Consider the following 134,353-nt stretch of genomic DNA (forward strand, 5'->3'; position numbering starts at 1 on the left):
ACAGCCCTGTTTTATCTTCCCAAAGCATATTGTTTAGGCATCAGGGGAGCCTTGGAGTAATTTCCATAGCACAGAACCCAGGACTGGATTCACAACTCCTAGCTCCTACAAAGTGCTCATGCTGTAAACCTGAATATCCCCAGGAACGTCAAAGCCCAGATTTTCAGCACTGAAAAGCTCTCTTTGAAGTTAAAAAAGGTGACACAAAGCTCATAGTGTTTCTCCTGTATTTGAATTTAAGAATGGGAGCATGACAAGTGTATGAACTCACAAGATGAATGTATTATAATACATGGACATCTCTGTGGCAATATATATGAATGCACTTAAAACACTAAAAACATTTTAGACTGAGTGTCAGAAGAAATTGCTCTCTGAGGTTTGCTAATACAGAAATCCTGCAGTGCTCAGCTAAGACTACAGTACTTCTGTCTGCAGGGCTGATGTGGTTGGTGCTGACTCAGAGATTTCTGTACCATATTGCATTTTGTGGTGTAGTTGTCTTGCAGTCCCCTCCCAAGATTAAATCCTGACTGATTTAGCTCTGCACATAAAGCCCTTCATAAGGAAATAACTCTCGAGACTTCAAAATGCTTTAGAGAAGACTGTCTGTGCTGAGCAGGACACTTAGCCGTAAGAGATACATCAGGGGTGAAGTAATAGAAAATGTCATGCATTTCCCTCCCCCATGATTTCTTTTCTCTGAGAAAGAGAAGACCCCAAATTCTAAAACTAAATCAAAACAAGAAAAAAATCTCCTAAACTTTCCATTTCTTTCACAGAAAGAAAAGAGATGAGGCCAAATTCACCCCTCACAGGTAACTCCACTGTCTTTAATGGGGTTGGATGTGGAACTGATGGGGCCGGTCGAACCCATCTGTTCAGCTAAAGGAAAGGTTGGATAGCAGCATGTAAGAGGATGGAATTATGTTCCTTTTTTATTTTTATTTTTTACATCTCTGTTACTTGGTTGGATGATATCTTCTCCTTTTTCCCTGGTAGTGGCCAGGCACGTCCCTCATACAAACCATCTGCCTGAGGACAAACCTTATCAGAAAAGAAGACTGCAGGGAAAGGCACCATGGACCATGGAGGCTGAGTTGGCCAGCTCACATTTGTAGGAAATTAATCTTTTCCTTTTGAGTAGAGACTGGTGCATTACCCAGCTCAACTGTGGTGGAGGGGAAGTTTTCACAGAAAACCATTTCCAGACAAGCACATAATTCAACTGTCTACACAGGCATCTTGTGTCATTTTGGACACCCTACAGTCTCTGACATACCTGCCCAGATTTAGGACTTGTGGGAAGCAGCATCTGGATCCCAATAGGATGTTGTAGGGCACCTAAAATGTCACCACATGCTTCTGTTATTGAGCGAAACCCTACGTCCCCTCTATAAGGCAGGCCATACTGTTTTCACAGAATGGGACAACCTGAGGCAGAAGAAGGCTCCGGGTTATATTTAGACCATCTCCTAAATGAAGCCCAATGTAGGCATGAAGGTGTATATGGAGGGATGGCACTGCACTCATCCTTGACTCAATCTTTCATGCCGTTACAGTGGCAACCCTGGCTTGAGGCATCTAGTGTAGGCAGAGGAGTGGGATCTTAGCTTTCCAAAGACGCTTCCTGAATTCATGTGTAATAGGGAGTGATGGCCCAAGTCCCTTCTCCAAAGCTATGGGGTCAGACGTAGGCCTAGCACATGCACTCAGCCCTAGCAGGCCCTCTCTTTTCCCTCCTCATGGGTGGGCAGAGTCAGACCCAGGACTAGGACCCTCAGATGCACTTTGGGTGATTAACAGAATTCATGCAGGCATTTTTCATTGACTTTAGTAACAGCTGCTCAACCCCTTACATGATATCATCATGGTGGACAACTAATTTCACAATAAAACTGACCCAGTATGCAGAGGCTTTGTTAAAAATCCCTTGAAAGGGCTGGAAGTTCCCAACTACTGAGCTGTTTCAAGCCTGACCCCAGCTTTGAATGAAGGCATACGATTTCCAGCCTTTCTCATCTGATGATCCGATTGCAGCTTCACCTCCTTGACTCATGGTGGACTTCACATCATCAGACTGTACCCATCTAACAGCTCATCGTCTAGTATGAGCTCATCAGCTAAAGCTGGAGGAAAGACAGAGGTACATCCAGAGGGCAATTGACTAAACATAGCTTAGATACCATCCTAGGTTATAATGAATCACCTTCTGGACATGTTTGTTTCTTGTCATTGATCCTAGCAGAAAACTAGATAAATAGCTTAGACTAGATGACATGGCCAGATGAAATAAATTCCACTGCTGCAGTCAAAATCTGTTTGTTCACCTTAAGAGGCAATTGCTCAGCAAATGCCTAGTTTGGGGATTTTTTTCTCCCATAATTCCCGAAGAGCTTCACCTGCTAGTGATGTTCGGCTTGGTTCTTGCTGCAAAAGCAGAAAAGGTGGATTTTAGCATGCTGTGGAAGGGCTGGGGTCAAAGTCCAGCTCCCATGCATGTAAACCAATTCCTTCAACCCATTTCTTCACTCGTATGGTATAAAAGAAGGAGTTTGAAACCACCTTGCTTAAAAATATTGAAGCAAAATTAGTTGTGGGTGTGACCCTGCTGAAGTCAATGGATTGGCAGGGACCGTGACCTGCAATGATTTGCATCGTTGTTGTCAGGGCATTCACTGACAGAAGTACCTGGTGGGACGTGCCTAGCATCTCTCGCTGTGACTGCTGGAACTGCATCATATTAAGTAAATCATACGTATCTTCCCTTGTCCCATCTTTTCCAATTCGTCAATGTCTTCCACCACCTATGTGGTTTTCTTCAGAATTTGCTTTCTTTACAGCTTGTGTTTGAATATTGGTCGTTGTGGCAATTTCTCCCTGCAGTGGCTTCCTTCTCTATTTGCAATAATGATCAGATTTTCCTTTTCTCCCAGACTCTATTACAAAACTCAGTCATGCATCCATTAATGGGTCCAACTTTCTGTCCATTTTTAGTGATCTGTTGCTTTCTACCAATTGGTGTGTGACCATCCTTTGGGTGTAATATTTGCATGTACAGATATGATTGATTGTTTTTTTCCCCTTTTATTTCTTTGCCTCTCTTGATCTCTTCCTCTCTCCTTCCCTTCCTTCTGTGTCTTTGCTCTCATTTCATTGCAGCTTTCTTTGCAGAGCATTGGTAGAAGTGCCTCCATTAATAAGCAAGTCTTGCTTGGGCCCTTGGGCACGGCCCTGAGACAAATGAGTGATGCATAAACTGCACCAGCCGAGTAGTCCCAGGAGACGCCATGACTCAGAGTCAACCCTTGGAGGCATCATTTCCTCTGTTTGTTCCCTGCCTCTTCTGCATACTCCCTCCTTTGGTTCCTGGGAATAAGCTGACATGTAGAGAGAGAAGAGCACTCTGATTTCTCTACATAGAAGTCCAGGTGTGAACAAGCCAACAGAGGTCATTACACTGCCATGAAAACACTCTTATGGGTCACCGGGAGTTATATCATGTCCCATTTGCCTTCCTGCACTGAAGGAAAAGAAATAAAATGCAAATCCATTGTCCTTTTCTCAAGATAGGAACCCAAATGTATGGCTAAGGCAAAGAGGACACAGTACGAGTGCATCCAAGGTTAGACAGGCTATGACTCCATGCTGAAGTCACCACTCATTTATGCCAATATCAACCTGGAATAACTCAAGCAGAGTTACAGAGCTGTGAATACCAAGGTGATAGGCTGAGATTCACAACTGATACCCACGTGGCTGAAGGAAGCCTTGATGTCCATGGAGGAGGTGAGAGCTGTTTTGGTAATCTGTCAATCCTGATCTGGAATCAGAAGTGGAGCAGCATGCAGAGACGGGGAGTCAGAGGTGAACAGCAGAGACAGGTCAGCGGTGCAAGGTTGGGGTTTGGCCCTGTGTTCAAACTTGCCCAAAATCTGGGCTGGTTCAGAGTCTGGGTTTTGTGCATTTTAATCTGTACCACTTTTAGAGATGAGAATAGCTGTAGAAATTAGGTGTGGAACAAAATTTGACTCGAGTCTGAAACTGTTCCAGCTTATGGGAGTGCTGGTGGTGGGTTGGTTCACCATCATGTAAATTAAAGGGTGACAAGCAGTCCTTCTGAGTCATGTTCCTGACAGAGTTGTGGTCTAAGGCTTTTGCTAAGGGCCCAGGGCAAAGCCTGCATGAGGTGGAGAGAGCAGATGGACCAAGTGCAGTTTTCACTGTTGGTGACAGCATTCTCTAACGAGGTGGGAGGGGTGAACAGCTTCCCTTTCCTCTTCTACAGGAGCAACATGGGATGCTGAAGAGCTGGATGTCCTACACCCAGCAGCAAGTGTCCAGCCCCAGCAGACTCACTCTGCACCGTATGTTTTTGAGGAAGACTTGTTGGCTGAGCCACATACCGGGCCACAGTTGGAACAATAACTCCCTTTGTGGGACTGTCACCTTCTCAATGAACACACCGAGTCCTCTTCACTTCACATATCAGGTGCTGAACTTTTCCGTACTGTGCACATTACCTGTGTGCTAACAGGACATTTTCAGGAAACTATCAGCAGCTCTTCTTCTTTCTCTGCTTATCCTTCTCCCTCCCTCCCTCCCTCTCTGTAGGTGTCACTGAATCCTGTGTCAAATCTGGCAGAAGCTGCTATACTAAAAAGTTCACACAAAGAGCCTGGCCACGCTACAGCTCTGTTATATATTTGTAGACTTCTCTGGTTCCGGGGCAAAAAGCAAAGGAGTATTTGCGTTATTTAAAAAAAAATAAAATTTATTTATCTGCTTTTATTTCTTTTGCTGCTGCTGTTGTTGCGAAGGTGTCCCTGCCCATGGCGGGTGGGGGTTGGAACTAGAAGTTCTTTAAGGTCCCTTCCAATGCAAACCATTCTATGATTCTATGATATTGTACACAGAGTCTGGTCATTTGGGTATGCAGATAGATCTCAGAAAGCTTAGTGCTGCTGTCCAACACAGCCTCTGCGTGGCTGAGGGAAAGGAGATACTTGGGAAGATGCAAGTCTTTCAAAGGACACTTAATCACATGAGTCACTTCAGGTGGGTGAGAGCAGAGCAAATCCATGATTTTGCTGGTGCTCTTTCCAGCTTTGTGGTGTCGGCTGGTTGAAAAACCGCTCTCTCCTACTGGAGGCGTTGCTGGGGCGTAACATGTGTGACTGCCAGGAGTACCTCGGGATAGCCCAGAAGTCATTAGATCTATTCTAGCCAACCAGTTTTAGCCATTTTTAAAAGTTTTTATTCTTTTAATATCAAAAAAGTAGACTTCTCTCATGTCTGCAACCTCAGAGGAAGTAGGCTCGAATCCATTTCTCCACTTGGAGCCCAGCAAAGGGTTTTGCCTGCTTTATTTGCACGTGTGGACATCATAGACTCGTATGCACTCCTGGCAGCGGACGTAGCAGCACCAGTGGAAGATACAGTGACACTTCTCTTTACGTTTCTCAGTCCTCGTGTTGTGCCCACGACCACAGCACAAAAGGTCGCAACCATCAATCCCGTGGGAAGTGACATTACAGATCCTGTCACGGGTCCCAAAGGAACCCGTCTCAGGGTTGGGCTCACAAAAGTTTGGTGAGTTCTCATAGTAAACCAGGTCCTTCTCAGTTGGAGCCTTGAAGAAGTTGTATTTGGGCCTGAGGGTCTCGACCCAGCCACGGGATTCTCGATGTTTTTCCACCACCATTTCAGAAGCACTGTCGTACTTGTCCTTGAGGTAGTCACCGATGACCCTGAAGTCTGGTTGAGACCACCAGCAGGTCTTCACTTCGCAGCTGCCTGAGAGGCCGTGACATTTGCACTTAAGATGCATGAGTTCAATAATAGACTGAAAGAAAGAAGAGGAAGGGCAAAGAAGAAGGAAGACATTAGCCTATAATCAAAACACATATAGCGTTCTGCTATTTAGCCAGGATTTCCTAAAGAATTGCAGTGTTTGCAAAGATGTATTAACACGCTTGAGGACAAAAATCACCTTGTCCTCCAGTCAATGTGAGATGCTGGATCTGAGGCAGATAAAACATCTGAAACTTTATTTTTTTTCAGTGACTATCTGTGATTCCCGCCCCAACTTTAAGCATCTACCGAGTGCTTTCACTAAGGGCTGAAGTGATATGTGTGCATACCGACGTCTATCTTCTCAGCATTCGTGGTTGAGTATTGCAGTCCTGTTACCCAGGAATACAATTCAGACACATCTAGGCAGAGAAGTGAAGACCATAGACATCTTCTAAACCAATGTTTTAATAAAAGAAATATATAGCTATTCCACTGGAAATTAAAGAAATTTGAACATCCTAATGATCTAGTCCAGAATTTCATCTTTTATGTGTGTTTTCATTAAGCAAATAAGATTCTAGTCTTGCTTGTGGCTACGTTCAGAAACCTGGAAAGTAATGTATTTTTATTTTTAAGCCAGATTTGCCATTTTTCTAAAACTGTTTCAAAGAAAAAAGTGGGAGCCCAGCTTTTGATTTTGAAAGGCTTAGACTTCAGCAAAAACCACTGTCCTGGAATAAATGCAAAGGTGATTATTGATCCCAGTATCTTGCTATTCACTGTTACCTCTTATGAAATTAGTCTAAAGGTTTCTAGAGGTGTTGCCCTCCAGTATTTTGAGGTGGGAGACAGCCTTATGCAACTTACTTGATAATCTGCATTTTCAGACTGATCAGCAAATCTCTGGGTACATGAACAGACTAGTGCCAGCCAGAGTCCAAAAGATTTACCATGAATCAGCACCTTGGTGTTCACCAGGTGCTTTCCTGCGTTATTTAGAGAGTATCACTCGCCGCAAAGGAGGTTGTAATTAGCGATGAGAGAGAACCACAAAATGTTTGGTTCATATAATCATGCTGAACTCAATCAAAGCTTCTGGCCTGGTGGTAGGGTTTGTGTTCATATGGGAACTAATATGAAACATTGCCTATGGCTCAGGTTTAGCTGGAAACACTTGAGCATGGAGGCCTGGACAAGCTACCCCATGAGTGCTGGCATGGTGAGAATGGAAAACAGTAGTGCTTTATAAAACAGTAGGATTTCAGATATTGGTGTGACATCTGCTCTCTAATCTTTGACATCTGTAAAATGTCCAAAATAACTCAGTGTCAAGTAACAAGACTTACAGTAAAAAGACCTCTGCAGGCCTGTGATCACAGGGATGTTTGCTCAAAGCTCAATTTTTCCAAGGTTTCCCACTTTGAGGCAAATCCCTCCTTTCCACTCCACTCTACTCAGTTTCTCCACAGTCCTATTTATCTCATTATATGTCAAATCAACTGCCACCAGCAATGCACAATACCTCAAGGTACCCGGAATAATTTGGGCCACTGCTGAAGGAAACCATATTATTTCTTGTACTTCACTGCAGACAATTTTTGTTTCTGGTTTTATTTCATTTTGAGGTGTTGTATTCGCTGTTTCAGACCAGCTCTCCTGTGGTGTGAGGTGGGATAACTCCACTAGTGTTTGATGGTGTCCACCTGAGGAGCTCACACTGAAGTCCTAGCCTGCCTGTGGACAGCTGTTTCCTAGTGCTGTGCAACTGTGGTGGCTTTGCTATAGCTTGTTACACAGCCATACGTCCTCCTAGGCATGTGTAAGGCCTTCTACTGAGGCAGCAAGACCATATTAATCTCTTTTGATTACAGTGAGGTATCTTTCTTCCACTGGGGAATGAATTATCTCCCGTTTATTATGTGAGGAAAAATGCTGCTACCTCACAGGAGCTGTGGCATGGTCTCCATTAGCAAGAGCTTTGTGATTGAATTTCACAAATTGTTTCCCATAAATTAGTTCTTCTAGCATTTACGGGCTATTCTGAAGATGAAAAAGAGAACGTCTTCTTACTGGGATTGTCCCACCTTATGGAAGATGTTTACTATGTAAAAGACTGTTGAAGTGATGAGGGCAAGACTTTGTGCTTTCAATTCTCTTACTCATTTTGCTTTGTGACTGTTTGAAGGGAAAACACATTATCTGGCTTTGAGGCATGGTCTGGGTTTAATCAAGAGGCACCAGAGTCACATTCCCTCTCATTTTCTTTAAATATTCCCTGAGAAATGGAATGGTAGTGAGAAGAGGGGTGGTGGGAAATGCTCTGCTGCTCTTCCCCACACTCAGGCCTACAGAGCAGGGAGGGTCCCAGGGGAATGAACAGTTGCACTCAAACTAGGATTCAGTTGCCTAAACACATGCATCTGATGCCTTTTTTATAGCTTCAAGGGCATCCAAGGCATCAGTTAAAAGATGGCAGAGGACCTGCAGAAGTCCCAGTCTTTCCCAGTAGCAGCACATGGGCAGGCTGGATACTTCAGGAAATCTCACTTTATACTAAATTGCCTTTGCTTAAGCAGCTGTATCCTCCCCATAAACCCTGGTTCATGTCTCTTAACTTCAGATGTCTACAATACAGACAGCTCTGGCTGTACAGCTCATCTTCTTCCTATAGCCAGCCGAGGTGGGCAGGCACAGTTAGAGCATCATTAACTGAGCTACTTCAAACGACTCCTTCAAGCTGGGATGAAATCCTATCCTAGACCTGTCTGTCTTGGTCCATTCTCTATAAAGGTATCTGGAACACTGACTCCAAGGTAGACATTTGCATCTGGGTGGGTAAATTTACTTACAGCTTTCATAGGTCAAGTACATCAATCACCTCCCTGACAAATACTGTCATAGGGCAGATATCATCGTTTCATGAAGTAAAACAGCCCAGATTTAGGTTTGGTTATTCCCTTCCATTGTTCATTGCGGTAGGTAAGAAAAGATTAAAAGGAGACCAAGAAAGGTGAAACCAAAGGTCCTTACTGTCCTTCCAGCTTCATTGTTGTGCCTGTTCATGGCTGACCGAGCGTCTGGTCTGTTCTCTCGGGCATCTGCAAACTCCCGAGACACCATGCTCCCAAATTCCACGTCCTCGCTGCAGCCCCCCCATTTCCAGCCTTCCCCAGGAGAGCCCTTGTGACGGGTGTCACAGCCGCAGATGGTGGCCGAGCCCTCGGCGCAGGATCTGGTCACCGCAAAAGCCACTCCAGCAGAGGCAATGGCATGGACAAAGGCTGATTCCCTGGTAGCTGTGAAAGAGAGAAATCAATGAATAGTGGCCAGTGAAGGGACCACACATGGCTACGATCAGCCCTGTGAACGCCTGCTCTCCAGGGCATGGCAGAAGGCCAGGAAATTATCCTCTTCCCTGTGGTCCAGCTTGGACCTACTCCAAAGACATTTTCTTATGCTAGGAAATAAACTCCTATATAGACAGGACCAGGCTTGATTCAAGCCCACTGAGGTCAGCCAAGAAGTTTTGACTAAAGTCATTCTAAGTTCTTAGGATTGGGCCGTGGCACAAAATGAAAAGCAGTGCAAACCTGAGTTTCAGGAGGCATATAAAATATACTATATTGTACTTTGCAGGCAGTGCACCATGTAGCTGTACCCCCAGCTGCAGTCTTGGCATCAGATGTACAGAATCTGGACTATGTTCCCATAACATGGAAAATGCAGGTCTACACTTAATGATAGCCTCCACCCTTACTGGTGGGATCAGAACTAGGTAAAGCACCTCCTCCTCCTCCTTGACTGCGAGAGCTGCTGATGGCTGGAAGGTAGGAAAATGTCAGGATGGCCAGATACTCCTCAATCTTCACTATGTAAACTAAACATTGTCCCCACCCTCCATCCTGAGGCCACCTTCTTTTTTCTAGGCTGTCTACCTCATTTAGAGGGATTGTTCGATATATGGTATCATGCATCTATCCAAAGCTTTGCCCATTTGCCCAGTTAAGGCCCCTGCCAAGAGAACTGGGAATGAGCTTTCCTTTTCTGCCCATAGCCTCAGCATGGTGTGTGGGATCAACCAAAAGATTTCATTGTTAGGGACTGAGGAGCCGTAGTCTCTGTGGAGACCTTCCTTCATAGCCTTTCATCCTAGCTGGAGCTGGGTGGGGAAGGGCAGCTCAGCATTAGCCTGGCTTTCCTGGATGGCAGTGCTTTTCCTACACTGTGCCAAAATGAAAGCCAAACACTTCAAACTGCTTTGCAAATGGGGAATAGACCAAAATATCAGTTTTTTTCCCCTCACCTAGTTTAGGTCTCTTTATGTTTCTTCACTCACTAGAAAGGACCACACCACAGAAAACACAACTGCAATGCTTTTTGGCTTCAGCAAAATGGCATTTTTGTCATGAACAGGGCTATTCTAAAACCCTTGGGGCAATTCTAAGAAGACACAATGATTCTGATAACTGGCCTCCCTTAACCTCCTACACCATTCCCCACATAAGCAAACCTCATGCCTACAGACCAGTTAGCCAAGAAGGCGTGTTGTCTCTGACACCTTTCAGATGATTAGGCTAGGACAGTGTTGAAATACAAATGGATCCATAAAGGCAGAGGGTCAGGTTTTCAGTTGATGCAGCTTCGCCAGCTTCTACCGAGCTTTGCATCAGTTGACAAGGTGCCTACTCAAAACCACTTAAACCTTCTCTGCACCAAATTTTGCTGATCTGAGCTTTCCCTGGGCATTTTGGCTTAATCTTTACCTTCTAGATGCTTCCAGGCTTTACTAACATGAGGAGAGTTTAATATGCCAAGCCAAAAAGCCAGCATGTTCTTGTGAAGAAATCAAAACTGCCTGCTTGCAGAGCAGTCCTGGCTGGACTGAAGGCTTAAGCAAAAACTTGTGTAGCATCGCTTCACTTTGGGAAGACTACCAAATACAACAATATGCAAATCAAATAATGTGCATGAACTTACAAGCTGAAGGTATGAGCAATGTCCTGGAACATGATGTCAATGCACATTGTGGGGTTAGTAAGTCACTGAGAGCTAGAACCTAAAAATGAAAATGCAGGAACCCTCAGTTCCACAATCTGATTTTGAAAAACCCTTGTTCAGCAGCTGTCCAGACTGGAGGATCCCAGCTTCCTGCAAGTTAAAACTATGCAGTTCCCAAGCTGTGTGAAAGCTCAGCTTTTGGGCACGACCTGGTGACTCCAGTTCTAACAGGACTGGAGACTTAACATCTTGCACTTGCCAAAGCCCAGGTGGAATACAGAAACCAAATCTTGAGGGTGGGTGGCTTGGTGTGGTGTCTCCAAGGGCACTAATGACCAGCCCTGCGGTCTGTAAAAGGCAAAGGCTTCTTGTAGAAGAGGCTGGTGGGATGAATGCTATTACCCCCTGGTAGGGAGGTAGAGGGTGTAGTGTCTGACCAGAGAATAGCTGACACACCTTCCACCTCCTCCCACTGTGGCCTAACTAAGCTTGAAACCTTTTGATATGCTGCTGTGCCATGCACAGGAGAGGAAGATGATAATTCTTCTTCTTCTCCCCCCTTCTATCTAACAGCTGTAGTGGACAAAGCATGTTGCTTGGATAGGTTAGCTATCATCACTTGGGAATCACCCCTCCCTCTGTTCAGGAGGAGAGACCTGATCCAGTCTGCTGCTGACTGCTAGGGAAGGTGCTGTAGGTGCTGAACTGGTGTTTGCAAATGCCATGGAGAGCCCCTGTGCCTTGTCATGCTGGGACTGAAAAGAAAGCAGCTGCAACCATGGTGCAGAAAGCCTTCTTCTTCGTGGGCAGAAGTGACGTGGCCTTGGCTTACGAGTCCACAGGTTGTGGATCCCACCTGGGCTTCAGCAGGAGTTGTCAGATCAGAACGGAGGTGTTTCTCTGTGCATGTAGGTGCAGAGCTTGCCAAAACCCAGGGAACTTCAGGCAACGTAGACTGCAGAATTTCTGCATTTTCCAGGACTTGGTTGCAGCTGAACAAGGAGTTACAGGAGTACTGCTTTGGTTGTAGATAACCAATTTCGCCTAAATCCCAGGTCTGTTACCTTAACTCTCCACTGGTGCTAGTCCTTACTGAAAGCCTACAACTCCAGGAGGGTCTTGATAGGATTGGCCTCAAGAAGAACCGATTATATGAAGCTCTCTTCTTCCCAGAAAGAGCCCAATGCTTTTTACAGCCTGTATACGGAGTAATCACTCCCCTGCTTTTGAAATGCAGCCACCCCTGGGGTGGAGTGCAGCCACCACTTAACAGCACACAACAGGAAGCAAATAGCATTGTATCTGATCCTAACTACCTGGGGAATGTAGGCAGGCAGAGCGAAGGAGCTGAAATCTGGCCCCGGGCACTGAGGTTAGGAGTTTGTCTCTTGAGAAAGTTGCAGCCGGCCTCTTAACGACTCCATGAAATTAGGGCACTGGGTTTACATCTCCTACCCCTAACTTAAGGCACCGAGTTCAATATTGACGCAGATGGAAGAGCGCCATGGCGTGAATCACGTCCTGCCACCTCCTAAGTTATGGGACTGTCCTCCCATTACTAAGCAGACCTGACCCCGCTGAGCTCTGAAGAGCTCCCCAGGTTGTAGCCGGAGGCGGTGTGGCTGCAGGAATGGAGAAGGAGTGTATAGAGATACAGATAAGCAGAAGGAAAGCATGCACTTGTAATGGAAATGAGGGGTTATTAAGGTGCCATATAAAAATGCAAGAGACTTAGCAAAGATAACAGGAAAGTGCAGTATATTTGTCAGGTCGCCTCATTCCTCTCTGGGTGGTTCTGGTAGTAAGAGACAAGCAGCTCGTTATAACTTGAAGAGAGCTTCTGGAAAGTCATCTGGCAAGAGAAGGTTAATAGGGACTAATACCTCATGGGGATGTTGACTTAAGAGCATTTCAACCACTTTGTTTTCAGTGCACCACAAGGTCACCAAAGCTCTGGCTTCAGCTTGTTTAGTTCCTGCCTGCTCCTGAGTTTCCCTGCAGGGCTTAGAGACTTGGACAGCTGGTGCTCCAAGGTACCCTGTTCTGGACCCTTTTGGAGGCGGTTGGCTATCAGTGAAAAGATGCTGAGACTTACAGAGGGCCTTTAGGGGTGCTTTGTAGCTGCCCCTTCGTGCAGAGTGCTCCAAGTCACTGTTCAGTTCTGGAGACAGTTTCCTAAGGAGACCAATCTGTGAAGCTGGGAGATTGAATGTCCCATGCAGTACACCTCTGACCACCTCTCTCAGTAGCAGAAATATCTTGGGATGCAAAAACACATGGCAGGGCAGTATCAGTGTAAGAATTCTGAAGCCTGAGGATGAGGTGACCTGAGATTTGATTTCCTGATTTTGCAGGGCTTTGGACAAATCCTTTAGCCAGTCTGTGCCTCTGCTGCCTCATCCATACACCTGAGGACAATCCTGCTTATCTCCTCAGGAGCCTCCAATTCAGTGATGCCTTCAGAATCATGGGCAGAAGGTGTTGGAGCCAAACAGAGGATCAAGTTGTGGGATGAGGAAGTCAGATGAATAACCACATGAATATCTCGATTGTCTAATACACGAAACCTGTTCTCCTGTGTTCTTCTGCCCAGATATTGACTTATTTTCCCTGAATCTTTCTCTGAATGACTATTTGATGAACCCCAGGTCAGGTAGATATCCCCGATGTGGGAGAGGAAGGACTACAGTGATGTAGAAGGATGAACATACTGGTTTATTTTGGTCTTAAAAAGCTACAGTCCTTTTTTACCACCTTTGTACCATAGTAATGAACCCTGTTGTCCCCACTCTTGACACTTTAAATCTTTCCTTCCTCCCTGCACAGTGGTCTGGTGGTGGAACAGCAGATTCCTGGGACAGGGCAATGCAGCACACCTTCAGATGTGCTAGGAGCTGAATTGGCAAGTCCTGTGTCCTGGACCACAGCTCGAAGAGCTAGGTGGTATTTTAGAACAGGGGCACCACTGTTTCCACTGATTGCTCTTTTAATGCAAGCTTTGAGATCTGTGCAGTCAGAGCAAGAAAGAAGGAAAGGAAGGAAGGAAGGAAGGAAGGAAGGAAGGAAGGAAGGAAGGAAGGAAGGAAGGAAGGAAGGAAGGAAGGAAGGAAGGAAGGAAGGAAGGAAGGAAGGAAGGAAGGAAGGAAGGAAGGAAGGAAGGAAGGAAGGAAGGAAGGAAGATGTCTTGCGTGAGGTGGTTCTGGGCTGTACATCTTGCGAGGAAGGAAGCAAACCTCAGCAGCTAGAGAACAGATAGCGAAGCAGTAGACATGGACCCTGCTCTAAGTGTTTTCCATTCAGCATGCCACTTTTCTAGATGGTCCTCCTGAAGGTGTGGAAGCTCATTTGCAAAGGCAAGCTTGATGTCTCTGGGACTGCTACTGACTGTGACCTGGGGAGACAAACCTCCCATGCCAACAACCCTTTACTGCCTAGGACCTTGTCACCATCCTTTATGGAACATAGCCCTTGGGGTGAACCAATGACATAATGACTTTTTGGGGGATAATGTATAGACAACATGGAAAAGAACACAAATGTCCCATACTGTTTCAGGAGACACATGATAGCAAAGGAGAAGAGTTCCCACATCTTAACCACTCCTCCCAGCTATCATTAGCATGTCTAATCTTGAACAGGGCATTCTACTCCCCATTCCACAGTAGGAAAGACACTGCAATTATGTGGCTACAAACTTTGAATTTCTGACACCACAGACTTCTTGAGTGCTCTTGGGAGAGTCATTTAGCAAGTTGGGTAAAATGGAGAAAATGCCATATCTGCTTAGCAGGAGCGCAGGAGGAGACATGCTGTTTTCTCGCAGCTTTGTTTTTCAAAGCTGGAAGACAAGAGAAATCTACCTGTTGTGTCAGCTACTTCAGACACCCAGACACCCATCTCTGAGGGGCGGAAGGTGTAAAGTCTTTCCAACATTTGTCTGGTAGGGCATATACCCAGGGAGTGTGAGAAAGGGTTTCAATTCCCTCCTTGGCCTGAGGGGAGACAAACCCACAGCTCTCATGCTAGGATTTGCACAATAGTTGACACCACATTGACTCTGGATTAAAAAAAAAAACAAAACAAATAAAAAATCCTAAACAAGATATCTAAATAAACCCCAAGAACCAAGAAATTGGAAATAAAACTGGGGGCAGACTAGTGTTTCTGGTATATGGAGCCAGCACAGCCCTGTCTCTTACATTGAAGGCCTGTCTTAACAGCTCAGTTTCCCCCTAATTACTATCGTCACGGTCCTTTTTGCAGGTTAGACATCATGGGGACTGGAGTGGAGGAAGGTGTTGTCCAATGGAGGAAGATGGTGAGGAATTTATGAAGTGAGTTTGGAGAGTTTTGGGAGCCCAGTCTTTGACTCAAAGTGAGGTGAATTTTGTTTTTGACTGTAGTATAGAGATAACTGCACAGCTGCTATCAGCACGGTGTGGTTTCGTCCTTTAATCCATCAAGAGAACCACCTTACCTAGTTATGGGAGGAGAGCTGTGCCATTGCCTTGTGGGGACGGTCACCCATAAACACCTCCATGGTGAAAGCTACACCAGAAGGGCTTGAATGAAAGGCCATAGGTGTCAACCATTGTGCAAATCCTACCATGAGAGCTGTGGGTTTGTATCCCCTCTGGCCAAGGAGGGAATTGAACCACTTTGGATGGAAAAGAAGGGTGCCAGAAAAGATTAATACCAAATGCTCTTCACCATGAAGGCAGGAGCTGAAGTATTGATGGTGTAAATGTCAATGCCTGCTCCTTGTTTGCAACTACACTGAAGCCAAGACTGGAGGAAGGTCTCAGCTTGGAAGGGTACCTCTCAGAGCTACCTAGAGCCTGAGCCTCATCAGATGTTAAGTGGATGATGACCCCAGCGGAAGTGGTTTTCATTAGGCTCATACTGACAGCCTTGCAGGCACAGCCACCTTCTCAATAGCAGAAGTGAAATCAAATAGGACTGGTGAGTTAGAGCTAACAGGAGCTGCAAAAACATACACAGAGATCACTATTGGCTTATACTAACATGAACAGCATTGCCTGTTGGCCCTGAAATCTGTGTGCAGATAGGCAAGGACCACCTGCAGCAATGCAGCCTTGCTCGTCCCAGATATCAGGAGAAGAAGATGCTCCAGTCCCCTCAGCTCTGCTGGCCTCTGTGCTAAACTTGCCAACCAGCGGATCTCTTAGAGCCAAGAACCAAGGGTCCAGTACATGAGGATGATGGCCCCCATCTTACTATGCTCTTCACTCTAAAGCGGGCTTATAAGAAAGATGAGGACAAACGTTTTAGAAGAGCCTATTGTGCTATGACAAAAGGTAATGATTTTAAACTAAAAAAGGGTAGATTCAGACTAGATATAAGGAGGATTTTTTTATGGTGAGGGTGGTGAAACACTGGAAGAGGTTTTCTGGAGAGGCGGTAGATGCCCCACCCCTGGAAACACTCAAAGTCATGTTGGGCAGGGCTCTGAGCAGCCTGATCCAGTTGAAGATGTCCCTGCTCATCGTGGGGGAGTTGGACTAGATGGCCTTTAAATGTCCCTTCCAACCCAAGCCATTCTGTAATTCCGTGATTATAAGCAATGAAGGGTCACATCTCAGAGCACAGGGCATATTTATCCCCAGGGAAAGGAGGAGGGAAGGTGGGAAAACAAATTTCAAAGCCTTGCATTTTTTTTTTATGATCACAAGGAAGAAAATCTTTTGCCAATGAGAGCTATTAAATATTGGCACACGACCAGGTGAAGATGGAGAACAGGGAACCCCTTGGCACACATCAGCTGACAGATCCATCCATGCCGCAGAGACAGTGCCCAAGTGCTGGGAGCATGCGTTCTTCCCATCTTAGAGGAGGAGGAGGAGGATCACAGAGATGTCACAGCTGCTGTGAGCCTGACATTGCTTGTGGGGAAAATACTGGGAACGCTGGAGACAAAACATTGGCTCTCATGGCCTTGGAGGCAGGCGAAATTCAGTTTCACCACATTCCTCTCAATTGTAGCAATAGAGGATCCCATCTCAGATAAACCAACTGGAAGGGTTTTACATAAGCTGGCTGGCTCAGCCTCAAGCTTCCTCCAGCTCCTCTCCAGAGAGGCCTCTGTTTCCAGTGTTCATGTCTCCCCTCATCCATCCTCATCAACCTCAATACGTTGGCCTTCTACAACAGCATCTGCTGACATGGTACTGAAGGCTTCTCAATGACCTTCTTACCCCAAAAGGGGATCTTTGTACCACACTTGCTGTTTGCTTTCAAAGATGTATCTGCTACCCATTAGGGAAGGTGGAGAGGAGCAAGTTGTGGCCTTGGATGTGCTCAACACAAGGACTATAAAAGGAGGGGACAAGTCAGGCGTCCTGGTGGCAAGGTGAATCATTCCACAGAGCACGTTCCAAAGTTCAACAGCATGTGCTGTATTCATACCAGATGTATTTTGGAAAATGCTTTCCAAAGTTAAAGCTTTAGGAAGAGATCCCGAGCTTCTTTAAAGCTTGCATTTCTTTACTTGGTGTCACTCCCAAATTTGAACACCAAGCAGTCAAGTGCCCTGGCCCTGATTTTCTACTCAATCACAGCAGCATGGGTCAGGAAGTCCTTGTTGTTACTCTGAGCAGACTCTGGAGGCTTTAGGAAGATCAGAGGCTGCCGAGTGCCTCACTCAGAGGGCAACAAATGCTGTACAAAGTCCCACTCTGGATACAAGCAACTCCGAAAATCTGCCTCAGTTTCCCCTTTTGCAAAAGTGGACAAAATCCATCTATCATGGCACATAAAAATCCACTCATAGATTCACTGAAGTGGTGATCACTATTGACTGACATCACAGGCCACATCTCATGTACTGTTGATACAGGACAGAGATAGAAAACTCAACTTACACTCTATATCCTGAGCTTTGAGCATCATTTCAGCCTACAACATTACAGAAGACAGGGGCAAAAAGGGGGACTTCTTTCCTCACCCAGTACTGCCTGATGCCTTGTTACCCTTGGGGTGATGCTCATGCTTGGATCACACTTTTTCCATAGGGTGTTCCATGAGAACTTCAGTACCTCCAGCTGTCTCTGTGCTGAGCTGTGTGGATACGACTGCTTTCTTACCAGCACCTCGTCTGGGGTTATAGCCATTGTAGGTCTTGGCAGTAGCTGCAGGACTTTCCAGAGCAGCTCTGCGTTGCACAGAGAAGACGTGTCCAGAGCTATATAAACCCCCATCAATCTCATCCAGAAGAACAAGATTGCATGGGATCCTTTGGATAAGACCAGAGCCTAAAGGATTGCCTGGGATCCCCTGGATGCAGAAGGATCACTAAGTTCAATCCTCAGACAGCTGTTTGCAAGACTACAGTCTCAGTGCAAATTTACAGACTGACCTGAATGTTTTGGAGACATACACCAGTGAAACTCAAACACCTTCTGCCACAGTCTGGCGTGTAGGCTTGTGTCTGGTCCCCCAGTCTTTAGCAGCATTTCCCAAGTGGGTTTATCTCCAAGTCTGGGGACACTTAATTTGCAAAAACACCAGTCCTTGGGTGCCGCAGATGATCATGGCTTTCAGGTCTAACCCTGAATTGGGGTGGCCCCAAGAGCAGATGCAGCAGTGGGAGAAATGCAGCTTTGGAGCACCCACATTGCAGCAAGTGATGCCAGCCACGAGCTGCCCCGCAGACCCATGCCGGGCTCTGCATCACACCACAGCCTATGTCCTTCTTCACAGAGAGCCACGCCAGCTCCATGCCCAGCTGATTCTGCACGGTTTCTCATCAAAATCCAGCTCCGGGGTTTGTTTGACTTTTTTATCCTTTTAAAAATCAGGCCCCAAAATGCAAAGACTTATGCAAATGCAAAGCATAATAACAAGAAGCTAACCACACTTTTGCATATCTTAAAGGAAAGGTTAGGTTTGGGTCCCATCTGTGTTTTAAACGAAGTTCTGATTGAGTTCTTGTTTCCTCTGAACCAGCATGCTAGTGTCAACACATCCCTGGGAAGATGAAAGGCCCTAAAAAGACATTTGATCAGATTAGCTGTGATTCAGATCATCGGAGGGAAATTATTAAATGGGCAATTTCTGCCAGGGAACATGAATGTAATACAGATAAGAGGGAATGTTGGACTGAAAGAGGCTGGATTAACATAGTTTGTAAAATCCTGAAGGCCAAGTTCCCCTAAAACACCTGAAGAGTGAGGGTTTTTTTCTTTTTCTTTTTTTTTTTTTTTTTTTAATTTTTTTCTGCTGGCTGCTTACGGTTATCATTGCACTCAATGCAACAGAGCTGCAACCTCCAGCGTGGTGCTCATGCTTCCAAACCTTTCAGGCTCTACCCAAAACAGGTAGAGCCAGATCATCAGATGCCAGAGCAGCCCACGAGCCTCATGCATGGCACAGGGAACTGGGCCGGTGCTCCCTGCTGCCCTTCCAGCCCGCGTGAGCCGAGGGTGGGTCAAGGGCTGGAATGCTCTCGCTAATTAGCTACTGTCAAAATAACCCCAGGTGATCGCAGGTAACCAGACCCCCAAGATAGGTAAATCAGCAGGATGGTCTGGTATCAGTAACAGAAGTCTGATACCTGCAAAGCAAACATCTCTCTATCTCTCTCTCTATCACCCTATCTCTCTGTTGATCTAATCATTACCGTGTATGTCTCCCTGCCTACACTGCTTAATGCAAGCACGTTCTGTCTTTCTGTTGGCTTGGTCGTGTGTGAACCACTCGGTGTCTGATCCCCCTCCTCCCGCCATCCTGTAAATGCCTTCTTCTGAGTACTGCATCTCAGTCTCGAGTCCTGAAACTGCGCGGTCCTCTCGGCCCTTCGAACCGCCCCAAATTACCCCGACCCCTTGTCTCCCCGATGGCGCGACATCCCTGGGAGGCTCTAGACAAAAGGAAGCTGTGTGCCAATTGGGGGTTATTAGCAGAGATACAGCAAGCTCATTGTGGCAGGACCGAGTCCTTAATGAAAGGGGAAGGCGGAAAAGGAGCGAGGAAGGACCGGGGTGACATTCTTCTGGGGAGCGTTCCAGGTTAAAGGATCGTTGGGATCCCTTCTGGCCTTGAAAAAAAGGGCAAGAAAAAAAAGGCAGGCCCCAAAGACTGCTATGCAAACAGCCCCACTGGTCAATAGAATACGGGGAAGAAAAAAAAAAATTTATAATTGTATTCTGTTATCAGAAGCAACATGGTTGAACAAAAGGATCGCCTTCGCCCACCTGAGAATGGAATGTGAGGCTCCATTTTGCTGCTCTGATCGTATTTGACAGCCCCCCTCGAGACTGCCTGGTTGGTATGGCAAATCGTCCTTATTACCTGCTGGGGTGAATGAATCCCCCTTTGTGCTGGCACTGTCACGCTGCATTAGGTTGACAATGGCCCAAGATATTTTATATGAAATTTGCCCTCACTTGTGATTAGCCAGCACCAACTAAGTCATAGCAACCTAGAACTATGCATTGGCCGGGCCCCGTTGTCGGCCGAAAGGGAAATCCCTATTCAAATGGTTTAATAAAACAATCTAAAGGGCGTGTGAATCGTGAAAAGCATTTTCACTTTTCTCTTTAGCTTAATCTCATGGTCGCTGGGATATTGTGCTCTGAGCAGACCTCAGCAGGGTGTGGGCTAAGGTCCCCCATCAACTTCTTTTACAGCCTCCTTTTCTGCGAGTTAATGATATACCGGTGTGATTGCCTCCCGCAGCAAGAAGAAACACGCATTTGATGAAAAGGATGGACCTCCTAACACATCCTAAATGGCAACAATTTCTCATCCGAAGGTCACAGGTCATAACCTGGATTTTGAATCACCACCCAGATCTTTTTCAAAGCCCTGCTAAAGCTGGGGGATTCTGCAAGGCCGTTTTACACACAGACAACACACACACACGCAGACACCGCGTTATCTCTGGAGGTTCCCGCTCTGCTTGAGGCCCGAGTTTAGTGTTTGGAAACAATAGGATTTTCCCCTGGTTTTGGGCTACAGTTTGCTGCCTTTCACATCCTCTGAACCCTGGGCTGCAAAGCAGAGAAAAGCAGAAGAAAGAGGTGGGCAATGCAGAGATGTCCAGTCTCTCTGCGAGGCACCTCCTGAGCGTCCCCAAAGAGGCACCCGGAGCTCAGCAGCACCCAGGGCACAAGGAAGGCCCTCAATCAGTCGAATCATCAGCTGGACATTCACCCCAAACCTGCTATGCTCCCGGCCCCGAGCATCACCTCCAGCAAGGCTTCAAGGTCTCAAAACTCTCCCCACTCGCTTGCACGTGTGAGAAATCTCCCCTAGTGCTGACCCCTCAATAAACAAGATCTTCCGTGCACTGGTGAGATGCAACCACAGAGATCTGGCTGTGGAGTGGGATGGAAGCAGAAGTTTCCCCTTTTGCATTTTTGCTCCTCTTCCTCGCCCGGGCTGGGAAGCGGAGGAAGGCAGTGACAGCGGATGCGGGGTCTCCACATGGTCAGCTGAAAGTTGGGTGCTCATCTTAACATTTACCTAAGCAGGAGTACACTGTGCATCTGCAAAATGAGGCTGGCAATCCCCCGGGGAACAGGAACCCTCATGAACCTCGTGCAGCCGAGCTTCGAAGCACAAAAGAAAGGTGAAGGGGAAAGCATCATGGGAACCTGTTTTCTTTCCCCAATTTTCCTTCCTCTTCTTTATTTCTCCCGCTTCCCATCATGAAGCCTTGGACAGGTGTGGGGGGCTGTTTCACTGGTTTCATGTCAATATTCTCCCTTGATTTTTTCCCACCGGAGATCAGCAAGAAGAGCTGGGTTGCAGGGAAAGTGCACAATGAAAGCTGCCCAGGCTCTCGTGAAGGACCCTTTTGGCTTTCAAAATGCACATTAACCTCTCCCAAAAGGTGTTCTCTTGAGCTGTGGTATGTTTCCACTGCAGCTTTCCACATAATTGTAAGCTATCTGGGGCAAGGAGTGATTTTGTTATTATGTGCTTGTACAGTATTTAGCACAGTGGGGCCCTGATCTCAGCTTGGGGCCTCAGAGTCTACTGTAATATAAATAATTAACCATAATAGAGCTGGGCAAATATCTTAATAAAACCATGGAATCAATTTGAGACAATTAAGCAATCTTTTGGCTTGCAGAAGTTTTTGCTTTACAGGCTCAATTTGGAGAAGGGAGGGGGTTTTGGGTGCTGGGGGAGCTGCAGGGAATGGCTCACCACCCTGCAGCAGGCTATGGCAATCTTTTTTTTTTGTGTGTGTGTGTGGGTTTCAGGTTCACCCATTTGGGGAGGTAGAAAAGTTTTATGCAGCTCCTAAAGCACAAAAGCCACTTTTTATAAACAGCTTGTGAGAGGAAGCGTGTTTTGGAGTCTGGATCTGTGGTTCCTGAGGAAGAAGGGGCTCAGTCCTAAACAGCATGGCTTTTGAGCAGCTCGTCTGCCCTGCCTCTGCCCCAGTTCCCAACCTGTGAAACGGAGAGCAATCATTATCTTCCTGCTTTCTAATCCCCAAGCACTTGAGAAGGCAACTATCTGCTGAAGCAATGGGGATTGCAGATCTATTTAGACAGAGAGGAATAAGAAAATTGCAAAGCCCCAGACACAGACTGGATGATTTACAAGCAATTAGAAGTCAGCAGATAAGCTTTGGATGACAGATATTTTGATTATAGTTGAAGCTCTTGTATAATTTGCAAGCGGAAAAGGGAGCTAAATATATTGAACACTTGTCTAAAGTTGTATTCGGTTCTATCCTTGTCCATCATGGAGGGAGTGCATGTTAGGACATTACAGCAAGGAGCGCATCTCCTAAGGGTGGGCAAACTAACAAATATACCGACTCACCCAGCCAAAACAGTAATCTCAAGAACTGAACTAGACCATCCTTTCTGAAGGAAATAGTCGTACCATCCATAAGCACATCTTCTGACCAAGTGGGTGCAGACCCCGAGCTTTGTCGTGCATAGATCTTTTATGGCCAAGCCTAGGCAGGAACTCTTATGACCAACAGTCATGTTCTAAGAGGCATTCCGTTAGATCTTTCAGTCCTGGGAAGGCACAATCAGGATAATCATAACAGAAGAAGTTAAAAAAAGAAAGATATCCCTCCATACACCCTTGTGCATTGACATTATGGCTAACACAAATCTGTGAATTGGTGATCAGCCTGGTGTTGGTCCTAGACATGGAGAAACGAGAAATGAGAAGAAAAGGATCTGCACTACAATGCTTTCAAAGTAGAACATCCTCAAAGTAGAAGCATCCTCTGCTGCATATATGTCCTAATAACAGTTCATTTTAGCTACCATGAAGAGCTGACCTGTAATTCTGCTGGACTGAAAATTTCATCAGTTTGATTTTGGAAACTGAGCAAAAACATGCAAGGTGATTACTTCACTAGGAGACCACCTGGAAATCTGTCACACCCAGAATAAGGCAGAGAGCTTGAGCTCTTGGTGAATATAAGACCACAGAAATTAGATAAATGGAAGTTTTCTGTCAGCTTCACTGTCAAATGATAGACAGGGGTTAAATAATAATAATATCAACAATAAAATCACCATAGCTTGTATCTACTTGTGATTTAAAACAATGAAGCTGTAACACACACAGACAGCGTCTACCTTGCCCTCATCAATGTGAATGGGCTACTTGTCACGGACAACTGAACTATCCACCCATGTGCCTGTGCCCATGCTGCTGAAGCGGGTGACAGGCAGTTCTCGTCCTGCGGTGTGGGCAAGTGCCACATATTCTTACTGCAGGGATGAGGAGCCACCTCTCTTCAGCTGGAACATCCATCCTGGGTGAGGAGAATAGTTGGGTTTTCTGATGCCCACCAAGAAGCTCTCAGAAATGCTGATTTTTTTTCCTCACAGATTTTTGAACAAGTGACACCAAAACAATTTCAAAATGGTGGATGGATGCTGTCAAGACTCAGTTCTCCTGCTGCTACGTGGTGTGTCCCATAATCAGAACTGCAGCACAGTTGTTACAGCATGAGATAGATACTTGACCTCAAAAAAACCACCTGCTGTAGAAGCAAAGGGTACCAAACACCTCCAAACAACTTTCTCAATGAGTCATAATTTGTATTCTTAAGACAAGCCAATTTCTTACACTTACCTTATTTTGCCCAGGTTTCTTAAGCTCTAACAATGCCAGCCTACCTAATTACAGAGACGCAGCTTTCTCACCCAGTCCTGTGCCGTACGCTCATCAGCCTTCATGGCGAGCAGAGCTGGAAGCATGCAGAGATGTTCTCTCCTATGGAGATGATCTCTTCCAGTCTGAACTGCACGTGGATTTTGTCCTCCCAGGCAAGGAAAACAATGGGCAACCAGAATGTGAATAACAACCAGGTGGGGATTGGCATCTCTCTGAAGAGAGATGGGGGCTGTGAGTGAGTGGGAAGAAGAGGCAGGTGCTGTGGGTTTTGATCCAGCTTCCATCTCTGTCTTTGGGTTTTTCTGTGTTAACCTGTTTTAGGCCAAATGATAACATTCACTTTGATGAAGCATTCCCTTCCTCAGGCTATATTTCATTACTGTGTTTATGTTTCTTTTCTTTCACATTGTGAGGCTTTTCCAGAGCTTCACCAATCTGATTGTAAGAAAACTTGCAATTCCAGCTTACACTTCTCATTCTTGCTGCTTTTAATTCACCAAATGCCTGTTTACTCTTATGTCAGTCCTGCCTTCATATCTGGTGACTGGACATGCTGTTATTCCTGACTTTGCATCCTAAATGCTCCTGAAGTTCTGCTACACACTGTTAAAGAGCATCCACACCCCATGGCTACAGGTGTGTGCACTCCAGAGTTGGTGAGAACAACTCATGGCTCCTTATCCAACAGATTAATTTCGGGGGGTGTGTGGAATAAGGAAGGGTGATGACTTTGTTGCCTACACTGTCTTTGGCAACTTTAGTGGGAGCAGAAGGCATTTGCCAAACTGCTGGAGGAACACAGTACCTTAGGAGTTTACTGACAGTGCACATCGCTTTCATCCCTGCCTATCTCACAGCAACAAAATCAAAGCCACGCATCCTGCAGTCTCTTGGGATGGGAGCTGTGAAAGATTCCTCTCTTGCTGTTAAATGTAAGCTCCCTTGGTGACAACACTGCTGCTGCCCTGTGTAATGAGAGAGGGTAGGTGATATGTGAAGTACAGAAAAAAAAACCCAAACCAACCAAGAACCCTTAGGAAATGTCTTTGAAAATCAGTTACTGAATAAATCGGGTCAAGTAAAAAATATATTTTGGCCATCAACAGAACAACGGGGGGCCTGATTCTCTCCTTGGCCTGCTATAAATCAGAATATCCTTTATCTGATTCAGTGGAAATGACAGAAAAGTTAAGTCAGTGTAATTAGGGGTGCATCTTGGTATAGGAATATTTTTTTCCTACAAAAAGCTTACTTTTTCTGATGTGACACCTCACTTCTTGTTGTTTTGCATGAAGCTGCTATCTAGGTGCACTGGCAGGCTCAGTCCCTGCTCCAGAAGAACTTAAAATTGTAGATATCAGACTTGGACCTTGCACCTTTCTGCCCAAAGGCAGGATCCACTCTGCCTAAGCTATCCCTGACAGATGTTGGTCTAACCTGTTCTTGAAAACCTCCCAGGTCGGAGCTCCCACCCCTTCCCCAGGCAATCCAGCCTCATGCTTCACTACCCTTACCGTTAGACCGCTCTTCTGAAAGCCTAGCCCCAGTCCCCCAGCTGTGATTGAAGTTGATGTGGAGGAAAACTTGTCAAATTAACCTGGGCAAACCAAAGGAGGAGGTGGAAGTGGAAGGAAGACAGGAAAACGAAGTAATGCTATGAAGTTGCATAGCAGATCAGTAGCAGAGCGGGGAACAGAGCTCCCTTCCAACCCCTACTATTCTGTGATTCTGTGACTCCATGACTTCTGCCTGTGTAAGCAAGGGAACCCTTAGCTTATAATTCCCACTGGATGCCTTGCCTTTCTCCTTGCCTTTTTTCTCTGTGCTCTCTCTTCTCATTCGCTTGCATCTCTCATGTTAATTTCCCTCTCCTTTCGGCATCTCACATTTCCTCAGAGGGAGAGGCTGTTGTAAAATACGTAGTCTTCAAATGATTCATCCTTTTGCTTGTACATGACACATGACTAACACTTATGCTATTTGTCTAACTATTTCAATTGATGTACATATAATATGTAAAAATTTAATTAAAGTGTTATTCATAAAAAAATATCTGGGCCAATTTAATTTTTTTTTTTAAATACCCAAAGGTAATATTCCAATTAGGGACTAAATGCCGGAAAACACTGTCAGATTTTTTCCCCCCATCTCTAATCAAAGCAGCAGGTTTTGATATTATAAAGAAAAAGCCACCAAAACCACAACAATATTTACAGGCATTCGCTCTGCAGGTGCAGAGATCAATCCTGAGAGAAACTGAGAACTTCCAGCTCTCTGTGGAAACCAGTGGAAGTTACTCTGAGGAGAAGCCAACTACGTACGCAGAGCCAGCTCCTCACCTAGTGGATCTGTGCAAATGTTCTGATTGGAGAATTTGCTGAATCTTTTTAATCAGCTTGGTCCTGCAACCTTTAATCATGCAAATGGCTCACGTCTTCAATGCAGTTCCAGACTTGCCAGTGAAAGTCTTGCAAGACTGAGTGTGGAAAGGAGAACTGGGATTTCTGCTGGCACAACAAAGTTTCTGACAGTTATGGGCCTGAAAATGCAGCTCTCCAAACAGATGCTTCTCCCAAGTTAGCTGGGAGGAGTAAAAACTCTTGGGCTTGCATATTACATGGCCTGACAAGTCTCTTAGTGGACAACGTCATCCAGGAGCTTAGTGGAAATATTAGTGTTTCCTGCTTCCAAATAGTCAGGGACTACCAAAATGAAGGAGTTAGACAGAAACTGTGGCCCAAAAAACCACAGCAAACATCTGAATTTGTTTGTCCTAAGAGGACCAGCTTGGTTTGTGTCTTGGGAAAAGGCTCAGATCAAATCACCTGGTCTTAAATTTAGCATCATTCAGACCTGATTCACAACTGTGGTCAGAAAGTCTGGTCTCCAGTAATGTCAGGTAACTGTGTAATAGTGGTTTAGTTTAAAAATCTGCCCAGGACAGCTCCCCACGTCAAGGCTGGGTGTATTGTACGCAGCGCCCAGTGGGTGGGATAACAGTGATGACAAAAAAGTCTTTCATGACTCAGAATGGGTTGTCACACCCAGTAGTGCTGATGGTGGCCCTTGGCCTCCTTACCCTTTCCCAGCATCCTGCCATCCACCACAAGCACAAAACCTCGTGCTCCCCAACACTGTCAGTGCTCCCTAACAAACTTAAGACTTTCAGCATGAAACAGCAAAGCCTCAAGAGCAGCAATTGATCAAAATGTTCTGTCATCCACATCCCAGGTGGTCACCTTCACCCCAAAACTTCAGGTTTTCCATAGCTGACATCTGGCTACAGGTTTTTGAGACCCTTTCAAGGCTTTTCAAGACTTGTGAAAGACTTAAAAGGCTTCACTGTCATTCCGGTGCAAAGGAGCTGCAGAAATCTCAGAATTTTCCTCAAACTGAAGTGCCTATTTCCTGCCTACACCGAGAAAGTCACAGCTGCCATGCCAAAAATGAGGCCAATGGAAATGCTGTCCATCACAGGTACAGAGCAGTCTCCAAACTCTCTAGCAGAAGGCTGAGGATAAGTCATGAGAGTCATTCTTCAGGAAGATCTCCAAGATTGTTTAACCCAGGTCTTCATTTCAGGCATTTTTATGAGGTTGTTGCAAAGGGTCAGTCATTTATGTCTTCAGAGGGAGATAGTAGGGTACCTGAAGTACGTGTTAGTACATGATATACCTCCATGGAGTAGCAGCCTTGCGGTGCACACATAGGAGCTGTTAGATATGCTAATATGAGGACACAGGCCTCATCTTGAAATCTTAAGAGGGGATTAGAGCAGGAGAGTCCTCATTTAGTTTTCCAGAACAGTGGCAGAGATAAATCTGGCTGCTCCTTTGCAGGGTCTTAAAGGGGGATTTCTGAGTGGGTGGGTCTCCTCAGTGGGGTATTATTATGTTGATGATGGGGCAGGAAGGAATGGATTAAGCAACTGGCAATAGGATATGGAGCCTTTGCAATGTGCTGACAAAGGGTATGAGCTGGGGAAGGGTGGAAATCTGTCACTGGGCTGCAGGAAATCAGTTTTGGTTCCTGGCTTATACCTGGAGACCACACTGTTGCTCCTGAGCTGAGCATCACTCTTCAGAAATTCAGCCATGCCTCCCATGCTGGGTATGTCACTGGTGACCAGCCACAGGGCTCAGGTGTTATGGACACTGCTGGACCTCCTGGTGTGGAAGGCAGTCAGTTGGAGCTGTTGAAGTTAGATCACCCATACACTGCCCAATCCTATTCTGCTGTGAAGCAACCCCAGTGCTGGTAAGATATACTATCTCCTGCCCATAAATTACTCCCAGGTCCCACCATCCTCTTGGCTTTCTTGAATATGTGCATTTTTTCTGCTACATTTCATGGCTATGGTGAAGATTTAGTATCCTTTTCTTCTAATCTGCATGCTTGGTCTTCTGCTCCTGATAAGCATAAGCGCTATGGGCATCACCATCAACTTTGATGCTAATTTTGGGGATTGGTGGAGGCCTGCTGAGAGTTCGGGAACTGAGAGCAGATCTGAGCAAAGCAGAGCTGAGAATAGGTTTCCACTTCACCCTGGAGATGTCATCTCATTTAGAGAGGAGAGATTTTTGGTGAGGCACTGCAGGGGTTCTTCAAATTTCAGGGCCTGTGTTTGCCCTTATTTTAATGCGAAGTGCAACATGCCAGTCTTTGAAAAGCAAAGTCCTGTTGGTTGAATACATTTAACTTAAGAAGCAAAATGTCCACGATCTGCAGATTCCCACAGTCTCTAAAAGCTGCTTAGAGATCAAGCATAGAAATGAAGAGCTCCCAGCTGGTAAGCTCTACAGAAAGATGACACATTCTTCACCCAGGCTGGTTAATCTTGGTTAGCTAAATTGGGTTAAAACAGGTTTTAAGGCAAGGCAGTTTGCGTATTACTTCAGGTGACCAGCTTACGTTCAAGGCATGTTTGGGTATTAGCTTGGATGAGTAGCTGAAGTTCAGGTTGTTAGGGCAGGAGTGGTTTCCCAGCAGCTCCTGAATCACATGTGGCTCTCCAAACTTTTGCATATTGTTCTGTGCCCCAGCTGTGGCACGTGGTTGGTTAGCAGTAGGGCTATACTGCATGAGGGCTAGAAGCCCAGTATCACTGGGCTGTATTACTCTGGGATGTGTCTTGCTTGCCCAGGCTAGCTCCAGAGGAGCCACCGTCATCCTCTGAGATATCCTGGTACACCACTAGCCCAGAATTTCTGATGTGGCTCACAGAGTGAAGATCCACCACCCCACACAGAGGTTCATCCCAAGCTGTCTGATCTCAAGCAGCAACAATTTTAGCTCTTCTGTCATTTTAAGTTAGGCTAGTCTGAATTAAGAACATCCTTCGTCTTCTGGCAGGGTTTATGAAACCAAAGAAAAGTCTAAATCATCAGGAGGCACAAGCCTCACAAAAGAAGGTGCACCCCTGGATTAACAAACTAGCAGTCAGCTCCAAGCCTCTCAAATATCAGCACACCCAGCCCCAGCTAGAAAAGCCCAATATACTTTCAGCTTTTGGTCAACCGTATTAGTGGTCAATCCCATAAAATAGGCAAATACATGTAGTTAATAGTTCAGAGTGCTTGACGCAGTGACCTCACTGAGTTGCAACACGGGTGATTACAGCCTCTTTTCCAGTGGAGCTATAATGCTGATACATATATTTTTGAATTGCATCTTTCCAGCTCTGGAGATTTTGAATAACTATTATTTTGTAGCTGGCACCAGTGTACGGCTGTTTGAGCAAAGCATCATCCATTTATAAAATATCTACATGAAAAGTCAGGTTAAAAATGGAGATATGTTTGGATTCCTTAAAAAAGCCCCAACGACCAAACCCACAAAACAAACACCTTTTTAGCTTTTCCTACTCTGTTCTTTTTGAAAACACACTGACATAAGTCAGGTTGATTTAAAGATTTCAGGGAAGTCACACTAATCTTAACTTGAATAATGACGAAAAGTATTAATGACTGATCGGACAAGAATATTCTGAAGGTTAGTGGCTGACTTTGGTTGAACTGAGGAGGTGTTAGGGAGAGTTTTTAACTCTTATATTTGATTATTCTTACATATTGATTATTGATTATTTGATATAGTTACGGAAGCCTTGGGACAAACATTGAAAACATGGAACTGAAACCCGCAATGGTGCTTTTCTGCTGGCTGAGCAGTTCAAAAGCTTCACTGTCCATCTAGCCTCTTGAGAACCAACACAAGAAGGCAAGAAACTGTTGTCTTGCTCAATGGAAGTATAAAGTATTTCATGATCAAGCATTTGCATCGGCTTCAACCCTTTCCTGTTCCTCAGGGATCAATGACATGATACGGAGATGTGTTTGGACCAGGGTCATAAATAATACAGCCATAAACAGAACTCTACAAAACCTATTATTTGCCAGAGTCTTGCCTTCAGAAGCTCATTAAGTCATCTCTGATGTGTTCGTGTAAAAGTGAAGTGCACATTAACTTTTGATTGAGAAGACACTGCGCTCAGGAGAGCTAAATACAGAGAATATTCCTCATTTCAGATGATACTTCGATTGCAAATCTCATCAAAGGGCCACTGTGCTGTACACAGACTGAACACGTGTCATAGACTGGCCATGGTCCACTGAGCTACCGTCTACTTCTCTCAAGATATGTCTATGTCTTCAAGTTCATCTGTCAAGGAATCTATATGCAAAATGCAGCCAGGAAAGCAGACTGAAAGTGTATGAGCAGAAATATCTTTCTCCACCAAAACCACCAGCACTAAAATGCTTTTCCCCTTTTTCTTTCTTCTCTAACAAGAAGGTGTGCAATTTCCTGTTGGAGCGTCTTCATGACAGGACTCAGTGTTTATAACGAGGGAGAGAAAGTCATAGATTTGGGACCTATCTGTTACAGTTCTCCTTTTATACAGCTGTAAGACAGCTTTATGAATTTGCAGGGGTCTTTAGGACAGCACTGCTAATACTCCACTCTCGGTTAATCTGGATTTAGGCAGCCTGTGCGAATCAAGGCTTGTGGAGAGTATGTCGTGCCTAAATCAGTAATGAGAGACAAAAAATCAAATTAGCATATTATGGGAAATTATGTTTTGTTTTATTTTTAAGAGCTAAAAATTAAACAGACAATATGAGAGTCTGATATGTTCCATGTGACAAGAGACTGGGAGAAAAAGATATTTTAGGCTGTTGAAGTATTTTGTGAAGTTAATGTCAGAATATTTTTTTTTACAAGATAAAATCATTCAGCTTCAATAATATCAAAACACTTCTATATTCTATAAATTATTAAAGGTACAGCACACAGCAGTGTGCTTCTTTGATAGTTTAATGATTTTCTATTTTGACATATGATTATGCTCAAAATGAAGTGAAATGGCTTCTTTTCAAGAACTCAAACGAAACTGTCTGAAACGCGCAAAACAAAACAAGAAAGACAAAGCTCTGTGTTTTTTGCCTTGAAATTGAGAGGGTCCTGCAAAACATCTCCATTTTGATGCAGCTGCATTTTCTGATAGAAAACTGGCCCAGAAAATAAATCAATACATTTTTTACAAAATATAATATCTCCTAGGCTGGATCCTGTGTGTCTAGCCTAAGGGGTTTCCAACTATTTTATGGCTCCGGGTGAACAGAAATATCTCCTTGTGCCCTCCCCAACCATCCACACTCCCACAACATCCCTGTGGCAACAGCTTCCCTGGGAAAGTAGCATGATTAGGAAGGGATAAACCGTAATTATTAGCTATCATTTAATGTGATTTAGCACCTGGATATAATGGAGAGGAAATTGTGCCAGGCGCTTAGTCAACAAACTGCAGCTTACCGGAAGGGTTCCATGAAGCATTACTGCCCCGTCAATCAAACTTGAGAGCAACAGTCATAAGTAGGCCGGTAAAGCTACCAAATTTATGTTGCAAGAGCTTCAGGGCCCTGCATACGACCTGCTTGGGTGTCATTCTCTTTGAAGTATCCAGTCATTTCTGTGGTGCACTGCATGGGAAGCAGAGATGCAGAGGAAGGAAGACCTTCTCCACTGTCTCCATCACAGCCAAAAGCAGAGCCAGAACCAGAACCTCTCTTTTCTCCCTTGCTCCCTGTCACTGGTCAAGGCTCCCAGTCACTGGTCCAGGCTGGGTCTGGAGAAGCCAGCCAAATAACATGTGTGCTTTGTAAACCATTTTTCCACTCTAGGAAGGGTGAGATAGGTAAAGAGGAAATAAAAAGGGAAAGACACTCTCCATTTTTCTGCCCATGACCTGTACCCACTCCTGGGTTCCACCTCAAGACACGTACACAGCTTTGTGTTTCCCAGGATCTGGTGGGCTCTTCAGCTTTCTGTCTGTGCTTTGCCGTCAGGTTTTAGGCTCACCTACAGCCAAAGTTCTAGAGCCTCCCTGATATTCAACACGCTGCCTTCTACTTTCTAAAAAAGCCTGCCTAAGCCCAAAAAAATCCATTACAGTCTCATTCAAGTCCTTCCCTAAGGGATATCCATACTGTGACATATCTATGCCTCTCTTTTATGGTCCCATCTTACAGTGATCTGCTGCAGGCAACACTCTCCAGAAGCATCTTAGTGACCTATGGGAGCGTGTTCAGGGTGAGCAGAAGAAGGTACACCATCCACTTCCCTGCTTAATGTCTTGGGGTCTACTTCACATAATCCTTAGCTACCTGGGCTTCACCCATCTCATGCTGTTTTTCAAAAAAATGCCACTTCTGTACAGCACCCTTGCCTATCCTGGAGTGGTGGAAGTGCCTACCCATTTCATCTGGGTGTTGTCTCCCATGCAGCTTTCTGATTCTGTGACTTTGCATCTCCCAAGAGTCTGGACCCCAAAAAAGTCTGCTTTCCTCTTATTCCTGCTTTGTCCTCGCTGCTCAGTCTTAAGACAACTGTTCCCAAATCATTCCTGTGAGCCCATCATTCACATGCACAACAGAAATCCAAACACAGTCATAACAATCCTTTTGAACCGCTCCCTCTCCTGATGGCTGACCCCTGCCTCTTAGTTAATCGTATGGATCTTCTTGGATGATGAGTCCTCCCTTTGAAGGACGTGCTCCCTGAAAAATGGGGCAGAGGAAGCAATGAACGAGAAAAGTTGATGCATCAAGTTGCACACTTCCACCTGCAGCAGACCTTTTCAGGGAGCATGCTAACCTGCCTCCTGCCAAAAAGTGCCAGTGCCCCAGCTGTCTGCCCGGTCTGCTCTGCCGGAGACAGCCCCGTTCCCTGATGTGCAAGCCTATAGTGCAGAAAGAAGCATGCTGGGCACCTTTATAGGACCTGGTTTTCCTCTTCCTGCCCTGTCATATCTGCTCAGGGAGAGGTAGAAGGAAATTCTCTGCTTGTTATACAGGAATCCAACCAGATGATCCCACAGCCCCTTCTGGCCTTAAAATCCCTCCATCTATTCGGCACTGCCAGCTCATAACACATCTCACAGGGAAGAAAAGACGCATTCATGGGCTTGGATCCTTCTTTGTCCAAAGACTTTGTTTTGGCTCTTTGGTACGTAGCAGCACAGGCAGACGCATGTCTAGCTCCTCAACCCGCAAAAAACCTGAGGACGGCGCACCCCAACTCAGGACCTATCCCATAGTGGTGCTTGGCCGGCGAAACCCACCACGTCCTCCTTCCCCCCCAACGCCTGGATGAAGGCGACCAAGCCTCCGCCGTCGCCGTCTCCCTCCTTGGCTCCCGTCCATGAGCGTGCGTGTCTGTGCCGCCCGTTGTGTGCCGAGGGCCCATTTGGGGCCGGGGTTCTCCCGGGACAAAGGGATGCTAATCGGCTCCCTCTGCTGTTGCCTTTTGTCTAGGACTAGCTCCCACGCTTGGACTTGGCACTCTGGGATGCGGCAGAGGGAGCTCCTTGTTGCAACCAGCCTCAGCCCAGTTGGGGAATGCGATGTACCCAGCAGGGAAAGGGGAGGAAGGGGAGGGGAGGGGAGGAAGGAAATAAATCTATAACTCTGCGCTGCCCGCTCGCTGCCAGCCAGTCGCATTGTGCATGCTGCCCGAGGCAGAAGTTTCCAGCGCTTCCCGCCGCCGCGAGAGACGCCACCGGTTTTGTAGCCACGGGCTGTCTTGTTCCTTTTCCCCTCCCTGATCCCCCATCTAATGTTTTATTCGCCAGAAAAAATCTCCATGTCAGGGTTGGCAGAGGCGGGCTGGTGCAGTGGGAGGTAGAGGGAGCGCGGAAAGCAAACAGCATCAGCTCCTGGCGTTGCTGCCATTTCCTTTTCACCATGACTGCTCTCCCAGGTTTGCAGCCTGTGTCTGGGTGTTGGCGGTTTACAGCTGTTTACATGGGCTGTCTCATCTCCAGAGAACTGTACAGATGCACAAGAGCCAGATCTTTATCCTGGGATCACTTTGCAGGTGGAGAGGTGATGAGGTCAGGGCATCTTGCTAAGAAGCCCAGGCTACACCTGAGCCCACCAAACCTAGACCACGTGCAGCCTCCGGTTGATTCACCTGATTGCACTGGGGATGGAGAGCCAAATGCAGCCAGATGTGATGCTAATCACAGTCTTCTGGCTACTATTCTACTGTACCAAGCAGCTGCCCAGTGCTTGCCCTTGAACACCTCTGAAGTCAAAAGAGGCTGAAGTGACCCCTTCTGATGGTGACCTGGCCATCCAGCAGCTCCAGCAGTAAGAGAAGGAGCTGCTCTACCACCTCTTTGGTATCCTGCTCCCAAAGGCTGAAGGACTAACAAGGCAGCGAGTTCCCTCAGCATCTCTGCTGCCGTTGCAACTTGCAGCTCTTGCCCAGGCTCAGCAGAAGATGCTCATCTCCCAGTACTGATGTGGGCTCTGAACCAGAGATGTTTGAGATGTCCCCCAAACTGCAGTTCCTCTGTGATGCTGCTGTAGAAATGCTGTAACCATGAATATGAACTGTTCTGTACCTGTGGGCTGGAACGTGGAGTCAGACAGGGCAGCGATATGCTGGCGCTTATGACTGTGTCATCCCCTGCAGTAATCCCCAGACCCAAGCTCAATTTGCACTGACACTAAACACAACTGATGCTTCTGTCTTGAGCGAGGATCTGCCAGGATTTTTCTCAGCAGCACTGGCAAAACTCTGGCCTACAGTATTTATGCATCTTGAAGGCTGAGTGGAGCTTGCATAGTCACATTTTCAATCCTGATCCTTCCAGTTTCCTTCCCCATAGTTACAGGGTAGAGTTTGTAGATCTCCGTTGTTGATACCAGGGCAGCTGCCCAAATTGCCATTAGCGGAGAGGTAGACGGGGTGTGGTTGGAAATCAGATCCTCTTGGGAAGAGTTTCATGAGAGAGCAGAAGAGTACCTCCTACATCTAACTAACCTCCTGGATGGATCAGTATCTTGTGGCTTTCTGCTCATGCCTTACTTTATTGCAGAAGTGGAAAACTCTGATCTAGAGCAGGGAAAGGGGGGGGGGGAGAGAGAAATTTGGCGCAGACAACTGAGATGCCAGAATGCCATCAGGAAAATATGATGAGGTCTGCTAAACATATTAATTTTAAATCATGCAAGACATTCTGAGATGGGATTATGCCTGAAAAAGCAAGGAACTGCCTGTTTTCAGAGGTCCAGGAGATCCTTTTCAGTGCCATGTTCTTGCATTAGTAAAATGGCCTCTCCAACAGAGGCTGGATTCAGGACTGCTTTCTAACTGGAGAAAGACGGGGGGGTGGGATCTATTTGCCCCCAAACTGAGCCTCTAAGAAATACACACATGGAAGTCTGAGCCTGTAGCCCTAGGCTCCCTCTATAGTCAATGGAGAGAAATAAACATCTTGGTATGATTCATGTTATCCTGAGATAGGTGTCGAAGATAGGTCAGACGAATTGCTCTCCGGAGATGTCGATTGCTCTCCACTGACTGCAAAGGGAGCCTGGGGTGACTAGCTCAGACTTTGACATTTGACTTTGGTAGATGAGATCAGCCCTATCAGAGAGCCTGTGGAGCGATATTGTTATGACACAGCAAGAAAAAAATACAAAGGAGACTTATGTCTCCCAGGTATTATAACTGAATTTAGAAGCCTTGTTCCATTCTTGTGAAACCCCGGGAAAAACTCACATGGATTTTTCTAGACACAAAATGAGCTTTGTCATCCGCTGTAGTAACAGGGACAAAACAGTCAATTCATGAACACAGCTGCATTTTGGCTTTCTTGAGAAAGGTGAGACTCAAGCCTTATCTCCCTAAGGTATAGAGTCCAAAATAAGCCTAGCTCTAGAGGTAACAGTTCCCAGCATCCCATATGAACCTGGATGTGATTTGAATGCCACATCTCTCACAAGCTAGACAAATGCCTGCTCTGCCCTTCATGTGGTCCCTGGGAGCAGGAGTCTTCTCATCAAGAGCCGGTCTCCCTGGATTCCCTCAGTGATTGATGGAGAGATGTAGAAACTTCAGGGTGTGAATAATTGAATCCTAACTGTCTACAATACAGCAGATGAATCATGCCCCAGAGGACTGCAGCATCAGATGGAACTCCCTCAACTTGTCTTGCTGTCTGACATAATGGACACAAACTTTTGCTGACCCACTGCTCTTCTGCAGACCTCAGTTTTAACTTTTTATAAAAGTGTAAGAAGCAAAGAAAATGCTCTGCTTTAGAAGAGTTATGCTGAAACTGGCAAAGCAAAATATAGTGGCTCGTTGTCAACACCAGAGCAGTGTTGCGTTAGAAATGCGGAGAATTTTGAAAGGGGAGTTAGATGGATTGTCTGTCTCTTGGTGGTGTGTCAAGGCAAGATATCTTTTAGGAGGAGATGTCACAGTCAAATCTAGATTTTGGTTTCTTTCCAGAAGTTTTGAGGTGAAATTCTTCCATCTGCATCATGCAAGGAGTCTGCTTGGATAATCTGGCAGTCCTGGCAGGCTATAAACATGCAGTGTGCGCTCTACTGCAGGAAGGAAAGATGCATTAGAGATCCAAAGATTTCATATCTCTCTCAACAACACACTATTTATTGCTGGTCCTTTCTATTGCCAGGTGGCCTTGAAGAAATTATTTGGTATCATTTTCTGAAGGACACTCTGCCATGCCTATGGGACAGTGTCATCTTCAGGAACATCATGAGTGAAGATAACAGTAATTCTTCATGGTCTCCCTGAATAAAGTGACAAGGGGATCTCATCCCATCCCATTTCATCCCACCTTGATGTGAGCTGGAAGTGCTGGAAGGCAAGTCATCTACCCAGTTTAATAATGAAGCAATCACGTGGTCTCTAATACTCTGTATTTCACTCTGTGCTTATTCTAGTAACTGCACAAACAGGAACTGAATCAAAAAGGTTCAACAAGGGCAAGTGCAGGGTCCTGCACCTGGGGAGGAACAACCTCATGCACCAGTACAGGCTTGGGGTGGACCTGCTGGAGAGCAGCTCTGCGGAGAGGGACCTGGGTGTCCTGGTGGACGACAGGTTAACCATGAGCCAGCAGTGTGCCCTGGCTGCCAAGAAGGCCAATGGGATCCTGGGGTGCATCAAGAAGAGTGTGGCCAGCAGGACGAGGGAGGTTCTCCTTCCCCTCTACACTACCCTGGTGAGGCCTCATCTGGAGTACTGTGTCCAGTTCTGGGCTCCCCAGTTCAAGAAGGATGAAGAGCTACTGGAGAGAGTCCAGCGGAGGGCTACAAGGATGGTGAGGGGACTGGAACATCTCCACTACGAGGAGAGGTTGAGGGAACTGGGCTTGTTCAGCCTGAAGAAGAGAAGGCTGCGAGGGGACCTTATAAATGCCTACAAATATCTGAAGGGTGGGTGTCAGGAGGATGGGGCCAAGCTCTTTTCAGTGGTGCCCAGTGACAGGACAAGGGGCAATGGGCACAAACTGAGGCACAGGAAGTTCCGTCTGAACATGAGGAGGAACTTCTTCTCTCTGAGGGTGACGGAGCACTGGAACAGGCTGCCCAGGGAGGTTGTGGAGTCTCCTTCTCTGGAGATATTCAAGACCCGCCTGGACAAGGTCCTGTGCAGCCTGCTGTAGGTGACCCTGCTTCGGCGGGGGGGTTGGACTAGATGACCCACAGAGGTCCCTTCCAACCCCTACTATTCTGTGATTCTGTGATTCTGTGAAAAAGGACGTCTCCTTGCTGGACAGGAGCAGAGTTAACCCCGGAGGGGCATGAACAGTGGGTCACTCCACTGCTTTTGTGGCTCTCGTATTTTGCCTTCTAGCAGGGTCGATGGCCAGCAATTATTTCCGGAATGAATTTATGCCCCTGAGCCTCCACATCACCCATTAGGCTCTCATTTGTCCATTGGGGAATTTGATATATGTCCTCAGAGGGCACATCCGACGGGCGCAGACACTTGACAAAGCAACAGGACGTGCGCGCACCCGCCCTGGCTCGTTCAAACCCCCTCGCACGCCGGCAAACGCCCCAACGTACAAAAAGGGACGGTGTGGCTTCCCAAGGTTGCACAAGTGTTAAACTCTAATAAACAAGCCCCATCGGTGAAAGCTGAAAGAATCTGAGCCCTCCCCAACAAAGCATTTAATCCAGTTTGGCGTAACCTTTGACATTATTAGGGATCGCAGTGACCCTAATCCAATCAGATTGATTAACTAAAGCAGAGACCCCATAAGCTGACCCCCCTCTGGCCCCTGCTATTTAGTCCTGACCAAACAGTGGGAGAGACGTGCCATATTTACACCACAATGGGTCCGCGCTGAGAACCTGTTTCATTACAGAGCGACTTAAACTCCCATTACTCCATCAATGTATCATTCTTCAATAGTTCATTAAAAGCTGCTCCTCCACAATAACTATTAACCATTTCTCAGTCCAGCTGGCAGGTTTAAAGCCCCGGCCGGTCTTTAGCAGAAGGAGATGGGAGTGAGTGAAAGAAATAGATAGACAAGGGCTCCCTTTTTAAATTTAAACGAACTGGGGGCTTAAATAGTTTGAGGTAATTTACTTTTATTGAATAGGGGGAGGAGAGGGAGGAAACTTTTATTTTGACTTAATTATGTGCTGAGGTCCTTTAAAGAGACAGGGCCATGATAAGCTTTTATTGTATTACTTCTCTTGAGAGCTGTTCATATTTCTGCCCAGAGGAGTTTCAAAGAGAGCTAGCAAGATGTTGAAAGACTAGAAAATGCACCACAACTTGAACGTGATCAGCATCTTCAGTCCATAAGTGCTAAAAACAGGGCAAAAGACACAATTCCGAGTAATTACCACTTAAGTATGAGAAGGGAAACACCTGTTAGGTTACACAGTTCGTTTTCTGTTGCCTTTGATGGCATGTCCCTCTACTACATCCTCCAAAGTTTTATCCTCTGTATTTTTAAAATCAACCAAGAAATCTTGCCTTGTCCTTGGGAAACAGAAAGGTATGGCATCTACTTTACAAACTGCCAGACCTCTCCAGTAAGTAGCTGGGTGTGAGCTGTGGCTAAGGTGAACACTTAATATTGTGTGGCGATGGCTGTGTTCTGCTCCACTGCTTCCCACAATACAGGTGAAGTAACCATATCAGTCCCAAAGAAACAAACGAGAACATTTTTTTTCTTCTCTAGAAATTAATCTGTTAGAAATCTTCAAGTGAGGGATTCCTTTTACTGTCCAGTATTTGAGATTTGAACTTCTGGGAAACCAGAAATTGCAAGAACTGTAGCCTCTTATATATGACTGATAGACAGATAGGTAGGTTTAGGCAGAGGGAAAGAGATCAGGCTCACTTCTTCTCCTATGTAGGCATCCTGTTCTTTGCATTCTCAATAGTCTGGGATACCTGAGCCACCTATTCATCGAATCACAGAATGCTTTGGGTTGGAAGGGACCTTTAAAGGCCATCTAGCCCAACCCCCCTGCAGTAAGAAGGGACATCTTCAACTGGATCAGTTTGCTCAGAGTCCTGTCCAACCTAGTCTTGGGTGGGATGGGACCTAGCACTTTGCGAGAAAGACCCAACAGTGGTATCTGAATGTTTCTCCGTGGAGCTACACAGATGTTCATACACTCCCAAGACCACAAAGGAGGAGAAAAACACCCTTCCAATAGCCCCACAGCAATTATTTCACCTGCTGCTAATGCCTGAATCATTCCCCATGCAAGTAGCACAGCACAGCGAGGAAGGCAACTCTTTTCCTTCTGAATGAGAAACATTTATTCCACAGCAAAAGAGAGGCAAAATTGAGTAGTTGAATAGTTGAATGGAATGGGGGACTTCTGCCCTTCGTATGTCCCAAGTGACATAAGAAGAGCTAGAGGGACATAGGGCCAAACCTGTCAAGTATTGCCTCCAAATAGCAGCAGGTCTGGATCCCCTGAACATGACCATTCCCTTGCAGCTGGGCTGATGAATACCATTGCTGCTTAATATGTGATTCATTAGGCCTGGACAGGGAAATGTAAAAAAACCTCATACATAAATATAGCTATATTGTGTGTACATATATAAAAATATACATAAATATTGCTAAAACATGGGATTTCTTTCTGTAAGCAGACCGATTGGGAAAGAGTCCAATTTGAGACAAGATATCAGAATATGGCTCTTCATGGGACCAGAGTCCGGTGACAGTTTGGCACTGCTGAATCACAGCTCAGGCCCAGCAATGAGATGCCAAAGCAGCAACGGCAGCCCAGACAGTGAGGCAGCCTCGGTGAACTTTAGGCCTAGAAAGTATTTCCTGAAGGCGTTAAAATCAGTCATTTTCAGTGAAAGAATTGCAGATAGTCCTATAAGGCAAAAGGGAGTTGCGTTAGTGACTGCGCTCGTTTGTGCTGAAGGAGGATGGGGTCCCTATTGACTCGGACAAGAAGCTGCACTCAGATCTTGGCTGACTTAAAATTCAAGCTGCAGAGCAGAGTTTTTCTTTTCTTTTCTTTTCTTTTCTTTTCTTTTCTTTTCTTTTCTTTTCTTTTCTTTTCTTTTCTTTTCTTTTCTTTTCTTTTCTTTTCTTTTCTTTTCTTTTCTTTTCTTTTCTTTTCTTTTCTTTTCTTTTCTTTTCTTTTCTTTTCTTTTTTCTTTTCTTTTCTTTTCTTTTCTTTTCTTTTTTTTTTTCTTTTCTTTTCTTTTCTTTCTTTCTTTCTTTCTCTTTCTTTCTCTTTCTTTCTTTCTTTCTTTCTTTCTTTCCTTCCTTTCCTTTCTTTCTTTCTTTCCTTCCTTTCCTTTCATTCTTTCTTTCTTTCTTTCCTTTCTTTCCTTTCTTTTTCTCTCCTTTTCTCCTTCACTCTTTCTGGGTAGGAGCTCAAATATGTTCCTACCCTGGGGGATATGCTGCACAAGAATGCAACTGAGCTGTTTTTTTTTTCTCCTCTCTCCTGCTATAGGTGAAGCAAAAATGAAGGGTGGTTTGATTCTCCCTCAAGGAACAACATTCTTCAGTTATGAAATCGTCCCAGCCTCCTTTCCCTCCCTGAGCCCGGCTACCGAAAGCCTGCAGTCTCAAGCAGGGACAGACCCTTCATGTTGACACTGTTGTGAGATAAGAGCGTTTGGCGGCTTGTGGGATCTGGGCTTCTTCGGTCAGTAAGGAGGTGAGGATCGCTTTCCTCGTGCACAGGGTGTAATTGCTACAGGACATGTGGAGCATCTAATCCGAGAGCATCTGGGAGTGCAATGTGCTCCATGTGTCCTTGAGGACATCCAGCCTTGTGACTAGGCAAAAGCATTGGATTATGTGGTTCACTTACTGCCCGTGCCCGGTGGATGCCTTTGGGCAAATCACTCTGGTATTTTGCCTATGGGAGAAGTATTCAGTTTTGCTTTGCTGGCCTAATTCAACTGCTATAGTCACCCAGGAGTGATGCACCCAGAACAGGTGTGTTAATTGCATGTAAAACATTGCAGTATGACACTTTCACAGAATCACAGAATCACAGAATGGTTGGGGTTGGAAGGGATCTCTGTGGGTCACCCAGTCCAAACCCCTGCAGGGTCACCTTCAGCAGGCTGCACAGGACTGTGTGCAGGTGGGTCTTGAATATCTCCAGAGAAGGAGAATCCACAACCTCCCTGGGCGGCCTGTTCCAGTGCTCTGTCACCCTCAGAGGGAAGAAGTTCTTCCTCAAGTTCAGGTGGAACTTCCTCTGCTTCAGTTTGATATGGGCTTGAGTGCACCACACTGCAGATCTTGCAGGGGCAGTTCTTTTGGAGTGATCTCTCACCACTAAACCTGACTAGTGACACCAGCATTAATAAGGTGCCTCAGCTCCTCATCTCTAACCTCCCCAGCTGAAACCACCCTTCCCCTGCTGGGTGCATGTAAAATGCCTGTTGTGGCTGGTGGAGGCCCTGCCACGATACACATCAAGGCTTTTCTCTCTCTTGGCTGTCCTTTTTTTTCAAAATTCACACAAGAGGAAAAGCCTAAGTCTGTTCCAAGTAACACAGCAGGGGAAAAATGAACAAAGCCCCAATTTCCAGATGGCAAGCACTGGAAGAACACGCCCCAAGGAGGCTGTAGATCAGCTACTTACGCCAGCCCAGGAGATTCACTGAAACTATCCCAGATGCTCCCTCGTCTCCTCATACATGTTAAAATGGTGCTATTCTGCTATACCAGACAAACTAATTCCAATTCTCAGACTGTCAGGAACCTGTAACTGTTTCTTTTTTACAAAACCAAGAAAGAAAGAAAGAACAAAGAAAATATCATTTCCAAGCCTCTTCTGCTGGCACTTTCCTAAGAGAAAGTAGCCATATTCCTGCGCACCTCTGCACAGGGTACCCAGATTTGCCGTCTGGGCAGGAATCAGATGTAAAGCGAGTCTGACTCTTGGATGAACCCCTTTGTGCTAAAGGGAAAGGCAGACCTTGATGCAGACTTACTGACACCAGCAGGTGCAGATTGGACTTTAAAAGGCATGCTGTGATGGCAAAGAAGGATAATACAGTTCTTCGAGGCTAAAATAGGCTCCTGCCAACTTGCAGAGGAAAAGGCCAGATACTCAGACTTAGCCAAGTGCTTAAATTCCACTACATTCAACAACTTAGGGCAAAACATTTCTAAGTGCTCCCACTTGTATCAATGGGTGCGAAGTCAGAAATAGTTGCCTGAATTAGCACCCTGTCTTAATTTGTCACTTTCATAACCGATGAAAGCAGAATCATTAACTGGTGGTGATTTCCTCAGGCCTCTGATCTTCATTATATCGCATTATGGTATCAAAACTGATAGTATATGATAAGTCCAGCCCCTAGGAACCATTCTGCAACAGCCCATCATTTCCCCTCTGCAATCATCAAGAGAGCTGAAAATGTGGCGTGAAATGCCATGGGGTCAGAAAAGGAGCCAGACTTCCAGATTGACTGCTGAAAACACAATAATCCTTTGCGTTCCTTCCAAGGAACATAGGATCATAGGAGAATTCATGTTGAAAGATACCCTGGGAGGTCTCTGGTCCAACCTCCTGCTCCAAGCAGGGTCAGAGATGACCCCACTCTCTGCTGAATGGGGTACTTCCAGTTCTTTGGGTCACCTATACAGTCCCAGTAGAGGTTTAGGGTAGAAATAGTGGTTACCTGTGACTGGATGTTGGCTGTACAATGGAGGTGGTGGGTAACCACCGTCCTTACATTGGAGAGGCACAAATGTACTTGCTAACCCTGTGACAAGGCTTAATTATCTTCTTGTCTCTACAAAAGACCTTCTGTGTCAGGTTAGAACTGCTTGGATGATGTCCTGGGCCAATAAAATTTTCCCTGCCTGTGTTACATCTCTCTTTTACCAAGCTCAAGTCCTGTCTCCAGCAGCCCATTTTACACGGCACTTTATCGCAAGCAAATGAGTTTGCAGTAGGTTTCCTCAAGATCTCTGCTGCTGCTCCACCATGGATGTTGCTATTGCTAAACCCGTAGCACTGCACTCACCTTTATCTAGCACAGGTCCGAAGATGGCTAAGCTGTCATTGACAGTCGTGCAGTTCCACCTTCTGCCTCGAAACTGGTGTTGGCACTCCTGGATCCCAATCTTCACCCCTTCTGCTACACTGGGCATGATCTCCACATAGTTCCGACAGAAGCGAAGCTGCTTAGGTACCAGCCCTGGGATGCTACCGCAGAGGATGGGCTGAGTCCCAAGGGAAGAATATTGGTGACCAATTGCCAAGGACCTGTGAAAAAACCCAAGGAAAAAGAGACGCTGTCAGGCAGACTTTCACCTTTGTACTTGGTTCACAAGCACAGGGACAGAAAATCAATGTCTTCAGTTTCTCTGCACTGCCCTCCCCGGAAAACATCCTTTCCACTGTCATCCCTCCCCAAAACAACATCATGGTTCTCCTGAAGTTCTCTACAGGCCCAGCAAGGCAAACAACTCTGCCTTTAATACCTTCCTTCCCTTTTCCTCATCCTTTCAAAGCCTTAATCCATTGTTGTTCCTCTTCTTCCCAAAGATGCTCAGCTCATAGCGCTAGTGTTCTTTGCAACTAGAAGATCAAACCCATGTTTTTTTTCTTTGAAAGCCAAGCAGACCTGAACAAGAGCAGGTAGGTTTTCTAGGAAATTTTGGCAGCTGAGGAAGACCAGGAGTTAGACAGTCAAAAGCGCTTTCAGAGCTACATAAAGCAATAAGACCAACAGTAGAACACACATGCTCCAAGTCTTTGGAAGGGGAACCCCAAAAACTGACAGCCATCATACAATTCAGCAGTGTGCCTCACATATTTGAATCTTACCATGAAATGTCTGTGCACTAAAACCGACCTTAAAGAGTCAAGCTGTTTGGACCTTGCGAACTTAAAAACCCAGCTCTGAGCTAAGTGATGCAGGAGTGCTGCATAAATTCACTGCCATAAGCAGTTAAATTTCCTGTGCTGTAGAGGAAAGAGGATGGAAATGTAGCCCTGCTAAAACAGAAACAACTTGGGTAAAACCTCTCCTACGGCTTAACATGTGTCTAATACCAATGCTATTCACCTGTGTGGACAATGATACTCCTGTTACTAGAAACATTCATGCATAGGTGCATGCAAGTCGAGAGCCATGCCTGGCATGCTGTTAACAGACCTGAAAGTACAGGCTAGAAAGGATTTTCTACTGTTTAGAAGAGCATTTCCACACCTGCTTAATTCAAGCATGTACTTTACAAAGTACTGGGCCTTTCTCATCAGGTTAAAGTGTTTTAAAAATAAAATGTAAGAATGGCTGGCGGTGTCCTCCTGGATGTTAGTTTACCACATATTCACTTTACTTTCACACCGGTTTCAATTTGGGAATTTTCACAAATTTTCAGCTTTGCCATGCTGTCACAAGGCTATGGAGCTTTTACCATCAATCTGTGAATTATTTTGTTAAAGCGGGGAGAGTGAAATAGAAAAAAAACCCAACAAAACATGAGTGCAAATCCTGTGCTCAGCCAAATGGAAGTCTACTGAAAGGAGTGTCCGTGAACCATTATGTTGGTTGAAGCCTTACAGACAAACAAGTCAGCTATGCAGAGATCAGCAGATATCTAGCTAATTAGGTAGATTTTAAAATTGTTTTTACTGGTGCTTCTAATAATAACCTTGATTACTAAAACTGAAGGGATTTTTAGAATATAATTTCCTTTTCTTCTAATTAAATCTCTTGATTGACTTTTCTGCTCAGAATTAATGACAAACAGAAACCTGCCTGGGCAGCATGTATTTCTGTTTACATTCGTTTTTGCTATGCGGTTTTCATTTGGGAACAGCCTGGTGAGTTTGAATTATCAACAGGGCAGTCAGGGAATATGCCTTCACTCTCTTTTGCTCTGAGTAAAAAAAAAAAAGTACAAAAATTCTATCACTGCTGGAGTTCACAACAAAATTAGCTTGACTTTAGTACTTCTCCAGGCTAGGATAAAAAATGTTTTAGTGTCTGTCCTTTTTAGGGGAAAAGGGTCCTTGCAGCCAGTTAACTCCCTTCCTGGTGGGTACTTGGTCAAGAGGGGACAGAAGTGAAAAGGAAATGAACATTTAGGTGGTCAGATAGCACATCTCAGTGACTTTGCTAACTTTGCGTAGACTAGGCTTTACAAATCAGTTCTTGCCAGGCAAGTGAGACATAGGGACACCCATTTCTGGATCCCGAATGCTCTAGGTAGGAGTCTAGAACCAAGATATTGGTTCACCCAAGAATGTGCCCTCCAGTAAATCTACTTTAGGTGGACAAAATAGGAGATGCCTGGGAAAGCAAAGCATTTTCAGCTGATTTCCTAAACTTAGATGCCTCTTTCTAACTCAGCTGCACTTCTGGGAGAAGATTAATCTCGCTTAACATCAGAGGACAATTCATGCTACCCCAGGAAGGGAGGACGTGACAAATAACATGAACTTCAGAAGTGTCTCTGTCCATCGCATTAAAAGAGGGAGGAAGGCAGCTCACATTGACCTGGAACTGTGTTCATCTTGCCTACCTTCTGATGTCTGCAACATGGACATCTCCAGCTGATCTACTCACCCCAGCCTGCTTTTGTAATCAGTCAGTGGAGAGAAACAGGCACTTCTAGGGCACGATTCATCCGCCCCACTTAGACGTCTGCTTTGGGAGGAGGTGAATCATGGCCTTGCCTCCATTGACTGTAGTGGCTAGACTGTCAAGACAGCTTGGGTGACTGACTGGGATGTGTCTACACTGTAGAAGTCTCCAGATGAATCATTCCATAACACCTAGCAGTTGGGATGGTGAAGTTCCTTGAAAAAGTCCCACCCAGGAAAGCTAAGTGCTGAGCTGAAACCCATGCAAAAGCTTAGCTGTAGGAAGGAGGCAAGTTTCTGCAGGAGCGTCCAGGAGCCCACAGGAGAAGACCAAGCAGAGGACCCAGTGAACTTGTTTTCCCTATCTAAATGGCTTGATGTGGGTTTTCTTGAGCTTTATATTAATTCCGGGAACAACTAGTGGCAGAAAAGCACCTGTGAATTGGAGCCAGTGCCAAGCCAAAGGGTGTTTTCACTTTGGCTGCGCTGTGTACATTTTTGTTTCATTGTTAAGTTATATGCAAACCACTGGATCACAGTATCTGGACTAAAGACACCTTCTAAAACACTGTTTCAGGCTTCAGAGGACTTGTTGAGTGTATTGCCCCTGTAGTCTTGTTGGGAATGTGGAATCTTAAGGTGCCATATCTCCAAATCTCAACCTACTCAACCCCCAGAGGACTGGGAGCTAGGAGGCATTCATGGGCACTAACTTTAGGCTCTGGAGCTAGGAGATCCTTATATCTGCAAACAATGTGTAGAGATAGATGTCTTCAGTGAAGCCTCCAGAGAATCATAGAATCATAAAATGGTTTGAGCTGGAAGTGACCTTAAACATTGCCTGGTTCCAGACCCCCTGGCATGGGCAGGGACACCTTCCACTGGACCAGGTTGCTCAAAGCCCCGTCCAACCTGGCCTTGAACACTTCCAGGGAAGCAGTATCAACAACTTCTCTGGGCAATCTCTTCCAGTGCCTCATCACCTGCATAGTAAAGAACTTACTTCTTGTATCTAACATAAATCTGCCCTCTTTCAGTTTAAAGCCGTTACCCGTTGACTTATGACTCCATGCCCTTGTAAAAAGTCCCTCTCCAGCTTTCTTGCCAGCCCCTTCAGGTACTGGAAGGCTGACATAGTTGCTGTCACTCATCTTTCAGAGACTAGTTCAGTCACTCACTATACAATGACTCCAGGGTGGCTACTTGCAGTGTCTAAAATTAACTTTGGTGGAAACATCTGTAGAGCTTGTTCACACATCAACTAGAGTCACCTGCATCCTTCCCACAGCTTTCAAAAGTCCCCCATCCAGTTCCCACCAAAGACAAAGTATCCACTGAAACAGAATCAACCTGCTGTAGTCTCCATCTCTCATGTCGTGAAGCCAGGAGGGCTTTCTTGAGCTATTTCAGTAGGACCTGGGTGAAGCTTTAGGATTCCAATCTCATAAACTTTAATTTATGTGAACCGCCAAACTTCTGCCTGTCTCTATGGGTTTTGGTAGTTACTACAGTGGTAGAATGAAAACACCACTCACAGGAAGGCGACTTTATAGGTCAGTTCCCTCAACTATACATTTCCGTTGCTGGGAAGATCATCTAAGATTACCAAAAAAAAAAAAAAGTAGAAATAGTTTTAATTGCTTTTCACACTGCTCCCTTCTCAATACAGCAGGGAAACAGTCACACCTTGCTTTGATCTATGTTACAATCTGGAAAGTTTAATCTGCAAAAGGCAATCTCCAGCAAGAGTCTTGTTCTCAAGGCGTCATCAGGCACTGAGACCATGTAATGCAAATTTGGAGTTTCATGGAGGAGTGTGTAGTCACTTGACTTTCAGCTGAAGATACCAGGTGGAATCTTGAAACATCTCTCCATGAACAGTGCCTCTGCTGCTAAACATAGCTAAACACAGTCCTCTTCCTAGCTCACTTGCAGTCTCTGGAGTGTGATAACACCTATCAGAGCACCCGCTTTTGGTCTTTGCTTCCAGTTTCCAGCTGCAAACACTTTCTCCCCCTCTCTAAAGTCAAGTTATGTTTAGGACAACCAAGTTCTTTCAGCTTCCTGCCAATTTTATTGATCAGGAGATATGAACCTTATGAACACTCCAGCCCTCCCCTTCCCCCGAAAAACCAACAACAATCCAACAACCAAAACATCTAGATAACATCAGGAAAATCTATAAGGATCAGAATCTCATTTCAGTATTACTCAATCCTCTAGTAGTTCTCACTGTTTCCAATGAATAAACCTGTCTTTTGCATTTTCCACTGTCCTGCAGTCTGCTTCTAAACTGTCTTCTGCACGTGGGTGATTTTGAAAATGTAATGTCAAGAAATGTGCCAAGCGTCATCTATTGTGGTCTAACCAGGCACCATCTTCACATTTCTTAAGCACCAACACTTCCTGCATGCATTGACACCAACCTCTTCTTCTTCACTGGGGAATTCTTGAAGCACTCAAGTTTACAAAAACACTCATCCCCAGAACAGGTACAGCTCAAGTTTAAACCAAGGGGAAGGGTCAAAGAGCTGTTCCTTTCAAACCAATTAGCTTTTTCTTCCCATTAGCTCAGAAGGAGCCATGAAAACACTACTCTGTATGTCCACAGCCAAAGTTCCTGGCTTATCTTTAAGCCTTGCATGCCCTGAAGTGTTTAATTCAACCTTCAGTGAGAATTTTTCTTTGCCAACACACCTAGAGAGCTCTTCATTTCCCTTATCTCAATCTATCTGCTCCTTCAGCAGAGCCGTTGTAAATAAGTACCTGGCCACCTTCTTAATAATTTACACATACCCTCCCTCTTGGAATGGACACCCCAGACAGTTTATGAGGAAGAAATATGCAGGAAATATATGCTCATAGCTTTTTCAGAAAAAGAGGAGGCTTCAGTTCTGGATGACCTTGCTGTACAGCACCACTCTACTGACTTTTCAAGGTCCCTGCCTTCTCAGTATGGCTGTCAAAAGTCCTTGACACATCAGTACCAGCATGTAGAGGCGTATACTTGCTTCTTCCTGTATTGTTATTCTTGAACTGTGTAGCAGCTCCATTTTGCTATTCAGCTTGGAGAGGCCTTTTGCTGGCTCCAAGTGCAGCTCAGAACTTCCTCGGCGGATGTCCTACTGGTGTCCCCGACACAGGTAAAGTAACTGCATTTATTGATGTTGTACAACAAGAGTGTAACTTGTCTAATGACCTGGAGTAAGACCCAGAGAGCACTGAAGCTCCCACTGAATATTGAGAACTGAGTAATAGCAGTGACTTTGCTCCCTTTACATTACACAGATGCAAGGTAGGAGCCGGTCCTGCTGCAGAAGTTAAGTCAAAGGATGTCCATCTGCGTATAATAGAGGGGACCTTCTTTTGTTTGCAGATACCCTAGGTTTTCTTCCACGCTGCTCTCTTTGCATGGGGTTCCCTAACAGGAGGATGTCACACTTCCCCCAAATCCTTTCTCTTAATCTGTTCAGATCTCCAGAGGTTCACCTCATTGTTTTTTCCTGTCTCAGTCATTTTCTCTGCCTCTTGATGGTGCCCCATCTAGCTCTTTGAAGATGAATCTCAGCCACTCTAGGAAGACAGGCACAAGTTGTGCAGAGCTGCCTATCTAAAAAAGATACACGCTCGGAACACAGCCTTGTTAATGTGACACTAAAATATGGAAATGAAGCTCGTGGCTGGAGAAGTCTTCATAGGTCCTGTCAGGCTATAAGGAAAACCCAGCAAGGGTTGTCTCACATCTCCTTGTACTAGGCCAGACTGGCTCACAGGGAAGCTGCTTGCAAGTGATGAGTGGGCAGCCCTTACTCCATCCTACAGCATCAGAATTAGGCCCTCTCTGGTGTCCTACCCATGATCTTCCATGGGCTGCGAAGGTTGAGCAGCATGAACTTCATGCATTTGAGGATGCCTGAAAACACATTTTGGGAGAACTGAGCTACTACAAGGCTGTGAAGTTTCAAAAAAATGGAGACTGCTGTGAATGGCCAATGGCACTTGAATGTTCAAGAGACTCATGGGATAGGATCTGTAAGTCAGCCTTGATTCAGTTCCCACAAACCCTCACCACACAGGGCTGGCGTACATGACTGAAGAGCTATGGTGTCCACCTAACACAGATAACTGGAAGCTCGAAAGGATACTCCAGAACATCTCAACCAGAGCTAGGAATCAGGCCTAGGAGGTGTAATTGAGTGTACCGTGTCTTCTTTTACACTCCTATAGCATACACCAGTTCCTAGTCTCCCTGAAACTCTTCTGTAGAGTTGAACAACCAGCCCAGAGGCCAGGTGGGTGGACAGGCAGAAAAATTAATAGGTCTACATTCATTTAATGCCATCCTTTTTCATAGAAAAACACCAATATTCTTGCATATGTTGTGATTATTTTTCTGTTTTCCTAAGAAAATAAAAGTAAAACTTTGAGAAATTTTAGAATGGAAAGAAAGGAAATGGAACTTGCCAAACCCCATCATTTTAAATGGAAAAGGAAATCATTCTGCTAACTAATATTCCTCCTGGATGGAAGTGATTTTCTTCCATGACATTAAAACTATCCCAAACCCAAACAATTACAAAATGTGGACAATAATGAAATTTTTAGTTAATGTTTTAGCTGAAAATTTCAAAACCACTGTAAGATAGATCAGCAAAGCAATAGGTTTAGATCTGGAAAACATGAAAGAAGTTACTGATTATCATAACAATATTTTTCGAGTTTGAGGGTTTTTTCTTTGCTTGTGTATTGCCCAGTAATAATCAAATCTAGACCTAAGCAGTCTAACACTACTTACAGAAGTGACATATTTTAATTCAGAAATCATGAGTGTCTGTAACATTGATTGCAATGGGTTGTTCAACTTTTGGTCTCTGAGCTTCTGGCCGTCGACAGACTATTCCTAAGAGGTTCACAAAAAGATCTAAGAAATCTAAGCCTGTTATTAGACAGATCAAATTCGCTGTGCAGGTATCTGTCCTTCCTGATTTTTTTTCTTCCGGTCTGGGAAAAAAAAAGACTGAAACCTGCTGGATTAGCTATTCTTTCCACTTCTCTTGTTAGATCTTTGTTCTTTCATCCTAGTAGAGCACAAGAGCTATATTCAAATTCTTTTTCTCTTCTAGCCCAGAAAGTATGTACATAATTTTGTGGCTTAGTCCAATCCTGCAAACTTGCAGGCATGGAGGTAACTTTTCTCCCGTGAGTAATTCCCTCACCCTTGCCCTGCATTAATAAAAATGAGGGTGATGATGATGCAGCATTGTATTTCTCTAGAACCTTTCATCAGAGGATCTCTAAGCGTGGGACTCAGCTCACCCAACTTTGACCATTTAAAAGTTAGGCATCTCGGCCAAGTTAGCTGTCTACTAGAGTCCATGGAGCAAGATCAGCATCTCCAGAGGGCAATTCAGCCCATCCTAAGATAGGTGCCTCAGATAGGTGGGCTGAATCACTTGACATGCCTAGGAGGCGGCACTAGCTGTGGAAAAGTGATGAGCATAAACTAGACACCTTGTTTTTAGCAAGCTGAAGGTAGGGACCAGGAATCTCACCATTTTCTGCTGAATCTCAGAAATCCCTGGAGGGCTGGTGAGAGGACAGCAAGGAAAGTCTTTGCTGAGGGATAGATGACAGCTATCTCTAACCTGGACCATGGCAGCTTATTTGTAAAACCCAATAGTAGTTTGGGTCTGGATTTGGAAAATAACATACTCAGTGGCAACTTCAAGTGGATGGTAAGAAAGTGGAGTGTAATTATCTGACTGAGGTTTGGCCCGGACAGCGAATTCCCACAGGAACTAAGGCACACCACAACACTCCGCACCTTCCACTCCAAGTGCAAGAGATGTTTCTTTGACTTTGTCTTCCCTTAGGATCTACAGAACAGAATAGAAGAGGACAGAATATGAGTATTAACAACCCAGTTCCTTGCAAAAAGTCTCAGGAACTCTTTAATTACCTTAGGCAATTAACTCCTCTGTTCTACATGTCATATGAAAAACAACCCATCCAGTAGAATAATGGCCCCTCTAACTGTGTTTTTAAGCCTGGCTCTAAGACTCAGTGAACCTCCATACCACATGCTACATCTCAGGCCTCTCCCTGGAGGTCTCCCAGCTGAGATCTGCCTCCATCCAGCTCCGTTTATCTTATAAGATTTGCCAGGATCGCGGCGCAGGGTATTAGAGATGTATAAGCCTTAACATTTTAATCTGCCACCTACACTGCAGTTTATGAGAGCTGTAAATCTCGTGGTTATAATGAACTCATCTAATGATATTGCTGATGGATAAATTTACCTGGGATGAGGAACAACAGTTACTTGCAAATGAAAGAAGAGTAATTTAAAGTTTCGTGTAAACACCTTTGCTGCCTTACTTCTGACTTCTCCCAGCCTAACCCCTATCAGGGTTTCATGACAAATGGAAAGTATGTATAGATGTGTGCTTGTGATGCAATGACTGGCTGGCCTGCAAGAGAACCTGCCTCTTTCTGCCCAGCATAATGCTTATATATCTTAGGCAATAGAATCAAGTTTTAGACGAAAATAAATTTTTCTGGGTCAGGTGTGCTAAATAAGTGGAACGGAGGGAAGAGAGAAGGCAATGTATTAGGCAATGAAAAATGCCTCCTGTATTTAAAGGTATTGAGACTCCTACTATGAATTTCAATAGTAATTAGGAGTGTGGCTAGTCTTAACCCTCCTAGTTCCCCCCCACCCCCAAAGCATCCCAACTTGAAGCTTTTTTAAATGATCAACAATATAAATTACATATTGTGGCTTCAAACCCCTCATTAAGGCTCATCCCCCTGAATTGAGGTCTGTTCTGGGCTATGTCAGTGCTAAATACCTTGGAGGACTGGGCTCAAAGACCTCAGATCCTTCTGAAGATTGGATTTGACTTCTAAATTGCTTAAGTGCTTAAATGCTTGGGGGAATTTTATCCTGAAAGTCCTTAGTGAAGAAGCCAATTTTGAAATAAGAACTATGGATGGAAAGAATTGTCGTTGCGGTATTTAGGTAATCCTGTAAGAACAACACAATTTTTACTGTCCACTGTTCTAATACACTGAGTTACTTTTAGTTCTCGCTCGTTCCTCCAAGGATGAATTTTGAATATGCATTTGGTCACAGCAAACACACACATACCCTCACTCAGTTGTACACACACATACACACACGTCTGCGAGTTCCTTCTTCGGCTTTCACTGAGTCATCAGGCTCACCAAATGTGTGAACTCACGCTATAATGTTCTCCCAGAAAAATAACAAATTGATTTCATTTTTACAGGCTACAGCATGCTATATAATTGGAGACACTGCCTTGTCAACTCAGACCGGTCTGACCCGACCAGAGACATTGCTTACAGCTGTTTACAGAGCCATAAAGTTTCCTTCTCTTTGTTTTTCCTTCCTTTTTCACTCTCTCTCCCCTTTTTTGTCTTTTGCCTTCTCCCTCTAATGAATCCTACAGCTATTTTTTGTTCTGGTCATAAAATACTGTTAAGGAAAATGCAGGATGTCTGGATTTAGGAAAGCACTTCAGTCTATGCTTCAAGCTAATACTATAATCAGTGGGATTTTAGCACACACTTAAAACTGGGCATGTGTTTCGGGAATTTTATTGCGCCAAGACAGTCAGTAAGGAACTTTCTGTTACACTTGCATATGCTTTTTTTTAAATTATCGATACCAGATTAGCGGTTTTGATTGAGCAATCTCAGGGACTGCTTCCTTTTTAGACCCAGAGCACAGCTCCAGTTGCACCAGGAATTTTGCCATTTCATCTTGTCACTGTGTCCAAACCCTGATCATTTGAGGAAGAGCAAACTCCTACACTAGTTTACCTACTCTACTGAAACTGTCAGGACTAGGCACATTTTTTTTTTACATGAATGTGTTTCCCATAAAAAATACATATAGATAAAAAAAACTCACCCTGAAATCTTCTGAGTATTTTTCACATATCGAATCAGTTTGCTATATTTACCAAGCCCTCAGAATAAGTTTAATTTTTCTGACCATTGTAAAAATACAATTTTATGGGGGGTTGTTTTGCATACAATTTTACTTTGTGTAAAAATCTTTTATGTTTATTTTAAAATACTCAGAACCCCAAAACTTAAGTGAAATATTTTGATATCTGTGGAAAAAGAATTTCCAATCAAATGCATGATTTTCCAACCATGAAAACATGCTTCCATTTTGAACTACTGGACTGAAAAGAAAAGATCCCAAACCAAAAAGAGCTTTTTGTCTAGTTGCGCTGTCCATCAAAATCTCATTTAACTACTTTGCAATAAATTATGGTTGTGCTTCCTTTCTTATCGTTCATTCATTACAGAATCTCCTCCTTCTTTGGTCTGAAATATCATGAGACTCATCTCATTGAACCCCTCTGAAAGGCTCAAGGACTTATCAACACTAAATCAACTGTTCCAAAGTCACTACATAGGTACGAATATGTCTCACACCGCCTTTGAGGACCATTCCTGTACACAGGATGGACTTAGGGCTAAGGAGAATATTTACATGGGTCTGGGTCCAAACAAATATGCAAAAGAGATATGAAAATCTGTCAGGGGAGAAAAAAATTTTCTCCAAACATACATGGAAGCTTTTCAGCTTTATATTTTTCTTTTTACAAAAAAATGGAAAGGAGCAGAGGGTAGAGACCTGCTTAACATCTCCTTCCCTCTATTTTGGAAAGGCTGCAGCAAAAGGTGACCTGTTGTTAGACAACAGAGAGTCCATACGGTGGAAGGCCATGAGGAACACGCCAACCTAACAGGAAGTAAACTCTTATTTAGAGTTCAACTCTAGCAAGACTGCCATGAAGCTCAGACTTTTTTTGCTGCTTACGAAACTATTTTTTAAAATGAAATGGCAATTTCTGCTGCAATAGAACAACTGATTTTTTTTTTTTTTTGCAAAGAAACTACTTTGCATGGGAAAAAATCCTCATGGCTCCTTGACATGTTTCAGCTAGATCTCAGTAAAATTAAGGAGGTACAGACTGATGAGTCGCTCAAAGGTACAGGAAAAATGCCAGTGTACGTCCTGGCATTTGTATACACTTCGAGAGAGAAAAAAATTCTCTCTCAAACATCATCTCTCACAACAGAAAGAATAACAACAGCAATAAACTTGAGTCAGAGAAAGAAGAGGAAGACTTCATTCACTTTACAGCACTGACTTTTACCTTTGTTTGTAGATATCTCCTGTCTGCTGAAATGGCTGTACTGGGTCTTCTGCAGCTCAAAATTTATTCTGATGTGAATAGAACAGGCAGGGATGTTTCAGCCATAAAGCAGCTTAATTTTTTTGGGCTGCTAAGCAAATCATCCCCACTTCCTACATCTATGTCAATGTGTTATAGTCTGTTTTTGAGATGGGAAGCCCGATATGACTGTAATATGAATCTATGCACAACCAGCTTGCTTTTCTTATCCATCTTCTGTGGACTCTTAAGCAACAGGCCACCCACTACAAGGGTCTCCAGATCTCTTGGTCAAAAAGAGGTGATTTGGGTGAAAATCCAGTCTTCCAGTCTTTTGAGTAACCAAGCAACAGACCTGGTGTGATTTCCTGCAACACAGCTGGAGAACTGCGGCACCATGAGTACATCACCAGACCATGCAGAGAAGGACCAAGCTTTCTTCTGCAGACTATTCTCCCTAAACTTGCTGGAGTCTGGTGTTTGCACACCGGGAACCATGGCTCAAAGAGCTGCTTCTCCAACTGACTCAGCAGACGCGGTGCCTTGTTGTTCCTCAGAAAAACATAACGGTGCTCCAGCCTAGTAACTTCTCAGGGTGATTGGTGATTCAGTGCCTGGCTGAAAAAAGGCTGGCAGTGGTCAGGCTGATGAATGGGGAAGAGACTCTGGTGAGAGAGGAAGCAGGTAGGAGGGGCAGGATTTGGAGGAAACAAAGCGGGTAGGGAGTTGTCCATGGAGCAGGAGAAACTGACCCAAATCTCTGACTTGGAGGCTGAAAGAAGATGCTGAGAGAAGAGCAGTAACCATAGCAGTGGGCTTGTTTTCCCTGGCTGGTGAGGGTCAATGACCCCCCAATTCTTGGGGCAAGGAACCTCCCACCGAAGGACTCTCAGAGGGGGGCAGCAGCCAAGAGCCACACTGCAGACCTCTGTGCGCAGTATCGGAGCCTTAATGATTTCTTTCTGAAAGTGGCTGGGGAATTGCAGACAGGCTGCCAGATAGTGATCAGCACACAGAGGGGTGATCACTATTAGGCAAAGATACCAGCTTTGACATGCAGCAAGGGAAGCAGCCAAGAATTTGGGAAAGCAATCCCAGCTTTCTGCTGCACATTCCTCTGCCAAGATACCTCCTGTGTTTACTTTAGAAACCAGAGATGGGCCCTCCTCTTCATAATAATAATAATAATAAAAAAGCTTCAAGGTCACTCGGCTTAGCAGATGGATTCCTTCCAGCTTGGATTTCTCCTCCTTTACCTGCAGAACTGATGTATCTGGGGGATTATGCAATGTTAATAACTAGGTTTCACAGGAGATCTGAACAGTGACAATGCGAGGCTGTGGGAAGGAAGCTCCTTTGGAGAAAATCAAATCAACCCACGGATCTCATGTGGAACCTGTGGACTTTGCTCGGGGCTAAGGAGCCTCAGTAGCCACAGGGACCCTGCAGCCCTCTGCAGCAGAAGCTCACTGCTTGCCATCGAGGTGCTCTTGTTCATGCAGCAGCAGTAGCTCTGTCTCACCAAAAAGCTGCAGGAGCTATGACCTTGATTTCATGGCTTTCACATGCTCATAGATCCTAAATACCTAGTGGTGCCTATAGTAGCAGGGACAGAGACAGATGGTCTGCAGGAATACTCCCTTGTATTTCTTTTCTATTAGTACTGAATCGGAACCTGAAGCTCTGGTTGCGATTGTGCTGAAATCCTCAAAAGCCTAAATCCCCCAAAGCTTTTTGTGTGTGTTTGCAATTTTCTTCCATGATGCACGGGTAGTACTCAGAACACTGAACTTGCACCTTTATTGGGTTTAACCTGGTAAGGTTTTATTTTCTACTTTAAAAAACCAAAATGCTTTGTTGCAGTGAAAGTAGCTTATTTTCCACATTGAAACAACTTCTACCATTATAAATTTTTGCTATAGTCCTACATGCATTAAAACACTAAAAAGTAGAAATCTAAGGGAAATATTTTGACTGGCCAGAAATATTTTACTGAACAAATCACTCCGAATTTTAGCAACTTTTTTTAAATTAAGAAATAGAGATTTTCAACTGTCCATATTGCATGGAAAAGAGAAAGTTTAGTTTTCAAGGGTTTTTACGGGAACAACACATTAAGTGGTATACAGATGTTACAACTACTACCTTATAAGGCCCTGCACAACTCTAGGCTTTACTACAATGCTCATTTAATTAATTAATGGAACTCAGTTTCACATATTATCATCAAGGCTCGGAGTTTAGCAGGAATAAGAAGGGATCAGCTATTTTACACAAAGCAGGAACACCTGGATATTTGACAGCATGAAGATGCCAGGGTTTTAAAGGTTTCTAAGCGTTTCATCTATAGGACATTAGCCCATTTATTATCAACCACAAGGGCAAAGAGGAAACTTTCTTTGGAAGGAGAAGTCTATTCCTTAACTGCAAGGCTGAAAATTGCAATGGAAGCAAAACCATGCATACAAGAACATGTTTACCCTTGATGCCACCATCAGATGTGTTCTGCCTTCTGTTCCCTTCCCTTCCTGTGGGTACCCACGCAGAGACACACCTATTGACACATCCCTGTCTGTGGAGGCATGATTTAAAATTTCTCTGCTCTAGTGCACCCAAGCATTGACCAGAAACGTGAAGTGCCCTCAAAGAACTCTTTCTCACATCTTATTTCTGTTAATATTGATTAATAATATTTGGAAATCAGAAGCTCAGAACTAAGTGGGTCAAATTTTCAAAACCTGGGGAAGTTGCTGAAGACATGGGAGGGTCAGTTTGGTTGACTGTACACAGGCATCTCACACCCTGCCAGCTACGCTTGGGGATCCTACCTGGCTCACAGCTGCCAACCCAAAAAGGCACAGGTCTTATTCTACCTGTGTGGTAGATGCTGGCCTCACTTGGGTGTCTTGTGTACCACTGGGAATCTGAGGCAGAACTGGGTGCCTTGACGTGGCCCACTCAGCTGGGTGGGATTCAGCTCACCACCCTGTAGAAGGCTACAGCATCGACCTGAGCTAGCCATCCTAAGTTTCCCATGTGTCCAATGATAAAAAAAGAGCACAATTATGACACAAGTAGTTTGGGGTAGCTAAGATAGCTGTTTCAAGATGAAGCCATGTGCTGGAATTCACTGGCTATAAAAGAGTTATACCTTCAGTGTGAATTACTGACACTGTAGGTGTTCAGTGAAATAAATCCCACCTTGATCGCTGGATCATGTGGTCAGGTGATGAACAGGAGGTTTATATTCAGCTGTACCAAACCCTTTGGCCAAACAAAGACCTGGTTCTGGAAGAGCTCCAGAGAGACTTGCTGACAGGAGAAGGAAGATTGCAGGGGTAGGAAATATACAGGAACAGAGACCCAAATCCAGTGATTTCCACTCTAGTCAAAGCCAGGACAGCGGGACTCTCACTGGGACACAAAATTCTGAACTAAAGATTCAGCACCGTTGCCTTCGTGTGCCTCCTTGTGAGACAGCTTTCCTCAGCTGGGACAGTTCAACTAGTGAGAGGCAATCACAAAAGTCTAGGAATTCTGCCTAAATTCTCTTCAACAGCATTATAATCTTATTGATTCATCTACGTATATACTTTCCAAGCTAGGCCACCCATTAGCTCATCTTCTCTGTACCACCAGCCATTGCTGAATCACCTCCTTGAGAAAGGTACCCAGTCTTGATCCAAAGATATCCAGAGATGGGGAAGCTACCAGTTCCCCTGGGGACGTGTCAACCACCTTCGGTGGTAAGAGCTACTAGCGCTGCTGAAACCAACCACTTGTGACAGTCGTGGCAATCATAGACCACGGTGCACAGAATTCTGTGAAAGCAAGATGGCTTTCCAGATATGGGCCTTGCAAGTGCTAATTTTTAATCCACTGAAATCAGTGAGGTCTGAATCTTGCTTGGAATAGGAAGCAAGAAGGGGAAGAAAGTCAGTCCCCCATAATTTTTAATCTAGTTGTGGTTTGCTTCCTTAAAAATAATAATGAGAGGCTTCACTCACTCCCTGCAAGAGATCATTTATTTCTTCTGCTGAATATGAGTTTGCAAGAAAATATGCTGGATCTCTCCTGGAAGTGCTTCTGCTGGGTATTGGCTTTAATGAGGGTGATCTCACCAACTGAAGAGGGAGTTGGTGGTGGGGAGGAGGGGAAGGTTTGTGCTGTTTAAGGAGGCTCATGTGGGAAGACAGGGAACTTATCTCCCCTCCACCCCATGCTGCTTTCCCCTCAGCTCCCCATCATGCTAACCTCCTTTTACCTGCTGAGCAGCAAGCTGCTGCTGCTGCTGGTGTTATTGACACATATTTCAAACAAGCCCGTGCAAGGGACTCGAGACACATTACATTGCACATGGTGCCCCGGGCCACAGATTCGCCTCCTTACACCGACAGCACGTTTTGCTTCATAAAGAATGTGCAGGCCTTCACCTCGAGCTATTTATCTGGTGTGCTCAGAAGAAATAAGAGAAAAGGAGAAAGCCCTACATGCCCATGATGGCTGTTAACCCTGTACTACATACCCCAGAAGTGGCCAAATGTTGACCTCTCTCTCATGAGGTCTAGGCCACCCTCTGCTGATGAACCTGGACAGATGCCTGCAGTCCATTCCTCATCTTTCTGTGCACCTGTGTTTAGGAAAATAGCTTCTTGCACCTCTTTGTAACTTCACCAAACCATTCGTACAGCTCCTAGCACATGCTCCATCATGGACCACAGACAGAGTTTCCAGACTCTAGTGACATCCCACACTGGAGGAGGAAGACTGTCTGCTGAATAAAAGTTGCTGATACACACCTCTTTCCAGGATCGGGATAATCTTCCCTTGCTGTTAGCAACATTTTTTTTTCTGCTTTCTTTAAATCTTTCCATCATTGTTATTATAATGATAATAACAATAATTATTACTATTATGCCTTGAACTTGAGTCTAAGATTAGGGCTCCCATTGTGTTAAGAGCTTGATGGAAAAATGTCAAGGAGCCGATTCTGGCTGTAGAAAGCTTATTCTCTGCATTCAGTCAGGACATGAAGAGGTGAACGAAACAGAGAAAAGGGGCCAGGAATGAGGTAGGATGAGAGGCAGCAGTAAGTAGAAAATGAAGAGAAGTTAGCAGAATAGCAGGAGTCAGCACTGGTGCCTTGCCTAAGCAAACCTCACTCCTTGTCTGTGTCCACACATGTCAAATCTCGGCAGGGAGAAGGGGAAATCTCCCTTGAATTTCCCAGCTGCAGAAATGTGGATTTTTTTGACATAGCAGTGGGAGAGCATTTAGCAGCTGCACACAGGTCTGATCGCTGCCGTTGTCTCTTCACTGATAGAGCTCTGCTCTAAGTATGTCAAATGCCCAGAATAAAACCCTCCTAGGTGACACAATCAGTGTGGAGAGCTTTCCACCACAAAACCCCTACATTACTGTTACCGTGTGAAAAACATCTGCAGTCATGTCCCTTTTGGGGGCTGGAAAGCTGCCAGGGATCTGGGGTAAGGATTTGCTAAATTCATGCCATACTAATAATTCTTCATTTCACCCAACCTTTTTTTTCTGTCTCTTTAGATTAGATTTGAAGCGCTTCAGGGCAGGGACTGTCTCCTGCTATGTGTGCATACAGTGCTTAGGACAAGGAGCCTTTCCACTTCCTTGAAACTGGCAACTGCAAATGTATTGCAATTAATAAATAGTTGGAAGGATCTTGAAAGGTGAGGTGTGAAATGAAAACAGAGTGACTGAGAGGGGCTGGCAGGGGTCTAAAAATTTTTAAAAGCTTTTTTTTTTTCGGTAAATGGTAAAAAAAATCATGCATTTCTTGACTGTACACAGGAAAAAGGAATTAATACTTCTCCTCGGACTGTGACACAGGAGCACTGAACTACAGTCTAGGTCAGGGAGGGTAACAGAAAAATCTGTTCAGGTGGAGTGGCATGATAAACGTAGGTAAAGTGCTCTTACAAAAAATGGCAATGTAGGTGAAATCCCATGGGCTAGTTTAAAAATCATCCATCAGCTCGTAACACTGTCCATGAATCTCAAACTCACTTCATTTCTACATATACTCAAAAACAACATGAGAAGAGTGGGAAATGGAGAATATAGTGCATATAGATTAGGACTAAGTAAGGCAGATAAGCGACAAGGGAAGCTCAAGCCACCAGTAAGTACTGCATGACTAGTAGTGCTAAGAACATGAGAATGACCAATAAATAGTTTAATGTATTGTTAGAGAACATACAGAGATATTTGTACACATTCATACACAAACATACATTTATAGTCCCTAATAATCTATTAACAATTTGTAGATAAACAAGGAGATAAAGAATGAAGGGAATCTAGGATATTTCTGGATAACTACAGTTAACGTTTGTAATAAATCTCGAAATGATGATGGAAAACAGGGGAATGCCAAATAGGTTAGGAATCTACTGTGTTGTTAAGGAGCAAATGGATAACTGTAAATCTGTTATCTGGCCCAAAAGAGAAATGAATGACACGAGACTGAACCCACAGAGGATGACAGAGTGGTAATATAATTAGTGGTAGTAACCACAGTTATATGGAAAAATAATTTCATGCAATTTTAAAATGAGATTGTTAAACATAGGTGATAAAGGTAATTCTGTTGATACAGCAGTCTTGTCAGAATATAAAGAGAAAGAGTGAATGAAGAATTCAAGGTGGTAATCTATAGGATCAATATAATACACAATAAATAGATGCACAGCTGACAGGTCTCCAGTATCATTGTGCTAGTCAGTCATCATCAGATGGGGCTGTTTCTAACTGAAAGTCTCTGAGATCATCTCAGTGCTATGTAACCTTCTTACCAATCGTCCAAAAAAGATTCCGTCACATTATTATTGAAAAAGTCGGTAGGATACTGAAGCACTGGGGGTGTGAGAGTGAAGGATACGGACAGGGCAGCAGCACAAAGTCAAGGGTCAGGATGTGTCCCCCTAAAGCTGCCTTCATGCCCCAGAAGGCAAGTCAGGCTTGCAGGAGTGACATAAGCTGTGATGAGGCTCCAAGAGGATATAAGGATTTGGGGACTGACCCCTGTGATGTGAATGCTGAGCACAACAGGACTGGCTAGGAGACTGAAGACAGAGGAGGAGAGTATAAGCTCTGCACACAGCACTGGTGAGGACACTACCAAAATACCACATCCAGGTGTACTGAAAAGCTGGAGCAGGCCCAGAGAAGCAGAAAGACATTTAAGGTTGAGAGGCACGACTGATTCAACATGAGCTGACAATGTGCTCTCGCAGCCCAGAAAGCCAACCATACCCTGGGCTGCATCCCCAGCAGTATGGGCAGCAGGGCAAGGGAGGGGATTCTGCCCCTCTGCTCCACTCTGGTGAGACCTCACCTGGAGTCCTGCATCCAGCTCTGGAGCCCTCAGCACAGGAGAGACATGGAGATGTTGGAGTTGGGCCAGAGGAGGCCACAAAGGTGATCCAAGGAATAGAACACTTCTTCTATGGGGGAAAACTGAGAGAATTGGGGCTGTTCAGCCTGGAGAAGAGAAGGCTGCATGGAGATCTTATTGTGGCCGTTCAGTACTTAAAGGGAGCTTATAACACAGATGGAGACAAACTTTTTAGCAGGGCCTGTTGCGATAGGACAAGGGGTGATGGTTTTAAACTGAAAGAGTGTAGATTTAGACTGGATGTAAGAAGTATTTCCTTACCATGAGGGTGGTGAAACCCTGGCACAGGTTGCCCAGAGAGGTGGTAGGTGCCCTGTCACTGAAAACATTCTAGATCATGTTGGATGGGGCTCTGAGCAACTTGATTTAGTTGAAGATGTCCCTGCTTATTGGAGGGGAGTTGGACTAGATGGCCTTTAAAAGTCCCTTCCAACCCAAACTATTCTATGATTCTATGATTCTGTGATTCATACCATCTACAGTCCATAGCTGCTACATCCTTCCTCTTTGCAAACAATGAAGAAAGGGGACACAGAATTGAAGCCTGTCATATTACAAGAGATGCTCTGAATGTTACCAAAGCTTCCTTCTGGTGATTCAGATTATTGACTCAAGTTATTCATTACTTTCCTGATATCCGATGCCATAGCATGCACCAAGAAGTTCCTCTAAGGTCTAAGAATAATGGTCTGGACGAGAACTACAGGAATTTTAGGAAATACCATCTTGAACAGCTTTCTAAATGCTCTAGCTCAAACTAAAATTGTTAGACCTGACAAAGGAGTGATCAGGTGTAACTCGCAGACATCATGGTCATAATGGTCCTGAAAAGACAGAATCATACTAAGATTTCCTTGAAGGCTTCCCACCCAAGTAGTGACTCAACCTCCTTATTGTTTTAGGTAAGGAATCTGACACGATCAGGTCCAAGATGGTCCACAGTTTCAGGCCATAAAGTCCTCTATCACCAAGTGCTATAAAATTCTCTGATCAGAGGAGCGTTCACCACAAGCCCTCAAAGAGCTGAGTACCAAGATCTGCCTTAAACAATGGGATGTAATATATCTACAACCATATAAATAGCTAGTTGGATGAGAGTTGGATAAGATCATGGCTTTACAATGCTGCCCCTCCTGCTTTTAACCCATCCCAGCGTTGGCTGAAACCAGGATGTGGCAAGCCTCAAAGGGATTTATGCCTTGAAATTACCAGCTTTCTTCAGCCTTACAGGAATAAGGATGTTGATTCTCACCAGCAAATTGCTCTCACTCAGCAGTGACTTTCCTTGTTGATCCTTTTAGCACCACCCTTTTGTTTAGAGCATCTAATCACTTATCAACAAAGGTCTTAAACTAAAAACGCTGTTTGGAAACATCTTGGTTGTGGCCCTTTCATTCCATTGTCCTGCAGCATCCTGCTCAAGAAAGGCTTTTGCACCCCGTGCTCTCCCTGTAAGTGATACTCTACTCAGTTTGGGTCGACGTTGTGAAAGACACCCTGTGCTAGCAGAAGAAAAGGAATTGCTTTGCTGCAATTTCTGTGCTGCTTGCTGTGGCAGGACAGAAATGTCTCTTCGGTACCCAGAATTTGGTTGGCGCCAGAGCTCTGGGAACAGACTGAAAGGCGTGGGTTGTTTTTGGATGAATCATGTTTTTAATCATCAAACACTGCCAATCAGAGCTGCAGCAGATTTTCCCCAGTTTTTTTGTTTTACCTTAAGAATGATAATTTCAGACTCACAACTGTGGATTAGGCAGAGATAGGAACTTCACGAGCACTGACTAACGAAACCTCACAGCCCTCTTGTTTGAGATAGAGAAACTTCAACATCAAAAGATTAGGTGATTTATGAACCTGTCCTTAATGGAGCGGCCATTAGATTTGAGATAATAATCCTTCCAGCGTGCACATGGATCAATTATATCAGTCACTAACTGCAATTAGGAAACAAGATGGCGTAGTTATTAAGGCATGAGTATAGGACTGTGGGTTCAATACCTCATTGCAGAAAAGATCCCCTGTGGACTTGAGGCAAATCAGGCATTTTGGTTTGCCTCAATTTCCCATCTGTGAAGTGGGAATAATATTACCGTACACATTCGTGAGAGTAGCTGTGTATTTAAGGAATTAAAGACAAAGGCCATTAACACATAGCTGATGGATTATTAATGAATAAGGCATATTGCAGTGGTAAATTGAGGCTCATGCCAACCACAGAAAGACAGGAACAGAAGGTAACTGATGGATCACTGAATGTATTGTCTTCTACAAGGGCTGCAAAGATGCACATCATGTCTCTGCCTATAACCAGCTGTTTAACCATAAGCATGGTAGAGTACGCAAAGCTGACTTCCAAGTCACAAGACCTCCACAATTTAAAACCATGAAAATCTCCAAGAATTAAAAAAAACCAACAAAACCTCTTTCAGGCAAAATTTCCTATAAATCTATGTTCACCTCTACTTCACCAATCATAATCGTCCGTTTATGGATTTCATTCAAAATTTATTTACTGAGGGTACTGTTTCTTCAGATCAGTTGCCAAGTGGGCAAAGATCTATAGGGATGCTTGAACAGTTGTGGACAAAAGTGGGCACATCATGCACTTACAATAGATGGAAGGCTTGATCCATAGCCTGCTCCATGTAGTTCAAAGACTATTCCTGAGTAGGTATCTCCAACAAAGACACCTCTAAGAAACCTCTGCCTCTGCAGCTGGTTGAAGCTGGCTTGAATGGGAACCCAAACAGAAGCATGATACAGCAGCCTGAGTTAGGAAATGAGAGTACCAAGGTAGAATGTTTGCGTCTTTGCACAAAGGGTATTTTAACTGACATGTTTTCACCTACTCTTTCTGTTACAGCATCTTCTTGAATGACGGACGATAGGCCAAATTCAGCCTGCACAACAGAAGTAGATAAGAAGCTCAGATGAACCCAGAGCAGAAGCAGCCCACGGTTGTCTAAGATCTGGTATTCACAGAGCTGAAGGCAAAAGTCCTGACAAGATATTGACCTTCAAGACAGTCACACAAATACAATGCAGATAAGAGTCCTGACATCTCATATTCACCTTAACTCGCCTCAACCACTGTTGCTTGTGGCCCGTATACTTTCAGTGTCTTTTTGCATGAGCTCCCCTTCAAGACCGGTTGGGAGCTTCTGCTTCTATTGATTTTAAAGGTTACATGGGAAGAAAACATTGGGGAAGTCAAGTTAAGCACCCAAATTTTTGAGAAAGTCCATCTTCAGGTTGCTTTTTCTGTTGTTGCTTCTCTTTTTCACAGAGACAGGTGAGGAATCATGTGGTCAAGCTGTCCCTTGGGAAAAAGCCTTGATTCATGTGGCCATAACTGTCACATACACTGTCCCAGGAGAAACCAGTCCAGAAGAGGCTGTCCTCATCTGACCCAGGAGCTCAGCTCCTGAAGAAGAGTAAATGAAAGGCAAAGGCATTTTGTACCTTTCCTTCATTGTATGTGCATCACTTCAATCTACTTTCAGTGAAAACACTATATCCTGGAGAGAGGTGGCTTCAGACCTTTACCAGAGCATTGGATAAAATAAAGCAGGATTCTGGTCATCTTTTCACACCAAGTCCCACACATAGTTTCTGCCAGCTAACTGCTCTTGGGTACCCATACAGTGCAGACAAGATCAGCTTAGCGCACAATCAAGATTTGGGGATTTGATCAAAGTGAGGAGATAAGAATCACAAAGGCCAACTTTATGACTCTGTTACTGATAAGTTGACAGAGCAGGGACTACTCTAGATACTAGCATAATTGATAATAACCTTGGAGCTTCTCAGAGTTGTTTAATGACCCAGGAATCTGGGGAATGCTGTTGCATGGCAGAATTCCTGCCATGTGCCTAACACAATCTCTACCTCAGGCTGTGCGAGGAGGCATTAGGTCGGTTAGATTGGATTGATAGGCCAATACTGAGCAAAAGGATTACTTCAGACCTGAATGTTGGGTGTCTGAGATCTTGGCTCCTGGTGCACCCCAGATCCTGGAATACAACATCACAAAGGTGAAGAGAAAAATATATATGTCTTGGATAATTCAGCAACTGGGAGGCCATCCAAATTCACTAGGCAAATTTGCTTATATGAGCTAGGAACCTGCATGTCACACCTCAGCCTGGAATCAATCATATTTCAGTAGCTATGGCAAAACACGCAAACAGTGACTTCCAGCTGAGACAAGTTCAGCACAGCTCGGCCAACGGGGTGGAGGCTCCATTTTTGACTCACCTAATAGAGCTACTTCCTAAGGACCATAAGGGTCTCTGTGCAATGTGCACAATGAGCCATGAAGTCCAGCCAATGCTGGGAGAAGGGGTGGGGAGGATCTGCTCGTGCATTTGGCCGCCAGCTGGATGGGAAGTGTGAGATTCTGCTCCTGAGCTTGTCTCAGCTGGAAGGAACTCACTGCAGACATAATTCATCCAGACTCTGTCCTCTGCAGCTTTCTCTATAAATCTCATCCCAAGGCATTTTGGAGCAGTACATAATGTAACATGACAACACTGCTGAAATCCAGTGATCTCTATCAGCTCTGAGGGAAGACAGATCCTCAGGTGGTGTCGAACAACAGCACTCCTGGACTCTCAGAAAACTAGGACTCAGGTCCTTCAAGGCATTTAGCAGCCAGTCTGTGTCTAAAGATGCTTACCCCACCTCGACTGTGATGACAAAACCCTTCCTGCTTCCTACCAGCTGCATACCTGTGCATTTACACGGTGAGCTAAGCCTTCATGGCAGCTCCATAGCTAGTAAGATACAGGAGCTTCAGCACAGATGAGTTTGCAAGTTACATATTCCCTTATTCTACCAGTATCTTGTCAAGTCAGTCACTAAACCCTAACTGTTTGCCCCATATATATGCATTCCTTTGGCCATTTCACATGTCCTATGAGGAGGCACTTCTTTAACACCAACACTGTGATTGCATAACCATGCTAGTTGCCCAACTTTTCAGCAGCATGCTAAAGAGGGAAGTAGCACAGTGCTTAAACAGTGTTGACTCTGAGGGTCTTTTTACATCTACTGTAGGTGCAGCCCTTACGCTCTCCCTAAGACTGTGAAGTTGAGAAAATGATGATCTCATACTGAGGATGTGTCCAAAAGAAAGGGAATATCTAGGTCCTACTCTAGCCAGTGTCAGGAAATCACTCCTTCACTTCTTCTTAAATTATGAAACTCTGAAGTAAAGCATTGGCCTTAGATTAAGGTCTCTGACAAAGTATTATCTGTTCTCAGAGATTCCAGAGCTTCTCAAATGCTCATTTCTATCTCAGGTAGGACCCATCTCACCTAATATTAGCCACCTAAGATGTAGATGTCTATTCTCACCTACTAATCCCATTTCTACTAGATTTGATGGAAGGAAAGGCACTTTCAGGAGGTAATTGAACCTACCACATCTGAGTTATTGTAACCTAAGTGAGAAAAAAATTATCTGTGGAATATGGTTACTTATTGAGCTAGAAGATATGTTTCATGATTAACACTGAGAAGGCACACAAACCTGATCACAGCAAATTATTGGGGTCAATGGGAAATTATGAGTTTATACACTTTGTTATAACTGGTACACAAAGTCAGAGTTGTCAATTTAATCCTTTTATATCTAAATCTGTGAAAGTCCAAGTCCTCAGGTTGAGTACACAGATAATGCCTAGGGACTCCGTACAGTCATATCCTGAATTCCAGCTCTTCAGTAGCCTCTTCTATGTCTTTGGATATTAGCAACAGCTCCAACAAAGTCAGGGGACCTGTAGTGATTCACACCAGCTAAAGACAAACCCTCACTGAATTCCATTTAAAAAATTGTCGATTTACCTTGGTTCCACCTAGCGTCTTCATAAAATAGAAACCTCCATCACAAATTCTCCATAGTCTTGCCTGAAATCATGTTGAATAGGTCAAATGATGATACTTCCACCATTTAAAAAATACCCTTCTACCCTCTGACATTTTAGAATATCAGACAAGTTGCTTTCCCTGATCTAACTGGTATCCCCCTTTCTTTCCTTCTCCTAGTTATGCCTACTGGTACCCTGTGGAAGGATTCCTCCTTGCTTTCCTTTACCGTATACACCTGACAAAGGTTTGAGAGCTATTATCATACCATTATTTGGCCTGGATTATTACTTGCCAATCTTTGCTCATCAGCATCAGTCCTTCCAGCCCTCCGGCTCTTTGAATACCCTCCAGTTTGTCAACATCTTCCTGGCATGAACATGGGATGAAATACAGTAGTCCAGGTGCACTCACTCTGGAGCCTTATCACCATATCAACTCAATTCAAGTGCTCAGTGCATTGGATCATGTGGGTTCTTCTTTCCTGTCACCTTGCATTTCACACTTAGACTGAGGCATGCATGCCTGTGCATAGCTGATCTGTTCACATGTATCTATGTGAAGTTGTGCATGTTGACATGGCAACGCTTTTCATAAATGTGTAGGCTGGGGCTCTACCTCCTGCTGTTTACTCACCAAGGTGACGAGAAGAAAGGTATTGGCACACAATGAATGAGATCAAGCAATTGACAAGTTCCTGCCTGCCAGCAGAGCTGCTGCAACTGTCCATGCGAGTGCTTTCAGCCTACACCAACTGGGAGACATATAGGCTTAAGTCTCTTCCTTTTGCCTTGATATTAGATTAAGTTGATGTCGTGTATAGATGTTGCATTGCTGCTGATAGCTGGTAACATGTCGAGCCAAAGAAACAATACTGCAGTCAGTCATCTGAAGTGGACACAGTTTTTATTGCAAATGGAGTTAAATGCTTTGATAACCCACCTGCTCTTAACTTTAGTGCAGCTGCTCTAGTAGTAAATTCCAGATTATCCTACTCAACACCACAACCTGACCTTCTAGGTAAGACTAACATCTTAATTTGCTTCTTCAACAGTAATCAGACAGAGGTCTAAATCAGTAAGAGGGGATTACTCTTGAAAGTGAAAAGTATTTAAAGTCAATTTGAAATTGGTGACTGGTGCTAGACTACCAGTTCCTGGAAACTGTGATCTTCCTTCATCACCACATATCCATTGGCAAAGTTAACTTCTGCTTCGCTGCATGTAGGCTAAACCTGATCCACATTAACTGAACGAAAACACAGGAAGATGGTTAATTCTTTTCTTTTATTTCAGTCCACTGAGTCCATGATCAATGACTCCCCATATGTCCTGTTATAGTCAAGAGCTCCATGGTCAGGCTAGCAGGTGTCTCAACCATCATTCCCATTACCAGGATAAATGTTCATCGCTGCACATAATTTAGATAACATCATTTTGCATAATACCGCTTTTAGTTGGGAAACTATCTGAAGCAAGCCTGATAACGGCTGCTTTTTGGGAAAAAATATGTGTCTGCTTGAACTTATCTCAATTTCTGTTTCCTTAGTTTATCACAGATTGAATTCTGAAGGTGGAATTCAATTGGTTGAACATAGTTGTATCAAGTACCATTTGAGGTGTTTTACAGTATCTGCCTGGCTCCAGACTGTCTTTCTACAGCATGTGGATACCTCAGATGACATAAAGCATCCCAAATGACACTACACAATTCTGCATACATAACTATACTGCACCTTGAATCTCCAGTGACTGTAGTGGGACTCCAACAACTAGCTAGGCATTGATGGCTATATTGCAGAAACCCAAATGAAAATATCTGAATTTGAAGCTCAGGAATCAATTTAATTACCTAAATATTTCCACATGAAAGATCTTATATGAGATACCTACACAAGGCTTGCAGATATGACATGGGACCTATGGGAGACCTGTACCCTTCCAGAGCAGCACTTGGGCTCCAGGGAAATCTCAAACAGCTTTAGACATGTGTGTTTCGTCAATTGTAGCAAACTCTTAATAAGGACTGTTACTATACCGCTTGAAAATTCACTGCATGCAGCGAAGGACTAAAGTCCTCCTTCTTTTGTTTGCTTGAGATTATACAAGAAACAAGGAATCACAGAAGTGAGATTACAGAAAGGGCTGTCTGTGTTAAGAGGAAGAAAACCTGCAGCATCTTACAAGCTATAGAAAGATACTGATTTTTTTTTGCTTGGTCAGTTCAATATTTCTTCAACTCTCAGTCTCTCTGTTCATCTCTCAAGAGCTCAGGTAACTAGCTAGATTGGAATTTGACCAATTCTGTTATTTTGGCTCATGTGAAGGCAGGAATTGCATGCTGCAGAGAGTCTCTAATTCTCTGAGTCATCATATACACCTATAGGGCATGTATAGAAATCACTAATGATTTACCTACATGAGACATGATCGCATGGCAATCTGGATTGTAAATACATGAAGTGCTACCTATTCCTCACAAACCGTGAAATAAAAATAGTCAACACTACATCCATTTAAATAATCTACAGTGCAATGTCTCAAAAGACCCACAGATGTCCCTTCCAACCCCTACCATTCTGTGATTCTGTGATTCTGTGAAAGTAACTTGTTCTTTGAAAGCGGGCAAGTCGATTCACATTTAGGGCATAGTTTCTGAGATATGCTTGTGGGTTTGGTAGATATGATGTGGGACTTTTGGGAGACTTGAGGCCTTTTGGAGGGGCAGGTGGAGGTCCCTTGGATGGCACTAGACCCTTACAGCCTGCAACAAAATTGATCCCACGGTGTGCACTGGGAGGTGGTATTCATTTGTCCAGCTGACAACATCTGCAATGTAGTGGTCTACATCTGGGCAAGTTATCCAGATCTCCTTTTCAGCAATTAAGAGAAATATGTTATTTTAGGACACTGTTCAATGTGTTTTCATGTAATTTTGTTTTTTTTAACATCTTTAGGGTGAGGAAAATGTCTCACTATAAGCACCCATTTCTCCTCTTTATCAACTATAAATAAGACAGAAAAAGGTGTCTCTGTTGCAGATGTCTGAACACGGATGTCCTACAGTGGTTCCTGAAGGAATCAATCCACAGACACCATTGCATGATAAATTCAGATCTGCAGCTCAATCTCATGGTCAAGCAAGTGGAGCTCGTATTACTATGTGGTAGTTGACCCACAGCAATCCTACATACATGGATTCCTAGCCTACAGCAAACGCTAGAGAATGTGATTTAAATTAACCCTTTTTTATTGTGGGTAAGCAAAGTCTAATTACCTCACTTGCTGCAGGCTAGCAGTGAGCACACAGACAGTTACCAAGGGTCAGCTGATGTGTGGTAACTTGTTGCACTGCAGAAACTCGATCATGAGTTTAATTTGCTATAACTTCCACATGCAGGCAAACCCTTATACCTGGATTCTAATTTCTACTAAAGCCTCAGGCAGTACAAAATTGACTAAAAGTTGTATTAAGGACAAGCAGCACTCACACTAATACCCTTCTCTGCTGGGAGGTGCTACGGCATGGTGGGCATCATCCTGTATTCCTCAAAAAACTTATTTTTGCACAAAGGAGGTATCAAACAGTGGTAGCAATACCCCCCCCCCCCCAAATTCCTGAATCTTTTTCCAGCTTAAAACATTAAGAGCCATTTGTATCAAATAGCAACATATCCGTTTCACTAGAGGCAGCCAGCATCCCTTGTAACAGAGCTGTGCCTAACAGAAAACATTAAAATGCATTGATTTCTTACAAATAAATCAAGTTATAAATAAATTAATAGCGATTTTGCTTCTGAGCCAGGAATCAACAAGTAAAGATCACTAAAGGTCCTTAGTCAGAGGTACCGTGACAGTCCAGCTAGCTCTAAGTCAGAAAGACAGCTTTTTTGCTGTTAGAAAAGATTTCTTTCAAGGGAGATGCTGACCAGTTTTTTTCCCACCATCCAGTGTTGTCTGCTGCCCAGGTGGAAGACAGGCATAATCAGCAGCAATCTCAACATAAGGGGAGACCTGCTCACCTCACCAAGTGCAGGACAGAATACAGAAACCCTGGTATCCCGGACCTCCAGTGATCCATAGGGCACTCTTGGAATTACTTGCCTGGCAGAAGACAACTTCCCAGCCAGATACTTGGATTATATGGGTTTTTTTTTTCAGTCTAGCAGTGAAAAGGCAGCCAGTGATGATTCACTGAAACCAGCCAAACTCAGCTCAGAAGTAGACCTGAAGCAGAGTGAGGTTGACGAATCTCCAGCTGGCCAAGTTCCTCAAAAGAAAGGATGGATTCTCCCTCCCTCTTAACAGCTTCAAGATCATAACTGAAAGCTCTTCCCAATAATGCATTTTAGTCCAATATAAGTTGTTTGGATGAGTAGGGGGAAATGTGGTGAAATACTCATTGTCATCTTAAGAAATGACTCCATAGAGCCTTACATCCCAGACCCACTTTCAAATGGGTTGAACTATCAAGCACCTCATGCTGAAGTTTCTCAGACAGACTCATTTTGCAGACTGAGACATATACACATCGATGTCTGCATACGAAAATGTCTAGTAGGACTAATTCTGGCTTCACTGAATCCACCACACACAGAGTATTTTGCAGTTAAACTTTATCTATCCAGGACTGCAGGGGGTCCCCAGTCACCTCTGGGACCAAGCTCTCAGTATTTATAAGAAAGCCCTGGTAACATGGACCACTGTTATGATGAAGATCTGACCTGGCTACCGCCACTATTCCCTCTGACTTCCTAAGCAATGCATATGTGTGGATTGCACTGTATCGACAAAGGAAAGAGCTTCTTAAAACCTAGGTGAAACGTGATGCAAAGAGCAGGAAAGTGAAGGGAAAGGTGTTCAGACTTTGTGAGGTTACAGGACAGCCGATTAATGTTTCCATTAGAGAAAAACTAGGTCAATTTTTTTTTTTAATTTTGCAAATCTGAAACTTTGCATTTACGTATAAATTCAAGTGTAACCACTTTTGCCGTAATGGTAGGAATGGGAGAATCATCATTGAAAAAATTGCCTTGGGACTTTGAATGTCAGTGGAGACCAGACCCGCACTCTGCAAAGGCACGTTAGTTGCAATGACACCTCTCATTTGCTCAGGATGTTCTGAGGAAATCTCCCTGTTTCCAGGTTGCCTCATCTGAATACACATCCACACAAGCCTAATGAAATGCTGAGGTTTATGCTTATGAAATCAGTCTGGAAACAGAGACTTTCTCACTGTAGAGGTTCGAAGCAGAGCAAGAAGGAAGCTTCCAGAGATTCATAACTTGGTTAAAAATTTCCCTGGAGTCAGGGTTGCTATAGTGTTAGCACAATTAGGCTTGGAAAAGACGTGTAGGTACTAGTAAACTTCTCAAGCCATAACACTGTGCAAGCAGCTTCCGTGGCTTCCTTAGCCACAATGACCTCATATTTCATCTCTGCACTGCAATACCATTGGTGTGATATTTGTCAGCTGCAGTCCCCATCCTCTAGGCTATAGACCTGTGCCAGTTCACACCGTTTCAGCTTTAAACAGGTTCTCAAGGCTGCAGGACTTCAACAGATTTGCAAAAAACTCTCAGTTCACCAGGACTTAAATCTCTCGCATGCTCACAGCAGAAACAAGTGCTCACACCAAAGCTGGTCACCTGAAATAGAGTTCATCTCATCGCTCTGTAGCCACCTAAAGGTTACAAATTCAGTTAATGATATGACCTCGGCCCCCTGTATGCTCGTAACAGAGATATCAGCACCTCAGAGGAGCAAGTTGCTCTGCATGAAGACAGATTTCCAGGATAGGTGGGCTGAATTGCATTCTAGGAAAGTTAGTCCCTACAAAGGGAGCCTACATGAAAGCCATAAACTGGATGTTTAGTTTTCAGATGGCAGAAGCTTGCTAAGAAGAATCCTACCCTTCTCATGAGCCATACACACAGACAAAAAAAAATTCAACAGCAAGTTCAGAGGGAGAGGTTTTAAAATCACCATTCAGCATGGTTAGCAGGCACTGTTGGCAACCCAGCTTAAAATTCCTCCAAAACATCGTCAAAATTACACTGAGCCATTGACCAGTCATAAACCATCAGCTGCCCTCTGAAGGGTGCAGTGATGAAAAATTTCTGTTATTTTCTCTACAAAGATCTTGGCGTCCCCATTGCAGCCATAAATGGATTAGCACTTTGCAGACCAGGCTGGCGAAGATGCTCCAGTCCTATAGAAACACGTGAATTAGCAGACCTGAGGCCAGTAACCCTTTCCTAGAGTGGCCAGAATCAGCTTCTTCAGAACAGAATGTAAGTACCCTGCACAGGACATTTGTGGAACATGGTTTTCTTACATGAATGTCACCCTGATCTTCAATAGCCAGAAGGCACCTTAAGCCCAGAAATAAAAGCCCCAAAGTAAATGTTGTCATTAACGATGAAAATCCTGAATATTTGTAATATCTCTGTAAATATTGCCTTGAAAAATTCTGTTGAAAAATCCTCTTGAACCTCATTAAGTTTTTGGCCTGGTTAACATACTACTGTTCAGCCCAAAGCCAAAAACTGGCAGGTTCTGCTTCAGCACAGAAAATTCACTTTCCGTCAGCATGGAGGTCATTTTCATTTCTTCCTGAGGCCTTTTGGGTATTTGGAGTAGACCTGCCTTCCCATTCAGTTTTCATTTTTTAATGGCAAGCTTTTTCTTCCTCCTGAATTAACTCTGCAAAGCAGTGTCTACTTCAGTTTGTTTATGCACTTAAATTGGAAGAGTTGTGCGGTTTGCACCAGCGAGGATTTGGGTATTTTACCTCTTATCTTCAGTCAAAATCACCAAGGAAGGTCAAAGGACACAACAAACACTGAAGGCATCCCATCAGCCACTCTTAAAATAGGGATAAAAACCTTCCAGACACCAATTGGCATCACATCAATGACATTCGTTGGGCGTTGAAGCACTCAGTCATACCTCCCAACTTTAGCTGCCTAAAACCTAGGTGTTTAGGCTGTTTCTAGAGTGGATGGAGAAAGATAGGCAACTCCAGACAGTGATTCATCACATCCACTGAAAAGATACCTATCTCAGGAAGGATGAATCGCCTACAGAAGATGCCCATCTTTCTAGAGGGAGGTAAGATGATTAGCTCAGATAGTTAAACATTACATGGCTAAAATTAAGTGAGTGAATTCCATCCAGAGGTCTGTTAGGGGAGTGCGCTGCCACACAACAGAGTACAGATACAACTGCTTGTATGCTTGGAAACAGAAGGTGTCCTCAAACTTTCTGAGAAAGTCCTATTTTCAAAACAGAGTTGTCCCAAGTTGGTGGAATGCTTCCTCAAGTATGAATTGAAACTTCCCAATCTAACTTCAAAGAAGATGCCTCACAATAGTTTGAGTCAGCCAGCCTTTGGGATCATCACGAGACAAGGTCCCACCCCACAAGCAAGTGGGGGGGGTTTGACTGGAACACTGAGTCCAGTTTCTGGAACATTTTAAAGGTATTTTCCTGTTTTCAGTCACTTGGGCTCATGTACAGTTATGCTCAGCCTGCTCCTAGGCAAAGTTGTCTAGCTCTACAACCCTGGAAAGCTCCCAGACCAGTACACCAGGAAATGAAATCAAGTTCTTCTCTTCAGAACTCTGCCTTCCTTTGTGGCCATTTCCCAGGCCTATGGGAAGTGCATGAAAAAGCGCTGAGTACCCAGTGACCTCAAGGCAAACTCCAAGCACTGCTCAACTCACAACGGCACCACCTTTTCTCCACATGGCTATATAGTGTTTTATGTGCCTACCTTCACATCTCACATGTTTAAACCTTTTCAGGGCTCAGGGGCTGGCTGTGAAAAATGGGAATATTAACATTAAGTCAGTGCCCAGAAGGTCTCTGACTATGAGGCAGGCAAAGCTCACAAGGTATCAGTAGACCATCTATCTGCCCATGTTGGCTGAAGCTGGCCGCAAGGATCTCAGGTGGAACTGTTTTCTGCTAAAGCAGTGCAGTGGAGTCAAGCTCAGCAAATAATTTCTAGCAAACCAAAAATGCACTAAATGATTGTAATTCAAAATGTAGAAATGTCAGATTTAGGTTTTTGTAAAACAGAAGAGTTTGATATTTTTTCAGGATGGATTCTCGAGGGTATTGAGGTTGGAGGCACAGACCCAAGTTACTGCGAGTCAAACCAGGGTGTGAGCCATGTGAACACCCATGTGAACGTTCTTACCCCCTGGTATGTATGAACCATCTTGTATTTATTGCAGGGTAAGAGCATTCACACGGGCAGTTACCACAGAAAAACTGGCATCTTATTAGTTCACACCCTAATTTACCTCGTGGTAATTTGTTCATGTGCCCATCCCCTAAGGTGCCATTCCCAAAGTGAAGTTAGAGGACGCAATGTCCCCTTTATACTCATCGTCAGCAACTTAGTGGTTAGGGCACTTAACCATGGTATGGGAAAATGAGCATCATAAGTTTCCTCTGCTTGATTTGAAGCAAGGTTTTGAACCCAAATTTCTCAAATCTCAGTAGCATATCCTAGCCAACAGATTATGCTGTTCCACAGAACTACCAAATCAATTATTCACATTGATTGAGTCTTGGCCAACACTGGGGATTCAGCCAGAAACCTCTGGAGCTCAGAGAAGCAGCTCTTAACTCAACACTCATAGCATATGAGACCTGGGTGCAGATCAGGATAGGTAACACATGGTTGGATTCTGCAAACACTAAAGCCCATTAGGATACAAATAAAATTTCTGCAATTCTGCCTTTGCATGCCCCAAAACCCCATCCAGCTCCTAGCCAAGTTTTGCTCCATGTTGTCAGATATATACAAGCCTTAACTGGGTTCCTTCTCTCTCTTGCAACGGGATAGGAGATGGGACTGAGAGATATGCTGTAATTTCCATATATTATTACTGTATGTCCCTGATAGCATGTATAATAATGTGCTATGCATCAGCCCAACACAGGAAAGACTCTCCCTGCTCTCAGGCTCGATCTCAACCTGTGTGACCCTGCTTGGTGCCTGTGCATAGAAAATGAACAGAACTGCCCAGATATTTGAGGATAAACACAAGGTTAAGCAGCACTCTCCTGGCCCAGAATCAAAGTATGAAGCAACTTGCAGGATCAAGACCTAAAGGAGCTCAGAGTCTAAGACACGAGACAAAGAGATTGCTCCAAAGTCTGTTAAAGTTAAGGGAAGATTTCCCTGGAGTTTGACCTGTCTTTGGAGTAGAAGCTAAAGTTAAGCAGAGGGATATGTGTATGTATCTATTTATGCATATACATATGTATACACAGGCATATGTATTATAAATGTGTATAACTATCTTCCTTCATAATAGGTACTTCTTCTCTCTGAAGAATCCTCAAAGTAGTTGTTAACTGGACTTATCTAGAAGATGTCACTGGGAGCTGCTAACACCACTCCACCAGGGAACTGGGTGCATTTCTGTGGCTGCCCTGCTCCTGTGCTTACAAAACACAAGATGGTCATCTCACAAAATCTTCATCACTTGCATTCACTCTATCTTGAGACCCTCTACCACAATGCCAGCAATGCACAGTCATGCTACTGGGTGCCTCCCACGTGAGGGACACGTACTATGTGTTGCCCTGGTATGGGAGAGAAGCGGTGGCTGGGAAGCATGGACCTTCCAAGAACTGGAGCCCTCCATCCTCATTGAACCTAACGAGAAGGTCCATTCACTTCATCTCTTCCTCAGTCACACAATGCAATATGTCTCTCAAGAGATTCATGGCACAGCACGCTCCCTCCATGTTCTCCTTCCTCCCACAAATCACGTAGTCAGAATGAGAAGGAAGCAGGAAGAAACAGAGGAGGAAAGAATGAAAAAAAACAGAGCAGGGAATTACTCTGTGGGCACTGAAACTCATGAGCACTGACTTCTCTGTCCTTCTGTCTGGATTTATGATGTACAGGGAATGTTGTATACACACATGCATGCTTCACTTGCACACACAGACATGCACCCACATAGCACCCTGTCCCTCTGCAAGGGCACAAGTTGCATCTCTCCTCTACTTAACTGCCCATTTTTGTGAGACTCATGGGTATATAATATCTTTGAGACCCTCTGCCAGACAAAGCTCATTGGGCCAAATGTTCAAATGTCATTAGGGGGACAAACAGACAGGTAGAAGGATTGCTTGAGCATTTGTTCTGCAGAAACTAGCTGTAAGAGACAAGTAGAGGACCAATGTGTCTGAGAACCCTTCTATGACCCCTCCCTGCCCCCAGCCTGCCAGCCGCTCTGGGGCTAATGCCCTGAAGGACAACATTCCCCTTGCACAAGCTCTCCCCCTACAATAAAAGGTCTGCATTTAAAAGTTGCTTTGGAAGGGCCTGAATTTCCCAGAGAAGAGGGCCAATGCTGGCTGAAAATTACACAAATGACACCTGAGGTGTCTCCATCTATTGTCTACTAATATTAATAGCAAAATCTAACTTAGCATAGTAGTGTCTAAGGTTAATTTCATGCCTAACTTGGCACTCAGATAGTTTTAATAGAAAAACCTATGTAGAGACCTGAAATTTAGGCAGTTTAGAGGGATGTTCGCATCACTTCTCTCACTCTTCCATTATAATGACCCCACCATATTCTTCTGGCGTCAAAGAAAAAATCCCAGACATCTTTCCTGACATCTTTAAGATCAAGGAAGCCAAACTCTTCCTCATTCACAGGAACAGAAACAGTCTGGGAATTTGAGGACTAGACAGCCCAAGTGTGTGAATAAATCTGTACAGATTTTATCAGCAAGGTCAGCAGAACCATAAAAATCTCAAGCTCAGAGAAAGACAATATGAGCTGGTGACTCCTGCCACAGTCATTTCAGAATCATGATTGGCCTTGAGGGTCATCTCTGCAATGGTACCTCCACTTGGCAGCTCATTACTGGTTACAAAAATCAGTCCAAATGACTATTTCTTTTATAAAAGATGATTCTACAAGAGCACCTTTCTTAAATCAGCCTTTGCGTTGTAGGCTAGCACCACAGAAACCCAAAAAGGATAAAGTTTTGCAGAAATACAACTTATTTTTCCATGGGGTCCCACAGTTGTGGGCAGGATGAACATAAGGATTTGGGCATCATGGAGTTTGAGCATTTGACCTAACCTTGTTCATCCAGAGTCAGGCACCCAACTAGTCCACTTGGTTCTCTTGAACACCAACACAGAGAGATCAGCTGCTACAGAGAGAGTCATTACATCCAAAGATTGACATCGAAGATAGGTCTGATGAATCACAGTGAGGAAATGTCAGACTTCATTCATTGACTAGAAAGGGTGCTTAGATGACTACCTCAGATGAGATGTCCAGCCCTGAGATGGAGTATGACGAATCCTGCTCAGCACGGCTGCAGTGCGTAAGCAGTGTGTATGTCTCCACAATAGATTGAACAATGCTAAACTTCTCACTCATGGTCTCTTTTCTACTGACATGTGTCCAGCTGTCGTGGCTGTTATTCTCACCCCAGCGGGGTTTTTTTGAAACAGTGAGTCAAACGTAACTCCAGCACAGCTGTTCCTTCTGTACCTCAGGCTCTGCTCTGTGACACCGTACTGTACACTGAAACGGGGTGTGTGCAGCCCAGCTCTGCCAGAAATTGTCTTGTTTTCCAGCTTTCTGATTCTCATCTGTCCAGGTCACCAAGCTATTTGTTTAGGCTTGTGGAGGGAAGAGAAGGCAGTGATCAGATGTCCCATATCCTTAGGATGTGCTTTAGCCCTTGACTTATCTTTTGCCCCTGGTTTATCACAGAGTCTGCAGCTCACTAGATACGAAGGCCTTGCACAGTGCCCTACCCTTTCGGTACTAAAGACGGACAAAACTGGGCTCTTGCATGTAAGAATTCAAACAAGAGCCTGTATTTGCCCTATTTCTGGAGCTTGTGAGCAGGACAGAATTTCTCAGCTTATTCTGTCTGAGTACCAGTGTCAGAGGCAACAGAAGCCACCACCAGCATCGCTGTTGGTGGTAGAGACCACCACTGTACCCGTGACTGTAAATATACGCTAGACTTTGTAACCCTTGAATTAGTTTCTGTACTATAGTTTGGAGACTCTGCTGGCAAACATTACAGTTTATTTGCAATTTTAGTGGAGCTGTTAGAAAGCTGTACTGACAATGCATTGCCTTGTATTATGACTGAGCTTGAGTGTTTCATTCACTGGGAGACTGAGATACACATTGCGTCAGCTGGACGGATGGACTCAATGCTTGTTTCTATCACAGACTTCCCATATGCCTGTGGGCAAGTTTCACCAAGAATTTCAGTGGCCACTGAATTAGCATTTCCCTGTCCGATTCCCAATCTTCTGCTAATGTGTCTTATCTATTCTCTTTCAACTCAGTTGCTTGCCCCATCTGTCTGGACCCTATACTCTTTCAGGCAAAAACTTGTTCCCGTAGTCTTCTGTTGTAAGTGACTTCTAGGTTTTGCAATCAATCCACTAATATGCATGACCTATCCTGTCAGAAAAAGGCTGTGATCCAGTAAGCTCCTTCCTTATCCAGATGATATTCTTGCTAGTAATGACTCCGTGCTAACTCCTCTTATATCCGTTACTTCTTCACAATTCTGATTTGGGTATATTTAGTCCAGCCTGGGGCACATGAGGATGGATGAGATGACTTCTGTATCAAATGATTTAATGGTGGCAGAAGCTGTTAATAACTATTTTTGCAAACCCACAGTGGAATGCATCTCAGCTAACCTAAGGTGTCTAATAGTTAGACAGCTAAATCTGTGCTGCTTAACTTCTGTTCTCTCTGCAGTGTGTGAGGAGAAATAAGCACTTCAATAAAAGCAACAGAGCTAATCCACTTTTCCTCACATTCAGAATGAGCAAAGGGTATTCATGGACCAGTCACTGCAATCCACTGACAAGGGGCAGTTCAATAAAATCAGTTAATTGATCAGGTTGCAGCAATGCGGTCAATACGTCTAAGGCATAAAGCAATAATTGTGTGTCTAAATAGCCTCGCACTTCACTTTTTCTGTCCTTTTCCACTTAGCCTCTCATTGTTTTGTCTGAGCACTTCCACCAGCAAATCTTTCCAGATGGTGACCAAACCCCACCTCTGCTAATGCTGCAGCAAAACAGCTTTCAGGCCCTGCAGATCAGGCTGCCACCTTCTTTCTTTGTAGATTTACACTATTTGTAAATGGGAGTGTGTCCAGGCCTTAAAAAAGATCAGCACACTTAGTTCAAACCAGCTGGTGAATGGACTAGGCTAGACTGAGCTTCCAAGTCACTGGATCCCTCACTGCAAGAAAATAACAGACTATATCAACACACATTTCAAACACCTTTAGTCCATCTTCCTAGCATCTACAAATCTTCGGAAGGATACTGTTCTCAGAGCCTTCAGGATGGCTCTTCACCACCATTACCAAGCCAGCCCACAAGGAGAGGCAGCACTCCCGTGGTATGCAGGATCAAATGAGGTACCCAGCTCTCCTGGTCTGGATTGGCAAGGCAAATTATTTCACAGCGAATGCATCTGGACTGATCTTCTCATGGAAGAATGGGCAAGAAATTGATACTTCATAAGAATTCCCTTCAAACACCCTTCTGAGATATGGGATTTTTGCTCAGCTCTTCTGTACATATGTGGAATGCAACACCAGGACTTCAAGTGACGGGTTTTTAAAGGTAATTTTGTTGCCTAAGATGTGAAGCAAAACCCACCAGGATTTTCAAAAGAGTCTTCCAATGGAAGTATCCTCTTTCAGTATTCTACATGTCTAGGTAGATCGTAAAATACCTAGATGATCCTAGCCTTTAGGAGTCTATTCAAAGAAAAAAAAAAAGTCTGGATTCATCTGTCTAAAAGGAGGTGTCTTTGTCTGACCTATTCATCCAAGATCCTCTTGCAGGCAATAGTGAGAAAACTGGCACAGCTGGGATGTGATTCATCTCATCCGAAAGTAAATGTCTAACACATGTCAGGTGAGTTGCATCCTATTTCTCGCCAATAACTCTGAAGGAAACTTGGGTAGAGACTGCTAACGCTGCAAGATAAGTCTCCCTCCAGTAGGGAGAGGAATCAGACCTGAATCTCTCAAAGCCCAGCATCAACCAGAGATTTATGCCTCTAAAGGTACTGTGGGCCTCCCAATGAGTTCTACAGATCTTATCGGATGCGCAGTGGTGTTTCCCCAGTCTTCACTGGACTTTGGATGAGGTCCTACCTGTCCAGTAAGAGCTTAGACTGTCCCATTCCTTCCTGGCTACTGTAGTCTCATAAAAACATGGACAGGCTCCCTTAAGTGTGTCCGTCTCAGCCTGCAAAGGATTTAGAGTTGCTTTCTGTCATGCCACACAACACTGTCTAGCAACAGGCTCTATTGTTGTTCTTCTGAGGGCAGAGGGACAAACTGAATGGCAGGCTTGGAGACTGTTCAAGGAGTTTCATTTCTGCCTTCCCACCCCTTAGTAAATATCTCTATTAGACAAGGTGCACCCTTTTGGAGGCTGAAGAAACTCCTGCTCTGCTCAGTGCTGTTTGGCTTCATTTCACAGGTTTGGTTATAGCAGAGACGGGCTCTGCCTTTTCTCACCACTCCGTCCCACAATGTGATTTCTGTTGAAAAACAGCAACTTCCTTGGAAACCTGAATGTGCACAACCTCTGCCATAAAACCACATCTTCCAACAGAGATGTAGAGGAAATACGAACCTGGAAAGTGAAATGAAGAGATCTAAACAGGGGACAGAGAGAAGGTTTTGATGTCAGAGAACTGAAAATAAAACAAAGTCAGAGAACTTCTCCGACATGCGGATACAACTCTTGCATTAGTAAGATTGACCGTGTCTTCTGCTGAGATAACTTTCATGATAGCGAAGCAAGAAAGCCATTTTATATCTTTTTTTAAAGTTTTGAGATAAAGTTCTGTTACAAGCTTGAGCCAATGGCTTGTGGATGTGGTTGGAGAATGGCAGGAGACTCTGGGACTGTTTGAAGGTAAGGAGCATGAGGAAGACTTATTTGTGCTGGATTAGAGGCAGGATTAAATATGTTACAGAGAAAGCTGCAGAACATTCAAGCTGCTTATGCTTTCAACAGCTATGCTGAGACATGACAAAATATAAGATGGTGTGAATCTGCTGAGGGTGGCCAAGAGGTTTTTAGTACCAGCCTGGATGGCATGCATGTTCCTGCAACAGCAAAGCATGGCTACACGCGTTCCAATACACCAATAAGCACTGTGCACTAAAGAACTTCTTAAAATATGATAAAACCATGGAGAAAAAGTCCATGGTTTGATTTTAGTCCTGTGAAATTATGCCAGCCAATGGGAATTAGAGCTTGTATTTTAACAGCTAGGAAATAGGCACATGAGCAAACTCTTTAAGGGGATTCCCTATCTTGGGTATAATCTGGCTAAACCTGGATGACCACAGTAGAGATACCTCTCAGCTGGTTGCCTCAGCTCCTCCATAGCTGCAGAGGATTTAACCGTCAAGCTCAGTCAAATGACTGAGACATGAATTGCACCATAAGAAAGCGCCCACCTCTCCCCATCAATGAAAGGAGCCTAGAGAGCCTGGATTGGATGGAGACATTGAAACTGCAGACACATAATGGGTAAAATGAATTCCACCCCAAGACATTGCTCAGTTGCCTGCAGATAGGTATCGAGTGGCACTGAGATCCTCTAGGGTTTTCTTGACTGGCCTCCATCTGCTGCTGAGAAAGGAGCATGTCATTAGCGGATTGTATATCATCCCTGCCAGGGCTTTGAGGACAACCAGGAAGCCACTAGGCATCTTAACTGGAAGTAGAACCTATGCAAGGGCATCTAATAGGAACCCAGGCATCTCCTTTTTTGGACTAGATGTCTTCCTGGAAGACGTGCTTAAACTGACTACTAGAATTGATGCATGGTCACCAGGAGAATTTCCATAATCTGTGACAGACGTGAGCCCAGGCCAGAAATGTGAGAGTCTACCATGATGTGAGTTCAAGAAACCCCTGAGACACTCTCTGTGCCTTCTAGCAAAACCTGATCCAACACTTTTTGAGCCTACAGAGTCCTCTTGGAAGAGGAGAAATGGATGTTCCAAACATCTGGGATGCCTTGTAAGGCCTGTGATGTGAAAAGGGAACCAGCCCACATGCTATGGCACGACCTCGTTGATGAAGCCTGAGAGTATGCAAACATACAGTGAGAGAAAAGCATTTCACACCACTAGAGTGTGGAGGAATATCCATGTTAGAAAAGAGTAACAGCATCCCTGCTAAGAAAAGTCACTATACCAATATAAAGCATAACTGACTATTATTTACACCAGAACTGAAACCGTGATGAGGAGGCACCTTGAACTCCTTTGATGGCCCAGGCTCTACAAATGCAAAGTGCTCTCTGGGTATCTGCAACATCCAAGTGGGAAGGGGACTGTGAATGTGCAGGTGACGAACAAGGAAAAGAGACAAACAGCATCTTCGTGATGCATAACGCACTCCCCTGGTTTACAGGGTGTACTTAAAAGCAGTGCCCTATGTTAGGAGTTCAGAACAACGGAGTTAATGTATCGGTTCTTCTTCCCTTCCTTTGTTTTTTTCAAGCACCGGTAGAATTTGGAGTGAACTGATTAATTTTTACATGTTGTGCTAAGATGATAACAGGACTTACAGCAAACCTTGCCACTTTTAAAGGGACAGGAGGGGTGGAAAGCATTATGAATGGCCCAGGCTAGATGGAAACAGTTGGCACAGAGAGTGCGAGGAGTGGCTTTTCTGAAAAACCAACCCTGGGCCTGATCCAGCAAAGCCCTTGTGGATATGTCACGGAAGGGCTCCTACCCTCACAGACTTTCCTGAGTGTTCGTCTCCTTTTGGCATTAAGCCCCACTGAAATATCTTGGCTCTTACGGACCCTGGGCCTTCATTTGATTCTCAGTGGTGTCAGGAAAGCAGAGACGGGTTTAGTGAGACAGGACAGGATCAGCTCTCGCTGCAGCCCTGGGGCTGTGCCCCAATCCAGCCGTAGCTGAGCATGTGGACAAGATATATGTGCTCTGGCCAATACTTCTCCCTCTGCTATTTTCCCTTCCTTTTCACTGTATTTCAGTGTTTTTAACTGGCACCATCACCCCAGCACCTGCCACCACCTGACTGGGCAGAAAACACCAAGCTTGACATCACCAGAAGACAGTAGGTGCCTATTTTGAGCCTAGAAAGCCCTTCTCCCTCTTTGTAGCAATGATCTCTGGACCTCCTGCATGCTCCACCTCCTCTCTTCCCAGCTGCAGTCTTTGGTCCTGCAGGGTTACCGTTCAGATCCAGAGCAAGATCATGAGTCCAGTCCCATTCCAGGAAGGAAATTTCAATATGGATGTTGGTGGGAGTGGGACCGGTCCATCACCGCTTGCAGGAGGCCCTGGGGATGATACTGTGTGCTCACCACAAGTGCGTTCATCGTACTGCAAACAGCTCAGCTGTCCAAACGGAGCATCCGTGACTCAGCGCACTGAGGATTCCCCCTGTGACACACTTGTGCAATGCTCGTTAAGTGGTGTCATTATGCCCAATAAAGCCCTTTGAAATGCGGCCGGGCTATTTGAATCATGCACTCGAGGAACGCAAGCACAGATGCTGAGCAAGGGGGAAGCAAGCGCGTCAAACCATGGTTGTCTCGTTGAGATGTTTCTTGCACTCCCACAAGCGCAAGGCAAAATCGTCTGCTCCTCGCAAGGTCTAGCACCGAGCTGCCTCCTTCCCCTGCTGCTTTGCAGCCGTGCTAAGCACTAGGATGCGGGAAGAGGTGCAGAGACTGGCAGTCCCTGTCTGGAAAAGTGGCGGAGCTGCTGCAGGACTGGTCAAATTGGCTCATCACAGCTGCAGGAAGTGGGATGCAAGCAGGAAAGGGATCCCATAGATCTGGGATGGAGACAGCAGTGAGTCAGCCTCATTTCCTCTGGTGCAATCAGCAATCCTGGACTTTCTTTTCTTAGTAGAGACCACAGACTCACAGCAAAAGTCAATGCTCCTCCAGCCTGACTGTTCAGAGGGAAAAGTCAAGAAGTCTTTTATGGCCAACAGAAAGCAGGGCTATGGCCATCCCCCTGTTCCAACTACTCTACCTACAGCAGGCCTAGCTGTAGAGCTGAGTCTGGAAAAAGAAATGCCATGTGTAAAGTGAAATGGCTCATCAAGGTGACACAGGAGCTCAGAGAGGAGAACAGGACCCAACCAATTTCATTAATGTCCACTGCCCCTGGAGCAGACACTGCTTTACCCTCCCCTGGTGCTGTGCACTGCAATAGCACCCAAGGGCTGTGTAGAAAGGTCTTTAGAATGAAGGAGAAAAGACCTGCCTCGGTAGGTCTCAGTGCTACACCCAGCCCTGCTGCAGGCTCATTACAAGGTCCAGGGCAGGGCCTTCAAATTCTTCTGCCTCTGCTTACCCATCTGCAAAACGGGAATAAAAAAACATGCTTTCCTTTCCTGGGCACATATCAGAGCTTAAGGCATGCTAGTAGGTGCTCAAAGGTTTTCAGGTGAGAAGCCTTAGAAGTGTTCAAATGTCTGTAAAGGACACAATTTGCCTCTGGGGCTACCTGAAAAGGGCTGGGGAGCAAAATTTTTCACTTTTCCTTACATTAACTAGGAAAGGCTCGCTTGTTTGATGCAATGCCTTTGTTCAGTGCTTTGAATATCAAGTTGCTGGTTTTCAGGTTATCTAATAAAGTCCTCTTAAATTGAAAGAAAAAAAATCAATGAATCAACACAATTTCCATCAATGAAAATCAACACAATTCAGTAAAATGAGTCTAAAATCTGACTAGATGAGAACTCTTCTTTAGCACACACTGTCCCAGCCCTCTCCGTGTTTGAAACCTGGGCTTCTTGCTAAGACCTTGTAAAACTTTCAGTTCCTGCCGTGAGAAAGGCTTCTTGTGTGATCTTGGTCCAGTCATTTAATCTCACCAGCACAGCTCCTCCATGTCTGGGCTGTGCCAGGAGCAACACAAATACCATTAGAGTCTATTTCTCTGGTCCCACCACAAAGAAATTGAGAAGGGAAAATATTTCCCTTGCCCTTTGCATGCCATACCCTATGCCTGGACCAGGCAAGGGCCATTTCTTACCACTTATATCTACACAACAAGATCCCCTCCAACCAGTTGCCCTCTGTCCCCATTGCTGCTTAGGTGCAAATGACCCATGCTGTGCTCCAGAAAATCCAAGCTGGTGGGCAAGTTGATATCTGAGAATGGGCTAAGACATCATTCTTTGATTATAGGCTGCCTGGCAGAACAGGGCACTGTAAAATGCTGTTGTAACATAGATGCAGGTATACAAAGATAATTCCCAAGCCTTGGGGCAAGGGTGGGAGAGGGCTGCACTTTCAGAGCTTGCACTGCTTACAGCTGAAGTGCAGCCACCTCTGCAGAGGAGCACGACAGCTCTTTACCACTGCACCGCAACCCGCCGCAGGAGCAGAGGAAATGAAGATGAATGCCATTGCCTCAGAAATGTCAATCACAGAATCACAGAATCACAGAATGGTAGGGGTTGGAAGGGAGCTCTGTGGGTCATCTAGTCCAACCCCCCTGCCGAAGCAGGGTCACCTACAGTAGGCTGCACAGGACCTTGTCCAGGCGGGTCTTGAATATCTCCAGAGAAGGAGACTCCACAACCTCCCCGGGCAGCCTGTTCCAATGCTCCGTCACCCTCAGAGGGAAGAAATTCTTCCTCATGTTCAAAACCCTCAACTCCCGCTAATCAAGGAGAGGAGAAGTGAGTAGATGCAATTCATATTTCCAAGCTCTAGAGATTGCTTTAGGAGCTCTGGTGCCAACGCAAATGGCTCACATTGTCCCTTGGGTGACCTTCCACGGCTCTGCCTCCCTCCTGGCTAACAAGGGATGATCATCTCTCACTTAACACGGTTGCTCTCTGCCAAACCTAAGCTTTGCTTTCTCAAGTGCAGAGCCTGCCAAGACTCAGCTTGGTTCTCCAGGATTTGCTACAATAGCAGAATTGGGTTTCTCATGGAATCCAGAACCTGACCTGGCTTTCACCCGCCTCAGTGCAAATTGGGGGCTGTTCCACCCACAATGAGGAGGACAAATCCCAGTAGAGACTTGAACCAGAGCACAAGCCAGGACTTCATCTGTTTGCTGCTTTTATCGAGGTGATGCCATCAAACTCTTGACAGGGACAGTTTCAGGTGTTGCACCTGCGCATTGCTGGAGCAATGCCACTGGGTTACTTGTCTTTCTGTTGGCAAGGCTCCCTCCCACCCTGCTCCCATCCACTTACATTTCCTGAATTGCAAAAAATAGAGATGGAAAGATCTTTCAGATCACTTGCTCCAACCCTCACGGGCTGTAAAGTGGCTACTGCCGGACATCACAGGCTCTGGCCAACTTCATCTACATGTATGAGTCAACTAATTGAGCTTCTGTGACAAGTCTTGGAGAATAAGCAGTAAGAAGCCAAGAGCAAACACAGGTCACAGCCAGGAAAATATTCCTAACACACATCCTTCACGTCCACTTCCCAAATACCAGCCTGGCACCTCCAGTCACACTGCATGTACTCTGCCACCAGCGGTTATAGCTCATCTCTTCGCCCAGCTCGTTACAGGGCCAATCTCATCCCACCCCACTTAGGATGTGATACGAAGAGCAGCAGAGGAGACAGGAGCTCCACCATAACCAGCAGGCACACACCACCGCCCAAAGCGATGCCACCATGTGAGGTCCCAGCCAGTGCCTATCTCCTCTGGTGAGATGTCCTGTTCCAGTCCCTTTCCAGGCACATGCTTTCACCACCCGCATCTCTCAGCGTGCACCAAGCTATCCCAGGAAGGATGACGCTTGAGATGCCAGCTGGCAAGTTGCTCCCGTGGAAAAGAGGTCTGCCTGTAATTCTAATTCAGCCCAGCAATCCTCCCTCGTCATCTTCTCCCCTAGTACCAGCCACCTGGACTACAGGAGATTAAGATCCTCAGCACTGAAGCTCTGTCTTAATTTTTATTGCTGTTTTTTCCTCCTGAACCAGCTTCTTCTCCCTTTTGAATCATTCCTGCACTCTGGCTGTCCTCAGACCAAGTCAGGCCTCATGCCACTGATTAAAAAATAAAATAAAATGCTTTTTCCATTCTATGTGCAGTCAGACAAGGCAGTGCAATTTAGCTGGAGAAAGTTTTAATTTTATTTGTGGTGTCACCGTGACTCCGCATGGACCCCACACCCCACCAGGACAGGGGACAGGTTACAGCTAATCCTACCCCACTCATGAATTCTGCTTCTGAATTTCCTAAGTCTTCCTTCACCCTCTCTGGTCCCTCTTCATTTTTTAAAAAACAAACCAAAAAATGAACAGCATTAACATTAAAAAAAAAAAGGACTGTGTTTTTGCTGGTAATCTGGCCCCCTGGGTGTGGCAGAGCCTGTTGCAGCTACCAGTAGCTCCTTTAGGTTGAACAGCCCAGTGCTGCGCTGCGTTGGAGCAGGTCCCGTGGGGTTACTGTGCCACAATAAATCACATCAGCACGTCCCTAAAAGCTCACAATGGGAACCGGTGCCCTCTTCTTTTATTATTTTCAAATAATTATTTTCAGAGTCTATTTCACCCCTCTCTGTAAATAAGTTATTTGGGAAATTTGTATTTTTAAGAAGCTCCCATGGCTTTCCCCCCCCCATCGTCACTGAAAGGATGTGGACGGAGTGCGAGAGCATCACTGCTCCGAGGGATCTTTTCCCTTTTCCTTCACTGAACTTGTTCCGAAGGTACCACGCATCTGGGTCTGTGCAGAGGCCACCAGCACTGCGCGGCCTGATTTTAAACAGGTGCCCCTGTGCCATGGTGGGAACAACAATTTAAACAGCTCAGCGGAGTAAGGAGCTCTATTTAGACGTAGACAGAAATTACAGTAACAGATGCGTGCCCGCCTTGTCCCCCTGACAAATACACGCCTGAGGTTTCCCCTAATTTCTTTCCTTTGGGAGAATAAGTAACAAAAACCTGCAAGAGAATATCGTTTCTCAGTCCCTGCCTTTGCTCAAATTGTCTTGAAGCTGAAAGCAATGTAAGTATCCATAGCTCTGTGTGCTTTAGGATGAGCTTACACTTTAATTAGAAACTATTATTTGGGGGGTGCGTAATTTGGGGGTGGTAAACGACAGATTTTCTGCTGTAAGCAGTCAAGTCGCTAGGAGCTAATACAGGGGAGGCTTTAAACAGAGAAGGTGGAGATGTTTGTTGCTTGCACTACCGGACTAAAAAATTCCTGGCCATTCCCACACTCAAAAAAAAAACCAACCCCAAACTCCACAAACCTCAAGAAAGAAAAGAACGAAATTCAAGTGAAGTAAAATAAAGAAACGCGATCGATTTGCTGAATCAGCAGGTTGGGAAGCAGGCTGTCCTTGACCGGGAGAAATGAAGCTGCACACCCGATACCGGGACGTGCACGGGTGCGTCCGGGGGAGCCCCCTGCCACCCCCCAGCCCCCGGCTCTCCCATCTCCAGGGCTGTCCCCCAACCCCAGCCGTCGGGGTGGCCCTGGGTTTATAACTTGCTTGAGGATAAATAAAGAGGGAAAGGGGAGGTGTGGGGTGTGTGTCTGTGCGAGTGGGAATTTCGGCAGCCAATGTAACAGCACCCGGCCTCTCCTCCGACTCCCCCACCCCAATCCAAAGCTCCTTTGCATTTCCATGGCCTAAGGGGGCTTGCTCCCTTTGCGAAAGAAACGTCTAAACCCGCTGCTCGGCACCGGGGAAGGACGGAAGGGGCGAAAAAGAAAAAAAAAGAAGACCAGACCGAAACATAAAAAAACCCCAACGAGTCTGTGCTGCGGTCCCCCTGCACACACCTGATGCCCCGGCTTGGACAGAGACCTCCTGCCCCTCACTCCACCTCCTCTTTCCCTCCGTTTACCACCCCCCTCCCCCCCCCGACAGCCGCCTCTCCCGCACCTTCGGGCTGCGGGAGCGGGGTGGGTGGGGGGGGGCCGCTCTGCCCTCCTCTCCCCTCGGTGGGTGACAAGCGAATATTTATGTTGGTATTAGAGGAATGCGTTTCCTTCTCCAATCAGGAATGCAACCGGAGTTTCTAATTAGAAGTTAGACGGTGGCTGGGAATAAAAGATTGCTTTTTAATGACTCCCGTCCAGGTGCTCTCGCTCGCCTCTCTTCCCAAGAACACATTTGCATTTTATGGCTTTTCTCCCATCCCGACGTTATTTTCCCTGCTCTCAGACATACCTGAAATAGTTGGAGAGGCTGCCTTCAACACCCTCACCTCTTGCACCGCCGGGCAGCGCGGCCGCGGAGGGGATGGGGGGGGGGGTACCGCTCCCGCAACCCCCGCCCGCCGCGCATCGCACCCGCGCCCCGCTAACGCCCCGCGTCGGGCGGGGGCTGGCGGAATTTAAAGACGCTTCAAAAAAAATTTAATTATTCTTATTAATGATTTTTTGGACGCTTCTGAGCTGTTTGCGGCACGGCGCGGGGCTGGCAGCTCGCTACCCGCGCAGCTCCGCACCCGCGCGGGCCTTCGGCAAGAGCCTTCCTGCGCTAGGGCTTCCCTCAGCCCAATTAACTCCGCGGGGTAATTAGAGCAGATCGTGCAGTTACATGCCTTGCCCAGCACCATTTGCTTTTTTTGTAGGGGAAGAGAGAGAAAAAGCTCTTAAAGGCGTAGGGTGCAAAGCGCGGAAAGGAGAAAAAACAAACAAAAAAACAACCAAAAAACCCCGCGGAGCTGCAACCTGGACGAAAAAGCGCGTTATCCCGGGGGAAAAGGGGTGCGCAGGTCCCCGCCGATCTTACGCGGGGCAGCGCCGGGCGCCGCTCCCCCAACCCCGTCTCCGCTCCCTGCTCCGCCTTTGCGGAACCGGCCCAGGTTGTTCAGCCTCCTCTCACCTGCTTTCTCTTTCTTTCCTTTTTTTCTTTCCCCCCTTTTTATTTTCTCCCCTTTCCCCCTAAATATTCCTTAAAGCCAAAGGGGGAAAAAAAAATATGTTTTTCTCCTTTCCCCCCCTTCCTTCCACCTGACTAGCTCGAAATCACCTTGAAATGCTCATGTCAACTTGTATCATTATCTCTTTAATTCAGGCAGCGCCTTTTGTTCTTCACAGGAGAGGATCAAAGCACTTAAAAAAAAAATAAATAACTTTCCGATCGCTCTCGCTCGCTCTCTCTCTTTTACAGTAGGAGAAGGAGAGATCAGGTATAACCCAGTCAAAATAAACAAAGTGAATGCATAAATAAAAGAGGTGAAATGCAGGTTCTAAGAACTTGCTGGCGCTGGAACAATCCCACCTCTTTAGCTGAGTGGCAACGAAAGGAGAATTTCAAGTCATCTCAAGCGCAGGGGTTGCAGAGAAAACAGAGGAGGGGAAAAATAAATGAAAATGAGAGGAAAAAAAAAAAAGAAGAAGAATAAAACTTACCACCAGATTGGGTAACTTGACAGAGCCTGACTCAACCCACAAAGAAACAGGAAATATCCAAAAGAGGCCATTGATGAAAAGTTGTCTTTCTTTTTTTTTTTTTTTTTAACCAGAGTTGCCAAAAACCTTCCTTTCTTCTGAGGCAGGATGATTATTTTAATAATAATAATAACAATAATTTAAGAAAAAAAAGTCAAATGAAGTGAACTCAACCCGACCAGGTAAATCCTCTCTTGCTTCCTCTACTACTCTCAAGGAAAAAAAAAATCTCAGAGAGGTAAAAAACTCTTCTCTCAGCCAAGACACTGAAGGCAAATATTAAAAAAAAAAAAAAAAAAGTTTGAAGTAGCTCTCTTAAAAAGGACCCAATCAGCACTTATTGCCAAAGGGAGAATTCTGATGCTTTGGCTTGTTCTGTCAATCAGGAGCGCGAAGTCAGGAATGAGCTAATTGCGAGGAGATAGTGTTTTAATACTCATTAGGGGGCACGTTGGCCCACAAGCCAAGGGATAAAATGTAGTTTTAAAAAGGGGAAGGAAGATTTAGGGGGTTTAAATAGACAGGGGGGACCCCTGTGGATTTGGGTAGCTATAACAACCTGCCCGGATTTCACTCCCTGGGTCGAAGCTACTAAAATGCAAAAAAAAAAAAAAAAAAAAACCCAAAAGAAAAAAAAAGTGTGAAGTTTTTTTTTTTTTAAAAAAATTATTATTTTCTTGTTTCGCTCCTTCTTGCCATTCTGTCTTCTTCTCAAATCCCAGTTTCCTCACGGTGACGGGCGGGATGGGTTTGAACTAACTTTCTAGAAACTTTTGGCTGGTTCTTTTTTTTTTTTCCCCCCTCCTTTTTTCGTTAAAAAAAAGCAGAGGATTTACCCCCAGACACGCATGCACACACGCAGACACGCACACCCCCGCAGACACGCACACCCCTTCCCCACCAGTCCAACCAGCCAGATATCCAAGAGCTCCACTGAAGACGTCTGCTGAGAAATCGACTTCTTTCACGCGAATCTCAAGAAGGTTCGTCCAGATCATCACAATTTGCAGGAATCCCGGCCCCAGACTTTGTGAAGGCGCTGCTGCAAACGACTTCATCCACCAGATCCACCCCACAGGGCACTAGTAATTGATCCCTTTTTAAATTTCTTTCTCTACATATTGTAACAATTTCTCTCCTTTCAGTGGCGGTGGCGGGGGGTGAGTTGGGGTGGATGGCGGCGGTTCCAAAAATCTGCAGGTTTTCGGTGGGGTGGAAAGAAGAAGAGGAGAAAAATCGCGATTGGTATTATTATAAAGACGTAGCTCCTCGAGACTGGGTGCGCGGTGAGGTTTGCTGCTCCTCCGGAACATATTGGTTAAAGCTTGCGGTATCTGTGAGCAAGTGTCACCCAGCTGACGGGCTTTCCCCTCACCCTGGGTCATTTGAGAGGGGGCTGGAGAGGCGAAAGCGAGGGGATGGAGGCACTGGATGAGCCAGGAGATGTTTCCTCTTGGAATAATAACGCTGATTCTCTTCTGCGTGATTATTTTTTTGTTGTTGTGGCAGCTGCCTGTTTGCTGTTTGTCGCCCTTTTTTTAAATTTTTTTTAGGAGACAGAACTGGATGAGACTTTATTTATTTATTTGACTTTATTTTATCTGTGAATCACAAAATTTCTGTGGCTCACACGAAACAAAGAGAGGTACAATTTTTAATGACTTTGTTGGAGGAAGGCTTGCGACTTTGCGTTAGCTCAAATGAAAATGCATTTTCTTTCTCATTAAGAATTGCATATATATTTTCCCTTAGTAGGGTATATTTCTGTTTACACACATAGAGTTTTATATGCATATATATAAAGATACTTTTGTGTTTAGCTAGATGGAGAGATATATTCGTTCTAGTGAAACTGTACTGGAAATGCAGTTCATTCGGGGATATTTAAATCATTGGGAATTTGGCAGGGGTCAGGCCCTGATGATTTTCTTTAGGATTGGATGACAAGTGATTGCAAATGTGAGCTCTGGCAAGTGCTCCGAGATCTAATCGCCCCGCGTAGCTGAGCTCGAGTCGATCTGAGCGGCTTCTCGCTTGCTTCCAGAGGAGGAAAGGATGCTCTCTCTGGCTCTCCCAGCAAATCCCCGCGGTGTCGATGCTGCAATTGTATCAAGTGTATGAAATCCAGCCCCCCCCACCTCCTTCAGCAGCTTCCCCACCCCAGAGGAGCCAAAGAGGCTGGAGAGGGAGAAGGGAGTTTCATTGCATAAGGTAGGACGAGGAAAAGGAGGAGGGTGGTGGTGTGTGAAAAATCATCTTAAGGACTTTCCCTCTGTATTAGAGAAAATCCCATCCAATTATAGCATTACTGGAAAGAACCAAATGCTGAGACTTTCAAAGGAGGGGATTTCTCTGTCTTTTCAAGTGAAATTGCTCACGCTGCAGACTGGAACACACACACACACACAGACCCTCAGACATCAGCGCCCGCCCGGTCGCGGGGATCCCGGCAAACCGTGGATGGAGGGGGAGGAAGGGGCAGCATGCCCCCTCCCCCTTCCAGGGGTCGAGCTAATCTCCCCTCCTTTTGTTCCTGGGGAGAGATTTAAACATCCCCCAAAGCCTCTGCCCCTCCCACCAGGAAGCACCAGGCGACTTTACCTGAAGGTACAAATTCATCCACTCTCCCTTTTCCTCTTTGCTTTGCAGCTGCTGTTTGGGGAGGATGGAGATAATCCACTTTGTCATAGGCACACACACACACACACACACAGAGACGCAAGCGGGATGGATTTCTTCAGCAGGCAGCATTGCTGCTTACTCTGATGCCAACTGCTTTCAGTCACACTGATAAAAAGGCGGTGGGGTGTATAATAGCTATTCCCATCGTTAGGAAGACTACTGTAGATTAGTTATCTGTTATCAACACTACCTTTACACCAGAGCCCTTTGAGGGCCAGATTTTGCAGTCCATTAGAGTCAGTAAAAAGGCTGCCACGGGCTTTACCGACGTGGGACTGCTGGCATTTGGCTGCCCAAATCAACAGCATTTTCTCCCAGCAGTTGGTTTCAGGGCCTGGTGTCAAAACCTAGTGAAGTGCACTCACACTGGTCCATCGGCTTCCATCCCTCTCCCAAACATTTAGACACGTGTTCAGACATATGCATCGTGATGGGCAGGATCTGGCCCTTGGTGGGGTGATCGGAGTACGGCTTTGGCTTCTTTGCTCTTGGCATTGCTCATCAGTGGCCAGGGAGAAGTTATGAGGGAAGTCCAGGCTGCAGGGTCGTGGATCCTATGTGGTAGACATGAAGTCTCAGTTCTGGTGGAGCTCCAATCTGCCTTGCACAGATTTTCCACAGTGTCCATCCTTACACCAGCAAGGTGAACACCGATTTTGTTTAGACTTCGCTAGGAGGTGAATGTCCATCACCCTGACTGTGAAAAGGGAGAATAAATTCTTGACCATGCTCACAGCCGTGGGACCTATTCCTCAGCCCCGTAAGCCTGGTGTGAAAGGAGGTGGGTAGCTTCAGTTATGGAGCTGGCATGGCGAAAAAGGAAAGGGAGGACATGGAGCAGGCCTCATCGTCGTGGGGCTGGAATGCCATATGAGGGCATTTCAGTCTGGTCCTGTCTTGCTTACTCATGGGGATGGCCCAGCTGGCATCTTCAGGGCCCACTTGAGTGTGTAAATAGAGCTGGATTTAGAAACATGACTGCTTCACGGTGCCTTTAGTCACAAGAGGGAACAGCTGCTCTAGCCCGTGTTCAAAAAAAGGCATGAGCAAGGTGCTTCCACCCCAGAGACATCCACGTAAAGAGATCAGGGGCAAGGGGAAGAGATTTGGAGGGAACCAGGCAGACAGGAAGGCAGGGAGACTGGTGCAATGCCGCCCGTCACACTTCTCAAATATTCTGTGTGTCACTTCTCTTGATCTCCTTCCCCCTCTACCCTACACGGAGAAGATTTGTTATGGCTGCAGGATGGGAAGACCATCCTCACTGAGAGCAAACATGGAGCCAGGGAAGGCTCCTCAAGGGGCAGAAGATTTTGCTTATTTCTGGTGGAGGACAGAAGTGCATTCTGCCCCTTTCCTCTTTAATATTTGTTTTCCCACTAGTAAAATCTGATTTATTGTCTGCTGTTGCAAATTGCAACTGGAACTAGTTCTTGCTGGAAAACGCTTGATCTTCCCCATTTACATTTTAGTAATTGTCTGCCCCACACATCACCCTCTGGACACAGTGGTCTCTGGATATAGCCATCATGGCAGTGTGGCAAAGCCATGACCTATTTCTCCTTCTATGCCAAGAAGCCCACACTGTGGCACGTTGTGATAATGGGGGCAGCAGTAAATCCCCACCAGGCACCCCTCCTTAAAGCCAGCCCTGGTGAGGAACCCCAATAATATGTAGGAGTTGCTACAGATATCTGGAGACCCAGATATCAAAAGTGGCTGTGAGCACTAAACCTCTTCCCTCCACCGATGCTTGGAAAATATCATATTAGTGCTGGGATCCTGGATGCCTGGGACGTGGGCTGCTTGGAGGCCTGGCTTTGCTGTGGGCCTCTTGACTTGTGGCTTGTCATTCTGCTTTCCTCTTTCATTTTGCCTCTGTGCCTTTTAAGGTTCCTGAAGATTGAGATCCATGTCATCCATGTCATCCATACATCTTGGCCAGGAGTCACAGCAGTACTAATAGTGATAAGGTAGGTTAATATTGATCTCATCAGGTGTGGAGAACAAGTCAGAAGATGTGTTATGGCTGGCTCATGGTATGATTCAGTGGCAGAAGTGATGAAAAGACGGATTTTACTGGCAGATTCCTGTCCCCTCTTCAAGACAGGTCTCTCTGGGACCAGCTTGTTTTTCAGGAGAAAGGTCACTGCTACCCAGAAGTGGAGGCTGGTCAGTGATGGAGATGGAGAGGATTTTTAGAAATGTGCCAAATATACTAATTGCATGGATTTTGCCTTGCCTGACTACAGCTGTCCAAATCCTATTTACATACTATTGGCTGCCTCCATGGTCAATGATGCAGTGGAGACCTGAGCAACTCAGCCCACTGTAGATGCTAGTCTATGGTAGGTGGGGTGAATTTCTTCTGGACTTGCATTTCTCTCTGCTTGGGATCTAATTTAGACTTGGTGTCTAATCTTCGGATGGCTGAAGTTAGGTGAGATGCCTGCAGGCCATTGCCTCTTCTCTGGGCTCTAAAGAGGCACTGATAGCAATGAACTTATCAGGACCACGTTTGGGGTGGGTTTAGCAGCTCTTTAGATTGCAAGGAGATGTCCTCAGCTGCAAGGGAACAGCATACATTCGACACTGCCTAAGACACCTTAGGCTATGGCTGCCATCTGCCCAGGTTATTCTATGCCAATGGCAGACGGGGATTTTGGCTGCTCCTGGATTCCCATCAAAACATTTCCACATAAAGGTGCTATCCTCTGATCACAGTGCTCATAAGAGAAATGAAGGATGGCTGAAAGCAGAAGATCCAGTACTGATATGTCCCCAGGAGGGCAGGAAGGATTAGATACACGACATGGCTTTCAGTTTAGTAGAGGCAGAGCATCCAGAGAGCTGCACTGTGATGTGCCAGACCTTTTGCAGAGTAGAGTAGATCTGTCATGGGTGATGATCCTTTCTTCTAGACTTTTAAATACAGGAGTTTTGGCCTTCTCATCTTGGGTGAAGAAGAATGTTATTTTGAGGACTGTTCCTCTCTCATACTGTTTGTGCCTCCAGCTACTACCTGCAGGCACTGATGCTGACTCTGTTTGTTCCATGCCAGGCTCTGAGAAGAGTGTCTTGGTCATCCACGAGCTCCTTTAGAAAGGCAGTGGGTGGTAAGGCCAGGCCTTGAACTGGTGGTGGGGACTCTGTTCTTGCCTTTGCCACCAGCCTGTGGTATGACTTTGTGCAAGCAACTTCACCGGCATATGTCATGTCCCAGCTGGGTTGCTCTTCCTGAGATGGTCACTTCTTTAGGACAGGACTCCCCTCCTGTTACGGCTTGAATGACAGCAAGGCTCAAGGTAAAACCTGGGGGTCTCTGGCAAGCATCCCTGTTCCTTCCCTCCGTCTCCTGTCCCTCAGCTGCCTGTCCCCTGGCCAGCAGCCATCTGCCTTGCGGGTCTCCTTTGGAAGAGGTAGGACTCTCACTGGTGTAGCTTTGGCCCACCTAGTGGTACAGCAGGAGAATAAACCTGGAGAGAAAAAAGCAACCAGTGCACAGGAATCTGCAGCACCACGGCTCTGGTTTCGTTTCTCCATCGCAGAAGAGTTGCCAGAGGCCAAGATGGGGAAGGAGCTTGTCTCTGTGTCCCTGGTGGGATATCAGGGAGGTCTGGTGGGCAGAAGGGGCGTAGGGTATTGCCTTAGAATGTGGGAGGATGAATTATGGGTGCTACCACTTCCCTTGCCTCCTCCATGCATGGTCAGGAGGGATCAGTGCTCTGGGACGGTGCCACCATGCAGCTACTTCCTTGTCACCCGCACCCTCAACAGCACAGGGTAGGTGGGGACACCATCACCCCTGGCCCTGGCCTTCTGCCCTGGTGAAGAGGAGGTACACAAGTAAGCCAAATATCTTCTGAGAGTGATGGTGGCAATTAGAAACAGCATGGGCTTCACCTAAATCCTCCCTAATAAATGACAACAGAAGGGAACCAAAAATGCACATCAAGTTTTATTAGTTAGCAGAAGCGGCCAAGAAGTCAGTGCCACATCAATGTTCAGATATACATTTGCTTTCATTGTCCCTTCCTCCTAAACCTACTGAGTTGGGACACCTTCAACCATCTTCTCCAGAGCCTCTCACATCCCCTCTGGACTGTGGCAAGAGGAATCAGTGCTCTGCTTGGTAGGTCCATTTGCTGATGGTGAGGAAGACTTTTCCAGGTGGCCTCCACCAGCAGAAGCCTGATTGTTGCAAAACCACTCGGTGGGGAACATCTTCTGACAAATGAGTGCTGTGAAGGATAAGTTGGGATCTTCCTCACAGGATGAGATTTTGGGAAAAACAATTTATTTTGAAGGCAAACTGACCATTTGAAGGCAAACTTCACTCCCTGAGAACATCAGGAGCAGTCCTGCTTCTCTGACAGATTGAGAACTCCAGTTTCACAGACGAAATAATCCAAAATAGGAACTGAAGAATCTGATCAGTGTAAGTTTTCCCCTAAGGAGTCCAGTTCAACAAATTTATACATAACCTGAACCCTGCGTGTGTAATGTGTGTTTGCTTATGTGGAATTTCTCTAGGCCAGATTCAGATTAAAAACCTATTAACCAGCAGTGGAAGAGGATAATCTCTAGGGGCCCAAACCTGCTATTACGTATATAAATAACCATTCGTAGGATGATGCTGGCTTAGATGCTTATAACTGAGGACAATGAAATCTTTCGTGGAGAGGAATAATTATTACTCTTTCCAAGAGTAATAACAATCACCCACTTTCTTTGAGAGAAACATTTTAGGCTTTGGTATTTTGGCTCCCGAGGGCAAATCCTGCATCCCTTTCTGGAGACGTCCATCTCGCCAAGTCTCAGCATCTAAAAAAGGGGTGACAACTTGTTAATGGTACGTATCCAATGGGAGCTCATGTCCTTGGAATTGAAATGCCTTCAACAGGTGGAATGAAATGTCCTTTGGGGTCCTTGTTTTCTGCTCCCTTTTATCAACTACTGCCCAGACAGCTACCTTTGCCTACATGCCCAAATCAAGAAAGCTAAAGTCAAGCAAAGTGGTTCTCAGCATTAATAGTCAACTGCAATGAGCGTCACTACAAATGAGACATTGGTGGTCTCAGAAGGAAACCACAGGAGCAGAACAGGGCTTTTGGGGAAGATTTCCTCCAAACTCACACTCAGAATAAGGACTCACTTTAAAACTGTGATTTCTTTATTCTGCTCCATCCAATCTCTCTTTATAGAAGTGATTCTCTGGGGGATATACATTGGATTAAGGAAAAGAAAGGAGAGGAAAATCAAGTGTTTGTGAGACAGAAAAATTGGTAACATAAACAGATATTTATTAAATCATCAGTGCACTGATGCTGAAATTTCCTAATCCCATTCTAACATACAATTCAAACAACTCCTTTTGAAAGGGCTAGCCACACTCCTGCTGCAGGTGCAAACAAAAGAAAGGAATTAAAATTGAAACCAGAATTTTACCCTTTTGTGAGTTCACTCCTAACACCCCTCTTGGAAACCCAAGTGATGCTATCACTCGAGACGAACGCTGGGATTCGGTGTTGTGCTTGCAAATCAATATGCATTTCAAACAGGGATTACCCTACGCTGCTGGCAAGCACTGGACTGAAAACTACCCAGACTGGAGTGTTTGCTCTTCAGCCACAGAGCAAGGTTAATTAAGATACATTAAAACCAGTAACTAGGAACCCAGGGTACAGTCTGAAAGCGTAGAAGTATGTGCCAGACCGGCACTCCTGTTACTGCCTGGTATTGCGACAGAGCCGTGGTCGGGGTGTCCAAACCCATTTTTAAAGTGTTTTAAAAATGCAAAACATCAAGATTTTTAGAGTTTCTGTTTGTTTGGCATAGGATTTATATTCAAACAGCTTAATATGAAATATCACGATGGCAAAGTTGTTGTGATGCATTGCGCTGGGTACGAGCCCTCCTCAGTGTGTGAGAGGGGAGCATGGCGGGGCTGAGGAGCTGGGCCAGAGCTTTGCCACGTGCTGGGAAATCATGAAATGAATATCAACGTCCCTCATGTACACCGAAAATCATTCTCACCAGCAAGGCCTGGGCAGGGCTGGATGGGGGATTGTCTGGTGTTTTGCCTCAGAAGACTCTCATGCCAAGAGAAGACACATTCTTGCAAAAGTAATGGGGCGAAAAGATCTGCCTGCACTCAGAGAAGGAAAAAGAACAGACAGATCTGGCTGAGAGAGTTAAAAAAAAAAAAGCACAAAACCCTCAATACCCCACCAAGGTGCTAAAACCTCAGTCAAGTGAGAGGTTGACAAGGGATCCAGGTTGATAAATAAACAGAAAGGAGTTCTCCCTTGTAAAACCTGAATGACAAAGAGAGAAAACCAGGCACTGGAGAGTGTCCCTTACCATTTTCATCACAAAAGCTGATGATGCAGGGGAGGTTTTAATATGGCAACAAGTCTGACTTTCTCTCCTTTCTACCTCCTTTTTTTCTCCTTTTTTTTTTTTTCCCTTCCCCTCCCTCTTCCAAACAGAGAGGACAAGAGGTCATATCCCCAGGGTTTAAAGAGACACTTCTCCCCCTTCCAGGGAGGGTGGATGTTCTTTCAGCCTGTTTACAAATTAGTCGAAGTTATGATGTCTTAATGTAGTTGCCGGGTGGCCACCTGTCCCCGGCTTTCTTCTGGTGCTTTGACTTCATGTGCAGGAGTGACACCTGCAGATGGTTTCTTGCCCAACATCTAAGGCCACTACCAAAATGGGGCAAAATTCTGTGAGTTAGGTTCTTTGAGCCCATTTTACTCCGGGGTAAGCAATAGTGAAGACTGGAGATCAGCACATGGGTCTGCAAAGTCCGTGGGGTGCTTTGAGGACGGGTTGTGCTCCCAGATGGTGTGTTGGGTGCTGTACGGACCTGAGGGACACCCCAGGGAGGGATTTCTGCCAGGGAAATTGGAGTATGGTGATGTACGGGAGCAAAAGCAGGGGCTGCATCACTCTGGTTTGCTCTCAATCTAGTGTTTGCAGGACCAAAATTAAGCCCAGATCCTTCCTTTCTTCACACTGCTTTCAGACGTTGTTTCAAAGTGCTGGGCATGAAGTAAAGTGGCTTAAGCAGAAAGTAGTTCAGTGGGAAACAATACTAATGATGCTCGGTGTCCCCCATACCTTCCCCCTTCTTATGTACGTTCTCTGGTGCCTAGTAAAGTTTGAGCTCACATCGCAGCCCTTTTCTCCCAGGGGGAAAGGAGGGAAATGCAGTAATAAGGTCTTTCCACCCTACCTGTACATTTATTTTCATACACCTTAATCTCTCTGAAACTTTTATCTTTCTGCCAAATTGCGCTGGGATTGGCCGAGGGGTTCAGAAGTTGGAGGGGAGGAAGCGAGTGGATAGAGGCACACAACATAATCAGCTAAACCAAAGTTTCTCAAGTAAACCAGACTTCAAATGCGTTGCAGCGCTTTACAAGTCTTGCAGGAGCTCCTTACAAACCCGAGTCGTGAGCCAGAACCCCCCATTGCCAGGCACTGTATGAACATATTCCTCAACACAATCCTTTCCCCAGGCCAGCGCTCAGGAGTTTAAAACAAGAAGTTTGAGGCACAGAACGTTGGCAAGCACTCGCTTTTCAATATGAATGTAGAGCAGCTCCCTTAATGTGGGTTGGATTTGGCTGGATTCAGCAAGAGAGCAGAGCCGGGCTCTGCTGGAGTTGGCTTTTTCATGGGAATGGCAAGGAAATCACAGGGCTTGAAGAACTTTGCCTCCTAACAGCCCTACTTGGCTTCGATCCTACCCAGAAATCCCATTGGTTCTGTGGAGTAAGAAGGGAGTAAAATCTGCAGGGCTTGGTCCCATCGGCAACTGCTTAAATTTTTTTTTTTTAAATATTTTGTTTTCCCCGAGAAAAAAGGGTTATCCTCTTTCTCTGAGACCAAACCAGGTAGAAAAAGTGCATAGGCCTTCACAGAGCAGTGGGTTACCCATATGCTGGTGTCACACCAGGGATGAGCTTGTACAAAACACCTTTACCTACTAAGGCAAGTGTTAAACCCTGGAGCCTGCGGTGGGGTCCACTACACGGATTATTTCTCTTTTTAGGCAGTTGTTAAGTGCTGGTCAGTTCTTTATAGCCCTGACTTATTGGTTTCAGGCAGGACTTCCCAGTTACCAGTGGACTGGAGGGGTGAAATACGTTGTGGCCACAGCCCTGTTGTAGGTAGGGACTGCAGAGTGTTGGGAATGTTTGGGTCGGTTCAAAAGTCCTGGCTCTCCTGGAAGGAATTGGCCCATCGTTTCTCAACCCTGCATTTACCAGAAAAGGGACTGCTCTGCTCCCATCCCCGGGCCATGGTGGCAATACTGCCTGCATTGGAGAGGAGTGAGATCTTCAGCCACCTGCTTGGAAAGCCCTGCAGATAGTTCATGGCTGCTGAGTCCTCTCTTGAGATGCTTCTTCATCCTCTCCTCACCTTCTCTCTCCCTCAGTGGACTCCTTGAAGCTAAAGCTGCACAGGTCTGAACCTGCAAATTCAGAAGACATCAAGCAATAAACCATTGGCACTCCAGACATCAGGAGTCAGCTTTTTCTGCCTCTGTTTCCTTCTCCTGGAACTTGTAAGGTTTTAAGGAATCAAATATATTTGGAGTCATGAGTGACTTTCTAGTTTCTGAACATTTAAAATAGTTGGGGAATATTGTTTCTGAAACACTTTGCACACCACGAAACTTGACGTATGTCTGCACAAAATAGCATGACTCCAGAAGCTGGGGTGTTGAGGAGAAAACCAAAAATATCCATCAAGTATTGAGATATTTGGTGATTTCATTTGCAAATACAGACATATGGGGAAGTAATGCATGAAATGGAGAAAGTGACAGGTATATTCAGACGGGGTAGGCAAGACTGTTCATAAAGAATGCAAAGTTTTTAAAATTTTTTCATTTTTGAAGAAAATTCTATTTGCTTGCATCTCCCATCATTTATTTGCAATTCTAGCATCTCCTTGAAGCACTTTTGAAGAGCTGGGCAATTGGAACAAGTCCCCACTACCTCCTTGTAGCCAGTTAAAGGAAGGTGTGGGGGAACTGATGGAGGGAGAGGACAAAAAAATATATTGTCCAAACTGCCTTTTTGCCCCACCTCTCCATCCAAAGTCTGCCTGGCACTTCCTGCACAGTTTTGGACATAGCAGATTCTGGAGCTCCCTTGGTTGCAGGGGACAGTGAGCTTTAGGAGGGTGGACAGAAGGAAGTTCTCATCTCAGTTAAGCGGTTGGAAAATGCCCTAAAGCAAAGGCCCCTGTGACCTTGTTTAAAGCTACTAAGTGTATTTCCCAGTGTAAGGTTACAGATGAACAAAGGGCATCGGTGGCTTTGCAAGGGAGAGGTAGATGACAAGAGAAGGTTAAATCCTTTCTCCTTTTCCAGTATAGGGTTAGCAGAAAACGAGAGGCTTCTTGGACCTGTGCAGGTTGAGAAATGTAGCATTGTCTTCGATGGTTAGAGGAAACATACTCTCATGAGCTTTGCACCATCAAACAGCATAGCACATCATTTTAATTTACTTTAAACTCATCCTTTTACGGTTTACTTGATAACCCTTCTTAATGCCATTGTCCATCATGGACTAGATGATGAAGCAGGGCCATCATTGCTCAGTCCCTGGGGTTAATCACCAATGCATCCCTAAACACATACAACACTCCATGTCCTCCCTGGGTCCATGGACAACAGCTGACAAAGGGTAAAAAAAGCCTCCTAAGCATTTTCAAGGTTTTTGCATCATCTTGGATGTAAAACAGTGGCATGTCACCTTCTTTAGCCTGTGAATTACTGCAACACCATGGACTATGAAATGTGGGATAGATTTCTCAGGGTCCAGGGGGAGCATGGCTCATGGAGAAACCAGCAGTTATGCTGAAGAAAGAAACAGCAAAACCAGAAAGAAAACGCTGAGCTATTCTGAGGGAGATGGAAAGATTAACAGATGGGAAGAACAGAGAAAAAGAAAGGTAAAAGTGTGTGGACAAGAGGGAAAATGTCGGTTTGTATTAAAGAAGGTAGAGGAAGAAGGAACCATGCAAGTCAAATATATTGGTTAAAAAACGGCTTATGGACAGAGCAACGAAGTGGTAAAAAAAAAAATCTAGTGATGATTTAGACTAATTGGTGTTCGATTAGCATTGGGCAAGTGAGACTAGCTGACAGCATCCAGTACAGGTAGCAGGTGATGTTGCCTTTGAAGAACCTAGATTCATGGTCACCACACAGGGCTTCTCCACGGACTGCCACCTCTTCGAAAAAGGCTGTTGTCCTCGATGGACAGCTCCCTGTGCAGGAATGATCTTAAAAAAAAAAAAAAAAAAAGAGAGAAAGGGAGTCAGAATACATCTAGGAAGGAAGTGGGAATAATGCTGAGAGTATTTGTTGCCTAAAATGAAAACTTTATCCAGCTCCAGCCATCCTCTCTCAAAATAGAAAAAAACCAGCAGAGAAAGACAGAGAGAGAAGAGGAGCAGATTAAAAATATCAGGGTTTACTTGCTGAGGGGCGGTGAGTAAGAGATATACAACATAATCAACAGGGTAGACATCAGTCAAGAAGCTATAATTTGTTCTGACTCACGATACTGGCCCAATGGAATTAAAAGCAGCAGAATTAAAACCAGTAGAAACAGATGCTTTTATATACATAGCTAATGATTAAACTGAGGAACTCGCTGCCACAAGACAGCACAGGCATTTAGCAGGATTAAAAAAAAAAAAATCCTGTAAGAAATGAAAAAGCAGTTTTATGGTCTGATAAATCAAATAATTCCAGATGATGAGATTATGTTTAGGAGAAGTGTTGTAATAACACCTCCAGCATGGCTTGGAGTCTCTGTTTCGGGCCTCTTCAGAGGTCCCTGGAGGATGTTCAACCCTGGCTTGCATTGGCTCTGGTTTCGAGCATCTGTAAGGCTGCTTTGTGATTCCCAAAGTGATGGCACTAGGTCACAGATGTAGATTAAATGGAGGTGAGCTTGCAAATAAATTTCTTTTTCTTCCCCCCACACTCACCATACTGGTACACAAGCATTCACTGACTACAAGGCATAAGTGTAGAATATTAATGGATATTATCTTCAAAATTAAAAATCCCCACGCCAGATGAGCACCCACTGTCCTATGCCCACCCAGTGTGTACCCCAGGTGAGGTCCAGTCTCAGCTGCTATTAAAAGCTTGTGGATCTGACCACCCCCCAAAAAACTACACTCAAACAATTCAATCTCGACCCTGTATTCAGACAGAAAATTAACAAGGCCAAATCAGCCAACCCCCTTTTTGTTTGGTTTTTAAGAATTAGTGGGTCAGATTTGGACAGGAAAATACACCTCCGTCTTGAAAATCACCTTGAGACGTATCTTGTGAAAAATACAAATTTTCTCACTATTAGTAGGGTAGGCCCTTACAGTCCTGACCACCATGACAGCCTTACTCTGTGGGACAGATTAGGTGTTTTTCACAACAACTATTTGGATTCTGATGATTTTTTAAAACTCTGTCTCAGGTTTTTCAAGAAAAATTGGAGAATGTGATGTATGTTCCATAACTGTCAAAAAAACCCTATTTTTAAGACTTTTTTTTCCTTTCACAGGGTTGTCTGTATTGCATTGGCCACCGCCGTGGGCTTTCAGTGCTTGTGTGCTGCCCTTGCAGAGGAGAGGGCAATGCCCTCAGATGGGGAGCAGACACTTTCCTTCCCCCACCTCCTCTCTTTCCCCCAGGATGCTTCAGACAACACAGTGGGCAACATCTTCTCTTCTTCTGGCCCCTTGCACTATCAGAGACACTGGGATGCCCACTCGAGGTCACAGAGGAACCCCACCCCTGGTAGAGCTGGAAAGACCTGTGCCACACCCCAAGCCGAGTACAAATTCAGGAGAGAACATGCCCAGGGTCCACCGATGCTCTGTGTTCAAACAGAAAGGCAAAGTGTCATGTTCGGATGTGCCTTCAGCATCTCAGACCCAGCTCTTCAAAGATGTCAACGTGGTGGTTAACCAAGGAGAGATAGGTTCCTCCATGTCCTGAGGCCCAGATTCTCAAAGGTCTCTTTACATTGCCTGAGGCTCTTCTATGACAGGAGATAAATATACGTGGTGAGAATGCTAGCATTGGGCCAACCATAATTGATCAGATTAGTTGTCTGCCTCACTTAATAGCCATCCACAAACTGTGCCCAGTTAAGGGCTCTGCTGGAGAATGATCTTGTGGGAGACTGCTTACACACAACAGTGATGGGTTGCTTTCTGCCAGGCAACAAGGATGCTTCTCACCTTGTCACAATGTTATTTTTGGGTTTTTTTTTTTTCCCATTTGCTTTATATCTCCTATGTTTTTGTAATGAGGATAAACATGTAATCCATTTTTGGTACTGAAATAAATGTCTGGCAGTTGTCTTGTCTCGATATCATGCAGCAGTGAGTTCCACTGGTGAACGATGTGTGGGGAAAACTTCTTGCTTCAAAAGTCTTCAGCAGTGTAGAAGCTCACCTGTAGTGTCTGGAACAGCACTGCAACCTTTTAGTCAATGATTCCCAAACTGTTAGCCACAAGCGTGTCCTGGATGCGACTACAAATGTGGGCTTTACAGAGGGAAAAAGGGGTCACCAGCAAAATGCTTTGCTACCCCTCCCTTACTGTCAGCGTAAGACGATGATTGGGGGATTCCCACGGGTCAGGGACAGCACCAGACATGCTGAACTTCATGGCTTTGCATGCATTCCTGCACTGGGGAGAGGCCAGCCAAGAGGTCAGGCCTGTGTGAAGGGGATGCAAACTCATGCGTCCCAAGGAAACAAGATTGTTCAGAGATGTGGTCGAGCCCCGTGTCTCTGAATGATCTCAGACCATCCCATTTCATCTGCTGCCAGAGTCCCTGGAGCTACAGATCTAAACGTCTGGCAGGATCCCTGTGTCCTGTGCTGATGCAAAGCTAATCCAGCCACACTACAGCACTGAGTGGGCAGCAGCCTGTAGCTGCTGCTGCTCCTGGTGGTACCCCGTGAGCAAAGGTGGGGAAGGAGTGCGAAGTCCCCAGCTCTGACTTGCCATAACACATTGATCTGAAATCACTCTTAACTGTTGAAGAAGGAGTTTCATTGTTTCACCAGGTATCTTGTCCTGCTGGGTTACTGATCAGCACCTGTCCCAGCAGCCCACCAAAATATCCTCGCTGAGAATCCTTGTTCCAAGTGGTTCTGATATCTTCTGACCCTTAGGTAGCCCATAGATGTCAAGAGCTGCCAAATGTAAACAGCCACTGCCATCTAGTGACCATGGAGCAGCTCACAGCTCCTGGAAAGCTTTTCTTCCTTCCTGAGGGGCAACTGCAAGCGGACGTGGGAAAGAGACCACCAGTCAACTTCAGTCAAAGACCTATAAGCCTGTGTGTAGGTACAGGTGAGGCTGATTTAGGGTTGCACCTGGAGACAGCGTTTCATTGTCCTTCAGCTTGCCATTTCTGGAGCAGGTGGGAAAAGAAAATGCTCTTCACTGATGTGTCCTTAATAGCTACCATGTCTGGGGACTTTCACTAGCTGCTCATATCCTCAGCAAAAGCTGTCCTGTCCATAGAGAGGTTGATTTGGGGCATTTCTGCACCTATTGCCTTTTCAGCTGCTACAGTTGTCCTTTCTGCTCAAGCTAGAGCTGAGCCATGGAGATGCATCCAATGGTTTCACTTGGCAGAGCATTAAAATCATTAAATTAACTGGTAGCCTTGTCTTCTGCACTGTCAGGCCCACTGTTAGGAAGGACTGTGGGGTGGGGGGGGGGGGGGGTGTGTGTCTATTTTACAGCTGCTCATCCTCAGCTTTTCATGAGATGAATTACTTTAGGGTGGTCCCAAGCCACTTCTCAGAGTCCAAATTTCAGCCTCGCTCTCAAAAAGCCGTGGGATGGTGGATTAGAAAAACAAGACTCAAATCACAGTTTGTCCCTGGATCTTTCATGGTGAAAGCTGAGGTTAGGCTGTGTTATCGCTCTCCATTGCAGTGTTTCTGAGAAAGCCGAAACCGAGCTAGCACAACATTGTGTAATCACGTAATACTGCACGGAGGAGGAAAAGGGGTGGATGAGCAGCTCTTCCAGGCTGGGACAATTTTTTATTTTACATCTACACACAGCCTGGCAAAATGCAGCTGCAACCCAAGGTTAAGTGTGCTGGTAGTGCAATGTCGGTGCATCTTCTGGAGACCTCCCTGTCCAAAGCAACCCTAAAATCCGCTGTTACGCTTTGGCCGGCTGGCGATCCCCAGGCCGTGTGCTGCCTGCCGGCTGGTGCCAAGTTGGGATAGGTCTCATTTGCCAGAAGATGGCACTGGTTCTCCATGGAGCTGCATGTGGGAACAGGTGTATCCCCATCCCAGCAGCTCGTGCTCCTCAGTTTGTGTTAAAGCCCTTCCCCAAGACACTCTTTCCCGAGCATTCGGTGGGTTGCTGGCTTATCGGGAACACAAGGGCATCTTCATCCCCACCTGGCCAAAGCCCAGGTCCTGGAGATTCCCATCTCCTTCTACATAAAGAATGAAGAACTGGCAGGGTGGATTCCTTGTTTATAAACACATTAGAAAGATGCCTCTTTTTTTCTTCCTGTAGTATTTCACTCCCTCATGACAAAGTCTTGCTTTCTTAAGAAGAAAAACCACCTGAAATAAGTGTATTCAGCTTGGTATGGACAAGGACACTTTCTGGTTAATTGCTATTGATCTCTATACTTGCAGCTAAATGGCAGCCACTGGCGTTGTACATTGCTCATTCCAGCAGATGCTGGGGCCCACGCCTGCAGAAGTCCACAGAAATCATAAGAGAAGGAGGAGACTGAGGGCTGTTATCCAGTGGCAGATGAGCAGTTTGCATGATTTCAGCGTGGTCTGAAGATCACTGTGCTCCGGATCAGTCATGTGGCCAATAGATGGGGCCATTTCCACACCTTCAGGTCCACCAGAGCAGGTTCTCCCAGTGCCCACAGGGAGGAGGTTCCTTTGTCTGTGGTATGAAGGCTTCCTATGCATCTGGTTAGGAAATGTTGTCAGGAGGAAGGTCAACCCTTGGGCTCTCCTTCTTCCCTTTGCAAAAGACCAGCAGACACGCAGGAGCAAGCCTCCTGTTGCTCCACTTCTTTCCCATGATAAAAACCTGCCAGTTCTCCCAATAAAGCCAGGAGAAACTATCTGAGGGTAGCATTGGTTCCTCAGAGAAGGAAGGCTTGCCTAGCCTGCCAAAGCAGGGGATCCCAGCAGGGAACAGTACTGAGCTTTTCCCAACGCTTTCCACACCCACCAGGGCCAAAGGCAATGCACCCACTCCATCTCCAAACTTTTGTCCTGTAGTGATGTTGGACTTCTCTGTGCTTTAAAGAAATCAAGCTATTAATAATTTCATGACTCATGGAACTTTGAAGAGATCAGGTGCTCACTGATGAATCACAGGATTCCCAGACTGGCATGTGGGATCAGCAGTGGATCCATCAGAATGGCAGAAAAACTCAGTTCTCCCACATCCGGAAAAGGAGAGAAAATGAAGAAACGCTAGACAGAGAGGAAGATAGGAGCTCCTCTTTTATTCCAGTTTGAACAGTCATTTTTGATCCCTTCTGCATCCACTTCAAAAAGCAGAAATAAAGGCACCCACAGCTGAATTGCCCTTAGACATGATGCAACGGCCAAGTGGAAGACAGTAGTGCTTTGGCTTGCTTTGGCTTGCTAGCTGTATTGTGGTGAGTGGATTTCATTGTGTGGACCTTTGAAACATTGCTCTTGTCTTGCAAGGGAAAAAAAAATCCCCCAAACCAAGCAAAAAAACCCCAACATCAAAGCACAGCCCAGCAAGCTTCAGTTTTAATACAGGGCATTTCTGAGTCACCCAGCCATAAGCCAGCAGCACAGGTGAGTGCTAGTCCTTTATTTTTACATGGCTACTGACAGTCATACTTGTGGAAATATTTCTGCTTCCAGTCTCGGGTCCCCTCATAGCATCCCTATTGTTGCTCAGAAACCACAGCAAGACACCGGAGCGTGGCACTGGTGTCCATCAAAAAGGAGATTTCAGCAGGACAAGATGGCTCAGGACTTCTGCCATTGATATACATCATATACACCTATAAGACCAAGCATCCAATCAGTGTTGCAAGCCTCTGAACATCTGCACACTGCAGATTTGGGTAAACGTTCAGCTGAGCAAACCCTCCCTTCCTAGAGGAGTGAACTGCATTCACTTTTTCAGAACATGTAGAGGTAGACTTTCAAAGAAACCTTTCCACCTTCTGGAGAGAAGATTATTCCTGGCTGCCAAAAATAAGAAAAAATCTTTTCCCACTCTTTGTCTTGGGCTTCTTGGGGAGAAAATACCCAAACTTTGCACTGTAATGAATATTGTATCATTACTAGTTTTTCTCTTCCATCAGTCCCCATGTCCTTCATCTTCTCTCAAGGCCAACTGGTTCGCACAAGAGTATTCTCAGGCTCTAGGCTCCTACTATTGCTTCTGTCCAAGACTATAAGGACACTTACTCTCAGCATCAAGGCCACCTTCCGCAGCTAAACCTTCATTCATTATAAAAGCATCTGCTGCTGCAGATCTATTTCAGCTCTTTCCAGCCTGCCAGTCCCAGGCTTTGCTGCAACTTGCAATTGCATGAGACCTTACAAATTTCAGAATGGCTTTGCTTCAAGACAGAACCTGAAGGAAGGATGGCCTAGGTCCAGCCTGTACTAAAAGTGCCAACAAACCTTGGCTAACTTCTACATACTTTTGAGGATTTAAAGCCAGTGGGTAAAATAGATCAGAATTATTGTTATCTGCCCAACAGCAAAGGCCAGCAGAAACATGCACTTGGAAACTGCACATGCAGCTTTTTAACATGCCATGGTGGAGGGAACGAAGGGCTCACAGACTCCTTTCTGCAGGAACCTCAACTGCTGCACCCTTCCCTGAACGTGGGATGGCACAGACCTATCGAGACACCCACATCAACCCCCTCCTGCCACCATCATGGAGCGTGGAAACCCTGTCCCAACCCTGTCCTAACAGGGCTGGGATTAGGACTGCAATTAATACTAACTGCAGAAAGATAGAATGATTCAAGCTAGTACAGATCTTAGGAGCTGTCTGGTTGAGGGAGGGGTGAGGACAGAAGTTGTGGGGAGACGGACGGGAGACACTTGTTTGGCCTGGAGGTGGGATGCAGAAAGAATGTGGGAATAGAGGAAAGGGAAGAACTGGGCTGATAAAAAGGTTAAGAAGGGGATTAAGAGAGGCTTATGCGAGCTGATCACGATGATCTTTGTGTTTTCCATTCACGTTACTGTTTGCCTGGCTCCAGCTCACATTAACAATCTACATTGTGCTTAAGCAGCACAAAATCTCTCAGTAGATAACCTGAAGGAGACCCATGGCATAAGGCAGATGGACCATGGTGTACTGCTCATTGCCCATGCCTCATCCATACAAATCATAATGAGACCGTGGTCATGTAGTGGTCAAGTGGGCTCACTCTTGACAGATAATGTAGGTGCTCTCTATCATTTCTTTCCTGGTGAAATCAGCATTTTTCATGTTTGAGACATCTGAATGTGAAAAAGCTGCATCTCCTCTCACCCACAGGAGCACCAGAAAATGTCTTGTGCTCCCTAAATCTTGATATCCCTCTGAACTTGCAAGAGGAACCATCTTTGGAGTGTTGCGCTGCAACTGCTCATAAATCAGCAGTACGATGGCATGTTTGAGAGTGGATGCTTCATTGGTTAGTCCCTGAACTATGACCTAATATGTGTGAATGCTGACAATGATTTACAGGCCAGGATTGGTTTGCATGCCCACACACACACACACAATCTCACAGGTGCCAAAATGCCCTTGCATTCTGGCTGCTATGCACTCCCCTCCATCCCCTGGGGTGCCCTGGCATGGGACGGGTTCTATTTCTCTGGTCCAGTGCCACCAGCTGTGCAAGGTGAGGATAAAGAGCAGATTGCTCCCCTCTCTTTCCTCAATGAGGTTTAGCAACAACCGAAACAGGGGAGAGGAGAGGAGGGCAGACAGGTGACGGGGAATCAGCTGCAGGAGGAACCTGGGGTGAACCCTGCACATCACTTGTGAATGCCTGCAGCAATTTTAGAATGCTATACTGCATTTTGAACTCACGTATGCCAGGCTGGCCGCAATGCTGGCTGTGTTTGCTCAACAACCTGAGGTCTGAGCCAGCACCCTGTGGCAATATCCGTGCCACTGCATAAAACATGATAGAGCATGCCCTCTGCATCTGAGGGCAAGTAGCAAGGCACAAAGCCCATCCAGACATCTGCATGGTGTCCTCCCTCCAAATAGACTGGCTGCCCCAAACTGGCTCCTGGGAAAATTATATTTCCCCCAGAAATGCACTGGAAGGTAAGAGTGCCCAGCAAAAAACTACATACTCATGTACATATACATGCACACACGTACTCTCACCCTTTCCTCCAGATGTACACATGTGCTAGTTTCATGCAACAACAAAAACCTTAGACCAATGTTCCCAAGCAAACCACCCAGCCTGTGACTCATGCACAAGGTCCAGTGTTGTGGTATGACTATTTAGGAGCAACATAAAGAAACAGGCCTGAGTGTCCAGCATCTGCAGTGCACACAGCAGAACATTTTCCTACTATCTCGTCCTCGGAAACCCAGCACTGATTCAAAAAAGCCAGAAGATGAAGGACAGTAAAAGTAACACAGGGATAAAGTAAACTGGAAATAAGTGATCAGGGCTCCCACAACGTCCCTGGCAGGCAGGGAAGGATGCAAAAACAGAACTAGAGTCAGTCTGTTCTGTGGCTCCTATCAAGGTCAAATTTTGCTTCTCATTCCAGGTCATAACTGAGGGCATCAGGCAATGATGTTCAAGTTAAGCTGCCACTCACAGACCTCCGGACCGCAGAAGCCTCACAGAAGAAGGCTTTGCATTTTTTTTTTCATGTTATCTCAATACAGCAAGTTCAGGTAACATTTCCTTACATCCAGGTCATTCCATGTGGCTTGATGGGGTCCAGGCACAGATGAGTAGGAGACAAGCAGCCGCTGTGTGTCTGCCAAAATCAGCTGAGTGATTGCCCATGCGTTTTGTGATGATGGGAAGTGCCATGGCAGCTGACCCCCTTTCACTGACATCAATCCAGGCTGCTCTCCCCCATGCTGGTGTGAGCAAGACACTCAGAGATACCAGCACGTGGCTGCCTGAAACCCTTCACAATCCCCATTGATCAGATCTCCACTGATTATAATGGGAGCTTAGATATCCACTCAAATGGAGACCCCAGAGCTTGAATCAGCTGCCACAATGCAGGTGTCTAGTGCTATTTGAGACACCCTGGGGCATCGAAGACATCCACATGAGCCTGACCTGCAGGACAGAGGACCTTTTGGAGGACTGCATTCAGATAGGGTGGCAGCCAGAGGCTGGTGGAGCATCCCACAGAGCATTTTAGATGACGGTAAGTACCTGTGGTTAAGCAACTGAATTGTGCCTCCAGATGTGATCGAGTGGAGGCTCCATCCCCAGAAACATTCAAGGTCAAGTTAAATGGGGCTCTGAGCAACCTGACCCAGTTAAAAATGTCCCTGATCACTGCAGGAGGGGTGGGCTAGATGACCTCTAAAGGTCCCTTTCAACCCAAAGCATTCTGTGATTCTGTGTAGATTCCAAGATTTGAGTGCTTTAATGTGCAGCCATATCCCACTTCTACAGCTCTTTCAAGGTGGAGGTTAATCCAAAGTATTCCTATGGTCGGCAGAGCTGTAAAGGCATTGGTGAATGAGAAACAAACTGCTAAACTGGTGAATATCTGGCAACTGGGACCTGGAGGTGGGTCTCCACGTTCTGCATCATTTTCTTAGACATAAGCTTTGTCGCCAGCAGTACTAACTAGTTAGGAGTGAGCTGCCCTGGGCTGCTGCCAGTCTTGCCTTTGGCCATAGACGTGACAGCCCCAGAGCTCACGTGGAGCACTTAGGAAGCAATAAAATAAAACCTTTTGCTATGGGAAAGTGGTGGACACTCAAAAGGGGAACCACCGAGAATCAATGTCAATAGCTTTACCCAAGCTATTTTTACAGCAATCACATTGCAAAGAGCAATCACTTTGTAAAGAAATGGAAGTTTAAACTCTGAGGCTTTTTTCGCTAGCTGACAATTAATGTTGCAAGTACTTTAGATGTGTTGGAAAGAGATTTCTATTAGTTTTTAGATCTGTTGGAAAGAGACCTATTAGTTGCTTGCATTGCATTGCAATGATCTGCACTGGCTGCTTTTGGGAGGACTATCAGCCTCTCTCTTCCCTGGAACAGCTGTGCATTCCAGTTTCCAGTCTTTCAGACACTGCAAAGGAGACAGCAAGCTTTGGAAGAGTGTGATGGGGTAACTGGAGACTGGCTACAAGAAGCAGCAGAGCAATCTGCAGGCAGGTAGGCTATTAGAAATGACTATCGCATGGCTCGATGGCATCTTTTTTCTGTACCTTGCAGGTGTCATCAGCAGAAAATGAGGTGGGATTAAAATTTTAGTTGTGTTTCATCTGTTAGGGCCCTTGGAAAGGGAGGGGTGGCTTCCACAAAGCCGTCCAGGCTGGAAAAAACTCCTGGAGATTTTACCTACACTGTTGCCCTGCCCCAAGACAACACTGCATTTGCCCAAACTACCCTGGGCAGGAAAGTGCGCTTAAGGGCAGCCTTCCAGGTTTAAAAAATATAAGCCTGGTAGCCAAAGCTTGAAAGATAAAGCAACCCACTCATCACAGGTGTCCTCAATGGGGACAGGATCCCTAAGGCAGGAAGGTTAGTTGGCATCATAGGGAGAGAAGAAGAGCTAAAATAGGGGGGGACAAACAGGCAGGTGTGAACTGTGTTTATTTTACATAGGGTATTCCTTTGTGCTGGGGAGTGATTTTGTGTGTTACTTTGCTTTTCTATCTTGTTAACTATACCTTTTCTCCCTGGAGTAAAATATTGTTTGTTGAACTAAATTATTCACCTTGGTGAATGGGGGAGTTTTAGCTCACCAGGCTCACCAAGATTATTTTGCTGGATGTCCTCAGGTTCCTGGGGTTGGAGGTCCTGGCTGGTGTTTTCTGAGTGACCTCTTCACACTTGAGCCCGGTCCATGCTGCTGGCAGCCGGGCTGGCAGACAGGTCACACTAATGTTTAACTTCAGCCTGTGTCACTGCATTCGGAGCCTGTTGTTTCATTCCTTTCAGATGAGCGGTTTATTCCCTCCCTCTCCCAGCAGTGCAAGTAGATACACTGACCCCATCACCTCTTAGTGTCCCCTACACCAAACAAGCCTATTCCTCCATTGTCCTTCACAGATCCACTTTTGAGACCTCTTTTCATCTTGGTTGCTGTCCTGTGAGCCCCTCTGGAGGGGACACATCCTTCCTTGAAGCAGCGGAAAGCCTGAGACAGCTCAAGGCTTATTTTTGCTAGAAAGGACATGTGGAATCCTGTGCTGGGCTGAGGATGGGGTACTGAAACAGGTCTAATCCAGCACTACAGGGTGAGAGGGCTCTGTTTCATAGTCCTCGAGCAAAAGCAGGAGGGAGGTCCACCTCTATTACCCTTTTCCCCTAGTGGGGTTGACTATTTCGTCCAAGGGACTGGGCTCATCTGGAGTAGCGGGGCTGTGGGCACTGTCCTACAAGCTCCTCCAGAACCTCTGGCACAAAGACAAGTGGAGGAGCTCATGTCTGAAGCCAGGGCAAAAAGATCCACACCAGCTCAAACCATCAGTGGTAATCTCAGTCTACTTCCTTGCAGAGAAACTACAGACAGTCCCATTCTCCCTGTTCTGCAGATGCCAGTCAAGCACATTTTGCCCGTGGAGACAGGGACTAACTTCTACTGACGATCCTCTTCTCTAACCTGGCAGCCAGGACCTCTCCCCGTCATCCGGCGCAATGTTTGCTGCTTAATGACAAAAACATCTGGTGAGGCTGCGGTGTTGGCCTGCCTCTCCAGACGGAAAGGGGACCTTTACTTCAAACGTTACCCATCCATGCCCTGGAAAGCTGGAAGTACTTCCCAAGTGACAAGTATCCGCCGGGGAGGAACAAACACTCCAAGTGTTTGTAGACCATTCTCCTATTACCTCTTAACCCTCCAGATGATGATATGAAGTCAAGGCCATTGTCCTAAGTGGACTTGAAGTGTGTTGACCATACTGAGTCACAAAAATTTCAAGACCTCTGTGGGGAGTCCTATGTCTGGTCTGTTAGCCCTTATTGTCTGAGATGTGTCTTTTTTCATCTAGTGGCTTTCCTGGTGTTGGGTTGCCTGACTGTGTGCTTTAGCAGATAGGAAAGTTATTGCAACCTACCCAGGGTGACAGAAGTGTTTCAAGGGTAGTTATAAAGGACAAATCCCCTCTATGTTGGTGACTGGTGATTCTTCCCATCAACGAGTCTATGAGTTGATGGGAAGAATCACCAGCATCTAGCATGCTCTGAAGTCACCATCATGAGAAAGTGGGGCTGGATGCTCAGTTTAGACTACGTGTAGAATTCAGCTTTTGTCAAATTAGGGCAGCTTGGAGTGGAATCGACATCACCCTCAACCAGCTAAAGTGCATATTTGTCACTGCCACATAGAGACAGAGATTTTTAGGTCAAGATGTAATTATGCAGTTTGATAGCCTAAATACAGTAAATCAGAAAATTGGACCCAGTGACTCCTGCCTTGACCCTGACAAGATCTGACTTCTCATCTGGATGATTCTAGGTGCTTCCAAGACTCAAAGTAGTGATGCATTTCCTGTATTGGACATGTCCAGACAAGAGACACCTCCAAAATTACATCAGTGAGTAGAATTTGGCCACCTGATTCTGAGGTCCACAACATCTCTGCTGGATCTATTCAGACAACACAGGGTGCGGGGATGAGATGTGCAAGATTGGGATCTGGAAGATTAGAGTTGTACAATGTTAGAGCAATCACAATAAGAGATACTTCTGAGACTCTGAAGTCCTGAATGGTGATGGCTCTCTGTCTGACTTGCTGCTTAAAAGAGTTTGGAGTGAGTTTTTCATGTCAGCTTGCAGCCATGTGTGTGATATCTGAAGGACAGATGATTTAACTGTATGAAGATGGTCTGGGGTTGAATTATTCGTTTATGTGGATCTGTGTGTGTGTCTGTTCATATACACATTGTTACATGTGTATGCACATACAGTTGTGCATACACACACTTACATGTATTTATGTGTGATTGCTCCCATCATTTCCACCAATTTGAAGTCAGAGCCTCACAGCCTGGCGTTTCTCCTCTCTTACTCTTCCAGTGTCAAATACTTTCCCTGCTCATAACGGGGAAGTCAGCCTGTCACATGAACTGTAGGCAAGGAGCATTATCTGCATGGGCTTACTTGTTGAACAACGTAAGTAGATGATTAACCATTAAAGCAACAGAGTTTGCTGACCCATTAACCAAATAGGAAGGCCCTCTGGTTTGCTGAACAATGGGTCCCATACAGAAAGCACCCCGACTTGTCCACCTCGTCAGTGCCACTACTGACAGACCTGTGCGGATATTGCGATGTAATGACTCAGTTTGGGCTCTCACGCAACGAATCGCCTGCCGGAGGCCGGCGCTCCCCACATTTTCATCGGCACCGTGTCGACCTTGGAAACTAATCTTACCCCAATCCACGCTTTGTATCAAACCCCGAGAGACTTAATAGCTGCCACTCATTTTTCACCCTCACTTTTGCATGCTGTGTGTGTACTCATTGCAGAAACGCTGTGTCTGAATTCAGTAGCTGCTAAAGCACATAGATTTACTCATCTGGAGGTACTGGCCAAACACCCATCGGTCCTTGCAAGGGGCAGAATTAATCATTCCTTTCTAGCTTAACATTACTAATTAATCCCTGCATTGTGTACCATCCTTGCCTTGTCAGTCAGATGCCTTCCTTATCAAATCATAACCCTCGTGATTTTGCTCTGTGCGTGCTCAGCTGCCCAGTACTTATTACCTGTCATTCTCATTGGTGGGTGCTACTGCAAATTCAGGAAACTGAATTTCCCACCTCTCCAATTTCAAAAGAGAAGGAAAACTGGTGATGTGATGATATAAAAGGGGAATCTCTTTCATGTGGATGTCATCAACATCATGACATGATGCAAAGATCAGATACAGTGATGGGAAGATTTTTTTTTTAATTTTTCATGTTAGTACATGGATGTAGACTGGGTGGGTGTTCTGCAAGCTGTCCGTTTGATATGTGGGACATTCTTTGGTGTACCTCAGGGTTCTCAGGAGTATCAAAAAGGGAAGTTCCCCAAAGGCAGAGCAAAGTCTGGAGATCCTCAAAGTTATCTGAGAGTCAGATTTCCAAAGGTATTTAGTATACTGAAGATGAAAACAGAATACAAAATATCTGGGTTTGGACTGGGAAAAGGCAGAATGAAAAAAAACGAAGGTCCAGCATTCGAATTCAAACTTTCAAACTAAACACTTACTTGAAACAAATAAGGACAAACTTTTCTACATATGGAGCTTCATTTCCACTTTCCCTCACAAACTACTTGAAACATAAAAGATAACAACTTCCCATTCTTTCAGGTGAGAAATTTTACCCTGCTCTTTTTCAACCTGACGTATGCATGTCCTCGAGAGACATGGACAGCAAGAGTTCAGTGCACCTTCAGCTCAGCTCAGTAGCAGATAGTCTGCACTTCTGCAGTATTGCAGCTTTGGATGCTAAAGGGACATTGTGCAAGATATTGTTCATCCACAGAGTGCTCAGCATCCCAGTGTCAGACTGGGCTTGGGTTATCGTGCTTTCTCTTGCGCTCCTGGGCCTACTGGCAAATACTCTACCAAAGCTGTTTGTAAGAAACTAAGCATATTTTGTTTGTCAAGCCTTTCCCTTCAGGGCTGTGGCTCTGGAGAATTTGTCTCAGTGAGTCTTTTGTGGCCTCCAGGTGGTGATCCCAGAGGACCTGGGTTATATCTGCCTGGCACATGTTGGTGTCGGGGATAACCCAGGTCCTCTCGAATGGCTGTGTCAAGTCAAATGATTCCCACGTATGGATTATATTGATTAGGTCTCCACTGACTAGGACGAGAGTTTAGATGTTAATGTGAGAACTGTACTTTAAATTCACTTCATATATTGCATAGCTCTCCAATCACTATAAAAGGAGCCTGACATGAGAGTCTAGGTCAGATGGAGGTATCTACTTTGTAGACATCTACATCCAACCCAGTGAATCTCATTTAAGGATTGGATTGAAGGCAGATTAATAAAGTACATGCCAGCTGGTGATTTTTAGGCTAGATCTGGAGTGACCCAGTTGAGTTATCTAGGATGAGTATCCTGCTCTATACACTGCACACAGATCACGGCTTACCAGTGTGGATGGACCCTGCTTTTCAGTGCTCTGCTTACCAACTTCCCACACTGACCACAGAGTAATGTCACATCACAAACATCAACCAGACAACACAGTCTGGGACTCTTCCTAAGATTTGGACTCTGAGCCCATTCAGCCCATCTGCAAGAGCCTTGTGGACACACAAAGCTGTGGACACACATCCTTCATCATCACACTGGTATTCCACCACCAGTGGTATCTGAATGCCTAAATATGAAGTCAGCCCTGAGTCATAGACCACCCCAGCTGCACCAGCTAGCGCAGTAAACATACTCAGATTTTCCTCAGAGGCAAGTTACCTGTTGAGATCTGGAGTATTTATTCTGTCTGTTACTCAGATGGAAAGAAGTGGTAAAGAACTTCAGAGGTGTAGTAGACTGGGATAACATTTGCAAGAGCCTGAGCAGCAACTGGCACATTGCAAAATGATTATTTCATCACTCTGGCTGTACAGGGAGGCATTAAACATTGAGCAAGCAAGGAGAGAGCAGGGTAGCATAGCAAGAATGACCCTGTACTCTCCACCCAGACAGTCTTCATCCCAGGAACTTTTAAGTCTCTACAACCACTCTGGGTGTCCGAGCTCCCTTTAGAGCCAATGGGGATACTCAGTGCAGTTAATGGGGTGGGATTCAAGTGTCCAGACATGGTCATGTTTGGGATGCCATAAGGTGTCCTGATGACTTTCAGCTGCTGCTCCAGAAGACATAGGTTTTCTGCGTCCTATCTGCCAGCCCTGTGTGGATGTCCAAGGTGCCCAAAGCCAGCTTGCAGCCAACAGACACCTGCCTTCCATCTGTAATGGTGCCCAACAGGCATGGGAGAGCTTCGCTGAAGACCTCTGAGTTGGGAGGGCTGTGTCCCACTGGAGATTTCTGTGTTTTCCTGTATACCTTCCCAGGAGCATCACGGCTGACCAGCCCAGCGACTGCGATCCCGACTTCAAACCTGAGGTTTTTTTCAGAAGGCTCATTTTGCTCACAGAAGTGGGGACGGACTCAGGGGAAGCTTCTTCCAACTCGGGGCTCATGAGCCAAAAATCAGGCAGTCTACTCGCTCACTAACGCAGGTAAAAACACCCAGCTCCTAGACACTCTGGCTGAAGACCAGACAGGTGACAACCTTCAAGACAATGACATTTCAGTTACAGCAGTAAATCGTAAGTCCAACTTTAAAAGAAGGCTAAACATTGTGAAACAGACCCCTTTTATTAGCATGAAATGTCCAAAAAGTGAAATAACATGACCGAAATCACCCTTCATCTAAAAATAAAAGCAAAAAGAGAGTTTTCAGCAGTGCTGGAAAATACGCGACACACATTCAATGGGTGGGCTAGATATTGTGACTACAAAAATATTTTTGCTCAGTTTGTGTCTGGCTGTTTTGCAGCTGATGCGTTGCCAGATCTCTTGGCTGGATCCCTTCTCCTTCAGCATTCAATAAGATGGGTTTGCTAGCTTACCCATAAGGCTTGAAGAGACGGCGGTGACACCGGACTCGGGAAATGACCCCCCCAGTAAATCTCCTAGAAATATACCACCTTTTTAAGCCACTGCAACTGTCAACAGTTTCAGAGAAACTGCCCAGAGCTGCTTAAAAAACAGCCAGCGGCTCCTTCTTACTTTGGCATTTCAAACAGGGCGTAGCGGGTCCAAGGAGTAGCGGTTTTCGCCTTTTGTTTAAATAAGCGTGGCTGCTCGCGGGATGGAGGAGCACAGGAGGACAGGTCCCCAGGGAGACGCCTGCCATCCAAGCACTGGCGGTGAGTGGTTTTGGGCAACGGTCTTAGCTCCTCTCCACCAACCCGCATGGCCCCAGCCTGGGGGGAAGAGAGGTGGACCTCCCGAGGGACAGCCAAAGGGAGGCTGAAACCAGAAAACAAGGGCTCGAAAGTGGTGACAGGAGTAAGTTCAGGTAGACTGGAAAGACCAAAGTGGTTTGGTTTTTATTTTTTTTAGGCTTTTCAACAAAAAGTGAAATCGGAGAACAGCAAACGTCTTTTTGGCTCAGCTCGTAACAGTCCATTTGAGCTCAGCTGCTGGTTTTGTTTCCTTCTGAGGGCATTTCACGCCTCCCTTTACTGTCTTTCCTTTGCACACAGGGATTTTTTGTTTTTTTTTTAAGAAAGCACGTAATTTTCAAACAAAAAGGTCATATTTTGAAATATCCAAGGAAATCTGTTGACATTTCGGACCTGCCTTGAGAACATTGCAGGGAAATGTTTCATTTTTTCCCCAGAAATTTTCTCCCACCTTTTCTCCAGCCCACAGAACTTCAACATGAATTTATGAATATCTGCTGTTCCTCTCCAATCGGTCTTTCCAGAAAATTCACTGTTAAAAAAAAAAAAAAGAGAAAAGACATTACCCAGACCTGCTCCTCATCAACTATTATTATGATTTCTTGTTCTTCGCCGTGTTAAACACTGATCCAATATCCTGTACCCCTTCTCAGTGGAGCCAATGCAGGGAATTGGATCCAGGCCGAGCTTCCCCAGCCCCATCCACCAACCCATGCCCTGCTCCTTCCCTTGCTTCCCATGACTCCATGTTGACATTCAACACCCACCAGCCCATCTCAGCCACATCTGGCTCCATGTTGTTACAATCCATTTGCATAAATGCAGTCCAGGAAAAGCAGATGACCTGTCATTTACCATCAAGGAGAGACCCAAAATGAAATGGTGGCAAGAAACTAGGAATCAATAAGAGGAGTTTTTAAAATTTATTTTATCAGAGCAGTAGTTAATTAGGGGAACTTCAGAAAAAAACATGGTGGATGGCAGCATCCACAGACAACTGGGATGGCTAGATACTGTTACAAAAACATCAACTGAAAATTAATTTGCAGGGATCTAAAGAGGTTTCTGTGTACCGCTTTCAAAAGGGACAGCAGTGACGGTAGCCAGGGACACAGAAACAGAGGCCATCTGGACTCTAGAAATGCAGCTTCTACTCCCCACCCTCTATTTTTTTCCTTTTTTCTCCTTTCCCCTTTTTTCGCACATGATCCTATCTGTCCTCTTCCCTTTCTGCATGTCCTTCAGTTAACTGGTTTAATGTATGTTCAAGGTCAAAGACCCTTGACTTGGGCATATCCCTGGTCATTGCCATCGGTCCCTAAGATACAGAGGCAAGGTGGGTGACCTTTAAAGATAGAGGAATAGGTTACCCCAGGGCACCTGTCACCCTAAGGATGAGGTAAACAAGAGGTCCTACAGGAGCAGAGCTAATGAGGTCTCCTATAGATCTGAAGATCGCATCTCGACATCTACCCTCATAGCAATGCTTGCGTCACCTTCAGCTCCCCTAATGTCTACCCCCACATATGCACAACCTGTTTCCCAATTTCCCTTCTCCAGTTGCTCCCCTATCACCTCCAGCATCTCCACAGCAAGCCCACTAGCAGCACGGCTGGGGGCTGCTTCGGGGCTGGCACCATGTTAGCGGCATTAATCAGCTCAAAGGAGCTGCTGAGCTCACACAGGGGCCTCTCCCTCAGCCATGCAGCAAGTCATTTCTCTCTTTTCTATCTGATTTTCCTAAGGAAGTAAATTGTCATCAAAAGCCCTCAAATAACGGCTGGTAAATCACTGTTTCACAGCACAGGGTCAGGCAGAATGTGAAAAAAGTCCCCGCTTGCTTGGCACTGTTTCTTCAGACCTAAAAACTACCTCCTGCAGCGCTCTCTAACAAAAACACATTCATTCCTAGCATGCCTGATTGTCATAAAGACAATAAGGACCTTATTTTGTACTGGGACTAATTGCATAAAAAATCACTCTGACCCAACTATAAAGTCCACGATTCTTCATGAAATCACCAGAAGAAAGGTGTCCATGTAAAGGACAACCTGACTGGGTTTACTCAGATAACTGCTTGATATTACTCATGTACTTCAGAAGAAAAACCTTTGCAAGAGCAGAGCACAACTCAGGAAAGATATGCAAGGGAGCAGGAGGCAAAATATTAATTTTTAGGTAATTTTTAAATAATTTTGCCAGCTCTTGAAAACAGAATTGAAAAAAGAAATCAATTGCTGTCAGAGAGAAATGATCAGACCTTAAGAGAAGCATTTACTGGGCTTTTCATGAGTGAGACATATCTTACAATTTCAATTTTTTAACAATGGAGAGCAATTAAAAAATAAAAGTCTTGAAAACATTTTCACACTCACACGCGTATAACATCAGCAAGCCCTGAGGCTTCGGGAACCCCTGATGGTTCTTTCCTATGGTTCAGGTCCACCAAAGCTATTTGGGGGAGTCCCACTGAGTCACTCTCTGCTCTCCACCTCATTGCAAGGCCCCGTTGCCTGAGGGTCAACAGCCCTGCTTGCCCATGGGCATGATTTGCTCATGGGTTCACCTCATCAATTGATGCAGAGCTCTGCGAAGGCATCGTTCTTCACCACCATGGGAACTATGGAGTCCAGGAATCCAGAAATCCCCCCTGAATGAGAGACAGGTCTGCTGCTGGAGTCTGCTGAGCTTCTTTTGGTTCGACTGCCTGAATCTGGATTTATTGCAAGCTTGTGCAGATGCTGGGTTATCACTGCTGTTGCACTTCACTCCAAAGACCAAGAGAAAAGGTAACAGGGCATCAGCAGCTCCTGTGGGTTAAGGTTTGTACAGTGTGCCTTGGGATGTAGGAGTCCTAGCAAAGGATGCGCAAGGGTAGACCAGCTGCAAGTGTCTCCACCTGTGTACGATGCTTGTATGCCTCTTAGGGAAAGTCTGTGCAGCCAGCTTGAGCTTACTTCTTACAAAAAGTTGATGAGCTTGGTCCTTCCTTCAGCTTAACTTGCAAGCAATAGCCTCTTAAATGCTTGGGAAAGATGTGAGTGCTCCTAAAGATCACCCCTTTCACCCCTATCATTGATACAATTCTTGGAGGGGCCTTAGGAGAGCTGAAAAGTTTCCCCTCTCTTTACTCTTCGTGGCATAAAAGGACAGCAGAAAGCCTATTGGTCATTCTTAAAATGAATACATAAAGGAACTGCTCCAGCCGTGGTGTAGGGGCTGGACTAGATGACCTCCTGAGGCCCCTTGTAAACATATTTTATGAGATTGCCCGATTATACCGAGAGCTGGCAATGCTCAGAAAGGATCTGCATGAGCCTGTTACCGTGGTCCAGGAGTAAGGTGCTTGCTAATGCTTAATAAGATTTAGCTGCTGTGTATCAGATGCCTATTGGGACCTGTTGGTTAAGTCTCTTTCAAAGTATTTTAACATGGCAGTTAAGAGAGGGGATCTCTTATGGGAGTGAGGTTTAGGGAAACCTATGGCTTGTTGAGATTTGGCACGAGGGGACCTGCTAGGGGTCAGTCCCACGGCAGCTTGGTACCCCGGCCTGATTCTGGTTCCATCAGATGATTGCTTCATTTTGAAGTAGACTTATGGAGGAACAAGCAAAAATTTAACATGTGTGGCCCAATGAGCTATGGCTCTGCATCCTGCAGGGTCCCCACAGCAGATGGATCTCAGAGGACAAAGCTGATGGACCCCCACCTTCTGCAGGTGGGGACACACAGCCTTACAGAACTCCTATGTCCCTGCTTCAGGCTCTGCCCTGGATAGAAAGGAGGGCTCCATGATGGAGATCTGCTTGTGGACCATCACAGCATGACAGGCTCTCATTTGCTTTTTGCCTTCAATAACGCTGAAGTAATGGACTGCAGATGGCTTCAGTGCCTTTTCTTCATTTGGAGAGGTAGGGAGAGACACTGGGCAGGAGTGGGGATGGGGGTGATCAGGACCGTACTGCTCCTTATTTGCAGTGATTTGCACCATCCAGAGCCCTGGGGAAGCAGAGATGCTCTCAGCCTGGCCCTCAGCATCCTGGTTGAAAGCAACAGGCGTATTTTTGACCACATCCCTACCCCTCAAAATCATTGGCCGTGGCTGGAGAGCTGGGCGCTGGCAGGATGGAGGGAAGGGATGGAGGTATAACACAACAACACTTTGCCTGAAGCTCACAGCTTTCCCCAGGATGACTCTAACTGCATTCAAGCCCCATGGAAAAGGAACGAGAATCTGGCTTTGAGCCCACATGTGATCACTCGGAGGGAGGAAACACTCTGGAACTCCATGTGACGGTGAAAAAAGAGTGACTGGAAATGAAGGCGGTGGCGGCAGGGGGGACTTGCACGGTGTGATCCCTGAGACGGTGGAATAACCGACGTCCCGTGGGCAGGCGGCGTTCCCGGGTCTTGTCTGTTATTTCAGACTGTATCCGGAGGGCAGATAAATGCCAGACCCACTTCTAATTAAGGAAACTGAGCAAGGGAAATGTGAGTGGTTCATCTCGGAGGAGATCTGTCAGGAGGAAACGCAGCTGAGGGCTTCTCAGCTATCCCAGGCACAGCCTCGGATACCCAGCCCAGACCGAGCCTGGCGAGGTCTCCACCTCTTGCCGTCTTGCTTGAGTTACTCCGGTCTGGGAGCGAGTGCCAAGTATCTGGTGGGGAACCCATGCAGGACTGGCAGCGAGATGACCTCACGGGTATTTTCCTTCCCTCTCACACTCCTATGACTCAACCGCCCCGCTGAGCTGGAGTCGCTGTCCTGGAGAGGTTTGGTTCGTGCAGCGAGATCTCAGCGAACTGGTCAAAGTCCTGGCCTCTCTAATGGGAGCTGCAAGGAGGGCAGAGGGAGCCTGGTTCTGTGCTGCAGAGAAAAGTACCTGGAGCAAAGCCACAGGGAGGAAAGGGGAATCCCAAGCAAAAGAGGCACTGGATTTCCTGCAAAAACCATAACAGGAATGGTGGTGAGGGCTCCTCTGGTGCGGGGAAGCCTCTGGAGCAATGCAAGCAGGCTGAGCCCCGCTCGAGACTTGAGTCATGGAGAAGGAAAACTTGAAGTCACCCTCCAGATCTCGCTGTGGTCTAATGTGACCAGGAAAAGCCTGATCGGGCAGCCGCAGCAGCCTTGTGCTGTCTGAGGATGTCCCGTTGACCATGGCAGTCACAGGCCAGTGTCACCCATGGGGCTGGGAAGCAGGGCTTGCCTTGGCAGTGGGTGAAGGGTGCCAGACCCTTTGCTGGGATCCTTGCAAGCCATTTTCCTGGCTTCTTGACACACAGGAGCACGTTAGAGAAGCACAGCAGAGGGTTCAGGGTTAGGATGCAGGTTTTCCACTGATGCCAAAGCAGAGGCAAGGCAGGTGATAAACGCTCCGCGGCTCCTTGCCCAGCATTAGCACTGCACCCTGTCATCTTTTGATCCTGAAGAAGATGGTATGGTGCTGGCAGCGGCATCATTCCCTGGTGCGGCTGCAGCCCTTTGAAATTGTCACTTGAAAGGCCAAACCCCTTGATGGCCTGGCCGCTTCACTCTGGCTATGGTGTGTCCCCTCTATCCTGGGTGCAAAACACCCTGTGGAAAAACGCCCGGTTAAGAAGCCAAGCGCACGCCAGCGTGTCCACGCTGCCCACGCCAGCACGGCGCTGCGCCTGTGTGGCACTGCCCTCTGCTGTCGGTGGCTGTGGGGACACCGGCCAAGGCCACGGCCACCGAGTACCAACACCCAGCTTTTGTGTCACCCTGGGGACTGCTGAAGGACCTGGAAAGCCACAGAGCTGTCCCAGGAGGATGCTGCACCCAGGACCGGTGCACGGTCCTCAGGCATGACAAACCACATCCAGCAAAACCCTGGAGGAATCATCACCCTCTTGGGCTTCCCCTTTCCCCCGGCTGAAAGCAGAAGCGGTGACTATTTCTGGTGCTGTCTCACTTCGGAAAGAGTCGCGCACGCCCCAGAGCATCAGCTCGGCTGCGGCACCTTGCTCTGGGCAGAGGAAATGAGTAATGGCGAGGGTCACGCTTGCCTTTCCACGACCCGGCCGCGGCTGCGTGCCCCGGACCTCTGCCTCGGGGCTGCCTGGCGTAACCGGAGTCTCCTTCCACGTGCTGGGCACACCAGCTTGAAGGGGATGTGCGTGAAGAATGACTTTAAAGCCGTCTTTTCCAACAGAGAAACACTCAGACAAAGCCTCTCAATGACACAGAGATAACCTTGCTGGTCTCCTCCTCCATCTGCAGTCCTTTATTGCCTCTTCTCAAGCTGGAAGAGCGCGAGTGGGAGGATGAGGACACCCAACACAACCCCGGAGCTGGTCCCCGTGTCCCAAGCTCTCCTCGTTGAAAGGCCTCTAGATGGGGCTTTAATGCAATATTGCTGCTGGCCTCCGCCGGGCTGCGATCGCCCGCAGAGCCCGGGGCCGCTTACCTTCCTTGAGGGCACAGGGGCTGGTGGCGCGGTGCCCCTTCACCCCAACCACCGCGAGCAGGGAGCTGAGATATTCCCAGACCCTGGTGAATCCTGCAGATTTGAGGAAGCCATTCGCTGGGTGAGATCTGACACCCCCCAAACCCCCCCACTCAGCGTGTTTCAGCCCCCATCCCGAGGGCTGCTGAGATTTGTGGTGCGGAGCCGCAGTGGGAGCCCCCCAAACCCCAAACCCACGTGCAACGTGGATGTGCAAAGCTGTGCGTGGTGCAAAGCGGGCTGCTTGTCCACACGCTCGTTTTGCAAAGGTTCAGTCAGGGACTGGGCTAGGATGTTTTACACATTAAAAATTAAAGCAGCTTTCTTCCCCGCCCCCCCCGGCTTTTATTCTGAAAATAAGCAGAATCCAAACAGTTTGCGTAGTGACGGGAAGGCTGGAAGTGCCCAAGCGCGCAGCCGGCGAGGAGAATAAATTCACTGAGCTCCCAGTGTTGCTCCAGGACAAACGGTTCATCCCCAGTAACCCACTCCCTGCGTGGTTCCTGAATCGGTTTGTCCGCAGACCACGGGGGTCAGGAACACAGACAGCCCCACCACGGTTATCCAAGGGTCTCGCTGTCTTATCTTGCACCCAATTGTCACCTGCTGGGCACAGCTCTGCGGAGCTGAGCACCTTAAAGCCCTGGGGATGGTGGCTTTTGAGATGAGAGGCCAGCGCTGAGCACCTGCGTGTCCTCCCGGCTGTCCCCACGGGGACATGGGGTGGTTCAGCAGCGTGACACAGGCGGGCTCAGGAGGGAAGCCTTTTTGTTCTTGGGTGGCAGCGGGTGCAGAAATGACCTCAAGAATGACAACAATGTTCGAGCCCAGAGAGTGGTGGTGAATGGAGTTGAATCCAGCTGGCAGCCGGTCACGAGAGGCGTCCCACAGGGCTCAGTGTCGGGTCCGGTCTTGTTTAACATCTTCATCAATGATCTGGATGAGGGGATTGAGTGCTCCCTCAGTAGCTTTGCAGATGACACCAACCTGGGTGGAAGTGTCAATCTACTCGAGGGTGGGAAGGGTCTACAGAGGGATCTGGACAGACTGGATCAACAGGCCAAGACCAGCTGTAAGAGGTTCAGTCAGGCCAAGTGCCGGGTCCTGCACTTTGGTCACACCCATGCAATGCTCCAGGCTTGGGGAGGAGTGGATGGAGAGCTGCTTGGCGGAAAAGGCCCTGAGGGTGCTGGTCAACAGCCGGCTGAACAGGAGCCAGCAGTGTGCCCAGGTGGACAAGAAGGCCACCGCCATCCTGGCTTGTATCAGGAATGGGGTGGCCAGCGGGAGGAGGGCAGGGATGGTGCCCCTGGACTCAGCACTGCTGAGGCCGCCCCTCCAGTCCTGTGTGCAGTGTTGGGCCCCTCACTGCAAGAAGGACCTGGAGGGGCTGGAGCATGTCCAGAGAAGGGCAGCAAGGCTGGGGAGGGGGCTGGAGAACAAGTCTGATGAGGAGCTGCTGAGGGAGCTGGGGTTGTTCAGTCTGGAGAAGAGGAGGCTGAGGGGAGACCTGTTTGCTCTCTACAACTACCTGACAGGAGGGTGTAGTGAGGGGGGGGTTGGTCTCTTCTCCCAAGTAACCAGCAATAGGACGAGAGGCAATGGCCTCAGGCTGCGTCAGGGGAGGTTCAGATTGGATATTAGGAAAAAATTCTGTATTGAAAGAGTGGTCTGGCATTGGAACAGGCTGCCCAGGGCAGTGGTGGAGTCACCACCCCTGGAGGGGTTCAAAAAACATGTAGCTGTGGCCCTTTGGGACATGATTTAGCAGGCATGGTTGACGGTTGGTCTTGATGATCTTAGAGGTCTTTACCAACCTCTCTGTGCTCCCCTCCAACGCACCAGCGATCACCGGGCTGCATTGCTCCTGCACGGGGCTGGGAGTGTGCGCACAGGATTGTGTGGTGCCCTCGCCTTTCCACGTCCATCTTTTGCACAACCGATCAGCTCTTGCGCGCTGGATCAGCCCTTGCCCATCTTGCCTTGGCCTGGCTGTCCAGCCGTTGAAGGACGGACTGGCATGTCCAGCCCTCGGACAACTGTCCAGCCCTTGCACAACTACCGAGTTTTTACATGATGGATCATCATCACACGCCTGGCCCTTGCCCGTCAGGTCCGTACGCATCTGATCAGCCCTCGCACACCTAAACCTCGTGTGCTCAGCCCTGCCACAGCTGCCCAGGCCTTGCACGCTTGGCCCTTGCACGGCTGCCTGGTCCTAGCATGTCCAGGCCTTACACACCCAGCCCTTGCACAACAGGCTGGGCTTTGCACACCCACCCTCAGCCCAGCAGCCTGTCCCTGGAATATCCAGTCCTTGCACACGCAGGGCTTTCACGACTGCCCAGCCCTTGCCCAGATGTGGTGCATCCAGATCTTGCACATCTGGTCCTTGCATGACTTCCCATTCCTGGCACATCCAGCCCTTGCACACCTAACCTTCGCACGTCTGCCTGAACCTCGCACGGCTGCCCACCCCTGGCACATTCAGCCTTTGCATGACTGCCCTGCCCTGGCGTGTCCAGCTCTTGCACACCCAACCTTTGCATGACCACCCAGCCCTTGCACAGCTGTCCAGATGTGGCACATCTACCCCTTGCACAACTGCCTGACCCTTGCATGACTGCCTGACCCTTGCACAACTGCCCATCCCTGGAACTCCCAGCCCATCCCTGGTGCATCCAGCCCTTGCACACTTGTCCCTTTCATGCCCAGATGTGTCACACCTGCCCCCTGCACACCCAGGCTGGGGGCTCCCAGACAATGTCACACCCATCCCTTGCACACTCAGGCCATGTCACACCCGTCCCCTGCTCACCTGGAGCATGTCATACCCATTCCTTGCACACTCAGGCCATGTCACAGCCAGACCCTGCACACCCAGGCCATGTCACACCTGTCCCTTGCACACTCAGACTGTGTCACACCTGTCCCTTGCACACCTGGGCCATGTCACAACTGTTTGTTGAACACCCAGGCTGTGTCACACCTGTTCCTTGCATGCCTGGGCCATATCACACATGCCCCTTGCACACCCAGGCCACACCACACTGGTCCCTTGCACACTCAGGCCATGTCACAGCCAGACCCTGCACACCCAGGCCATGTCACACCTGTCCCTTGCACACTCAGACTGTGTCACACCTGTCCCTTGCACACCTGGGCCATGTCACAACTGTTTGTTGAACACCCAGGCTGTTTCACACTCGTCCCCTGCACACTCAGGCCATGTCACACCCATCCCTTGCACATGCAGGCCATGTCACGTCTGTCCCTTACACACTCAGACCCTGTCACAGCCACCCCTTTCCCACGTGGGCCGTGCCACCCGTACACTTCTCACCCGGGGCCATGTCACAACCATTTGTTGAACACCCAGGCTGTGTCACGCCTGTTGCTTGCACACTCAGGCTGTGCAACTCTCATTCCTTGCACACCGAGGCCATGTCACGCCTATCCCCTTCCCACCTGGGCTGTGTCACATTTGTCCCTTGCACACCAGGGCTGTGTCACACCCATTCCTTGCACACCCAGGCCATGTCACACCCATCCCCTTCCCACCTGGGCTGTGTCACATTTGTCCCTTGCACACCAGGGCTGTGTCACACCCATTCCTTGCACACCCAGGCCATGTCACACCCATCCCCTTCCCACCTGGGCTGTGTCACATTTGTCCCTTGCACACCAGGGCTGTGTCACACCCATTCCTTGCACACCTGGGCTGTGTCATGCCCATCCCCTGCTCACCTGGGCTGTGTCACATTTTTTCCTTGCACACCCGGGCCATGTCACACCCATCCCCTGCCCACCTGGGCTGTGTCACATTTGTCCCTTGTACACCAGGGCTGTGTCACACCTGTCCCCTGCACACTCAGACCATGTCACACCCACCTCTTGCACAACTGGGCATGTCATACCTGTTCCTCGCACACCTGGGCCATATCAGATTTGTCCCTTGCCCACCCAGACCGTGTCACCCCCATCCTTTGCCCACCCAGGCTGTGTCACCCCAATCCCTTGCCCACCCAGAAGCTGTCACCCTGTCCCTTGCCCATCCAAGTCGTGTCACCCCCATCCCCTGCATACTCAGACTCTGTCACCCCTGTCCCCTGCCCAGCTGGGCTGTGTCACCCCCGTCCCCTGCCCACCCAGACCATGTCACCCTGTCCCTTGCCCACCCAGACCATGTCACCCCTGTCCCTTGCACACCCAGACCCTGTCATCCCCGTCCCCTGGACACCTGGGCTGTTTCACCCCCGTCCCTTGCCCACCCAGACCCTGTCACCCCCATCCCCTGCATACTCAGACCATGTCACTCCCGTCCCCTGCCCACCCAGGCTGTGTCACCCTGGTCCCTTGCCCACCCAGACCATGTTACCCTGGTCCCTTGCCCACCCAGACCATGTCACCCCTGTCCCTTGCACACCCAGACCCTGTCACCCCCGTCCCCTGGACACCTGGGCTGTGTCACCCCCGTCCCTTGCCCACCCAGACCCTGTCACCCCCATCCCCTGCATACTCAGACCATGTCACTCCCGTCCCCTGCCCACCCAGGCTGTGTCACCCCAGTCCCTTGCACACCCAGACCCTGTCACCCCCATCCCCTGCATACTCAGACCCTGTCACCCCTGTCCCCTGCCCACCCGGGCCGCGCTACCCCCGTCCCCCGCACGCCCCGCCCCGTCCCGCCC

The 134,353-nt window shown here is 46.0% G+C and overlaps 1 protein-coding gene across 1 annotated transcript; it reads right to left on the bottom strand.

The window, feature by feature from the left end:
• Positions 1-5,365: 5,365 nt before the first annotated feature.
• On the bottom strand, positions 5,366-93,332 carry WNT3A (Wnt family member 3A). Its single transcript, XM_009931356.2, has 4 exons — positions 93,262-93,332; positions 43,744-43,985; positions 8,827-9,092; positions 5,366-5,845 (listed from the first exon to the last, which is right to left on the bottom strand). Exons 1-4 carry the CDS (start codon positions 93,330-93,332, stop codon positions 5,366-5,368), a joined length of 1,059 nt encoding a protein of 352 aa, XP_009929658.1.
• Between the last annotated feature and the right edge of the window lie 41,021 nt (positions 93,333-134,353).

The sequence above is a fragment of the Opisthocomus hoazin genome, chromosome 4, assembly GCF_030867145.1.
Source record: "Opisthocomus hoazin isolate bOpiHoa1 chromosome 4, bOpiHoa1.hap1, whole genome shotgun sequence".
Taxonomy (NCBI): Eukaryota; Metazoa; Chordata; class Aves; order Opisthocomiformes; family Opisthocomidae; genus Opisthocomus; species Opisthocomus hoazin.

Coding starts and splice junctions, on each gene's coding strand:
- WNT3A (XM_009931356.2), bottom strand. CDS start 93,332: ATGGCCTCTTTTGGATATTTCCTGTTTCTTTGTGGGTTGAGTCAGGCT. Junction 9,093..43,743: donor CGGACCTGTGCTAGATAAAG/GTGAGTGCAGTG, acceptor TCTCTTTCACAG/CTACCAGGGAATCAGCCTTT. Junction 5,846..8,826: donor ACAATGAAGCTGGAAGGACA/GTAAGGACCTTT, acceptor TCTTTCTTTCAG/TCTATTATTGAACTCATGCA.